The 144,179-nt window shown below is 42.8% G+C and overlaps 4 protein-coding genes and 1 long non-coding RNA gene across 8 annotated transcripts in view; 3 read left to right on the top strand and 2 right to left on the bottom strand.

Annotated features, from left to right (window-relative positions):
• Positions 1–9,006: 9,006 nt before the first annotated feature.
• LOC139565815 (ras-related protein Rab-22A-like) lies at positions 9,007–36,390 on the bottom strand. 2 transcript variants are annotated; one of them, XM_071386420.1, is made up of 5 exons: positions 36,050–36,386; positions 28,616–28,695; positions 25,530–25,605; positions 17,961–18,067; positions 9,007–9,506 (listed from the first exon to the last, which is right to left on the bottom strand). In XM_071386420.1, exons 1-5 carry the CDS (start codon positions 36,083–36,085, stop codon positions 9,404–9,406), a joined length of 402 nt encoding a protein of 133 aa, XP_071242521.1. In that variant the 5' UTR covers positions 36,086–36,386; the 3' UTR covers positions 9,007–9,403. The 2 variants fall into 2 exon arrangements, with proteins under 2 accessions (XP_071242521.1, XP_071242514.1); XM_071386413.1 differs by lacking the exon at positions 9,007–9,506 and adding an exon at positions 15,031–17,777 and having other exon boundaries at positions 36,050–36,390.
• On the top strand, positions 36,352–87,272 carry LOC139565754 (serine/threonine-protein phosphatase 4 regulatory subunit 1-like). Of its 2 annotated transcripts, none has more exons than XM_071386293.1 (20): positions 36,352–36,551; positions 37,522–37,566; positions 38,153–38,282; positions 38,946–39,052; positions 39,376–39,518; positions 40,895–41,041; positions 41,807–41,914; positions 42,391–42,456; positions 43,006–43,164; positions 43,381–43,505; positions 43,680–44,167; positions 53,955–54,271; positions 62,164–62,253; positions 69,731–69,916; positions 73,001–73,162; positions 75,273–75,373; positions 79,051–79,171; positions 79,935–80,069; positions 84,157–84,298; positions 85,063–87,272. In XM_071386293.1, exons 1-20 carry the CDS (start codon positions 36,545–36,547, stop codon positions 85,206–85,208), a joined length of 2,925 nt encoding a protein of 974 aa, XP_071242394.1. In that variant the 5' UTR covers positions 36,352–36,544; the 3' UTR covers positions 85,209–87,272. The 2 variants fall into 2 exon arrangements, with proteins under 2 accessions (XP_071242394.1, XP_071242401.1); XM_071386300.1 differs by having other exon boundaries at positions 62,164–62,223.
• Positions 87,273–103,194: 15,922 nt separating this feature from the next.
• On the top strand, positions 103,195–112,659 carry LOC139565824 (uncharacterized). 2 transcript variants are annotated; one of them, XR_011672981.1, is made up of 2 exons: positions 103,195–103,318; positions 112,463–112,659. It is a non-coding gene; the product is annotated as an uncharacterized lncRNA (long non-coding RNA). The 2 variants fall into 2 exon arrangements; XR_011672982.1 differs by lacking the exon at positions 103,195–103,318 and adding an exon at positions 110,803–111,066.
• Positions 112,660–112,661: 2 nt separating this feature from the next.
• On the bottom strand, positions 112,662–127,589 carry ccndbp1 (cyclin D-type binding-protein 1). The gene is made up of 11 exons (XM_071386346.1): positions 127,373–127,589; positions 126,983–127,042; positions 126,751–126,830; positions 126,199–126,280; positions 124,882–124,978; positions 122,107–122,180; positions 119,670–119,746; positions 118,958–119,211; positions 115,678–115,738; positions 115,294–115,340; positions 112,662–113,339 (listed from the first exon to the last, which is right to left on the bottom strand). The coding sequence occupies exons 1-11, from the start codon at positions 127,458–127,460 to the stop codon at positions 113,231–113,233; spliced, it is 1,029 nt and encodes a 342-aa protein (XP_071242447.1). The 5' UTR covers positions 127,461–127,589; the 3' UTR covers positions 112,662–113,230.
• Positions 127,590–143,359: 15,770 nt separating this feature from the next.
• pck1 (phosphoenolpyruvate carboxykinase 1 (soluble)) overlaps positions 143,360–144,179 on the top strand; it is a 4,513-nt gene continuing 3,693 nt past the window's right edge. Inside the window, exons 1-2 of the mRNA XM_071386312.1 lie at positions 143,360–143,511; positions 144,004–144,179. The exon at positions 144,004–144,179 is cut by the window's right edge and continues 87 nt beyond it. Of these exons, the coding sequence (XP_071242413.1) occupies positions 144,043–144,179 (137 nt within the window). The 5' untranslated portion in view covers positions 143,360–143,511; positions 144,004–144,042. The remainder of the gene's footprint in view (positions 143,512–144,003) is intronic.

Below are 144,179 nucleotides of genomic sequence, written 5' to 3' on the forward strand. Positions count from 1 at the left end.
ACCATAATAGTTTTTTGGTGATGTGGACACCAAGGAACTTGAAACTCTCAACCTGCTCCACCACAGCCCTGTCGATTAGAATGGGGGCGTGCTCGGTCCTCCTTTTCCTGTAGTCCACAATCATCTCCTTTGTCTTGATCACATTGATGGATAGGTTGTTATCCTGGCACCACACTGCCAGGTCTCTGACCTCCTCCCTATAGGATGTCTCATCGTTGTCGGTGATCAGGCCTACCATTGTTGGATCAGGCCTAATGATGGTGTTGGAGTCGTGCTTGGCCATGCAGTCATGAACAGGGAGTACAGGAGGGGATTGAGCACGCACCCCCGAGGGGCCCCGTGTTGAGGATCAGCGTGGCAGATGTGTTGTTACCTACCCTTACCACCTGGGGGCGGCCCGTCAGGAAGTCCATGATCCAGTTGCAGAGGGAAATGTTTAGTCCCAGGGTCCTTAGCTTAGTGATGAGCTTTGAGGGCACTATGGTGTTGAATGCTGAGCTGTAGTCAATGAATAGCATTCTCAGGTAGGTGTTCCTTTCATCCAGGTGGGAAAGGGCAGTGTGTGGAGTGCAATACATTTACATTTACAATTACATTTACATTTAAGTCATTTAGCAGACGCTCTTATCCAGAGCGACTTACAAATTGGTGCATTCACCTTATGATATCCAGTGGAACAACCACTTTACAATAGTGCATCTAACTCTTTTAAGGGGGGGTGGGGGGTTAGAAGGATTACTTTATCCTATCCTAGGTATTCCTTAAAGAGGTGGGGTTTCAGGTGTCTCCGGAAGGTGGTGATTGACTCCGCTGACCTGGCGTCGTGAGATTGCAATAGATTGCATCATCTGTGGATCTGTTTGGGCGGTATGCAAATTGGAGTGGGTCTAGGGTTTCTGGAATAATGGTGTTAATGTGAGCCAAGACCAGCCTTTCAAAGCACTTCATGGCTACAGATGTGTGTGCTATGGGTCGGTAGTCGTTTAGGCAGGTTACCTTGGTGTTCTTGGGCTCAGGGACTATGGTGGTCTGCTTGAAACATGTTGGTATTACAGACTCGGTCTTGGACAGGTTGAAAATGTCAGTGAAGTAATTCATCTGGCCCTGCGGCCATGTGAATGTTGACCTGTTTAAAGTTCTTACTCACATTGGGCTACAGAGAGCGTGATCACATAGTTGTCCGGAACAGCTGATGGTCTCATGCATGCTTCAGTGTTGCTTGCCTCGAAACGAGCAGAAGTAATTTAGGTAGGCTTGGTAGGCTTGTGTCACTGAGCAGCTGTGACAGCTGCGCGGCTGTGCTTCCCTTTGTAGTCAGAAATAGTTTGCAAGCCCTGCCACATCTGACGAGCATCGGAGCCGGCGTAGTACGATTCAATCTTAGTCCTGTATTGACACTTTTTCTGTTTGATGGTTCGTCGTAGGGCATAGCGGCATTTCTTATAAGTGTCCGGGTTAAAGTCCCACTCCTTGAAAGTGGCAGCTCTACCCTTTAACTCAGTGTGGATGTTGCCTGTAATCCATGGCTTCTGGTTAGGGTATGTACGTACGGTTACTGTGGGGACGACATCATCAATGCACTTATTGATGAAGCCAGTGACTGATGGGGTGTACTCCTCAATGTCAAAGGAAGAATCCCAGAACATATTCCAGTCTGTGCTTGAAAAACAATCCTGCAGCTTAGCATCTGTGTCATCTGACCACTTCTTTATTGAGCGAGTCACTGGTACTTCCTGCTTTAACTTTTGCTTGTAAGCATGAATCAGGAGAATAGAGTTATGGTCAGATTTGCAAAATGGAGGGTGAGGAAGAGCTTTGTACTTGTCTCTGTGTGGAGTAAAGGTGGTCTAGAATTTCCCCTCTGGTTGCACATGTAACATGCTGGTAGAAATGAGGTAAAACAGATTAAAATTTTCCTGCATTAAAGTCCCCGGCCACTAGGAGCGCCGCCTCTGGATGAGCATTTTCTTGTTTGCTTATGGCCTTATATAGCTTGTTGAGTGCCGTCTTAGTGTCAGCATCGGTTTGTGGTGGAAATAGACAGCTATGAAAAATATAGATGAAAACTGTCTTGGTAAATAGTGTAGTCTACAGCTTATCATGAGATACTCTACCTCAGCAGATACTCTACCTCCGGCGAAACCTAGCGACTATGTACAAATATACATAGACCGCCACCCCTTGTCTTACCGGAGGCAGCGGTTCTATCTTGCCGATGGACCGAAAACTCAGCCAGCTGTATGTTATCCATGTCGTCGTTCAGCCACGACACAGTGAAACATAAGATATTACAGTTTTTAATGTCCCGTTGTTAGGATACTCTTGATCGGAGCTCATCCATTTTTATTATCCAATGATTGCATGTTGGTTATAGGACTGATGGTAAAGGCGGATTACTCACTTGCCATCGGATACTTACAAGGCTCCCCGACCTAAGTCCTCGATATCTCCGTCTCTTCTTCATACGAAAGACAGGGATTTGGGCCCTGTCGGGTGTCTGAAGTAAATACTTTGTGTCCGACTCCTTAAAGAAAAAATCTTCATCCAGTACGAGGTGAGTAATCGCTGTCCTGATATCCAGAAACATTATGTACAACATAAGTTACTAATAGCGTGAAAAAACACACACAGTAGCACAATTGGTTAGGAGCCTGTAAAACGGCAGACATCTCCTCCGGCGCCATTCAAATGTCCCAAATCCCTAATTAGGCCCTAATGTATGGATTTCACATGACTGGGAATACAGATATGCCTCTGTAGGTCACAGATACCTTAAAAGAAAATGGGCCTCACAATGGGCTTCAGGATCTCGTCACAGTATCTCTGTGCATTCAAATTGCCATCGATAAAATGCAATTGTGTTCGTTGTCTGTAGGTTATGCCTGTCTGTGGTTGTGAGGCCGTTGGAAGCGGCTTAGGGTAGAGAAATTAACATTAAATTCTCTGGCAACAACGCTGGTGGACATTTCTGCAGTCAGCATGCCAATTTCATGCTCCCTCAAATCTGTGGCATTGTGTTGTGTGACAAAACTGCACATTTTTTAGTTTTTTATTTATTGTTCCCAGCACAAGGTGTACCTGTGTAATGATCATGCTGTATAATTAGCCTCTTGTTATGCCATACCTGTCAGGTGGATGGATTATCTTGGCAAAGGAGAAATACTCACTAACAGGGATGTAAAAAGATTGTGAACAAAATTTGAGAGAAATAGGCATTTGTGTATGGAACATTTCTGCGATCTTTTATTTCATCTCACAAAACATGGGACCAACACTTTACATGTTGCGTTTATATATTGGTTCAGTGTACATGTGTTTGTCTATCTATGCCAGGTCTAGCATCTCAGACAATGTACAATAAATTATATTCAATCTTACAGATTAAATAGTCATTGCTTTTTGTGCAATGTACTGTACATGTTTGGTGGTATCTACATTGAAAAACAGACAATTTAAACATAGATTTTGCAGCAACACATTCCCAGGATCAGCTCAAGACTTGGTATTTTTCAAAAACATAATTCATGTAAGACTGCAGGTCTTTCTATGATACCCCCTAAACACTATAATGCCTCATATAATATGCCAAATGCAGTAACTTTATCTTGTCACATACCAGACATAATCAGTACAATTTAGACATTGCATCGTTATTTATGTATTACAAATACCCACTTTTCCAACCGTTAAGCATTAGAACAAATGTGAGCAATGAAAGTGATATTATGATGTGCTATTAAAATGACTTTTTAAATGGCACAGAGTAGCTGCACCACCTTCTACAACAGAGTGCAAAATAAAAAGCTATACTGTAAAATAATTACTGCTGGAATGCAAAGGCAGCATGTTATGCAATGGCCTTACAGAAACAATGAATCAAGTTGATTAGCAAGATGTATTGGGACTTGTCTGGTTAGTATTTTTCAGATATATGTTTTCTTCAGAAAAATGGCAATTAATCGACTATTATATATAAATATTTTTTTTTTTATCTAGGCAAGTCAGTTAAGAACAAATTCTTATTTACAATGACGGCCTAGGAACAGTGGGTTAACTGCCTTGTTAAGGGGCAGAACAGATTTTTACCTTGTCAGCTCGGGGATTTAATCTAGCAACCTTTCGGTTACTGGCCCAACGCTCTAACCACTAGGCTACCAGGAATAATATACCTGAAACGGGATAGGTTTTGGTGCACAAATCAATACGAATACTTGATCTGAAAGTGCAGTTGTAGAAGTACCAGAGCTATAATAAATTTCCCTTTAAAAAAAAATGCATTGTCCTTGCGAAATACGATATCATTTCAAGTGGAAATCATTGAGGAACACTTTAAAATGCCACAAAATCATTAACATTGAACTTTTAAAGGCCTTTTGAAGAATTGATGATCAGAAATCAACACATCACACCTAAAAGTAACATATAACCATATTATAAATCTCCTTGATCCCTAGGAATTCTTGTTTGTCACATTTGAGTAACCCTTGACATAAAGACAATTATTGCACTGACAAATTCCTGAAGAATGTACAGTCTACCCTGCTATTTACACAACTCACTATCAACGCTTATTAAAATGCACAATGGTCAATAAAAAAAAACCATGTTGAGTAAAAAGGAAAGGACACAAGCCACTAAGACAACTTAACCTCAAGAGACCCACCTTGCATTCCAATTATCGGTCCACTTACTTTTATCGGTGTGCACTTGTATACTCCTGCTCTCATTTAAATAATTGAATTAGATTGGTGTACAATGCATACAAAGAGAGTTTCCAACACATTTCTTAGACCAGTCATTAAATCCATGATGGGAAGTGAACAAATACACACATTAGGAGAAAGGACAGACAACTGGGAGGCATAGTGGCCAGTTTACAACTGGAGTTAAAATGTGGCCCATTTCTGTATTTTTGGCATGAGGGAAAGCCACTAAGAGGAAATCAAAAGGAAAGGGGAACAATTCCATTGACAACTCTGTGCTAAGTGTTATCCCTAAATTTCCAGTCAAATGGCAATAGCAATGGCTCATGAACTACTGTAACATGCGAGACTTAACATTAATGTGCTACACAGAGGAGCAATTTAAGACATCATAGTGAACATGTTGCTCATAGTGTTCTTTCAACGATTCTCTGTATTTCTGGACAAGGTGTTCCAGTTCCACTCCATATTCAAGCTCGACTTGATTGCTTGCATCACAGTGGATGGAAGGAAAGGCAGCCGGCGCCGGAAAGAAGGGGCGAGGGGAACGAATGAGACCGGTCTACAGAGTACAGCATATAATTCAGAGAGGAAGAGAGAGCACGGTTTGTTAGCGGGTCAGCATGTCAACAGAACGCAGTGCCTGGTTCTCTTCGTGTATCCTTTTCTTTAGAAAGATCTAAGCTCGAAGAGTGTAGTCAAGTTCTTCCCAGAACAAGTCAAGTTTCTAGATATGGCCCTTTTTTATCTCAGGCCAGGTAGTAAAACTACATTGGATGTGTGAGCCAGTGCTTATTCTGTAAAAGAATGAGAAAATAAAGTTGAAAAATGTTTATGGGACAATTAAAGAATTGGTAGGACCTCACAAAATCACTCTCTCCTGTAAAACGGTCGTAAAAGAGAAACAGCAAGAGATCAAGGACGTACGGAGTTGCCAACTCACACAAACAGTTAAAATGCCATTTCAGAAACATTGAAACACAATGAATACTGTAAAAAGGCTGGCAGTATTCTCCAAGCACTCCAGGGCAATTCATTTACAGAATTCCAGCGAGTGGCTCATTTGCTCTAATATTAAAATGTAAATGTGAGCAGTTTGAGAAGTTATAACGCACACTTAGTGACTGCCAGTCTTGTTAGCACTCAAATAGGCTGGCCCGTTAAGAGACGACCACAGGGCCCTAATCATGAACGCCTTCCAATCAGGGGTGTAGTGGAGGGTAAGCGCAAGTAAACACAGTTTACCCAACTTTTTGTGGGAAAAATGCATTAAAAGTATACGGAGTGTTACTTTTTTCACCGAGACTGGCGATAAGAGTTTACCTACTTTTTTTTTTTACCACTACATCACTGCTCTCAGCCATAAAAGGACTGTTCTCTCCTTTTCAGTGGCAACAATCAACAAGCTTCGTTACCATCACAAAACAAATTTACCCTCCAAAATGTTGAGGCTAAAACAGATGGAATGAAAGTGACAACGATATTGATGAATACAAAATTGTAACAGAGCAACAAGACACAAAATACATTAAAAAAAAAAACATTACTCCCATTGGGGATTTTCATTACTGTAGCATCAAACGGTTTGGTAAACACCTGCCTTAGTTGGCCCTATGCTGCAAAGCACTGTGTGAGGGCCATTATAGGTCAGACTACACAAATACATTTCCCTTCATGCACTTTGACTCATCAACCTGGATCACAATGATTAGATAGATCCATACAGGTGTTAATATTTTTAGACTGAAGTGGCACTCTTTGAAAATAGTTGGGCAAACCTGACGGAAATGTAAAAGAAAATGTTGGTACGCTCCAGATTAATGAAACTGTTGTTACTTAGGCCAGCAGCATACCACCCTGCATCACACTGCTGGCTTGCTTCTGAAGCTAAGCAGGGTTGGTCCTGGTCAGTCCCTGGATGGGAGACCAGATGCTGCTGGAAGTGGTGTTGGAGGGCCAGTAAGAAGTACCCTTTCCTCTGGTCTAAAAATGCCCCAAGGCAGTGTTTGAGGACATTGCCCTGTGTAGGGTTCTGTCTTTTGGATGGGACGTTAAGCGGGTGTCCTGACTCTGTGATCACTAAAGATCCCATGGCACTTATTGTAAGAGTAGGGGTGTTAACCCTGGTGTCCTGGCTAAATTCCCAATCTCACCCTCATACCATCACAGTTACCTAATCATCACCAGCTTACAATTGGCTCATTCATCCCCCCTCCTCTCCCCTGTAACTATTCCCCAGGTTGTTGCTGTAAATGAGAATGTGTTCAGTCATCTTACCTCGTAAAATAAGTGTAAAAATATATATATACTTAGTGTGACTTACTGTAGTTGATTTAGTAAGAGATTGGTATTAGTCCATTTAGAGGTGGGGAAAGTACATCTATACATGCCTACCTAGCCATTTCTTAAGAAGAAACTGAAAATATAAAGGTATGTTAAAAATAACCTCCATATTGTCTCCGGTTACAAAATAGACCCTGTAGCCGTTGCAAGAAAATAATCACAGCATGCTGTAAACCCGATGATGCCAGGACCCGTGTAGAGGTTTACGAGATCGAAACAGAAATAAAATCTGTGTTAACGTTCTTCTTCTTTTCAGAAGTATTACAAGACCTATAAAAGACAGGCAGGAGGGAGCGCTTATAACTTGGGCAAATCATAGCAATTGCTGTGGCTTTGGACTGCTAGATTAAGACATTTTACGTTGAAAACCTTTGAGGATATACTTCCCATATACTTTTTTGTCACCTTCTCCTCCCTCCTGAATCCTCCTCCCCCTCCTCCCCCCTCCTCCCTCTCTGCTGATGACTTCGTCAACCATTTTGAAAAGAAGGTCGACGACATCCGATCCTCGTTTGCTAAGTCAAACGACACCGCTGGTTCTGCTCACACTGCCCTACCCTGTGCTTTGACCTCTTTCTCCCCTCTCTCTCCAGATGAAATCTCGCGTCTTGTGATGGCCGGCCGCCCAACAACCTGCCCGCTTGACCCTATCCCCTCCTCTCTTCTCCAGACCATTTCCGGAGACCTTCTCCCTTACCTCACCTCGCTCATCAACTCATCCTTGACCGCTGGCTACGTCCCTTCCGTCTTCAAGAGAGCGAGAGTTGCACCCCTTCTGAAAAAACCTACACTCGATCCCTCCGATGTCAACAACTTACCCCTCACCACTGGTGTCCCCCAGGGCTCTGTTCTAGGCCCTCTCCTATTCTCGCTATACACCAAGTCACTTGGCTCTGTCATATCCTCACATGGTCTCTCCTATCATTGCTATGCAGACGACACACAATTAATCTTCTCCTTTCCCCCCTCTGATAACCAGGTGGTGAATCGCATCTCTGCATGTCTGGCAGACATATCAGTGTGGATGACGGATCACCACCTCAAGCTGAACCTCGGCAAGACGGAGCTGCTCTTCCTCCCGGGGAAGGACTGCCCGTTCCATGATCTCGCCATCATGGTTGACAACTCCATTGTGTCCTCCTCCCAGAGTGCTAAGAACCTTGGCGTGATCCTGGACAACACCCTGTCGTTCTCAACTAACATCAAGGCGGTGACCCGTTCCTGTAGGTTCATGCTCTACAACATTCGCAGAGTACGACCCTGCCTCACGCAGGAAGCGGCGCAGGTCCTAATCCAGGCACTTGTCATCTCCCGTCTGGATTACTGCAACTCGCTGTTGGCTGGGCTCCCTGCCTGTGCCATTAAACCCCTACAACTCATCCAGAACGCCGCAGCCCGTCTGGTGTTCAACTTTCCCAAGTTCTCTCACGTCACCCCGCTCCTCCGCTCTCTCCACTGGCTTCCAGTTGAAGCTCGCATCCGCTACAAGACCATGGTGCTTGCCTACGGAGCTGTGAGGGGAACGGCACCTCCGTACCTTCAGGCTCTGATCAGGCCCTACACCCAAACAAGGGCACTGCGTTCATCCACCTCTGGCCTGCTCGCCTCCCTACCTCTGAGGAAGTACAGTTCCCGCTCAGCCCAGTCAAAACTGTTCGCTGCTCTGGCACCCCAATGGTGGAACAAACTCCCTCACGACGCCAGGTCAGCGGAGTCAATCACCACCTTCCGGAGATACCTGAAACCCCACCTCTTTAAGGAATACCTAGGATAGGATAAAGTAATCCTTCTAACCCCCCCCCCCCTTAAAAGAGTTAGATGCACTATTGTAAAGTGGTTGTTCCACTGGATATCATAAGGTGAATGCACCAATTTGTAAGTCGCTCTGGATAAGAGCGTCTGCTAAATGACTTAAATGTAAATGTAAATGTAGGATGCATCTCAAATGGCACCCTCTTTCTCTATATAGTGCACTACTTTTGACCAGGGCCCATAGTGCACTATATAGGAATAGAACGAAGTGAACACAGCAAGAGAGCGGGTGATACTTCCATTGACCTTCTTGAGGAACCTAAAGGCAAAATACTAAAGGCTGTGAACTTTGGTTGAACCTTTTGGGGTCTGGATAGGGAGACAGGAAACACAAACCGACAGCTTCACAAAATCCAAGCCAAAGCAATACCCCAGTGAATTGCAATAGGCTTGCTCTTTAGAGTGGAGTATTAGATGGAGGAGGCAATGGCGGTAGGAGTCAGTGGTCCCCGATGGAGGAGTGGTATTCTGTTGGAGGGACGATGGAGGCTGTAAGCAGAGAAAGGTCATTGCGTCAGGGGTCAAGAATCAGGGTGGGACTAAGATCAAAAGACCTCATGGATGTTAATGGCGTTCTTGGTGCTGGTCTCCACAAAGATGGCATGGATGGAGTCTGCGTAGTCCTTGGCATCCTTCTCCAAGACCTCCCTGTAAAAAGAGTGTTCAAGTCTTAAAACAGGGTGCATCTCAATAGTGGAGAGAGGTGCACTGATCTGAAAACACAGGATAGGTAACAGCAATATGGCGGACGTGAGCCAAGAAATCGTTGTTGCTTGTCCAGTTGTTTAACATCAGTGCAAATGAAAAAGAGGAGGCTCCAGGACACACCCCTTAAAAAATGAGACGGACCGGACCCAAACGGGAGATGAGCAGAAAAGAAGAGAGAAAGGGACCCATGCCAGCACCTCCCCACTAGGACTGACACAATTATGGTATAACCGTGTAACCAACGTTTATGGATGAAGACCGTCATGAAAATAAAATAACCAACATAACTGTAAAAAATGTAAAATACATGTGGAACGAACAGCTGACTGAAGATGGGACAATAGCTACTTTTCTATTAGAATGTACTTTTTAAGTAACACTGCATACTAGAATGGACTCTAACTACATGTGTAATTATCCTACTGTTTTCACCAAACAAATGTGAATGGGCATTTGTGCGGTTGAGTCCATTTCTGCGGTAACATGGACTCTAAACATGATGAAACTTAGCTCCTCGCTGAAACAAGCAAGGGGTTGTATTATGCCATCATTGACTTGAATGGGGATGCCTATTCTATCAATTATATTCTTATGGCAGGACATGCAGTCAGGAGCAGAGGAGAGGAAAACCAACCACGTGGCGGACACCGATGTCTGCTCCCAGACAAGCTAAACAACTTCTTCGCGGGCCACTCCCGAGGACTGTGAGCTCTCGTTCTCCGTGGCCGACATGAGTAAGACATTTTAAGCGTGTTAACACTCGCAAAGCTGCCGGCCCAGGTGGCATCCCTAGCCGTGTCCTCAGAGCATTTGCAGACCACCTGGCTGGAGTGTTTACGGACATATTCAATCTCTCCCTATCCCAGTCTGCTGTCCCCACTTGCTTCAATATGTACACTATTGTTCCTGTACCCAAGAAAACAAAGGTAGCTGAAGTAAATGACTATCGCCCCGTAGCACTCACTTCATGCATGAAGTGAGTTGAGAGGCAAGTTAACCAGCATGGCTACCACAGCATTCTGCAGCGATACACCATCCCATCTGGTTTGCGCTTAGTGGGACTATCATTTGTTTTTCAACAGGACAATGACCCAAAACACACCTCCAGGCTGTGTAAGGGCTCCTTCAAGACTGTTGGAAAAGCATTCCAGATATAGTTGGTTGAGAGAATGCAAAGCTGTCATCAAGGCAAAGGGTGGCTACTTTGAAGAATCTAAAATCTAAAATATACTTTGATTTGTTTAATACTTTTTTGGTTACTACATGATGCCATATGTGTTATTTCATCGTTTTGATGTCTTCACTATTATTTTACAATGTAGAATATAGTAAAAATAAAGAAAAACCCTTGAATGAGTAGGTGTGTCCAAACTGGTACTGTATGTATGTATGTATGTATGTATGTATGTATGTATGTATGTATGTATGTATGTATGTATGTATGTATGTATGTATGTATGTATGTATGTATGTATAGTGCATGAGTCAGATGTATGTATGTATGTATGTATGTTATTGTGTGTAACAGTGATAACACCAAGTAAAACTGAAATGATAACTTAAAACACAAAATATAAATATCCATTAGCAAACTTCTTATAGCTTAGACTAATTTCCACTTCCTGAACACATAGTACTTAAATAAAAAACATAGCCTTTTCTTAGTAAAACACAAAAGTAAAAATGAAATAATACAGTAGTCTTTCAACCATATAGTCATGTTGAGTCATGGAGAGTATTTAGACACCTTGACTTTTCCAGCCTGATTCTAAAATGGATTCAATCGTTTTTTCCCCTCATCAATCTACAAACAATACCCCATAATGATAGCCATATATATATATATATATAATTTCATAGTTTTGAAGTCTTCACTATTATTCTACAATGTATAAAATAGTCAAATAAAGAAAAACCCTTGAATGAGTAGGTGTCAAACTTTTGACTGGTACTGTGAAATGGACCTCCCGAGTGGCGCAGCGGTCTTGAGGCGTCACTACAGACCCGGGTTCGATCCCAGGCTGTCTCACAGCTGGCCGTGACCGGGAGACCCATGAGGTGGCGCACAATTGGCCCAGCATTGTCCGGGCTAGGTTGGCCGCGATTTCATTGCGCTCTAGCGACACCTTGTGGCGGGCCGGGCTCCTGCCAGCTGACTTCGGTCGCCAGCTGGACGGTGTTTCCTCCGACACATTGGTGCGGCTGGTTCCTGGGTTAAGCGAGTAGTGCGTCAAGAAGCGGTGCGGCTTGGCAAGGTCATGTTTCAAAGGACGCATGGCTCCCGACCTTCGCCTCTCCCGAGTCCGTAGGGGAGTTGCAGCGATGGGACAAGACTAACTACCAATTGGATATCACAAAAAAGGAGCATCAGTGTAGTTGAGGTGTTGTCGCCTACGTTGACCACCCGGGGGTGGCCCGTCAGGAATTCTAGAACCCAGTTGCACAGGGCGGGGTTCAGACCCAGGGCCCTGAGCTTAATGATGAGCTTGGAGGATACTATGGTGTTGAAGGCTGAGCTGCAGTCAAATAGCATTCTTACATAGGTATTCCTCTTGATGATTGTGGACTACAGAAAAAGGAGGACCGAGCATGTCCCCAATCTCATCGACGGGGCTTTAGTGGAGCAGGCTGACAGCTTCAAGTTCCTTGGTGTCCACATCACCAACAAACTATCATGGTCCAAACACACCAAGACAGTCGTGAAGAGGGCACGACAAAGCCTATTCCCCCTCAGGAGACTGAAAAGATTTGGCATGGGTCCTCATATCCTCAAAAAGTTCTACAGCTGCACCATCGAGAGCATCCTGACTGGTTGCATCACTGCCTGGTATGGCAACTGCTCGGCCTCCGACCACAAGGCACTACAGAGGGTAGTGCGTACGGCCCAGTACTTTACTGGGGCCAAGCTTCATGCCATCCAGGACCTCTATACCAGGCGGTGTCAGAGGAAGGCCGTAAAAATTGTCAAAGACTCCAGCCACCCTAGTCATAGACTGTTCTATCTGCTACCGCACGGCAAGCGGTACCAGAGCGCCAAGTATAGGTCCAAAAGGCTTCTTAACAGCTTCTACCCCCACTTTTACGCTGCTGCTACGCTCTGTGTATTGTCGATGCATAGTCACTTTAACTCAACCTACATGTACATATTACATCAATTACCTCGCTACTGTTATTTTACTGCTGCTCTTTAATTATTTTGTTACTTTTATCTTTTATTTAACACTTATTTTTCTTAAACTGCATTGTTGGTTAAAACCTTTCTGGACTCCCCATCCCGGATCCGGGATATTTGTCATCAAAAACCCTGACTAGCATAGCGTAGCCTAGCGCGAACGGTATATAATAAAATATAATTTCATGAAATCACAAGTGCAATATTGCAAAACACAGCTTAGCCTTTTGTTAATCCATCTGTCGTCTCAGATTTTGAAATTATGCTTTACAGCGCAAGCAATACTTGCATTTGTGTAAATGTATCGATCGCTCGACAAAACAATAAGAACAGCTAGCGTCAGGTAACTTGGTAACAAAAATCAGAAAAGCAATCAAATTAATAGTTTTCCTTTGATGATCTTCGGATGGTTTCACTCACGAGACTCCCAGTTAGACAGCAAATGTTCCTTTTGTTCTATAAAGATATTTTTTATATCCAAATACCTCCGCTTGTTTGCTGCGTCATGCCCAGGAATCCACCGGAAAAAGCGTTCGCGACAACGCCGGAAAAAAATCCAAATTATATCCATAATGTCCACATAAACATGTCAAACGTTGTTTTCGATCCAACTTCAGGGTGTTTTTCAAATATCTATTCGATAATAAATCAACCGGGACAGTTGGCTTTTCACTAGGACCGAGAGAAACAATGGCTGCCTTTCACTTTGCGCAAAAATCACTCGGGGAGCCCCCACCTATCCACTTACGCAATGTGCCCTTTCACGCTCATTCTTCAAAATAAAGGCCTGAAACTATGTCTAAAGGCTGTTGACACCTTAGGGAAGACATAGAAGAAGTCTTATTGATATCACTTTATATGGGCAATAGGAATGCATTGGAACAGAGATGTCTCAAAAAGAGGGCCACTTCTTGGTTGGATTTTTCTCAGGTTTTCGCCTGCAATATCAGTTCTGTTTAACTCACATACAAATTTTTTACAGTTTTGGAAACTTCAGAGTGTTTTCTATCCTAATCTGACTATTATATGCATATTCTAGTTTCGGGGGCTGAGAAATAAGCAGTTTCAAATGGGTACGCCTTTTTAGCCCAAAGTGAAAACTGCGCCCCCTAGTTAGAAGAAGATTTATTAAGGGCTTGTAAGTAAGCATTTCACTGTAAGGTCTACCTACACCTGTTGTATTCGGCACATATGACAAATAAAATTTGATTTGATTTGTCCAGATGGGATAGGGCAGTGTGCAGTGCGATGACAATTGCATCATCCGTGGATCTATTGGGGCAGTATGCACATTTAGGGTGTCAGGTAAGGTGGAGGTGATATGATCCTTATGTGCCTTGAATTCTAAATAAATCACTGACAGTGTCACCAGCAAAGCATCCCCACACCATCACACCTCCTCCTCCATGCTTCCCGGTGGGAACCACGCATGCGGAGATCATCCGTTCACCTATTCTGCGTCTCACAAAGACACGGCGGTTGGAACCAAAAAACTCACATTTGGACTCATCAGACCAAAGGACAGATTTCCACCAGTATAATGTCCATTGCTCGTGTTTCTTGGCCCAAGCAAGTCTCTTCTTCTTATTGGTGTCCTTTAGTAGTGGTTTCTTTGCGGTAATTCGACCATGAAGGCCTGATTCACGCATTCTTCTCTGAACAGTTGATGTTGAGATGTGTCTGTTACTTGAACTCTGTGAAGCATTTATTTGGGCTGCACTCTGAGGTTTTTGTGACTGCACTTGAATAAACTTTCAAAGTTCTTGACATTTTCCGGATTGACTGACCTTCATGTCTTAAAGTAATGATGGACTGTCGTTTCTCTTTGCTCATTTGAGCTGTTTTTGCCATAATATGGACTTGGTCTTTCACCAAATAGGGCTATCTTCTGTATACCAACCCTACCTAATCACAACACACCGATAGGCTCAAATGCATTAAGGAAAGAAATTCCAAAAATTTTGATTTAACAAGGCACACCTGTTAATTGAAATGCATTCCAAGTGACTACCTCATGATTCTGGTTGAGAGATGGCCAAGAGTGTGCAAAGCTGTCACCATGACAAAGGTTGACTACTTTGAAGAATCTTAAATATATTTTGATTTGTTTAACACTTTTTTGGTTACTACATGCTTCCATATGTGTTATTTCATAGTTTTGATGTCTTCACTATTATTCTACAATGTAGAAAATAGTACAAATAAATAAAAACCCTTGGATGAGTAGGTGTGTCCTAACTTTTGACTGGTACTGTATATACAGTGCATTCAGAAAGTATTCAGACCCCTTGACTTTTTCCACATATTGTTACGTTACAGCTTTATTCGAAAATGGATTAAATACATGTTTTTCCTCAGCAATCTATACAGAATACCCCATAATGGTTAAGCAACAACATGTTTTTAGACATTTGTGCAAATGTATAAAACATCCATCAACAGCAACTTCGCACAGCCATTGAAGAGGAGTGGACAACATTCCACAATCAACAGCCTGATCAACTCAATGCGAAGGAGAGGCAAATGTCGTACTGCATGAGGCAAATGATAGTCACACCACATACTGACTGGTTTTCAGATCCACGCCCCTTGTTAAGGTGTCTGTGACCAACAGATGCTTGTCTGTATTTCCAGTCATGTGAAATCCATAGATTAGGGCCTAATGATTTTATTTCAATTGACTGATTGCCTTATATGAAGTATAACTCAGTAAAATGTTCTAAATTGTTGCATGTTGTGTTGATATTTTTGTTCAGTGTACAGTTGAAGTCGGAAGTTTACAAACACTTAGGTTGGAATCATTAAAACTCTTTTTTCAACCACTCCACAAATGTCTTGTTAACAAACTATAGTTTTAGCAAGTCGGTTAGGACATCTACTTTGTGCATGACACAAGTAATTTTTCCAACAATTGTTTACAGACAGATTATTTCACTTATAATTCACTGTATCACAATTCCAGTGGGTCAGAAATGTACATACACTAAGTTGACTGTGCCTTTAAACAGCTTGGAAAATTCCAGAAAATGATGTCATGGCTTTAGAAGCATCTGATAGGCTAATTGACATCATTTGAGTCAATTGGAGGTGTACCTGTGGATGTATTTCAAGGCCTACCTTCAAACTCAGTGCCTCTTGCTTGACATCATGGGAAAATCAAAAGAAATCAGCCAAGACATCAGAAAACAATTGTAGACCTCCACAAGTCTGGTTCATCCTTGGGAGCAATTTCCAAACGCCTGAAGGTACCACGTTCATCTGTACAAACAATAGTACGCAAGTATAAACACCATGGGACCACGCAGCCATCATACCTTTCAGGAAGGATACGTGTTCTGTCTCCTAGAGATGAAGGTACGTTGGTGCGAAAAGTGCAAATCAATCCCAGAACAACAGCAAAGGACCTTGTGAAGATGCTGGAGGAAACAGGTACAAAAGTATATATATGCACAGTAAAACGAGTCCTATATCGACATAACCCGAAAGGCCGCTCAGCAAGGAAGAAGCCACTGGTCCAAAACCACCATAAAAAAGCCAGACTACGGTTTGCAACTGCACATGGGGACAAAGATCGTACTTTTTGGAGAAATGTCCTCTGGTCTGATGAAACAAAAATAGAACTGTTTGGCCATAATGACCATCATTATGTTTGGAGGAAAAAGTGGGAGGCTTGCATGCCGAAGAACACCATCCCAACCGTGAAGCACGGGGTGGCAGCATCATGTTGTGGGGGTGCTTTGCTGCAGGAGTAACTGGTGCACTTCACAAAATAGATGGCATCATGAGGCAGGAAAATTATGTGGATATATTGAAGCAACATCTCAAGACATCAATCAGGAAGTTAGAGCTTGGTCGCAAATGGGTCTTCCAAATGGACAATGACACCAAGCATACTTCCAACGTTGTGGCAAAATGGCTTAAGGACAACAAAGTCACGGTATTGGAGTGGCCATCACAAAGCCCTGACCTCAATCCTATAGAAAATTTGTGGGCAGAACTGAAAAAGCGTGTGTGAGCAAGGAGGCCTACAAACCCAACTCAGTTACACCAGCTATGTCAGAAGGAATGGGCCAAAATTCACCCAACTTATTGTGGGAAGCTTGTGGAAGGCTATCTGAAACGTTTGACCCAAGTTAAACAATTTAAAGGCAATGCTACCAAATACTAATTGAGTGTATGTAAACTTCTGACCCACTGGGAATGTGGTGAAAGAAATAAAAGCTGAAAGAAATAATTTCCTCTATTATTCTGACATTTCACAATCTTAAAATAAAGTGGTGATCCTAATTGACCTAAGACAGGGGATTTTTACTAAGATTTGTGAAAAACTGAGTTTAAATGTATTTGTCTAAGGTGTATGTAAACTTCCAACTTCAACTGTACATACAGTATATATTTTTTGAGCGGTTATTACGGTGACTGCGGTCATTTGGCTGGCCAATTACATCATCCAAAACTCCATGACCATCACAGCCCTACTCCCCACCAGTATCACATCACTCATCTCTACTAGACTTATGTGTTGCATGGGGCTTCCCCCAGTACTGCTATACCTTCATTCGATCCAGCTAATGCTCATCATATTACAATGAACTACACATGATGGAAGCAAACGAGCATCGTAAGCTGTGTTTCCACAGGGGCCCACTCTGATTGGAAAGCAATTGCATATACATGTTTCTCTTTATGAACTAGACCTGTGCTGTGTCCCATTTTGAGGTACAGTCATTTCAAATAATTGCTTAGCGAGTCAATAATGACTAATACTAATGGATGGACAGTAGATGGGAGATTATTTGAACCATCAGTTCTTTCCACTGCTCCAATGCAATTAGGCTACTCTAGTAGTTAAAGTCCTCTCATCTAAGCGAGCATGTTTGAGTGACATTACATACACATCCTCCAGTGTATCTCCAACAGAGAGCCGCAATGGCCGGCAGTTACTGTTCCATGGTATGTTCACATTGTTGGAGCCAAAAGTTTGAAGATACACGGTTGGCTCGGCCGTTGACGTCCCTTGCGTCGGCGAGTCATTTAATCTTCATTAGAAAATGTAGTACAAGCAAATCTCATGTCAACGATTCAGCGATTCGTCTGGTAAAATTACTCTATGCTGCTGACTTGTAAAAAATAAGCCAATGTCTGCATCCCAAATGGCACCCTATTTCCTATATTGTGCACTACTTTTGACCAGGGCCCTGGGACTCAAGGGATTTATTTACCTGGCATCGGACAGGTCACACTTGTTGCCAGCGATGGCTACCACGATGTTGGGAGGGCAGTGTTGGCGAAGCTCCTTCACCCAGTTCTTCAATGCCTGGAACGAGTCCTGAGAAACACGGTTCAAGCTATTATTAATAATAAATAACTTATTCAACATTTATAGCGCTAATCATTTCATAAAGAATCCCAAAGTGCTTTAAAGCAACATAAAAATACATGCAATTTATAAAAAACATCACAACATGGACAGTCATTAGAAAGTTAATGGAGTGGTCATCTGAGGGAGGTGGTCAAGCTGGGAGGGAAAGTCCGGGGGCAGGCAGGCAGCACGGTCTCATCAAGGTGTCTCTCTGTCTCTGGCTTGTCCGTAGTAGGAATCAGGTTTGAGCTTAGCCAGTGGCACTGCAGTCCATGGACGCCATAGTAGGTAGCTAGCTACTCCTTCACTACTGCCAAAATGAAGCAACTAGGATGATGCTGTGTCAGTCACATGGCTCCAGAAAGCACACAACATTTCAATAATAATTCAAGATTAGCCTCACCGCACCGATCTGCCGTCTTGCTTTCGGACTTCTCTCCATCCTCAACCTCTGGACACTAGCTTGCATTTCGAATCAAAACAATTGCCAGCTAATGTTAGCTTGCTTGCTTGCTAGCTAGCCAAACAAAGAAATGAATAGCCAACTTCACCTTCAGTCTTAATGCTGTGGTTGATTCTGATGATATTAATTAGTTATATTAATTGTTCATTCTTAAAACATAAAGATTATACAAAGAAATGCCTTAATTCATTAATTACAAAAATATTTACAAATGTACAGGAGCTCTCTGCTTATGCTGCTACTAGGGTGCCATGGCAACTATATACTATAAAGTTATTACTACTTTATAGTATACATATAGTAAACATCTTACATTGGCATCCCACTGGTCACTTTGAGTCAAATATAGGCATGTCCAGTAAACATATACTGTCCATACTCATGTGTCTGCATGTCCTGTTCACATCTCCTATGTTTCACGCCTGTTTAAATCCCACACGCGCACACAGTTATGCGTTGCATAACATTATCTCAAACTCTAATATCTAACATTAAATAGTACCCGCAAAACACCAGTCTCAACGTTAACAGGGAAGACTCCGGGATGCTGGTCTTCTAGGCAGAGTTGCAAAGAAAAAGCCATATCTCAGACTGGCCAATAAAAATTAAAAAAAGATTAAGATGGGCAAAAGAACATGGATACTGGACAGAGGAACTCTGGCCTAGAAGGCCAGCATCCCGGAGTCACCTCTTCACTGTTGACGTTGAGACTGGTGTTTTGCGGGTACTATTTAATGAAGCTGCCAGTTGACGACTTGTGAGGCCTATGGCTGACCCTGTAAAACAGCACTTTTCACTGCACCTATCCGGTGTATGTGACAATAAAACATATTTAAAAAATAAACAAACAGTCTTTGGACTAGGCGAGACAGCGATTCATACTTTGGTTTAATTTACCTGGCTGTTGTCACCAACAATCAGAGATTGTGTAGTAGCCTAATCACAACTCTTTCTCATTCCATCTCCATCAGCTGCTCCTAAATCTCTCTACCGAACTCCACTAACTGTTAATATACCAACTGGTTCTGATGTCCACAACTTCTCAAGAAGTGATCAGCTTAGAAATACAGCTGCTGCCTCTTACAATAAAGGAAAACAACTGCCAGAAATGTTGCTACCTTCTCGTTCACAGCTGTGGAACACTTGGTAGACTGGGAGAGACAGAGTGTGTGAAAGGAAGAGTCCCAGTTCGTTCCCTACCCCTTCCTCTTGGCCCTACCCTGTAAACCTAAGCAATATGGTGTAGGCTCTACCACTACCCTGAATAAACCTATCCAGAGAGAGAAAGAGTGAGAGAGCGAGAGAGGAAGAGAAGCAGGCAGGGACAGTGGCAGTGGATCAGTCGGGACTGGGGAGCAGGCAGAGACAGCTCGGGTTTCATCAGTCTGTCTTATCTTAAACAAAGCTTCATTTCATTTTACCTCAACGCCATGGCCCCGGGCAAGCTCAGAGAACAGAAGACAAACACTGTTTTATCTCACCCCTCTCCAGAGGACAACAGATGTCACGTTCGTTATAATGTGGAAGAGAGGAGGACCAAGGCGCAGCGTGATATAAATACATTCTTCTTATTTATTTACCGAAACGAAGAACACTAAACACACTATCAAAATAACAAACGAACGTAACGCTATATAAACAATAAGTGCAGACACAGGCAACTTACACATAGACAATAACCCCCAACCCACAATACAAAACAGGCTACCTAAATATGGTTCCCAATCAGAGACAACGCAAAACACCTGTCTCTGATTGAGAACCATATCAGGCCAAACACATAGAAATAGACAAACCAGACATACAACATAGAATGCCCACTCAGATCACACCCTGACCAAACAAAACATAAAACATACAAAGCAAACTATGGTCAGGGCGTGACAACAGAGGGGAATAGACCATTGTACTAGCAGGAGATTGTAGAAGAAAGGGCACACACAAAATAATAACAGGGCAGGATTATGAGCGGTACTGTTTAAAGCCTACAACTAGCCTGGTCCCAGATCTATTTGTGCTGTCTTGCCAACAAATTTGCCTCAAAGACCCATAAAGTCTGCCATGATGGATTTTCCGCCATTTTGAATTTTGTGAAAAACACTTAAATGACATCTCCTCCGGAACCACTGGGACGATCTTGGTGAACATTGACATATGGCATCTATGGACCAAGGTCTCTCAACGCAAATTTTCCAAGACTAGTATGTCAAAATACATTCATATGGGCGTGGTCTGGCACATGAATGCATATAAATCAGACACAGATATTTGTATTGTATCCAAAGTTGGTACACATGTTCCAAACACTGTCAAAACTCAACATATGCAAGCACATTCAGATCCACCACACAGTGACACTATAACCGGCATGTTTATATAGATCTGTTTGACTCAGAGTGATGAAATTCGGCACACGTGCTAAGAGATACGAGTCAAGCTAATCTGTAAAGTATGGAAAAAAATAATTGGCTTATTGAGACCATATTGTTTGAGCAAGAGTCTTGAAGATGTGCATCCATAGATGCTATGGAGAAGACATTTAAAGTAGTCAACATCATTGAAAATAGTCCAAAATATGCATATTGCATGACCGGTTTAATTTTGAGTTGTGATATTTGGCAAGTGTGGTAAGGAGTACAGAAGTACAGTGCCTTGCAAAAGTATTCACCCCCTAGGAGTTTTTCCTATTTTGTTGCATTACAACCTGTAATTTAAATTGATTTTTATTTGGATTTCGTGTAATGGACATACCCAAATATGTCCAAATTGGTGAAGTGAAATTAAAAAAATTATTTATTTCAAAAAACTGTAAAAAATTTAAAACAGAAAAGTGGTGCGTGCATATGTATTTACCCCCTTTCCTATGAAGCTCCTAAATAAGATCTGGTGCAACCAATTACCTTTAGAAGTCACATAATTAGTTAAATAAAGTCCACCTGTGTGCAATCTAAGTATCACATGATCTGTCACATGATCTCAGTATATATATATATATATATAAATATATACACCTGTTCTGAAAGGCACCAGAGCCTGCAATACCACTAAGCAAGGGGCACCACCGAGCAAGCGGCACTATGAAGACCAAGGAGCTCTCCAAACATGTCAGGGACAAAGTTGTGGAGAAGTACGGATCAGGGTTGTGTTATAGAAAATATATCAGAAACTTTGAACATCCCACGGAACACCATTAAATCCATTATTTAAAAAATTGAAAGAATATGACACCACAACAAACCTGCCAAGAGAGGACCGCCCACCAAAAGACCAGGCAAGGAGGGAATTAATCAGAGAGGCAACAAAGAGACCAAAAATAACCCTGAAGGAGAAGCAAAGCTCCACAGCGGAGATTGGAGTATCTGTCCATAGGACCACTTTAAGCCGTACACTCCACAGAGCTGGGCTTTACGGAAGTGTCCAGAAAAAAATAAGCAAACATGTTTGGTGTTTACCAAAAGGCATGTGGGAGACTCCCCAAACATATGGAAGAAGGTACTCTGGTCAAATGAGACTAAAATGTAGCTTTCTGGCCATCAAGGAAAACGCTATGTCTGGCGAAAATCCAACACCTCTCATCACCCCGAGAACAACATCCCCACAGTGAAACATGGTGGTGGCAGCATCATGCTGTGGGGATGTTTTGCATCGGCAAGGACTGGGAAACTGGTCAGAATTTAAGGAATGCTCGATGGTGCTAAATACAGGGACATTTTTGCGGGAAATCTGTTTCAGTCTTCCAGAGATTTGAGACTGGGACGGAAGTTCACCTTCCAGCAGGACAATGACCCTAAGCATACTGCTAAAGCAAAACTCGAGTGGTTTGGAATGGCCTAGTCAAAGCCCAGACCTCAATACAATTGAGAATCTGTGGTATGACTTAAATATTGCTGTAAACCAGCGGAACCCATCCAACTTGAAGGAGCTGGAGCAGTTTTGCCTTGAAGAATGGGCAAAAATCCCAGTGGCTAGATGTGCCAAGCTTATAGAGACATACCCCAAGAGACTTGCAGCTGTAATTGCTGCAAAAGGTGGCTCTACAAAGTGTTGACTTTGGGTGGGTAAATAGTTATGCACGCTCAAGTTCTGTTTTTTTGTCTTATTTGTTTGTTTCACAATAAAAAATATTTTGCATCTTCAAAGTGGTAGGCATGTTGTGTAAATCAAATGATACAACCCCCCCAAAAATCTATTTTAATTCCAGGTTGTAAGGAAACAAAATAGGAAAACTGCCAAGGGGGTGAATACAGCAAGCCACTGTAGCTCCTCCTAAGTGTGAAATTTGTCCTGATGGTGGCACAGTGGGGCCCCAGCATAAACTCCGGCATTGCTGCTTGCAGCTATATTTCTTTATACTTATTTTATAAATCCTTAGCCCCTCATATGAAGGCATAGAACGCCTTCATTGTTCCCCACTGTGTTTGGGTTAGTAATCATTTGTAGAGTGGCTCTATTTGCCTAGGGCATGCATTTTTTTCTCTACGGTCTCGGTCTTAACTCAGTCTCGTCCCCCCACACCCCACCCCCCCTCTTCCAGTCTTGGTGTTGACTCCGACTCTACTTGCTCCGGTCTTGAATCGGTCTCGCTTCAGGTGGTCTCGAAAACAACACTGGCTAGCTCTAATTGGCTGTATCTGCACGAAAACTCAGATATTTTTATCCTATAGCTTGTTCTCCATCTTCTTTTTAAATAGTGAGACAACATGTTTTCAGCACTTTTATTTCCATGACTCAAAACTCATTTTCTCATGCTCGCTCTCCTCTCACTGCAGCAGACATATAGTGAGCAATATGTTTGGAACATCAAATTGCAATAAAATCGCAGTATTGTATCTCTATACATACACTGTGCCTTCAGAAAGTATTCATACCCCTTGACTTTTTCTACATTTTGTCAGGTTACAACCTGAGTTTAGATTAAATTTAGATTTTTGGTCACTGGCATACACACAATACCCCATAATGTCAAAGTGAAATTATGTTCAGACATTTTTACAAATTAATTAAAAAATAAAAACTGAAATGTATTGAGTCAATAAATATTCAAGCCCTTTGTTAGGGCAGGCCTAATTTAAGTTTAGGAGTAAAAATGTGCTTAACAAGTCACATAATGAGTTGCATGGACTCACTCTGCACCTATTGGTAGATGGGCAAAGCATTTCAAAAAGCAGACATTGAATATTCCTTTGACCATGTTGAAGTTATTAATTACACTTTGGATGGTGTATCAAAACACCTAGTCACTACAAAGATACAGGCGTCCTCCCTAACTTAGCTGCAGTAGAGGAAGGAAACCGCTCAGAGATTTCACCATGAAGCCAATGGTGACTTTAAAACAGTTACAGAGTTTAATGGCTGTGAAAGGAGAAATTGACAGAGTGAAAAGAAGGAAGCCTGTGTAGAATAAAAATATTCCAAAACATGCATCCTGTTTGCAACAAAGCACTACAGTAATACTGCAAAAAATGTGGCAAAGCAATAAACTTTTTTGTGCTGAATACAAAGTGTTATGTTTGGGGCAAATCCAATACGATACATTACTCAGTACCACTCTCCATATTTTCAAGCATAGTGGTGCCTGCATCATGTTATGGTATGCTTGTAACCGTTAAGTACTGGTGAGTTTTTCAGGATAAAAAAGAAACAAAATGGAGCTAAGTACAGGACAAAATCCTAGAGGAAAACCTGGTTCAGTCTGCTTTCCACCAAACACTGGGAGAATAAATCACCTTTCAGCAGGACAATAACCTAAAACACAAGGCCAAACCTACACAAAAGTTGCTTACCAAGGAGACAGGGCATGTTCCTGAGTGGCCGAGTTACAGTTTTGACTTAAATCTACTAGAATATTTATGGCAACATCTGAAAATGGTTGTCTAGCAACGATCAACAACCAATTTGACATAGCTTGAAGAATTTTGAAAAGAATGGGCAAATGTTACACAATCCAGGTGTGGAAAGCTCTATAGAGACTTACCCAGAAAGACTCACAGCTGTAAGCATTGCTAAAGGTGCTTCAACAATGTATTGACTCGGGGGTTTGAATACTTACAGTACCAGTCAAAAGTTTGGACACACCTACTCATTCAAGAGTTTCTTTATTTGTACTGTTTTCTACATTGTAGAATAATAATGAAGACATCAAAACTATGAAATAACACATTGTTTTAACCCCCCAAAAAATTCAACAAATCAAAATATATTTTATATTTGAGATTCTTCAAAGTAGCCATCCTTTGCCTTGATGACAGCTTTGTACACTCTTGCAATTCTCTCAACCAGCTCCATGAGGTAGTCACCTGGAATGCATTTCAATTAACAGGTGTGCCTTGTTAAAAGTTAATTTGTGGAATTTCTTTCCTTCTTAATGCGTTTGAGCCAATGAGTTGTGTTGTGACAAGGTAGGGGTGGTATACAGAAGGTAGCCCTATTTGATAAAAGACCAAGTCCCTATTATGGCAAGAACAGCTCAAATAAGAAAAGAGAAATGACAGTCCATCATTACTTTAAGACATTAAGGTCAGTCAATGCGGAAAATTTCAAGAACTTTGAAAGTTTCTTCAAGTTCAGTCGCAAAAACCATCAAGCACTACGATGAAACTGGCTCTAATGAGGACCGCCACAGGAAAGGAAGACCCAGAGTTACCTCTGCTGCAGAGGATAACTTCATTAGAGTTACCAGCCTCAAAAATTGCATCCCAAATAAATGCTTCACAGAGTTCAAGTAACAGGCATATCTCAACATCAACTGCTCAGAGGAGACTGCGTGAATCAGGCCTTCATGGTCGAATTGCTGCAAAGAAACCACTACTAAACGACACCAATAATAATAAGAGATTTGCTTGGGCCAAGAAACACGAGCAATGGACATTAGACCGGTGGAAATCTGTTCATTGGTCTGATGAGTCAAAGTCACTTCATTTGGAGCAAAGATATGGTTGAATATGGAAGAGAGATATGATAACTAACCCTCTCTTGCCCTGCCGTGTCCCAGATGAGGAATTTGTGCAGCTCATACTGCACCGTCTTTGTCATGAAGGATGCCCTTGAATAGAAATACAACCATACCGTGTGAGTCACATTTAAAGAGCATTAGCATGGCATACCCTTAGGCTCACCCCTTTACCCCATCACAAAATAAGAAGTACAGAAGTGATACATTGATTACCCTGTGATAAATTGATTAGCCTAATCCCAGATCTGTTTGTGCTACCATAACAATTCCTTGCCACACACTGTCATCAGTTGACATGATTTATCGCCCTCCAGGTTCCCTTGGAGAGTTCATCAATGAGCTTGACGCCCTGATAAGTTCCTTTCCTGAGGATGGCTCACCTCTCACAGTTCTGGGTGACTTTAACCTCCCCACGTCTACCTTTGACTCATTCCTCTCTGCCTCCTTCTTTCCACTCCTCTCCTCTTTTGACCTCACCCTCTCACCTTCCCCCCCTACTCACAAGGCAGGCAATACGCTTGACCTCATCTTTACTAGATGCTGTTCTTCCACTAATCTCATTGCAACTCCCCTCCAAGTCTCCGACCACTACCTTGTATCCTTTTCCCTCTCGCTCTCATCCAACACTTCCCACACTGCCCCTACTCGGATGGTATCACGCCGTCCCAACCTTCGCTCTCTCTCCCCCGCTACTCTCTCCTCTTCCATCCTATCATCTCTTCCCTCTGCTCAAACCTTCTCCAACCTATCTCCTGATTCTGCCTCCTCAACCCTCCTCTCCTCCCTTTCTGCATCCTTTGACTCTCTATGTCCCCTATCCTCCAGGCCGGCTCGGTCCTCCCCTCCTGCTCCGTGGCTCGACGACTCATTGCGAGCTCACAGAACAGGGCTCCGGGCAGCCGAGCGGAAATGGAGGAAAACTCGCCTCCCTGCGGACCTGGCATCCTTTCACTCCCTCCTCTCTACATTCTCCTCTTCTGTCTCTGCTGCTAAAGCCAATTTCTACCACTCTAAATTCCAAGCATCTGCCTCTAACCCTAGGAAGCTCTTTGCCACCTTCTCCTCCCTCCTGAATCCTCCTCCCCCTCCTCCCCCTCCTCCCTCTCTGCTGATGACTTCGTCAACCATTTTGAAAAGAAGGTCGACGACATCCGATCCTCGTTTGCTAAGTCAAACGACACCGCTGGTTCTGCTCACACTGCCCTACCCTGTGCTTTGACCTCTTTCTCCCCTCTCTCTCCAGATGAAATCTCGCGTCTTGTGACGGCCGGCCGCCCAACAACCTGCCCGCTTGACCCTATCCCCTCCTCTCTTCTCCAGACCATTTCCGGAGACCTTCTCCCTTACCTCACCTCGCTCATCAACTCATCCTTGACCGCTGGCTACGTCCCTTCCGTCTTCAAGAGAGCGAGAGTTGCACCCCTTCTGAAAAAACCTACACTCGATCCCTCCGATGTCAACAACTACAGACCAGTATCCCTTCTTTCTTTTCTCTCCAAAACTCTTGAACGTGCCGTCCTTGGCCAGCTCTCCTGCTATCTCTCTCAGAATGACCTTCTTGATCCAAATCAGTCAGGTTTCAAGACTAGTCATTCAACTGAGACTGCTCTTCTCTGTGTCACGGAGGCGCTCCGCACTGCTAAAGCTAACTCTCTCTCCTCTGCTCTCATCCTTCTAGACCTATCGGCTGCCTTTGATACTGTGAACCATCAGATCCTCCTCTCCACCCTCTCCGAGCTGGGCATCTCCGGCGCGGCCCACGCTTGGATTGCGTCCTACCTGACAGGTCGCTCCTACCAGGTGGCGTGGCGAGAATCTGTCTCCGCACCACGTGCTCTCACCACTGGTGTCCCCCAGGGCTCTGTTCTAGGCCCTCTCCTATTCTCGCTATACACCAAGTCACTTGGCTCTGTCATATCCTCACATGGTCTCTCCTATCATTGCTATGCAGACGACACACAATTAATCTTCTCCTTTCCCCCCTCTGATAACCAGGTGGTGAATCGCATCTCTGCATGTCTGGCAGACATATCAGTGTGGATGACGGATCACCACCTCAAGCTGAACCTCGGCAAGACGGAGCTGCTCTTCCTCCCGGGGAAGGACTGCCCGTTCCATGATCTCGCCATCACGGTTGACAACTCCATTGTGTCCTCCTCCCAGAGTGCTAAGAACCTTGGCGTGATCCTGGACAACACCCTGTCGTTCTCAACTAACATCAAGGCGGTGACCCGTTCCTGTAGGTTCATGCTCTACAACATTCGCAGAGTACGACCCTGCCTCACGCAGGAAGCGGCGCAGGTCCTAATCCAGGCACTTGTCATCTCCCGTCTGGATTACTGCAACTCGCTGTTGGCTGGGCTCCCTGCCTGTGCCATTAAACCCCTACAACTCATCCAGAACGCCGCAGCCCGTCTGGTGTTCAACTTTCCCAAGTTCTCTCACGTCACCCCGCTCCTCCGCTCTCTCCACTGGCTTCCAGTTGAAGCTCGCATCCGCTACAAGACCATGGTGCTTGCCTACGGAGCTGTGAGGGGAACGGCACCTCCGTACCTTCAGGCTCTGATCAGGCCCTACACCCAAACAAGGGCACTGCGTTCATCCACCTCTGGCCTGCTCGCCTCCCTACCTCTGAGGAAGTACAGTTCCCGCTCAGCCCAGTCAAAACTGTTCGCTGCTCTGGCACCCCAATGGTGGAACAAACTCCCTCACGACGCCAGGTCAGCGGAGTCAATCACCACCTTCCGGAGACACCTGAAACCCCACCTCTTTAAGGAATACCTAGGATAGGATAAAGTAATCCTTCTAACCCCCCCCCCCTTAAAAGAGTTAGATGCACTATTGTAAAGTGGTTGTTCCACTGGATATCATAAGGTGAATGCACCAATTTGTAAGTCGCTCTGGATAAGAGCGTCTGCTAAATGACTTAAATGTAAATGTAATGATAGCACAAACAGATCTTAGACCAGGCTATAAATTGATTAGACGGGGATGACCTCACTGAGAATGCAGCATGACCACAACACCTCCCCCTCCACATACACCAACCCCACCATCTCTCCATGATAATTACAGTGTGTGAAGGACTAAAATAACTTACCCAATAGTTGGATTAATGTTGGGGTCAAAGCTGTCCTCCACAAACCTCCAAACAATGCTTGACTTTCCAACCCCAGTGTCCTGAAGAATCACAAGAGAACCGAGTTAGAATCCATCCAACAATCCACCCATACTTGCTTACTGCCAAAGCCACACAGACCATTACTTTTCATCAGGATGCCATCATTATGTGAAGAGAATATGCCATTGGTTGAAGAAACAAAATATTCCTGCCACTATGCTGCAAAGATTGAGCAACCCCTGTCCAATACATGAAAATGTAATATGATCAACATTAGCCAAAACTACTATTGATGAGAAAAATAGACTTGAAAAAGAGTTGCAACTGTACATGCAGGTCGTAGGCTATTTGTCATTATAAACTGGGTGGTTCGAGCCCTGAATGCTGATTAGCTGAAAGCCGTATATCAGACCGTATACCATGGTGTCGTGACTATCATTAATGCGATGACTGTTATCTTATCAAATCAATTAACTATGTTTAAATGATTACGTGATGAAATTAATAATGTGACAATTTACTCAGTAACTTGGGGCACCATGGGAAAACTTATTTAACGACTTACTATCTCCCAAATTAAACTCTTATAAGATATATTCATATCTATAGATAACAGTCACTTATTAATGTATTTTTACCTCATATCAGTCTCATTCTGAACATCGTAATATTCTATAAATCTCCACGAACCCTAGTCTTCATGATGACTCAGCTTACACAAATTGGCTTAATTATTTATTTACTAACTGACAAAATAATTACACAGAAGTACATAAACACACACAGTATAGGTTGAATTGATTACTAACATAATGCAATGAAAAGTTCCTAGTGGACTAAGCCGATATGACGGCTGGTTACACAATGAAAGGGGTGGGGAAAGAAAGAGCTGGAGACGGAGAGACAAAGGAATTAAACTATCGTACATACAGTTGAATAATACGCTCATCGTAAATATGGATATTTAGCACTCCAACTCATTCGGATTTAGAAATGCAGTGTACATATTTACGCTTGTATGTCTTTGTCGTCTCGCTCTGTTGAAATCGCCAGATCCGTCTGTGACGAATAGTTTGACGGTCTCTGGTTGTGTAAGTCGCTGATTGTCCACTAGAGGTCACAATGTCTTTTGATTTGGAAGTGTTCGTTAGACTGGATATATCAGACGTTCCAATGGTCGTTTGAAAGATCTTCCTTGTGTCTTTGGTCAAAGTTCTAGACTACTTTACATTATCCAGCTGCAGACTGAGTATGTTTGGTATTGTCTTCATCTTTCTTCACTCGTCGAGTTTCAGAGGGTCTTACCATTTTCTGGTCTGGTAGAGTCTAACCATTCGTCAGCCGTGTAGCCACCGCTCCACGCTGTCTGGTCTCAATGGTTGATTATTCAGGGTACAGCTGGAACCACTCTACACATCGGCAGCAACCCAGCATGTTTTGGTCTTGTAATTTTAAATCATTTGTCATGTATTCAGCTCGCGCTGCAAGTATACTGGTCTAGTAGTTTTAAACAATTGTACACGCCAGTAGCAAACCGGAAATGTACTGGTCTTGTAGTTTTAAACCATTTGTCAGCTGTGTAGCCACCGTTCCACGCTGTCTGGTCTCAGTGGTTGATTATTCAGGGTACCGCTAGAACTACTTTCCACACCGGCAGCAACCCGGCATGTTTTGGTCTGTTAGGTTCTGAGAATAGGAAATCTACTTATTCATGTTACTGAGGGACAGAGGATAATGTATAACGTTTACATTATGTCAGGATATGTTATTGTTAGCCATCAGTGATCCTCTGGGAGGAGAAGAGACACAGTCTGGTACCAGTCACACTATGACAGCCGTGAGATGGGGAGGAGTGAGTAGTTTGGGCAGAAGTCAGGTCCGATGAAGTGAGGAAGAACAGATATCACTAAAGGTTCTGTCTGGCAACAGATATGCATTGGCTGTTCAGATGTGTAGGAGGAGACTCAGCATAGGAGAAAGTGTTAAATACTAATGCTTGTGTGAATATGTTTTCGGTGATTCAGCTGTTCGATTCTTTGGGAAGAATAAACTTGGTTTAAGCTTTCAGTGTCTGTCGAGTTCTTACTCTAATAATTAGAACCTAACAGGTCTAATATGTTAATTATTTATGAGTCCTTTATTAGCACTCTGGCAAAAGGGGCGTTCCATCTTTGTGAAATAATGTCTGTGCTCACGTGGGCGTGGTTACTGACTGGGTAAAACTTTACATGAAAAACAATTATCTAATTTAGAAGGCTAAATCACATTTCATCTTCTCACAAATAGTTTTATATTTAATCATATAAGTTTTACAACATTTAGATGTAACTCTGACATATACAGTTGAAGTCAGAACTTTAAGTACACCTTAGCCAAATACATTTAAACTCAGTTTTTCACTCTTCCTGACATTTAATCTTAGTAAAGATCCCCTGTCTTAGGTCAGTTAGGATCACCACTTTCTTTTAAGAATGTGAAATGTCAGAATAATAGTAGAGAGAATGATTTATTTCAGCTTTTATTTATTTCATCACATTCCCAGTGGGTCAGAAGTTCACATACACTCAATTAGTATTTGGTAGCATTGCCTTTAAATTGTTTAACTTGGGTCAAACGTTTTGGGTAGCCTTCCACAAGCTTCCCACAATAAGTTGGGTGAATTGTGGCCCATTCCTCCTGACAGAGCTGGTGTAACTGAGTCAGGTTTGTAGGCCTCCTTGTTCACACACGCTATTTCAGTTCTGCCCACACATTTTCTATGGGATTGAGGTCAGGGCTTTGTGATGGCCACTCCAATAGCTTGACTTTGTTGTCCTTAAGCCATTTTGCCACAACTTTGGAAGTATGCTTGGGGTCATTGTCCATTTGGAAGACCCATTTGCGACCAAGCTTTAACTTCTTGACTGATGTCTTGAGATGTTGCTTCAAGATATCCACATAATTTTCCTGTCTCATGATGCCATCTATTTTGTGAAGTGCACCAGTTACTCCTGCAGCAAAGCACCCCCACACATGATGCTGCCACCCCGTGCTTCATGGTTGGGATGGTGTTCTTCGGCTTGCAAGCATCCCCCTTTTTCCTCCAAACAAAAAGATGGTCATTATAGCCAAACAGTTCTATTTTTGTTTCATCAGACCAGAGGATATTTCTCCAAAAAGTAAGATCTTTGTCCCCATGTGCAGTTACAAATCGTAGTCTGGCTTTTTTATGGCGGTTTTGGAGCAGTAGCTTCTTCATTTCTGAGCAGCCTTTCTGGTTCTGTCGATATAGGACTCATTTTACTGTGGATATAGATACTTTTGTACCTGTTTCCTCCAGCATCTTCACAAGGTCCTTTGCTGTTGTTCTGGGATTGATTTGTACTTTTCGCACCAAAGTACCTTCATCTCTAGGAGACAGAACACATCTCCTTCCTGAGCGGTATGATGGCTGCGTGGTCCCATGGTGTTTATACTTGCGTACTATTGTTTGTACAGATGAACGTGGTACCTTCAGGTGTTTGGAAATTGCTCCCAATGATGAACCAGACTTGTGGAGGTCTACAATTTTTTTTCTGATGTCTTGGCTGATTTCTTTTGATTTTCCCATGATGTCAAGCAAAGAGGCCCTGAGTTTGAAGGTAGGCCTTGAAATACATCCACAGGTACACCTCCAATTGACTCAAATTATGTAATTTATCCAAACAGAATCTTCGAAAGCCATGACATCATTTTCTGGAATTTTCCAAGCTGTTTAAAGGCACAGTCAACTTAGTGTATGTAAACTTCTGACCCACTGGATTTTGTTTTAGATACTGTGAATTATAAGTTGTTGGAAAAATTACTTGTGTCATGCACAAAGTAGATGTCATAACTGACTTGCCAAAACTATAGTTTGTTATAACAAGAGATTTGTGGAGTAGTTGAAAAACAAGTTTCAATGACTCCAACCGAAGTGCATATAAACTTCCGATTTCAACTGTACATTGTGAAAGCTCTTAAAACTTCTTATGGCTTGGGGGCAGTATTTCGACATCTGGATGAGAAGCGTGCCCAAAGTAAACTGCCTGTTACTCATGCCCAGAAGCTAGGATATGCATATAGATTTGGATAGAAAACACTCTAAAGTTTCCAAAACTGTTAAAATAATGTCTGTGAGTATAACAGAACTGATATGAAATCCATCCAGGAAGTGCGATTTTTTTGATGTGAGTAGTTTTCAATTGAATGCCTATTGAGTATCTAATGGGTAAGGACCCAGATTGCAGTTCCTATGGCTTCCACAGTCTTTAGACATTGTTTCAGGCATGTTTTCTGAAACATGAAGAAGAATGAGACCTTTCTGTCAGTGGACTGAGGAAGCATGCAGTGCTGGTTTTGCGCGTGTGATCAAATGCTTCGTTGTTTTTCCTTTCTATTGAATACGCTATTGTCCGGTTTAAATATTATCGATTATTTAGACAAGTGACAACCTGAGGATTAATTATAAACATCGTTTGACATGTTTCGACGAACTTTACCGGTACTATTAGGATGTATTCGTCTGCGTGTTTGGACCGCCTTTGAGCCAGTGGATTACTGAACAAAACTGAGTTTTTGGGATATAAAGAGGGACTTTATCGAACAAAACAAACATTTATTGTGTAGCTGGGACTCTTGTGACTGCAACCAGATGAAGATCTTCAAAGGTAAGTGATTAATTTTATCGCTATTTCTGACTTTCGTGACTCCTCTACTTGGTTGGAAAATGTTTGTATGCTTTTGTAAGCGGGGCGCTGTCCTCAGATAATCGCATGGTATGCTTTCGCCGTAAAGCCATTTTGAAATCTGACAAAGCGGCCGGATTAACAAGAAGTTAATCTTTAAGCCGACGTATAAAACTTGTATTTTTATGAATGTTTATTATGACTATTTCTGTATTTTGAATTTGACGCTCTGCAATTTCAACGGATATTGTCGAGGTGGGTTGCTAGCGGAACGCCTGCGCCAGGTTAAAGTTACAATGTTTCCGTTATACCGTCTTTAATGACATCACAAATGATACGACATAATCATTGTTTGGATCCCCACCGACCATTTCCCACATTCTTTATGTTTAGAAATATTGTTTCATTATCCACTTTTGGATGTTGAAGTTCTTTGGGCAAGAGTCTCTCTATACCACTCAGACATTCCATTCTTGGATACTGCAAAGGCAAACATCCCACTCCCTCTCTTCCTCTCTGGTGGGAGAGAGGGGGGATCTCTTTGATCCTCACCCAGGAGGGAAAGTCATGACAATGGCTATGATGAAACATGTATTTTTACTGCTCTAATTTCATTGGTAACCAGTTTATAATAGCAATAAGGCACATCGGTGTTTGTGGTATATTGACAATACAGTGCCTTCGGAAAGTATTCAGAACCCTTGATTTTATCCACATTTTGTTACGTTACAGTCTTATTCTAAAAATAATTTAAAAACCTCAGCAATCTACACACAATATCCCATAATGAGAAACGGAAATAGGTTTTTAGAAACGTTTGCAAACTAAAAAAACAGAAATACCTTATTTATTCAGTATTCAGACCCTTTGCCATGAGACTCAAAATTGAGCTCAGGTGCATCCTGTTTTCATTGATCATCCTTGAGATGTTTCTACAACTTGGAGTCCACCTGTGGTAAATACAATTGATTGGACATGATTTGGAAAGGCACACACTTGTCTATATAAGGTCCCACAGTTGACAGTGCATGTCAGAGCAAAAACCAAGCCATGAGGTCGAAGTAATTGTCCGTAGAGCCCCCCGAGTCAGGATTGTGTCGAGGCACAGATCTGGGGAAGGGTACCAACACATTTCTGCAGCATTGAAGGTCCCCAAGAACACAGAGGCCTCCATCATTCTAAATGGAAGAAGTTTGGAAAAGCATTCCAGGTGAACCTGGTTGAGAGAATTCCAAGAGTGTGCAAAGCTGTCATCAAGGCAAAGGGAGGCTACTTTGAAGAATCTCAAATATAAAATATGTTTTGATTTGTTGTAACACTTTTTTGGTTACTACATGATTCCGTATGTATTATCACATAGTTTTGATGTTTTCACTATTATTCTACAATGTAGAAAATAGTAAAAAGAAAAGAAAACCCTTGAATGAGTAGGTGTGTCCAAACTTTTGACTAGTAATGTAGTATTGGTTTCAGGTTAGGAGTCTATTTTGACAGAATTAATTTAAATATTTCATGACTTCTACTTGAACATAAAGCCTTTATTTGAGACACTTCAGTCAGTTTCAAAGTAAAGTGAGTTCAATTTAGTGCACAAAACTTTTAGCAAGCAAGATGGAGGCTTCTGTCACTTGTCACTTGACATACTGTAATGTCGGTTACCCAAAGGTAAAATTATCTTGCCAAAGTTTGTTATTTCCTGTTTTACTACTGGGGGGAATGTCATTAACAATAGAGAGAAATAGTAATGGCGTCCTTTTTTTGGGCACCAACTCCGTCAGGGTTCATTTCACAAAGCCTACGGGGACAATAATGGCATTTTTGGAAAAACTTCGAAAATAAGGTCTGTGGTAAACACAGGCGTAGGAGATCGTATACGTTTTGTTCCATGAGATAATCTTCATCAGCTAACTTCACTGTGAATTTTGAAGAATGTATGTAATAGTTTTAAAAAAGCTCATAAAGGCTTCATAATTCATAAAGGTCATGTTAACTGAATGATATTATCTTACAGAACAAAATGTATAAGATCTCCTAAGCCTGTTTTAATCTAATAACTTATTTTCGGTGTTTAACCCAAAACCCTATTCTTTCCCCATTAATTTTCCACATTATAATGGCTAAACGAACCAGAGGGAAGTCATTTCAAGTTTTTGGGACTACAAGCTGGAGAGCTCTATTATGTTTACCTTTATTCAAAGGAAGGAAGCAAAGTCTCCTCCCTTGCAAATGCAAACTCTAGGCCAAACCCTTTCCATCCACTAATTTCACACATGTTTATCAAAAAGCACATTTTTGTTTTCATGAATTTTTATGATACAGACAATTTTTACTTTTGGTTATGGAATCTGTTTATCATCCACATCACAGGAGGCTGCTGAGGGGAGGACAGCTCATAATAATGGCTGGAATGGCGCGAATTGAATGGCATCAAACATGTATTTGATAGCGTTCCACTACAGCCATTACCACGAGCCCGTCCTCCCCAATAAAGGTTCCACCAACCTCCTGTGATCCACACATGCATTTGAAAATCACCGCACCAGTTCACGCACCGCCTTTAAAACCCCACTGAAGAAGACGCATCGCCTTAGCCCAATCCTTATTAGTACAAATAATCAATGACGAAATCCCCAAACCAGGAACTACTACTGCTCGTAAGACATATTGCAATCTGACTGAACAGAGAATCGATAGTTCAGTCACATGAATACAAATGAGATTGGCTTACCCCAGGAAGGCACATTTTTAACTCTCTCTGAGCCATATCGATCTCCAAATTAGTTGAACGTTAATGAACATTCCAACCACGTGACTGATTGCTAGCTAGCAGATGTTTCAGTTACTGACACATTTCTAACAAATAACATACCGCTCGAAAAGAAACAAATACAAAGTAAGTCCTCAACTTCTGAACGTAAAAACTAATTGATATAATTTGCCATATGTTGATTACTGTAGCTAAGAAGCTATAAAATAGTAGCGCATCGACTCCATCTTGAACTACGATCCAATGTGTCACGTGACATTTGTTTATTTTTGGTTTGGAAATATACCAATGAAGCTATTATGTTCGTTGCAATAATCATGAAGTAGATTCCATCACAAATTAAATTATTGTTGATTAACACACGTAAAAAAACAACATCAGGAAGTACTTTCAGGAAGTAGTTTTGCTTACGTTGAGTGACAGCCCACACGGTAGCTCGTCGAGCAGATAATCAAGATGGCAGGTAATGTGGCTATCATAATAACATATATTCGAAACTTTAACAAAATAGCTGTTGTAAAAATAAGTATTTTATGAAAAGTTTCATGTATTGGCATGTCATAACTGGTTTTGTGTGTTCTTTTCAATCGATTACAATACCTTGGCAGCAAGCTGGGTTTTCAAGCGAAAAGGCTAACTCGTTAGCTATAGCTAACTGTTAGCTAATGTCGGCTAACTTTGCTGTTCTAGTATTTCTAACTATATGCTTGTTGTTGACAACACTGACACTACAAATGTTGTTCCTATGTATTGGTTGTAGCTATAATGTATTTTGTATTAGGTCTAGTTACTAGGTAGGTAGCCAATGCTAGCTAACCTTAGTTAAATATGTCAGGTCGACTTGCTTTCATGCCTAAGCTAGTTAGCTACGTTAGCCGGTTGACCTAGCAAGCTAGCCTCTCTACGCCGATATCTTTGCATACCAAATCCTGCTCAAAACCAAAACAAAGACGTATAGTAGCGTTAGCTAGCAAGTTACCTTGTGATTTGGCAACCTTATATACAGTAACGTTAGCTTGCTAGCAATGTAAACGTTTGTTCGATCATTTCCTTGGCTGAAACAGCATAAACAAGAGTTGTTATGGGAAGGATTTGTTTTTTAGTTTCGTTATAGAATTAGCCCAGAAATGTCCCTATGTTATATTTTGTAAACATAGGCAGCTAGCCACTGCACTCTGTGGTCTTACTTGTTACCACTGGATTAGGCTAAAGTTAGCTAGCTAGATGTCTCCCTGGCTTCAACCAAATAAAATGTATTAACTAGCTAGCTAACGTTAGATCATTGAGGCACTTGGCCATTTTCTCCTACATAGTAACAGTTGACGTATTAGCCAACCCTCTGATCCCCAGGGAGCGATGTAACTATATAATGACTAACGGTATGTTGATAACATGTTTGTAAAATCAGTACTCTACACCATTCCATTTTGCAGGTCTGTCTTTATATTTTGAAGATGGTCATGATGATTTGGATGACTGTGAGTATTCCCCCTCCATCAATATGTTTCAAACGCCATGTTCAATTCTTGTGTAGTTCATGTAGAAAGAGTTACTGAGACTAGGAAACATATGTTGCAGGCTTTTCTGACACCTTCCACTGTTTGAAGCTTTTAGGGAGCCTGCCGTTTCTGGTTGACCCTGTTCATCCACATGAAGTGTAACACTGTTAACAGTCACCCCCTAACATTATATGTCAGATGCCTCCCCCTAGTTTCAGGCAAGCTATTATTAGCAATATAGACCATATGTCCCTCTTGTTTAGGGCAATTAAACAACATACTAGGCCCCCTTATGCAAGGCTATCACATAGCCAATTTTATAACTGAAACAGACAGCGGTCACTTTTTCACTTGCTTACTCAGGTTAAAAGTCTTAATACTTGTGCCCGGATCACTTCAAATCTCGCTTATACCAATATGATAATTGCAACACTGAGCTTATTTTGACAGCAGTGGTTCCTTGTTGAAATTAAAGTGCTTACTTACCTCGTCTCCTCACTCACTAACTTCATCTTGAACAATTCTGATTGATTGATTCTGAATTTGTGATTTTCCTCCTGGACAGTTGGGTTCGATGACTATGGATCAGAGTGTGACGGAATTCGGATCACAGCTTTCCTGGATGCCGGGCAGGACAATCTCACCCCCCTGGGGAGACTAGAAAAATATGCCTTCAGTGAAAACGTCTTCAACAGGTAAGACTGAATATGATGACACACTTGGATACATGCCACAGGGAAGCAATAGGAAATATTTAGAGATAATGTGATGTTCAAGATGACTGCCATTTGTTTTTGCAATGTTTGACCGCAATACAGTGTTGATTGAAAAGTTCTCGTTCTATGTGTTCTTGTGAATTCAACAGACCTGGGCTCATGGCTTGGCATGGCGAGAATGTAACAAATTATGTCGGGGCGTTAGTGAATAGGCTGAGTGAAGGCCGGGCATTCAGTACTGCCAGGTCTCTCACTCACACTGCGTCAAGACATGAACTTGTTAGGAACCACTCTTGTTAAGACGGGCCTGGTTTGACCTAAGTGTTTCTGATGTGGGTTCTTGCTTTCTGCCCAATGACAGATAAAAGCTTGCCAGATGCCCTCAGTGGTTTTAAAGACCTCAGTGTGTGCTTTTGGCATAGCTTGTGCACATCGCCTCTGCAAACCTTTAACAGCACCCCATCAACAGCCCTCCATTGCCCCCAGTTGAATTCAACTCATGGAAAAGGCTGTTTTCATGCTCTGCTTGTTGAGTTCAAGTCCTCAGTCGGGTGATTTCCAAGTTCGTCAGTTACGGGCCATTATGCTGCTTTGGCTAGATGTTGGCACAGACATTAACTTGGGGCTTGTGTTGCTTTCTAGGCAGATCGTGGCACGCGGGCTGCTTGATGTGCTTCGAGAGTTCAGTGACAATGAGAATGACTTTATTAGTGTCATGGAGACAGTTGCCCGAATGTCAGAAGACGGAGGTAGATGTTATTTTTTTTCTGTCCCTTATATTATATTGTCTCATTATTTTACAATTATGTAATTTGTTTGTGAGATTGGGGTCAATTCCATTCCTATTGCGGTCACTGGAATTGGACATGGAAGGGTAGCTATCAATTGGAGTGCAATTGAATCATTGAATTGACATTTACATGTCTGAATTGATCCCCAAATTGACATTTATGTGCAAGTGACCCCAAACCCCCAATACAAAATAAATTGTATTGTTAGGACTTTTTTATGCATGTTTGTGACCGTCATCTCCCTGTGTATGTGTCATCTTCGTGCATGTGCGTGTCCTCAGAGCCCACAGTGCGTGCCGAGCTGATGGAGCAGGTTCCCAACATTGCCATGTTCCTGCACGAGAGCCAGCCCAACTTCCCAGCAGCCTTCTCCAGATACCTAGTGCCCATCGTGGTGCGCTATCTCACAGACCCCAATAACCAGGTAGGAACAAATGACTCCCACTCTAACTGCAAACAATGGATCACAACGAAATGTTGATATTATCTTAAGCAGTTAAGACACTTCTGAAACACTGTGCCTGTCATTTGTGCCTTTGGATTATAAAAGTTGATTGTTAGGCCTAAATGTAATTCAACAAGTTAAACGCAACATGCAAGAATATCAAAGATATTATAGAATTACAGTTCATATGAGAAAATCAGTCAAAATGAAATACATTCATAAGGCCCTAATCTATGGATTTCACATGACTGGGAATACAGATCTGCATCTGCACCTAATACCTTTTTTGCACTATTGGTTAGAGCCTGTAAATAAGCATTTCACTGTTGTATTCGGCGCACGTGACAAATTAACTTTGATATAATCTGTTGGTCACAGATACCTTAAAAGTAAAGGGCCTCAGGATCTCGTCACGGTATTTCTGTTCTTTCAAATTGACATCGATAAAATGCATTTGTGTTCATTGTCCGTAGCTTATGCCTGCCCATACCATAACCCCAACGCCACCATGGAGCACTCTGTTCACAACGTTGATATCAGCAAAACACTCACCCACACGACGCCGTACACAGGGTCTGCTGTTGTGAGGCCGGTTGGATGTACTGCCAAATAATCTAAAATGATGTTGGAGGAGGCTTATGGTAGAGAAATGAATGTTCAATTCTCTGGCAACAGCTCTGGTGGCCATTCCTGCAGTCAGCATGTCAATTGCACACTCCCTCAAAACTTGAGACATCTTTGGCATTGTTGTGTGACAACTGCACATTTTAGAGTGGCTGTTTATTGTCCCCAGCACAAGAGTGTGTAATGATCATGCTGTTTAATCAGCTTCTTGATATGCCACACCTGTCAGGTGGATGGATTAACTTGGCAAAGGAGTAATGTTCACTAACAGGGATGTAAACAAATTTGTGCACAACATTTGAGAGAAATAAGCTTTTTGTGCGTATGGAGAATTTCTGGCATCTTTTCGTTCCACTCATGAAACATGGGACCAACACTTTATATTTTTGTTCAGTGTAGTCAATGTTCGTTTTAACTTGTTAGCATTTAGCTAACAGTGTCTGTCATTTTGCAATTAGTTTGTGCTAATTTTGTTAGCATTATAGTAATAGATGCCCAATGGTCTTTGTGTTTTAGCTCCCCTTGTGTGCTATGCCGGTAATACCGTAAATGCTGGGATAAGAGAACGACGGAATGACAATATGAAAATCTGCATACAGTCCAAGCCAAGAAACAAATGTGTGGAGTACAATAACCGCTAGCCCGGAGCTGTAATCAGTCTGGATTTCCAGGCTAAACAAACACTGTATTGTAAAGATGTCAGTACTGACAGATGTCGTCTTTTCCCTAAGGTGCGGAAGACCAGTCAGGCGGCCCTGCTAGTGCTGTTAGAGCAGGGGCTCATCTGCAAGGGCGACATGGAGACCAAAGTGTGTCCTGTTTTACTAGACCTCACCGAACCCAGCAGCGACGATGACTACAAGATAGAGGCCGTCGCGGTAAGATAAGATTGCTTTGGGTTTATTGATTCAAGCTCACATTTTGATTTAGTTCACTAAAACTGTAGAAATGCAGAATTTACTTTAATTAAATGTAATGTAAAATGCACTCGGAGAGAAACCAGAACCACTAATCTTGCCAGTATCCATTGGTCATTGTTTGTAATCCCTGTTTGTCTTTGTGTCCTGTAGTCTGTTACCATGTTTTTCTTTAAGTGTGTGTTTCCCCCCCAACTTTGATAAAGATATACAGGGCAAAAAGACATACAGGGTATAAAGATGAAAGATTAGTGGTTCTGAGCCATAATACCAAAAACAAATGTCAAACAAAAAGGATATAGGCTGATCTCAAGAAAAAGGATAGTTGTACGTGGACCCTTGCCAAAATATTTAGGTCAATATGAGATCAATACAGCTGCAGTGGATGGGCAGTGGCTAGACAAGTCTGCATTAATCTATGGTCACTAGCAGTACCATATGTGTTATAGAGGGTTTTATTTTTTTGTAACCTTGACAAGTGCAATAGTGTTTTTTTTTAACCAAGCAATGTGCATCCTTTGTGCTTAGAACCGTAGGGTGAAGTTGACACTAGATGCTGATCTTTGGTCAGTTTTAGAATTTTTCCCACTAATGGTTAAGGTTAGGATTGGGGAAGGGAAACTGATCCTAGATCTGTACCTAGGGAAAACTTAATCCTCGAGCCCCTGTGGATTCCGTTACAATAGCATTGATTCCCGTGTCCTCTTCTTTCTCCTTGTTCTGTAGATCATGTGTAAGCTGGTAACCATGCTGAGCAAAGACACAGTGGAGCACCTGCTGCTGCTGCGCTTCTGTGAACTGTGCAGTGATGCCAGGCTCTTCCAAGTCCGCAAGGTGAACACACACACACACACTTCTCTGTATCCAACTTGAACCCGCAGAAAACATGCTCCCACATTAGATCACACTTTTGACAATAAACATTGCACACTGTTTATGGTAGTCGCTAAAGGATTGTGTTTCCCATCTCGATTCATCCAACATTTTCACAAACTGAATCATTGCAGTTGCCCAAGAATGTGTTTTGTGATTGAGTATGAAGGCCTACAGTAATGTTGTTTTCTGTTTGGAATTTTAATCCTCTCGTGAAGTTGGTGCCAGTTGGGAAGGTGTATTTGGGAGTTGGAAAGGGAGGATTTTATTTGAACCCCTGTGGATTTCCCTGAGTTTGTGATGCCTGTAATGTGCCTCAAAGACTGTGTCCCAATGATGCCCACTTTGTACTGTTGTATTGGAATAAGTAGTCTGTAAGACTGACATGCATAAACATTTTATTGGATAAAACGTTGTTTTTTTTACTCTTCCTTCAGGTTTGTGCAGCCAATTTCGGAGAGTTCTGTTCCATTGTGGGTCAGGATGCCACAGAGAAACTACTGGTGAGAAACATTTGGAAAAAAATTCACTAGAATGTCTATTTCCTCCTCACAATCTCAAAGATATGTACATGTCTATCATTACACAACATACTGTTGTGGTATTGGTCATAAATGACTGGTGGTTTTAACCACCATTGTGTTTTTCACATTCCTTAAAGGAAAGTTCCACCCCAAAACTATTTTGGTATTTGTTTCATTAGCCCATTGTTGACCCTAGTCCCAAAATGTTTTTCTTATGTTAACAATTGGCTAATGAAACAAATACCAAGAGTTTTCCTTTAACATATGTTCATTGGGACACATCGTAGCAAAACGTTAACAGCTAAAATATCTTTGAATTTCGCTCCGTTTAGGATTGTTTTCTTCCATTTCGTACCTAATGAACACAATCATGTAGTTAGGGAACTGGGGTATATTCATTAAGAGCCAAATGAAAGCCAACTGGATGAAACGGGGCGGGATCTACCTGAATTTGACCGATGAGAAACTTGTTTGCTACAGTCTCCACTAATGAATACATCCCTGGTAATCATTATCTTCTGTCACCAGATGTCCAAATTCTTTGACCTGTGCTCGGATAGCCTGTGGGGCATCCGGAAGGCGTGTGCAGAGTGCTTCATGATCGTCTCCAACTCCACCTCCCCAGGAGTGCGACGCACTAAACTGTCCCCCCTCTTCATCAGCCTCATCAGTGACCAGTCTCGCTGGGTAAGAGCCTACGCCAGACGCACACATATAAACACCATACTATTCTGGTGATGTTTGTATGAAACATATTTTCTGCGAGAATGGCCTTAATTACAATGATAAGTAATTCTCTTGATAATGAATTGATGGTGAACATCATAGAGATGCATATTAATTATGTGTGTGTTACTATGTTTTATTCAATGATGTGGTAAACATACTCTCTTGACCCTCCAGGTGCGCCAGGCTGCCTTTCAGTCTCTGGGACGCTTCATCTCCACCTTTGCCAACCCCTCCAGCACAGGCCTCTACTTCAAAGAGGACGGCACACTACTGGAGGTCCCCAGGTGTCCCTTTGACAGGTTAGGACCCACACACTGTCACCGTTTGACTCGGGGTCCAAAAACAATATTCAAAATGAACCATATTAGTCAAATGTAACAAAACTCATTGTGATTTTTTTTTAAATATATAAAACAATGTTTGTAATTGAAAAGGGAAATAAAGGGGGCTCTCTGGTTGGCTCTCTGTTGCAGAGATTCCTCCCTCAGTATCGAGTCCTCCATGCGCTGCTCCTTCAACGGCCCCATAGAGAGACACTCGCACCCACCCATCAACCAAGATGGCCGCTCCACCCCAACTCTAGAATGCATGTCCGGGGGAGACCGCGGCAGCGACTCCACACACACTCCCCGAGACCGACACGAAGGCCAGGAACGCAACAACAACCATCCCACAAACAACGAGGAGACGGAACAAACGGACGAGAATTTTAACTCTTTCCACTACTGGAGGCCTCCGTTACCGGATATCAGCGAGGAGCTGGAGATGCTGAAGGACCAGGTTCCTCTGCAGAACCAGACGGGGGGAATAAAAGAGGGAGAGAAGGAGGAGATGGTGGTGCTAGATGACGGGGAGATGGAGGCAAAGGAGGAGATGGCTAGTCTGCAGCCAGTCACCAGCTCTCAGATCCAGAAGGTGTTGGACTGCCTCCAGCCCCACATGGATGACCCCGATGCACAAGGTGAGGGTTGAGGAAAGCATCTCAAAGGTTTTAATAAAGTTATTTTTCCATTATAATTGGTGCAATAATTTAGAACAAAGTGTTTTATGGTGACACAATGGGCTGGATATCATCCAACCATCACAGCATTATTTGACTCCGTGAACTTAGTGGAACTGACAGCAATTTAGCAACATCAAATCATATACACCCCCAGGAAGAATGACACCTTTAAATAATTTGAAGCAAGCACTTAAATATTGACATTTTCAGGTTTTCATACTATCATCAATTGTTTGGAAATGACGTAGAGTAAGGCATTTGTGAAAATTATATAGCAATAGAGTGGGAGAGCGGCCGTGCTTTTGGACAGTTGATAGACACTGCAGTAAATAAAAACCAGGACCGGACTCAGACACAGACCTATATGCAAATAAGCCATACGGGCCTGCCATCATCATCCGATTAGCAATTCAGGGAACTCAGTGTGGAACGATGTATACGGCCCAGGAGGCCTGTAAACAGTAGCTATAAAAAGTGATTAAGTAGGCTGCGTAGTTTGACTAGAAGCTCAAGACGAAAACGCAGTGTTCTTTGGAGGGGTAAATTAAAATGTGCAACACATCCGCCTTTGTGTGATGCGCGGGGGATGGTCACTAGTGTAACCAGGAGGAGAGGCCTCATTTAACACAGTAAATTCATCAGGTTTGAGCCATGTTTCAGTGAGGCCAATCACATCAAGTTTATGATTAGTTCAGTGACTGACTGCCTTGGAAGTGAGGGATCGAACATTAAGTAGCCCTATTTTGAGATGTGCGATCACACTCTTTCAATAATGACAGGAATGGAGGTATTTTATTCCAGTGATATTGCTAAGGCAAACACCGTCATGTTTAGTTTTGCTCAACCTAGATCAAGCCACAGACACGGTCTCAATGGTCAGCTGAGCTGACTACACTGACTGTGCTAGTGGCAGACTCCACTAAGCTGGCTGGCTAACAGCCTGCAGCCTCTCTCATTGTGGAACTAGAGGAGTTAGAGACCTGTCTATGTTCATAGATAAGATGAGAGCACCCTTCCAGCTAGGATGGAGTCCGTCACTCCTCAGTATGCCAGGTCCTGTTTGTGGGTGAGTCCTAGAAAGGGGGCCAATTATCTACAAATTCTATATTTTTGGGAGGGGCAGAAAAAGTTTTCAATTTGTCAGAGCTAAAGGTGGGAGGCCTGAGAAGGCTCGGCCTCTGACTCGTTGCTAAGGGGTGAGAACCTGTTTGAAAGTTTGTCGGCTGAATGAGCGACACCGGTTGAGCATCCCAACAGCATTTCTTTCCAGAAGCCTTGAGATAATTGTCCGGCTGCAGGGACTTTGCAGGGGATTTATACTACTGTCTGTACTTACTGGTGGCACATGCTGTTTCATCCTTTCCTACACTTAAATTGCCATTGACTAACGATTGCATCTGAAGTTGTGCTTGCAACACGACTATCCTCACTGTAAGGTGATAGTTCTCATGTATGTTACGAGTACAGCGACTGCAATTAGATGTTAATGTTACTACTTAACTTTTTCGTCTGGTGGAGGTCCTGTAGAACCATGTCCAGATAAAGCGTCCGAGGTGAAAAAGTTGAATAAAAAAACGAGTGCAAAGGAAAAAACTAAGACGTTGGTAAATCTATTTAAAATTAAAAAACGAAAAGTTTGGCAGATAGCCAAGTCACAACAAACAACACAGCAGCACAGAGACAAGTCCGGAAGTTGATAAGTGTTAGCCAGAGCGAGATGAGCTAAAATCTACTGAGTGAACAGTAGATGAACCCTCAAACTTTTTTAGCTTATAGTTGGCTGTCAAAATTGGACTGATAAAGTTGGGGGAAAGTAGCCAGCTCGCCCTTCTCCAGCTTGCCTGCTAATGCATACTTGTCCCAAGCCACATTTTGACAACTGAATGAGAACTTGCCAGCCTACCCTCCCATTTGATCGATGCCAAATACATTTGATTGACAACTAAGAGATATGTTACTGTGGATAACAGTCCAAGTTTAGCATAGCTAGCTAGCTAAGTGATTCACATTTCTTGCTAGTGTAACGAACCGGGTCATAGCCGGTAACAAAGAGAGACAATGTGGAGATCAAGGAATAAAACATTAACTAAAGTAAACTATATACAATTAAACAATGGTGTGTGTGTGTAGTGTAAGTGAGTGGTTGTGTGCATAGTTGGTGAGGGGTGTTGAGGTGAAAAAACAAGCCACAAACTGCCACAACCAAAAATAAGTGTCTGCATGGAGAGTTTCCTCAATGAATGGGGGAAAGGTGTACTTATCCCCGGGACACACCTGCGCCCAGGTGTCCCATTTCGCTGACGACCCTCCCAGCTCCGCCCACCAACATTCTAATAAGGAAAGCAAGACAAACAAACAAAATACTGCCCTGGCTAACACTATCCCACTGCCCCAGCCAACCTCGTCCTCTCCATACCTCAGCAACCTTTCAACACAGGAAGCAATCTTTAAGAGTAAAGAAGAACGAGGACAGCAGGCAACAGGACAATACAAAATACAAAAATAAACAGTGGTCTGTCATGTGGACGACACACGTGCTCGGGGACCACGCATATGAATATGCGTGTCCGCTGATCAATAGGACCAGATGCGTTCAGGAACAGGGCGCACGAGAGAGCGAGTCAGCAAAGACATTATCAGACCCCCTGCACATCGAAATGGTGTTTGTTTTTACAGGCATTCCATCTCCTTTTCCTCTGGTTAGGACACATCATAGACCTCAAGGTAAGAGGGTTATGGTCGGTGTAGACCACAATAGGTACTACACCCGAGCTGAAGTACACCTCCGTGTTGTAGCGCCCATATAATTGCTAGCACATTTTCCACCACAAAGTAGTTCTGCTAATAATGGTTAAACTTCTTGGAAAACAAACTAACAGGCCTCGCAACACCAGACATATCTGCTTGCAGCAGGACTGCACCTGCCCCCACGTGACTCGCATCCACCTGCAAGGTGAATGACAAATCCATGCGAGGCGCAGCCAGCACCGGAGTTGAGATAAGCAACCTCTTTGCATCCTCAAAAGCCTGTTGACAGAGGGGAGACCAGATGTAAACCGCATTAGTCGCTCCCCTGACAGATTTGTTGAAACCTACGGTAGAGAAGTTACTACGGTAATAACCAATCATTCCCAAGAAATGCATCAGTTCCTTTTTAGTAGTTGGTGGCGGAAAAGCACCAATAGCTACCATTTTAGCCCAAACAGAATGCACTTCACCCTGCCCAACCACCTTACCAAGGTACGTAACGGTTGCCTGAGCAAACTCACATTTAGCCAGATCGATAGTGAGGCGACCCGCAGCCAGGCAGTCGAACAAGGCTTGAATACGGGACAGATGCTCCTCCCAGCTATCTGCATAAACCATTATATAGTCCAGAAACCAGCACAACCGACCAGACAACTCTATTCATAAGGTGTTGAAAAGAGGCATGTGCATTACGCAGGCCAAAACTCCTAACTGAATAGGAGTACAGACTGGAGGGGGTAGTAAAGGCAGAGATTTAACGTGCCTACTCATCAGTGGCACCTGCCAATAGCCCTTTAACTTCTTATGGCTGGGGGGCAGTATTGAGTAGCGTGGATGAATAAGGTGCCCAGAGTAAGCTGCCTGCTACTCAGGCCCAGAAGCTAAGATATGCATATTATTAGTAGATTTGGATAGAAAACACTGAAGTTTCTAAAACTGTTTGAATGATGTCTGTGAGTATAACAGAACTCATATGGCAGGCAAAAACCTGAGAAGAAATCCAACCAGGAAGTGGGAAATCTGAGGTTTGTAGGTTTTCAAGTCTTTGCTTATCCAAGATACAGTGTAAATTTGGTCCGATTGCACTTCCTAAGGCTTCCACTAGATGTCAACAGCCTTTATAACCTTGTTTCAGGCTTCTACTGTGAAGGGGGAGCTGTTTGACTAAGGGGTCTGGCCGAATGCCATGAGCTAAGTCTCGCGCGCAGCCGTGAGAACGAGCTGCGTTCCCTTTCATTTCTAAAGACAAAGGAATTGTCCGGTTGGAACATTATTGAAGATTTATTATAAAAACATCCTAAAGATTGATTATATACATCGTTTAACATGTTTCTACGAACTGTAATGGAACTGTTTTGACTTTTCGTCTGGACCTAGTGCTCGCGCCTTGTGAATTTGGATTTGTGAACTAAACGTGCGAACAAAAAGGAGGTATTTGGACATAAATGATGGACTTTATCGAACAAAACCAAAAAAATTGTGGAACTGGGATTCCTGGGAGTGCATTCCGATGAAGATCATCAAAGGTAAGTGAATATTTATAATGCTATTTCTGACTTCTGTTTACTCCAACATGGCGGATATCTGTATGGCTTGTTTTGGTCTCTGAGCGCTGTACTCAGATTATTCCATGGTGTGCTTTCGCTGTAAAGCTTTTTTTAAATCTGACACAGCGGTTGCATTAAGGAGAAGTATATCTTTAACAGGTCAAACTTGCTCAAACTTTGTTTCTCCGACCTGATCAATGCAGTCCTCCATCCGAGGAAGAGGAAATGAATCTGGCTTAGTGACACTGTTTACCTTACAATAATCCGTACAACATCTGTTTGTCCCATCCGGTTTACTGACCAAGATACAGGGAGACGCCCAGCTGGAGAAAGAAGGCTCTGCAATATCACTCTCCAGCATGTATCTGATCTCAGCATCAAGACAATGCAGTTTCTCTGAAGAAACTCTATAGAACCGCTGACGGATGGGGTCAGCATCCCCAACGTCAATATCGTGTTCTATTAAGTTAGGTGTATCAGAAAACTGAAACTCAGAATCAGACCGACCAACTCGTCTCGCCTATCAGCAGGTAGATGAGCGAGAAGGCTGTCCAAAGCATCCAGTGACTGACTTTTTCAGAGAAGAACCCAGCGATGTAACAGTACCAGGTTTACTGTCCTCTGTGGATTCCCACTCCTCAGACCCAGAGGAACGTGTGTAATAGTTTTTTTTGCAGATTTACATGGCACAGTTGGTGCCCTTTCCTCTGTTCCAGAGTGGCAACTAGATCGTTTTGCTCAGTGCACTGGCGCACAACCGTATATATGGACTTTGAAAATTGTCTTGAAAAGGAGAACCAACAATTGTCAGCAGAGCAATAACCTGGTCACCTGGACTAAAGGGACGAGGCTCAGCTCGCCGATCAAATATTATTTTCATCCTCCCCTGTGAAGATGATAGCTTCTCTTTAGCCATCTCACCAGCAGTGTCACCGGGAATTACACGCATAAGATAAGAGGAACTGAGGTGGCTCGGGAGACTTCCAGTCATCCTGGAGCACCGCCAGAAGCTCACGCACACGATGTCCAAACACTAGGTAATTTGGACTGAAACCTGTGCTCTCCTGTGAAACCTCCCTGGCGGCTAACGGTAACCACGGCAACCCCTCAATCCTTATCCATCTCTGTACAATAAACTTTCAACAAAGGCTTCCAGCGCTCCTTGAGTCTGCACGTGATAGGCACCAGAAAAATTGTGTTTAATATGGAGCTGTTGGAGAACCTGACCAAACAGATTAGAGGTGAAATTAGAATATTGGTCACTTTGAATAAGTTTAGGGATTCCAAACAGTGAGTAACTGAGTCAAAGCTTTTAGCACAGACTTAAGAGACCAGAGAGGATAGGCAGCCGGAAACCTAGTGGTCTGACGCATCAAAGTGAACCGGTAACTACCATTCTTAGAGCGAGGCAGAGGGCCAACACAGTCAATAATCAGATACTCAAGAGTACGGGAATAGGAATCACCGGTACCGGCTTGATTATGTTTACCCGTTTTATTAATCCTCACGTCCAGATGTCCAGCAGTATCGCCGTGGGAAGTTTAACACCAACTCACAAAACGTAACTTGTACAGGAACCGGACTAATAACCGCCAACAAAACTAATATGAGGCACCCACTTTCTCATCAGGACAACTGTTCCACAGGCACAATTTGGTCACACAACTCTTCTAATGTGGGGTCAGCCCATTGCTCCTTGATTAGATCGGAGCGGGGCACAGATAACAGGGTCACAGGGAAAGTAGAGACATTTCTTTAACATTATCATTAGCCGTCTCCGTCACCAGGTCTCCGCAGCTCATGGAACGCGTCACTGCGCATGCAGAGAACACCTCTGGGGAAACTCTGCGTGCTCTTCTGGAATCCCTACAAACGACGGCTTAGCGGAAACCACTAGAGATGGAGACACGGCAGGCCATACACGCTCACCAGCCAAGTTATTCCCAAGAATAACGTTGATACCCTCAACAGGCAACGAAGGACGCACCCCTACAACAGCCTCGCCATTCACCAGTTCAGAATCCAACAGCAGTTTATGCAATGGAACTGACAGTGTTCAACCCAATTTCCCTAATTAAAACACTATTCCCCGAATCAGTCTCAGCAGCGATGTCCCTCAGGATCTACACTGGCTCGTTACTTCCTAACAGAGAAACAAAACCCTCCGTAATGAAAGGTAAATAATCTGGGTCAATTGGTACTTTCACTTACACCTGGGCATGAGAGTGACAGGAGTGAACTGATGTGTGACAGGCGCTGCTAACGCCCTAGGCTTAGGTTTAACGTTAGCGCGAGTACTGAATTTACCTTTAGCCCTGAGAACAGGCTATTAGTTTTTTCCAATGACTTAAACCTAGACAGTAGTGACACTTGACTGAAGTCAGCTTTACAACAGGAGCCAGGCTCAACCCTAGATGAATGAATCTCTGCCTGTAAACCACTCACTCCAAATACAGGGCTCTGCAAAGTCACTTGTGAGTCAAAACATACTCATCCGCAGAAAACCGCAGCTTCAGAGACGGTCTTCACTTTTCGTTCATTAATGTATGTGGCTATACGATCAGGGATTGTCCTTAAATTGCTCTAGCATAATCAGATCACACAGCCCCTGGAAAGTCATAACCGCGGAGGTAGAACACCAGCGATTAAACTGAAAACTCCCGCGCAAACTCAACATGAGTCTAACATATTTCTTTTGTGTTTTATATCGTTGACGGTAAGCCTCAGGAACAAATTCAAAAATCTGTAACAGCCATTTTAACCTTATCATAGCTGATACTGTCGGCTACACCAAGAGCTGAATTTGATTCCTGCCCTTTACCTGTCAACACACTGTAACATTTAAAGTATGATCAGAATCAGGCCAACTCCTAGCGTCAGCAACACGCTCAACCAACGAAAATAACATCTCAGGTTCCTTTATAAAATTTTGGCAACAAACGTAACTTTACAACATTATGAAAATTGTCCGGGGCACTACCGAGAGAGGAGCGACCCCCTAGGTAAATCTTGGTCACCTTCCCAGAGCAAACTCTCCAGAGGGCTTTCTTTCCCTAACCGATTCTAACTGCTCGTTGCAGCTTGATTTTAGTACACTCCAAATCCTGTTTAAATTCCAATTCCTTTTCATACTTAACACGATCATGCTCACTATCATGCTCCAGCTTAACACAATGATACTCTAGCTGTAACAGAAGCAGTTCTTTCTGCTGTTCAAAAGACTACTAGGGCTAACAGTCGGAGGGGACATTCTAACAAAACGGTGAGGTGGCGTGTCCTCGGCAGAGGCTGCCCCAGTGGTAACTTCTTGTACCACTCTCCATCAAATTGGCCTTCAATATCAACCTAACATAATTTGGTAGTGTTCAGTGTTCAGCGATCTTCAACAGCTGTTTTAGTACATTATTTTAACAGTTCCTCTGTTGGAACGCAAATTAACTCGTCTACATTAGACACCATAGTCACAAGTAACTACTAAAAATAATCTTGCTCTTCCCCTCCGCTGAGCACACCAGACCAGACCACAACAAGAGAAACGCCAATAACGCTGGGCACCACAGGAGAGAGATGATACATACATTCCCCAAATCCTACAATAACTCAACCCTAGTCTTCGTGCGGATTCGTGGTGGGTAATTACGCGCTGTACCCCGCTGGCATGGGGGGGAAAAACAGCACGCTGGCGGATTCCCCCCAAGCCACAGATGTGCCCCCGAGACAACTGCTTAGTCCACGGACACCACACAAAAATAAAATAATCATGCCCAACGTATTCTAAAGTGAAACCTGTCACTAAGCCTAACAGCGGAAAAGTAAGGCTCTAGATCCGGGTAGTAAATGGCACTACGCTACCCAAATCTCCCACTGAGGTACACAGCAGATTGTACTCACCTCCTTGGACCGATGTCCCAACAGCAGGTAGAGCAAGAGTTTCCAGCCTGGCCAGGGGCCTGGAAACTAACCAATGTTACACTCTCCAACGCAGCACACAACCAGCCATCCACCGCAGTGGAAAGTTTAACAAAGGCAACCAACACTGGGCCTACCAAAACAGCACAACTCAAAACAAATTAACAAAAGATGCAAACAAAGCACCTAACTCCAGTTTTTCTCCCCCCAAAAATACACTTACCAGTTAGCTTAACAAAATTAGTATTAGGCCTACTGGCATACTTTTTCATGTAACGCACCATTTGATGATGTCACCGGACTACCAAAGTCACTGATATGTCTCCAAGGCTCTATACCGAACACTTAAGACTATGCAGTGAATACCAACCAATGCGCATCCCAAATAGCATTAACCCATCATAATGCAACAAAATACTATCCACCAAAATGTCTAGGAACCAACCTTATAATCCCGGACGAGCCCCCACTTGTCACGAACCGGCTCGTAGCCCATAACACAGAGGGAGACAACAAGGAGATCAAGGAATAACAAAAATATGTATTAACTGAAGTAAACTACATACAATTAACAATGTGTGTAATCAGTAGTGTAAGTGAGTGGTTACGTACATAGTTGGTGATATGGAGGGGTGTTGTGTAGTGCCAAAACAAACAAGCCACAAACTGCCACAACCAAAAATAACAGTGTGTCTGCGTGGAGAGTGTCTCAATGAATGGGGATAGATGTATTTATCCACGCGGCACACCTGAGCCCAGGTGTGTCCCATTTCGCTGACGATCCTCTCAGCTCCGCCCACCGACATCCTATTAAGGAAAACAAGAGCAAAGAGAGAATTTGGCTAACAGAGTGGGAGGGTTGTCACACCAGCTAACCAAATAACACTTGCATCTCTAGCTTTAGCCACAGATAAACGATATGGGGGATAAAGTCGACCACTCGCTAGCTTAGCTAGCTAACGTTAGGCTCTGTGTTTCTAGCTTGCTAAATAAATAGATACATAAATTGATTAAACTAGCCTATTTGCCATATGATTAACTTGTGGTCATTCCCCTTGCTAGTTTGATTGTATTGACTTTTCCAGCTTTAGTTACATTTGTCCGTTTTTGTGCAAAACATTGAGTCATTGAAACTAAAACAGTGTATCCCGAAGGGCTGGAGGCAGCAAAAAATGTACTAGGCCAGCTGTGATTTATAACCTGATAGCAATATTTGTTGGACAACCAAGAAAAGTATTGGCAAATTAACTATATTAATCATGCGTTGAACTGCATCCATCTATTCTGCCAACAATGCATTATTTTACCTAATTTGAAATTTTGTCAAATCTATATATAACCTATTTTATTACCTGTTATGAAGGTGGTTTTGTAGCATAAACTGGGAATGTTATAGTTTTGCCTAATATTATGATTGTCTGTTTGTCTCATATCTGCAAAGTAGTTAAAACGCTGTCAGTTCCACTTTTAATAGTCTGTACATTTGACCTGTGTATTCAAGACCATGAATTTGTGTCTGTCTTTCCGTATGTGTCTCCCAGCCCAAGTGCAGGTGCTCTCGGCCGCCCTGAAGGCTGCCCAGCAGGAGAGACTTTCTGAGGATACAGAGGGTCAGTCAGAGAGCCAGCCTCCAGAGGATGGGAATGGGGAACCAGATGAGTTCTCCCAGAACGGAGGGACCGCAGAGGAGGAACAGACACCTAACGAGCCTCCCCAGCAGACCACAGATTCGGCACCCATAGTGGAACTGAGAGAGACCAAGGCTGAGACTGAAGCGGAGGCAGAGCCTCAGGTGTCTCCGGAATCATCCCCCGACTCGCCTGTCCTAGTACGGGACGACTCGGACCATAGCAGTGTGGTGAGTAGGAATGTGCAGCACTCCTTACAAGCATGATTCAATACACATCTAGATACATGGGCTTCGATACAATACTTTTAGCTTGAAGGGATTTGATTAGTGGAATGAATCGATGCAATGCACTAACAAATGTTGAATGAACACATTCATTTTCCATTCTAAATTATTATCTGATACTGATGGAGCTGAGCGCGCGTCTATCACTATCAGATTAGGGGGGGGGGGGATTTGTTTTTGTCCCCCTACTTTTTATCTGAATTTTTCTAGGTCTGGGCAGTATACTTTATTTTACTATATACCGGTATTGATGTAGGAACCAGTTTGGCTTTTTAATTACTGTCTATAGTTTTATTCACCCACCCGTACTCGTTAGAGGAGCACACGTTAAGTTAATTTATATGCTTATATGCCTTCAGAATAATGTTCTTAGTCTCAAACACCCCCTTTAAAAAACAAAGCTCAAACTGATAGTCAGATTACGTTTTATTATAATTGTATAATTTCATTTTGAAATTTAAAAAAATTCTGTGTTATGTTTAACTCAGGCCTTTTCATTAGGGGAGCAATGTAAAAACAAAAAACATATTAGAAGTATTTCACTTTTTTGGACTGTTATGGTAATGATACTTTTTGGGAGATGTTGGTAAAATGCATAATATCTGATCAAAAATATAATATGAAATAGGTAAACTCAGCTCCTAATCTCAGTGATTCAAAATGCCATTTTATGAAAAATAACACTTGATATTATTTAATTTCTTTGACAGTTTTGTGAGTATGACCCAGTTAGATGTGCAGTCAGCAAGATGTGAGTTGTGTCCACTATGGTAGCCTACACAGCTCCTCTGGTAAAACACAGTTTTCTACAGCCCATTTGATAATTATTAACCAGCAAATTACATTGGTTGTCAAATCTAATTTTATTTGTCACATGCTTCGTAAACAACAGGTGTGGATTAACAGTGAAATGGTTACGGGACCTTCCTAACTATGCAGAGCGAGAGAAAATAGAGAAGTAATAAGAGAGAAAAGTAAAACAATGTACATACAGTGCCTTTCGGAAAGTATTCAGACCACTTGACTTTTTCCACATTTTGTTACGTTACAGCCTTATTCTAAACTTGATTAAATAAATGCAAATCCTCATCGATCTACACACAATACCCCATAATGACAAAGCGAAAACAGTTTTTTTTCTAAATGTTTGCATATTTATTAAAAACAAACTGATACCTTATTTACATGAGTATTCAGACCCTTTGCGGTGAGTCTCGAAATTGATCTCAGGTGTATCCTGTTTCGATTGATCATCCTTGAGAGGTTTGTAGAGTTTGATTGGAGGAGTCCACCTATAAAAAATTAAATTGATTGGACATGATTTGGAAAGGCGCACACCTGTCCAAATAAGGTCTCACAGTTGACAGTGCATGTCAGAGCAAAAACCAAGCCATGAGGTCGAAGGAATTGTCCGTAAAGCTCCGAGACAGGATTGTGTCTCGCACAGATCTGGAGAAGGCTGCCCAAAAATGTCTGCAGCATTGAACGTCCCCAAGAACACGGTGGCCTCCATCATTCTAAATGGAAGAAGTTTGAAACCACCAAGACTCTTCCTTCACCTTCTTTCATTTAAAAATTATGTACAGTGGCTTCAGAAACTATTGTCACCCCTTGACATATTTTGTTCTTACAAGGTGGGATTAAAATGTATTGTAATTTTTTGTCAATGATCTACACAAAATACTCTGTCAAAGTGGAATGAAGATTCTAACATTTGTAAAAAAATATATACAGTGGGCAGAACAAGTATTTGATACACTGCCGATTTTGCAGGTTTTCCTACTTACAAAGCATGTAGAGGTCTGTAATTTTTATCATAGGTACACTTCAACTATGAGAGACGGAATCTAAAACAAAAATCCAGAAAATCACATTGTATGATTTTTAAGTAATTAATTTGCATTTTATTGCATGACATAAGTATTTGATACATCAGAAAAGCAGAACTTAATATTTGGTACAGAAACCTTTGTTTGCAATTACAGAGATCATACGTTTCCTGTAGTTCTTGACTAGGTTTGCACACACTGCAGCAGGGATTTTGGCCCACTCCTCCCTACAGATCTTCTCCAGATCCTTCAGGTTTCGGGGCTGTCGCTGGGCAATACGGACTTTCAGCTCCCTCCAAAGATTTTCTATTGGGTTCAGGTCTGGAGACTGGCTAGGCCACTCCAGGACCTTGAGATGCTTCTTACGGAGCCACTCCTTAGTTGCCATGGCTGTGTGCTTCGTGTCGTTGTCATGCTGGAAGACCCAGCCACGACCCATCTTCAATGCTCTTACTGAGGGAAGGAGGTTGTTGGCCAAGATCTCGCGATACATGGCCCCATCCATCCTCCCCTCAATACGGTGCAGTCGTCCTGTCCCCTTTGCAGAAAAGCATCCCCAAAGAATGATGTTTCCACCTCCATGCTTCACGGTTGGGATGGTGTTCTTGGGGTTGTACTCATACTTCTTCTTCCTCCAAACACGGCGAGTGGAGTTAGACCAAAAAGCTCTATTTTTGTCTCATCAGACCACATGACCTTCTCCCATTCCTCCTCTGGATCATCCAGATGGTCATTGGCAAACTTCAGACAGGCCTGGACATGCACTGGCTTAAGCAGGGGGACCTTGCGTGCGCTGCAGGATTTTAATCCATGACGGCGTAGTGTGTTACTAATGGTTTTCTTTGAGACTGTGGTCCCAGCTCTCTTCAGGTCATTGACCAGGTCCTGCCGTGTAGTTCTGGGCTGATCCCTCACCTTCCTCATGATCATTGATGCCCCACGAGGTGAAATCTTGCATGGAGCCCCAGACCGAGGGTGATTGACCGTCATCTTGAACTTCTTCCATTTTCTAATAATTGCGCCAACAGTTGTTTCCTTCTCACCAAGCTGCTTGCCTATTGTCCTGTAGCCCATCCCAGCCTTGTGCAGGTCTACAATTTTATCCCTGATGTCCTTACACAGCTCTCTGGTCTTGGCCATTGTGGAGAGGTTGGAATCTGTTTGATTGTGTGTGGACAGGTGTCTTTTATACAGGTAACGAGTTCAAACAGGTGCAGTTAATACAGGTAATGAGTGGAGAACAGGAGGGCTTCTTAAAGAAAAACTAACAGGTCTGTGAGAGCCGGAATTCTTACTGGTTGGTAGGTGATCAAATACTTATGTCATGCAATAAAATGCAAATTAATTATTTAAAAATCATACAATGTGATTTTCTGGATTTTTGTTTTAGATTCCGTCTCTCACAGTTGAAGTGTACCTATGATAAAAATTACAGACCTCTACATGCTTTGTAAGTAGGAAAACCTGCAAAATCGGCAGTGTATCAAATACTTGTTCTCCCCACTGTATATATAAAAGTTTGGGGTCACTTAGAAATGTCCTTGTTTTTTAAAGAAGAGCAATTAAAGCATTAAAATAACATCAAATTGATCAGAACTACAGTGTAGACATTGTTAATGTTGTAAATGACTATTGTCTCAACGTCAACAGTGAAGAGGTGACTCCGGGATGCTGGCCTTCTAGGCAGCGTTCCTCTGTCCAGTGAGTGTCTGTGTTCTTTTGCCCATCTTAATCTTTTATTTTTATTGGCCAGTCTGAGATATGGCTTTTTCTTTGCAACTCTGCCTAGAAGGCCAAAATCCCGGACTCACATCTTTACTGTTGACGTCGAGACTGTTTTTTTGCGGGTACTATTTAATGAATCTGCCAGTTGAGGACTTGTGAGGTGTCTGTTTATCAAACTAGAAACTAATGTACTTGTCCTCTTGCTCAGTTGTGCACCGGGGTCTCCAACTCCTTTCAAATCTGGTTAGAGACAGTTTGCGCTGTTCTGTGAAGGGAGTAATACACAGTGTTGTACGAGTTTCTTGGCAATTTCTCGCATGGAATAGCCTTAATTTCTCAGAACAAGAATAGACTGACGAGTTTCAGAAGAAAGACTTTGTTTCTGGCCATTTTGAGTCTGTAATCGAACCAACAAATGCTGATGCTCCAGATACTCAACTAGTCTAAAGAATCCAGTTTTATTGCTTCTTTAATCACACAACAGTTTTCTGCTGTGCTAACATAATTGCAAAAGGTTTTTCGAATGATCAATTAGCCTTTTAAAATGATAAACTTGGATTAGCTAACACAACGTGCCATTGGAACACAGGAGTTAAGGTTGCTAATAATTTGCCTCTGTACGCCTATGTCGATATTGCATAAAACATCTGTCGTTTCCAGCTACAATAGTCATTTACAAGATTAACCATGTCTACACTGTATTTCTGATCAATTTGATGTTATTTTAATGGACAAACGTTGCTTTTCTTTCAAAAACAAGGACATTTCTTAGTGACCCCAAACTTTTGAACGGTAGTGTATATGAAAAAGGAAATATATCTTGATTACATACAGTGCATTCGGAAAGTATTCAGGCCCCTTTACTTTTTCTGCATTTTGTTACATTACAGCCTTATTCTAAAATGGATTAAATAAATGTTTTCCCTCAATCTACACACAATACTCCATAATGACCAAGCAAAAACAGATTTTAGAAATGTTTGTAAATGTATTAAAAGTCAAAAACGGAAATCACATTTACATAAGAATTCAGACCCTTTACTTGTTGCTTTGTTGAAGCACTTTTGGCAGCGATTACAGCCTCGAGTCTTCTCGGGTACGACGCTACATGCTTGGCACACCTGTAATTGGGGAGTTTCTCCCATTCTTCTCTGCAGATCCTCTCAAGCTCTGTCAGGTTGGCTGGGGACGCTTCGCTGCACAGCTATTCTCAGGTCTCTCCAGAGATGATCGATCAGGTTCGGGCTTTGGCTGGGTCACTGAAGGACATTCAGAGACTTGTCCTCGAAGCCACTCATGCGTTGTCTTGGCTGTGTGCTTAGGGTCGATGTCCTGTTGGGAGGTGAGACTTTACCCTCAGTCGGAGGTCCTGAGCGCTCTGGAGCAGGTTTTCATCAAGGATCTGTCTGTACTTTGCTCTTTTCATCTTTCCATTGATCCTGACTAGTCTCCCAGTCCCTGCCACTGAAAAAACATCCCCACAGCATAATGCTGCCACCACCATACTTCACCGTAGGGATGGTGCCAGGTTTCCTCCAGACGTGACACTTGGCATTCAGGCCAAAGAGTTCAATCTTGGTTTCATCAGACCAGAGAATTTTGTTTCTCATGGTCTGAGTGTCCTTAAGGTGCCTTTTGGATAACTCCAAGGAGGCTGTCATGTGCCTTTAACCATAAAGGCCTGATTGGTGGAGTGTTGCAGAGATGGTTGTCCTTCTGTAAGGTTCTCCCATCTCAACAGAGGAACTCTGGAGCTCTGTCAGAGTGACCATCGGGTTCTTGGTCACCTCCCTGACCAAGGCCCGTCGCCCCCTATTGCGCAGTTTGCCTGGGCGGCCAGCTCTAGGGAGAATCTTGATGGTTCCAAACTTCTTCCATTTTAAGAATGATCGAGGCCATTGTATTCTTGGGGACCTTCAATCCTGCAGATATATTTAGTACCCTTCCCTAGATCTGTGCCTTGACACAAACCTGTCTCGGAGCTCTACGGACAATTCCTTCAACCTTACATAGACAGGTGTGTGCCTTTCCAAATCATGTGCAATCAATTTAATTTACCACAGGTAATTTACCACAAGTATTGGCACCGGAAGAAATGGCAGCAGTTTTACGGGCGCCTAACCAATTGTGCTGCTATGGTTTTTGGGGGGGAGGGGGTTTTGCGTTATTTGTAACTTATTTTGTACATAATGTTTCTGCCACCGTATCTTACGGCAAAAAAGAGCTTCTGGATATCAGGACAGCGATCACTTACCTCGGATTAGAATTTTTTTTTTTTCTTCAACATGCAGGATGCACAGACAACTGCGAACACCCGACAAGGCCAATATCCCCATTATTGGCATGAGAAAGAGACGCAGGTACAGAGGACACAGAGTGGGGTGCCTCGTAAGGATCCGCAGAAGGCGAGTGGGAAATCTGACGTTACCGTCAATATTACTCGCCAACGTACAATCATTGAACAATAAATTAGACGCTGTACGATTACGAATATCCTCCGAACGGGACATCAAAAACTGTAAAATCTTAGTGTCACGGAATCGTGGCTGAATGATGCCATGGATATTCAGCTAGCAGGATATACGCTGCACTGGCTAGATAGACCAGCACACTCCGGTAAGACGAGGGGGGGCGGTATGTGCATATTTGTAAACAACAGCTGGTGCACATTCATTGTAAGGTCTACACCTGTTGTATTCGGCGCACGTGACAAATACACTTTGATTTGAAGTATTCAACCCCGTGTCAATTCGTTAGAATCACTTTTGGCAGCGATTACAGCTGTAAGTCTTTCTGGGTAAGTCTCAACGAGCTTTCCACACCTGGATTGTACGATATTTTCACTTTGTTTTTATAATTCCTCAAGCTCTGTCAAGTTGGTTGTTGATCAAGTCTTGTCATAGATTTTCAAGCTGATATAAGTCAAAACACTCAGGAACATTCAATGTCGTCTTGGTAAGCAACTTCAGTGTATTTTCGGCCTTGCGTTTTCTCCCAGTGTCTGTTGGAAAGCAGACTGAACCAGGTTTTCCTCTGGGATTTTGCCTGTGCTTGGCTCTAATCATTAATATTTTTTTTATCCCTCCCAAATTACCTAGTCCTTTTATTTAACCTTTTATTTAACTTGGCAAGTCAGTTAAGAACAAATTCTTATTTACAATGACGGCCTACCCCAGCCAAACCCAGATGGCGCTGGGCCAATTGTGCGCTGCCCTATGTGCGCCGCCCTTGTCAATCAATGACAAGCATACCTATAACATGATGCAGCCATCACCATGCTTGAAAATATGAAGAGTGGTATCCTGTTATGTGTTTTATTGGATTTGCCCTAAACAGAACACTTTGTATTCAGGACATAAAGTTAATTTCTTTGCCACATTTTTTTCAGTTTTACTTTAGTGCCTTATTGCAAACAGGATGCATGTTTAGGAATATTTGTATTCTTTACAGGCTTCCTCCTTTTCACTCTTTCATTTTAGGTTAGTATTTTGGAGTAACACATGTTGATCCATCTTCAATTTTCTCCTATCGCAGCCATTTATCTCTAACTGTTGTCATGTCACCATTGGCCTCATGGTGAATTCCCTGAGCAGTTTCCTTCCTCTCCAGCAATGGAGTTAGGAAGCATCTTTGTAGTGACTGGGTTTATTAATACACCATCCACAGTGTAATTAATAACTTCACCATGTTCAAAGAGATTTTTAATGTCTACTCTTTTTTTTTACCCATCTACCATTAGGTGCACTTCTTTGCGAGGCATTGTAAAACATCCCTGGTCATTGTAGTTGAATCAGTGTTTGAAATTCACTGCTCGATTGGGGTATAGAGAGAAGGCAGTCATTCAGAATGAATGTTAAACCCTATTGCACACAGTGACTCCATGCAACTTATTTATGTGACTTGTTAAGCACATTTTTACTCCTTAACTTATTTAGGCTTGCCATAACAAAGGGATTTAATACTTATTGACACAAGACATTTCACTTTTTAATTAATTTGAAAAATGTCTTCCACTTTGACATTATGGGGTATTATGTTTAGGCCAGTGACCCAATTTTCTTTTTAAATTCAGGCTGTAACACAACAGATTGGAATAAGTCGAGGTGTGCAACTACTTTCTGAAGGCACTGTATCTCCGTATATGGGTGTATCTCTGCTAATTGTCTTGTATGTCTGTGTGTGCTAGCTGACTTTGTGGTTTGTGTCCTAGATGACTGGTATGTTTATATGTGTGCTAGCTGACTGATATGTCTAACTGTGTGTCCTCCTTGTTTTGGATAGGAGTCGGAGCTGATCGAGAGTGTGGAGGAAGAGGGGAAGGAGGACTCAGCTCCCAACCAGGTGTGTGAGGAGGAGAAGTACATGGTCCAGGTCAGTTAGTCAGTTCTGCCAAACACTGACTTTCTAAGCCTTTCTACTTTACATACTGTACATACATCGATGGGACATTTATTAACATTTAGGATTCATTCAAGTCTGGGGTACAACTACCTTTACGCTGCCATACGTTTTGTCTGAGAATAGTTAAAGCGACCCATTGTCCAATGATCTAGGGCCGGATTTCTGATACCAGATTTAGCTTGGACTAAAATGCATGCTCAATGGAGAAGCTTATGCCCAGTGCGGATCTAACAGCTGACATAAGGAGAGATGATGCGAGACCAGTGTTGTAAAATGTTTAGTTGTGGAACAACTGACTAGAGAAGTGTGGTTGAGCCTGGTTCCACTGTCACGTGGAAGCACAATGTATATATTTATGCAGGTTCTTTAAAAGTTGCTAGCTACTTTTAGCAAGGTGTTTAACAAACAGGTTTCATGAATTACATGCAACCACTGTCTGGCTCACTAGAAAACACATCACCAGCCTCCTGCTCACAACCCGTGTCTAGAGGAGCTGAAGAGAGGATCATCAAGCTAGGATAGCAAAAAAAACAAAACATTACTCTTCAATATTGTGATGGGAAATGCATAGCGCAAATAATTAGGTTTTGCCGGATATTATTCATCCCGACCAAACAGGTTTTTTACATGGACAATACATTGAAGACAATTACTTGAAACAATAGAAAACAATGTAACATTGAAGAAACCAGGCCTGGTCTTCATAGCATATTTTGAAAAGGCCTTTGATAAAGTATGACTAGAATTTATATATAAATGGCTGGACTATTTAAATGTTGGTGTAAGTTATGTGTAGGAACCTCAGATGTTAATAATGGTTACTTCTCAGAAGGTATTCAACGGTTGTCCACTGTCTCCGTATATGTTTGTTGTGGCCATCAAAATATTGGCTATTAAAATCAGATGCAGCAATAATAATAATAATATCAAGTGGTTAAAAATAAGTGTCAATGACTCTAGTTTTTCTTAAATCTGCATTCTGGATCCTTGCGCAATCTCATTTGGCAACCAAGATCATTTCTCGAGCCTTTCTGGACTAAAACCTAATTATGTTAAGTGTACCATATTACGTATTGGATCGTTAAAATACACAACTTTTACATTACCGCGTAGTATACCAATAAAATGGTCAGATTAAATATTATAATTCATCTCAAATATACTGATTTATGAAGAAACCATATGGAAACATTTCAATCTTTTGTTGTTGATTATCTTGACTGTTATTGTGAATAGCTAGCAAACATACAGTGGGGAGAACAAGTATTTGATACACTGCTGATTTTGCAGGTTTTCCTACTTACAAAGCATGTAGAGGGATGTCATTTTTATCATAGGTACACTTCAACTGTGAGAGACGGAATCTAAAACAAAAATCCAGAAAATCACATTGTATGATTTTTAAGTAATTAATTTTCATTTTATTGCATGATATAAGTATTTGATACATCAGAAAAGCAGAACTTAATATTTGGTACAGAAACCTTTGTTTGCAATTACAGAGATCATACGTTTCCTGTAGTTCTTGACCAGGTTTGCACACACTGCAGCAGGGATTTTGGCCCACTCCTCCATACAGATCTTCTCCAGATCCTTCAGGTTTCGGGGCTGTCGCTGGGCAATACGGACTTTCAGCTCCCTCCAAATATTTTCTATTGGGTTTAGGTCTGGAGACTGGCTAGGCCACTCCAGGCCCTTGAGATGCTTCTCAACGGAGCCACTCCTTAGTTGCCCTGGCTGTGTGTTTCGGGTTGTTGTCATGCTGGAAGACCCAGCCACGACCCATCTTCAATGCTCTTACTCTTCAATGCTCTTACCTCCATGCTTCACGGTTGGGATGGTGTTCTTGGGGTTGTACTCATCCTTCTTCTTCCTCCAAACACGGCGAGTGGAGTTAGACCAAAAAGCTCTATTTTTGTCTCATCAGACCACATGACCTTCTCCCATTCCTCCTCTGGATCATCCAGATGGTCATTGGCAAACTTCAGACGGGCCTGGACATGCGCTGGCTTGAGCAGGGGGACCTTGCGTGCGCTGCAGGATTTTAATCCATGACGGCGTAGTGTGTTACTAATGGTTTTCTTTGAGACTGTGGTCCCAAATATTATGGTGTTTCTATTCCAAGAAAAACGAAACCCTCAGAAAATATGGCGCTGTGCAACGTGACCGGTCAGGAGTAGGCTACTAAGAGCAAAATAATCCTAACATTTCCACACCCTAATTATAGGCTAACCAATACCCAAACGGAGATTCAGTGAAAATAAAATGCTCATCGATTTATCAGTCCCTTGTCTCAGAGCAGCACGAAACGGTGCTTAAATAGTTGACCACACACGGGTAGGCTATTGCTTCAAATCCTATTATAACAATTGGACGACTTTGGGTGTTCCAGTAAGCAACAATTTGTTGCCTACTTTATTCTGAAAAATTAATCCGTAACTCTGCCAAGCCTACAAGCAAAGATGAACTGGTGAAGGCCATCAAGACGTATTGGCTTGAGAAACTGATGATACAACAAATACATTGATCATCTCAGCAAGGTTTTACCCGTGGTTGTGGAGCTGGGGAGAGCTGGGGAGTCTCTCTCTCATACGCACTCACACACGCACTTGCTGTCTTGACCTCTGAATGCTCGGCTATGAAAAGCCGAGCATTCAGACATTTACTCCTAAGATGCTGACCGCTTGCTCCCTCTATAACCACTGTTTTATATTATTTATTGAATTCGATAAAAAAACTGTTTAAAATGTATATGTTTATTAAGTAGTCGTGCTTGTCTCAGAGCAGCGCGAGACGGTGCTGAAATAGTTGACCACACGCGGGTAGGCTATTGCTTCAAATCCTATTGTAACAATTGGATGACTTTGGGAGTTTCAGTACGCAACAATTTGTTGCCTTCATTAGCCTACTTTATTCTTAAAAGAACTCCAGCACAGAGAGCCTTAAATAATTAAACAATACATAGATTGAATTCACAAATGCATTCGACTGTATTTAATATTGGCCATCAACCAAAAACACACCGTGGTAGAAATATGTTATTGAGTTTGAGAGAAAAAAATTAAGATTTTGATCCAAACCCATGAATGAGTGAGGCACTCAGCTTTATGTACAGTAGGTGCTGAGGCTATATGACTGCGCCATCAACTTGATTATTTAGCAGGCATCACTTGCTGCTTATATTCAGTCAACACATATCTTAAGAATATAATTTGAATATAATTGAACATTTTCATTTCTCTTAGAATAAAAACCTTTAGTGTAACAACCGTTTTAGTAAGTAATTTGCTACAGTCCAGTTACAGCTTCTTCTGACCAAGTAGAAACAAAAAAATAAGTGTATTGTTTTCGGGTTTGCGTGCAGGACAGTGGAATAGCAATTCTTACACTATTGTTCTAAATTCAATCACCTTCATCCTCCAGTTAATTTAAATTCAATTTTGAAGTCGTGCACAATTATCAGTTTCATATCCCCCATTCATTGACAGCATTCATTCAGTTAGAGATACATTAGTGCCTTGGGACCCAAAAGCATAATCGGTGCTCTAAATCTCCCTTGCGCTTGTCTGGAGCAATGAAGCAGTGACGCAGGGTAACGTACTAAACCACAAATGACCTTTAACTCCCGAGGCATAATCTCAAAACTTTTTGAGGAACCACTGTATGTGGGGAACTCCTTCAAGACTGTTGGAAAAGCATTCCAGGTGAAGCTGGTTGAGAGAATGCCAAGTGTGCAAAGTTGTCATCAAGGCAAAGGGTGGCTACTTCAAAGATTCTAAAATATATTTTGATTTGTTTAAAAATTTTGGTTACTATATGATTCCATATGTGTTATTTCATTGTCTTGATGTCTTCATTATTATTCTACAATGTAGAAAATAGTACAAATAAAAACGCTTGAATGAGTAGGTGTGTCCAAACTTTTGACTGGCACTGTATATATGGGGCATACAACCATCTCAGCTCTGCCAATTTTGCTGCAAAGAGAACGAATCATTAGAACATTTATTCTGGTATTGCCCCCATGTAGATTAGTTGGTCACATGTGCAAGAATGGCTGAAAAATGGGCAATTTGGAAAGCCAGAGTGAATCAATTAACAGTATAATAATACTGTTTGCAAAAATATCAGTTTTTAATTTACAATCTGTTGATACTATGAGATTAGAAAGGTTCAGAATTAATTTATGACATCACAGCACAGTTAAAGAAATATATGGCACATGGAAAACAAGAGAGAGTGGTCTATAGAGATCAGTTGGATGGGCTGAGAGTAGCTGAGGGGTGGGATTAAAAACTCATGATCTGTAGTGGCTGGGGCTGAGAGCGCCAGGTATCATGTGTTCCCGCATATGTCTAAATACCTTTTTGTGTGTGGTGTATATTGAACTGTATTTTTGTCATGTAATACTATGTGGGAAAAGTGCCATGTACAGTGCCTTCAGAAAGTAAGAATATCATTGACTTTTTCCACATATTGTTGTTACAAGCCTGAATTTTAAATGGTTTAAATTGAGATTGGCACTGATCTACACACAATACTCAATAATGTCAAACTGGAATTGTGTTTTTAGAAATGTTTACTAATTAATAATGAAAAGCTGAGTCAATACCTTTTTGTTATGGCAAACCTAAATAAATTCAGGAGTAAAGATGTGCTTAACAAGTCACACAAAAGTTGCCTGGACTCTCTGTGTGTAATATTAGTGTTTAAGTAACCCCCTAGAGTCAATGTCTGCGCCCCCGCGGAAATATAATTAGCATAATAATAAAAAATCCCCATCATAATCCGTCTGTTGAAGCTAGATATGTATTATAGCATGTGCTGCGTCTCAATCCACTCTATCTGCCAATGGCGGACTTCCGCATCTGCGGTGGAAGGTTGCCAGCTACAGCGGTGTTTGTCAGACCATGAGACATCCCGAAAATTGGTCTTCTCACGAAAGTGTCTGTAGTGTCCAAACGGTTTGGCATACAAACTAATAAGACCACTCTGGAAAGATGACTCTCACCACAATGACGGTGTTCTCCGTTTTACTCTACAACCCCCCCACAAACCTCACTAGACTTGTCTGAAGTCGGTATTGCCGATCTGCCAATTTCTGTCTGTAGCGTCCGATTTAGTTTGGGCTACACACTAATATGACCCCTCTAGAGAAAGGTGATACAGGTGCCCTTCCTAACGTCGTTGCTGTAAAGGAAGGTCACCGCTCACGAACATGACAGTTGTTTTGCTCTAGGACGCCCACAAGCCTCGTAAGACTCGTCTGAAGGTAGCTTGGTACCAGTTTAAAACATTTATGGAAGTGTATATATAGAAGTCATTTAGTGCCATTTTTTTGTTTGTTAAATATGAGTAAAAAATTATAATAATCCTCATCTTTCTTATATCTGATAGAGGACAGGGCCCGGTTGCACAAAATATCTTTTAAGTATATTTTCCCTTGATGTTTGCTGAGCTTTAATTCAGTTGCACAAAACATTTTAAGGCAAATTTCCCCCTTTTAATTAAGTTAAAAAGTTAAAGGTGCCCATGAGTTCACCTTAAGTGCTTCATTCAGTATAGATATCAAAGTAAACAGAATTTGTGGCGGTAAGTACTGTAGCTAAACGATGAAAGGTGCACAATCCATGGCTACAAAGCTTGCTTTCTAGCTAGCTGCCTACTATGTGTGCTAGCTTGACATGCTAAAAAGTAATAGAAACAAGTTGAGAAAAAAGTAACAAATGTTTTATCTTCTGAATCAATTTGTTTCTCCTGTCTTAAACGTAGAAGTTCTATTTTGCGACCTCAAAATAAATGTGATCTCTTTGAATGAATGTCTCAAGTCTTGAATGAATGTTTTTCCATGTATTAATCTGTTATTCAATGCATTTCTATGGGCTAATAGCAGTAAGGCAACATTCAATGTTTTATTTTTTGATACCTAAAGGGGTTCTAAAATTCTAAATCAAATAGCTAAATGATCCTTGGTATGACCATCCTAAATCAATACCAAAGGCTAGCTTAATAGAACCCAAACCCGGCTTAGACTCTTAAGGATTAACATGATTTTTAAATGACTACCCGATCTCTGCACCCCACACATACAATTATCTGTAAGGTCCCTGAGTTTTTGTTCTGAATATACAAAGCGTTATGTTTGGGGAAAATCCAACACAACACATCACTGAGTACCACTCTTCATATTTTCAATCATGGTGGTGGCTGCATCATGTTGTGTGTATGCTTGTCATCGGCAAGGACTAGGGAGGTTTTTAGGTTAAAAAGAACGGAATAGAGCTAAGCACAGGAAAAATCCTAGAGGAAAACCTGGTTCAGTCTGCTTTCCAACACACTGGGAGACATTCACCTTTCAGCAGGACAATAACCTAAAACACAAAGCCAATTATACAATAATATACACTGGAGTTGCTTCCCAAGACGACATTGAATTTTCCTAAGTGGCTTAGTTACAGTGTTGACTTAAATCAGCTTGAAAATCTATGGCAGGACTTGAAAATGGTTGTCTATCAATGGCCAACAACCTACATGACTGAGCTTCAATCCAGGTGTGCAAAGCTCTTAGAGACTACAGGCGTTCGTCCGCCTGTTTCCCAGCCGAAACAGTTCGGTAGAGTTTGTGCATATATTATAACAACATTTTGTTCATTTTTGACTTTGGCTAGTTTTTGGGGGGGATGTTCGGGCACATAAAACATTCTCTGGAGGCAAGCCGAAGTTCGGAGCCAAACGCCTACGCCCCTTCGTCGGTCATTGGTCAACAGTAGGGATTCTTCAATAAAGTCTGTCATTCAATGAGAGACGACTCGTTTTCATTTTTTTTTTCTTTTTTAATTTTTTTTTAATACTGCACCAAACTTACTTAAATGTAAAATTGGTTGTATACATATCTAATCAAGATATATTAGTGTTATCTTTTTTTATTTTATGACGATTGTTGACAAAATGACACAACAAACACAACAAAGTGTGGAAAAGAGAAGGGGTGTGTGGTGAGTTTAGAAACAAATAATACTTTTCCCAAAGTTTTATGTATGTGTAATTTAAAAAAAGCTAGGATAGCTCACTGCAGCTAACCCCTCAGAAATTGATAGTTGGCTGTCAGCTTGACTTAAACACTTAACTTTAGCACACTGTTCTCTGATTGGCTAAACGGACTGTCTCCTCTCAAGTCTTTAGCTAAGATTTGACATGTTGCATTTTGGAAACTCCTCCAGCAGCCGACATGAGATGTTCTAAAACTACACCATTCAGATCAAGCAAACTTTGTTCTAAATCTGCATCAAATAGTCTCGGGTGTTAAATGTGAACCGGGCTTTAGTCTGTGTCCGGGAAACCAAACCAGCCTCCTAACATTTTCTACTGACAGCTGCTGTTGCAATGGCTAGGATAGTGACAGGTTTGAACCACTCCTCTTACTCTTGTCCCTCTCCCCCCTCTCCAGAATGTGATTCCCCAGCAGCTGCTGGACCAGTACCTTTCCATGACGGACCCGGCACGGGCCCAGACGGTGGACACAGAGATTGCCAAGCACTGTGCGTTCAGCCTGCCCGGCGTAGCCCTCACCCTGGGCCAACAGAACTGGCACTGCCTCAAGGACACCTACGAGACCCTCGCCACTGACGTACAGGTGTGTGCTTTTTGGGGGGCACTCCCATATCTTTATTTTGGGCTATACAGGTGGGGCCCTGACCTGGGTTGTGTTCATTAAGCACCAAAACTGACTGAAACACGAAGGGTACAATTTATTGTTCAATAAGAAACGCTCATTTTCCATTGCGAAGCGTTTTTGTTTTACAAGTTTTCAGTTGCGTGCCCTAATGAACATGACCCAGGACACTGGGTTCTAAACACTGGGTTCTCGTTTTTCTCGTTTTTAAACCACTCCACAAATGTCTTGTTAACAAACAATAGTTTTGGCAAGTCGGTTAGGACATCTACTTTGTGCATGACAAAAGTAATTTTTCCAACAATTGTTTACAGACAGATTATTTCACTTATAATTCACTGTATCCTAATTCCAGTGGGTCAGACGTTTACATACACTAACTTGACTGTGCCTTTTTAAACAGCTTGGAAAATTCCAGAAAATTATGTCATGGCTTTAGAAGCTTCTGATAGGCTAATTGACATCATTTGAGTCACTTGGAGGTGTACCTGTGGATGTATTTCAATGCCTACCTTCAAACTCAGTGACTCTTTGCTTGACATCATGGGAAAATCAAAATAAATCAGCCAAGACCTCAGAAAAACTATTGTAGACCTCCACAAGTCTGGTTCATCCTAGGGAGCCATTTCCAAACGCCTGAAGGTACCACGATCATCTGTACAAACAATAGTTTGCAAGTATAAACACCATGAGACCACGCAGCCGCAATACCGCTCAGGAAGGAGACGCGTTCTGTCTCCTAGAGATGAACGTACTTTGGTGCAAAAAGTGCATATCAATCCCAGAACAACAGCAAAGGACCTTGTGAAGATGCTGGAGGAAACGGGTACAAAAGTATCTATATCCACAGTTAAACGAGTGCTATATCGACAGAACCTGAAAAACCGCTCAGCAAGGAAGAAGCCACTGGTCCAAAACCCCCATTAAAAAAGACAGACTACAGTTTGCAACTGCACATGGGGACAAAGTTTGTACTTTTTGGAGAAATGTCCTCTGGTCTGATGAAACTAAAATAGATCTGTTTGGCTATAATGACCATGTTTCTGTTTGGAAGAAAAAGGGGGAGGCTTGCAAGCCGAAGAACACCATCTCAACCGTGAAGCACGGGGTGGCAGCATCATGTTGTGGGGGGTGCTTTTCTGCAGGAGGTACTGGTGCACTTCACAAAATAGATGGCATTATGTGGATATATTGACGCAACATCTCAAGACATCAGTCAGGAAGTTAGAGCTTGGTCACAAATGGGTCTTCCAAATGGACAATGACCCCAAGCATACTTCCAAAGTTGTGGCAAAATGGCTTAAGGACAACAAAGTCAAGGTATTGGAGTGGCCATCACAAGGCCCTGAACTCAATCCTATAGAACATTTGTGGGCAGAACTGAAAAAGCGTGTGTGTGCAAGGAGGCCTACAAACCTGACTCAGTTACACCAGCTCTGTCAGGAGGAATGGGCCAAAATTCACCCAACTTATTGTGGGAAGGTTGTGGAAGGTTACCTGAAACGTTTGACCCAAGTTAAGCAATTTAAAGGCAATGCTACCAAGTACTAATTGAGTGTATGTAAACTTCTGACCCACTGGGAATGTGATGAAAGAAATAAAAGCTGAAATAAATCATTATCTCTACTATTATTCTGACTTTTCACATTCTTAAAATAAAGTGGTGATCCTAACTGACCTAAGACAGGTATTTTTTACTAGGATTAAATGTCAGGAATTGTGGAAAAACTGAGTTTAAATGTATTTGGCTAATGTGTATTTAAACTTTCGACTTCAACTGTAGCTCGTCTATTTTGTTATCCATTGATTGTACATTGTCTAACAGATTACCCACTCGCCGTCGGATCCTTACAAGGCACCCTGACCTATGTCGTCGATATCTCTGTCTCTTTCTCATGCGAATGACAGGGATTTGGACCTTGTCGGGTGTCTGAAGTAAATCCGACTTGTTAAAGGAAAAAAAAAAAGTCAATTAATAGCTGTCCTGATATCCAGAAGCTCTTTTCGGTCATAAGAGACGGTGGCAGAAATATTATGTACAAAATAAATTACAAATCACGCGAAAAAACACCCACAATAGCACAATTGGTTAGGAGTCCGTAAAACAGCAGCCATCTCCTCCGGCGCCATTCTTTTAATTGTAACTGCTTGGTTTCCAACAAAAATAAATACAGCTTTTAAAATGTATCAGACTGTGAGGTGTGAAAGTGAACAACACGCCATGTGTTGACATAATCTCATCATTAGAGATTGATGCACTGATACCCGTCAGAAAGCAACGGTTAGATTTGTTTGTATGTACGTTGCTATGCAAATGACAAGTACAGTGACTGCTTGGTAACAGCGCTCATGATGTAATATGGAGTTATTAGTTTGCAACCAAAATCAATACAGCTTGTCATTTTCACTTAAAAGTTCAAACCTCCCAACAAACTATAATGAGAAACATGAAACCTTCCTAAATGCTGGATGATTCAAATGCTAAGAAACCTGGCGTGATCACAGTGTTTGAGTCTCAGAGAGCCGTTACTCCTACCTAGGCAGAGAGACACACCATAGCAGAAACATTATTACATCCGCCTAATTTAGCCCTAAACACTTTCCTCGTCTCATGATCTGGGTCACACAGACTTCACAGAGGAGGACTCAAAGGGCTCTTCCACCGAGGCAGTGTGTGGGGGTGGATATATGGCCTTACAAAATCTGGCCTGGATGTGGGTTAGGAGAGGAGAGGGTCTGTTCTGTTCGTACTCTAGTAGAGTGTCAGGTGAATAGTGGAGGAATCTGCTGCCTCTGCCGCAAACTAAAGAGGTTAAGGCTTAACTTCAGTTACTTTTGTGAAGAATAGTGGATTGTTAGATTCATTATTCAATGAGTGGTATTGCAGCTTGGCTGAGGTATGGAGTGGCTGTGTTAGCCTGTGTAGTCGTTGACCGAGTCATATCAGCCATTTCCTTTGTGTTTTATCTCACTGACATGTGGAAAAGTCTTATTTTGGTGTCGGGCTAAGCTAATCTTCTGTCTTTATATTCATTACCACTACAGTGGAAGGTGCGCCGTACGCTGGCGTTCTCCATCCACGAGCTGGCGGTGATCCTGGGAGACCAGCTTACGGCGGCCGACCTGGTGCCCATCTTCAACGGCTTCCTCAAGGACCTGGACGAGGTGCGCATCGGCGTGCTCAAACACCTCTATGACTTCCTTAAGGTGAGACCACCATACATGTAACAAGGAAACTGTGAAGCGACTCTAAATCATCTATCTACATGTTGGTCCACTTGCTGTGCTGTTTTACTAGCCTGGTTCAAGATCTGTTTGTGCTCTTGCCAACGCCATTCCTCATTGTCAAGTCAAACATTGACAATGAGTTGGTATTATAGCACAAACAGACTGGAACTTTTAGCTGCCACATGGTTAATCTAGATTGGATTTATACTGAACCAAAAATTAACACAACATTTTACTGAGTGTACAGCTCATATAATTGTATTGTAGTTTGTTTTTTTATCCAGGTAAATTGACAGAACACATTCTCATTTACAGCAACAACCTGGGGAATGGTTACAAGGGAGAGGAGTGATAAATGAGCCAATTGTAAGCTGGGGATGATTAGGTGACCATATGAGTACCAGATTGGGAATTTAACCAGGACACCAGGGTTAACATCCCTACTCTTACGATAAGTGCCATGGGATCTTTAGTGACCACAGAGAGTCAAGACACCCGTTTAACGTCCTATCCGAAAGACGGCACCCTACACAGCAATGGGATATTTTTTAGACCAGAGGAAATGGTGCCTCCTACTGTCCCTCCAACACCACTTCCAGCAGCATCTGGTCTCCCATCTAGGGACTGACCAGGACCAACCCTGCTTAGCTTCAGAAGCAAGCCAGCAGTGGGATGCAGTGTGGTATTCTACTGGCATATAAGGAAATCAGTCGATTGAAATACATTCATTAGACCCTAAACTATGGATTTCACATGACTGGAAATACAGATATGCAGCTGTTAGTCACAGATACCATTAAAAAAAAGCAGGGGTGTGACCACATTTGCCACATGCAGCGTGACACATCTCCTTCACATAGAGTTGATCAGGCCTGTGTAATGTTGTCCCATTCCTCTTCAATGGTTGTGCGAAGTTGCTGGATGTTGGCTGGAACTGGAACACGCTGTCATACACATTGATCCAGAGCATCCCAAACATGTTCAATGAGTGACATGTCTGGTAATTATGCAGGCCATGTAAGAACTGGGACATTTTCATCTTCCATTAATTGTGTACAGATCTTTGCGACATGGGGCTGTGCATTATCATCCTGAAACATGAGGTAATGGCGGCAGATGAATGGCACGGCAATGGGCCGCAGGATCTCGTCATTGTATTTCTGTGCATTTTAAATCGCCATCGATAAAATGCTATTTTGTCCGTAGCTTATGCCTGCCCATACCATAACCCCACCGCCAACATGGGGCACTCTGTTCACAACGTTGACATCGGCAAACCACTCGACCCACATCACGCCAGTTGGCCGTACTGCCAAATTCTCTAAAACGATGTTAGAGGTAGAGAAATTAACATTCAATTCTCTGGCAACAGTTCTGGTTGACATTCCTGTGGCCAGCATGCCAATTTCCCGCTCCCTCAAAACTTGATACATCTGTGGCATTGTGTTGTGTGACAAAACTGCACATTTTAAAGTGGTATTTTACCCAGCAGAAGGTGCACCTGTGTAATGATCATGCTGTTTAATCAGCTTCTTGATATACCACACCTGTCAAGTGGATGGATTATCTTGGCAAAGGAGAAATGCTCACTAACAGGGATGCAAACAAATTTGTTCATGTAATTTGAGAGAAATAAGCTTTTTGTGCATATGGAACATTTCAGAGATTTTTTTTCAGCTCATGAAACATGGGACCTACAATTTACATGTTGCGTTTTATATTTTTGTTCAGCGTAGATTTAGATGGCTATCTGATGCACTGCATGATAGTCACCTTTTTATGTGAGGCATTTGTAGAATGCTGCCTGACTTGACCTGTGTACTGAGTTTATATGGTTGTCACAGAACAGATTGTCTTTCACAATAACAATATGGTTGGTCTAGAGGTGGAGAGACATTTGTATTTGTGTCTTTTCAGTCTTAAACGTGTTGCCTCCATTTCTTTTGAAACATGTGCCTTTTGTCACTAATAAAAGAGAATGTGTTGTCCAGGGGTTTTGTAACAATGAATACTGCTCACTTTGGTGAGACATGATAACTTGGATCTGTGGTATTTCAGCTGTCTGTATCTTCTGTCTTGTCTGTGGCAGTTACTCCATGCTGAGAAGAGGAGAGAGTACCTGTACCAGCTGCAGGAGTTCATGGTGACAGACAACAGCCGCAACTGGAGGTTTAGATACGAGCTGGCCGAGTAAGTCTCCCTTTAATTTAGATCAGGGCCAATCTTTGTCATTCATTTAGGATTGAGTCCTCCATATTTCTCCCTAGAGGGCCCACTTGCCACAAGTCTCTGATGGCATGCACCATTTTAGTAGTCAACTTGCATGGGCCTTTCAATGGCTTAGGGAGGGATCACAGAGTTCCATCCAGCCGCGTCCTCAGAGAATGCGCAGACCAGCTGGCAGGAGTGTGTACGGACATATTCAACCTATTCCGGTCTGTCATCCCCACTGGCTTCAAGATGTCCACCATTGTTCTGGTACCCAAGCAAGCAAAGGTAACTGAACTAAATGACTATTGCCCCGTAGTACTCAATTCTGTCATCATGAAGTGCTTTGAGAGGCTAATCTAGGACCATATCATCTTCACCTTACCTGACATCCTCGACCCACTACAATTTGCATACTGCCCCAACAGATCCATGGATGACGCAATAGCCACTGCACAGCACAATGCCCTATCCCACCTGATTTAAGAGAAATACCTATGTGAGAATGCTGTTCATCGACTACAGATAGGCTTTCAACACCATGGTGCCCCCCTAGCTCATCACTAAGCTCAGGGCCCTGGGACTAAACTCCTCCCTGTGCAACTGGGTCCTAGACTTCCTGACGGGTCTCCCATAGGCGGTGAGGGTAGGCAACAACATCTCTGTCCCACGCTGATCCTCCACACAAGAGCCCCCCCAGGGATGTGTGCTAAGCCCTGTTCGGTAACCCCTGTACACTCATGACTGTGTGGCTAAGCACGACTCCAAATCTTGCTGATAACACAAGTGTTAGGCCTGATCACCAACAACGACAAGAGCCTACAAGAGGTTAGTGCCCTAGCTGAGTGGTACCAGGTAAATAACCTCACCTCTCAATGTCAACAAAAGCTGACAGTGGACAACAGGAGACAGCAGAGAGAGCACGCCTCCATCCACATCGACGGGGCCGCAGTGGAGGGTGTTACTTGCCCTAACAAGAAAAAAAATGTTGCTCAAACAGAAGGGGGAACGGAGTCACTGACAACAACCAAAACAAAACAGGTGGTGTTTTAGGAGGGGTTCTGAAAGACAGTCATGGGGGTGTCTACTTAACTAGCAACAACTCCTGGAACCTGAAAGATACCCACCATGAGCACCCACTGAATTTGCCCAAGAAGTGGCAATCAAAAGAAAAACCCACACCAATCATAGACAGGAAGCAAACCAAAAAGGTGGAGCAAAACGAAAATCAGGGAAATCAGATAAAGGAATGTTTATCGAGAAATCAAAATAGGGAGAGCCAACTAAAGGTGTTAACCCTCTGCATCTACACTATACAGTGCATTCGGAAAGTATTCAGACTCCTTCACTTTTTCCACATTTTGTTATGTTACAGCCTTATTCTGAAATGGATTCAATAATTTTTACCCACCTCGTCAATCTACACACAATACTCCATAATGACGACGCAGTATTCAGACCTTTTGCTATGAGACTCAAAATGGAGCTCAGGTGCATCATGTTTACATTGATCATCCTTGATGTTTCTACAACTTGATTGGAGTCCACCTGTGGTAAATTCAATTCATTGGACATTATTTGGAAAGGCACACACCTGTCTATATAAGGTCCCACAGTTGACAGTGTATGTCAGAGCAAGAACCAAGCCATGGGGTCGAAGGAATTGTCCGCAGACCGCCAAGACAGGATTGTGTCGAGGCACATATATCTGGTGAAGAGTACCAAAAAATGTCTGCAGCATTGAAGGTCCCCAAGAACACAGTGGCCTCCCATCATTCTTAAATGGAAGCAGTTTGGATCCACCGAGACTCTTCCTAGACCTGGCCGCCCAGCCAAACTGAGCATTCGGAGGAGAAGGGCTTTGGTCAGGGAGTTGACCAAGAACCCAATGGTCACCCTGGCAGAGCTCCAGAGTTCCTCTGTGGAGATGGGAGAACCTTCCAGAAGGACAACCATCTCTGCAGCACTCCACCAATCAGGCCACCAACAGGACAACGACCCTAAGCACACACCCAGGACAAAGCAGGAGTAGCTCCGGGACAAGTCTCTGAATGTCCTTGAGTGGCCCAGCCAGAGCCCGGACTTGAATCCAATCTAACATCTCTGGAGAGACCTGAAAATAGCTGTGCAGGTACGCTCCCCATCCAACCTGACAGAGCTTGAGAGGATTTGCAGAGAAAAATAGGAGAAACTCCCCAAATACAGGTGTGCCAAGCTTGTAGTGTCATAACCAAGAAGACTCTAGGCTGTAATCTCTGCCAAAGGTGCTTCAACGAAGTACTAAGTAAAGGGTCTGAATACTTATGTAAATGTGATTAAAAAAATATATAAATTTGCGCAAATTTCTCAACCTGTTTTTGCTGTGTTATTATGGGGTATTGTGTGTAGTGTAGTTCAAAACATTTTTTAAATCAATTTTAGAGTAAGCCTGTAATGTGAAAAAAAAATTAAAAAGTCAAGGGATCTTGAATACTTTCCAAATGCACTGTAAATGCAGCAGCAATACCACCCTGCATCCCACTGCTGGCCTGCTTCTGAAGCTAAGCAGGGTTGGTCCTGTTCCATCTCTGGATGGGAGACCAGATTCTGCTAGAAGTGGTGTTGGAATGCCAGTAGGAGGCACCCTTTCCTCTGGTCTACAAAAAGATCCCAGGGCAGTGATTAGAGACATTGCCCTGTGTAGGGTGCCGTCTTAAACTAGTGTCCTGACTCTCTGTGCTCACTAAAGATCCCATGGCACTTATCGTAAGAGTAGGGGTGTTAACCCCGGTGTTCTGGCTAAATTCCCAATCTGGCCTTCATACCATCACAGTTACCTAATCATCCCCAGAGAAATAAAAGCTGAAATAAATCATTCTCTCTACTATTATTCTGACATTTCACATTCTTAAAATAAAGTGGTGATCCTAACTGACCTAAGACAGGGAATTGTTACTAGGATTAAATGTCAGGAATTGTGAAAAACTGAGTTTAAATGTATTTGGCTAAGGTATATGTAAACTGCCGACTTAAACTGTAACTACTGCTGTACACACCTTTTCTATTCATATACTGTCCATACACACCATTTATTTATATTCCGGGCTCTGACATTGCTCTCTCTGATTTCTATTATATATTTTTGGGGATTGTGTGTGTGTATTGATATTGTATTACTTGCACTGTTGGAGTTAGAAACCTAAGCAGTTCACTGCACCCGTGACAACATCTGCAAATCTGTGTACGCAGCCAATGAATTATACTCCTTAGCAGCACGGCATATGGCAGTAAATCACTAACATAAAAAAATAAGAGAACTGACTACTTTTAAGATGGAGAAAGCCCTCCATGGTGCCTGCCTGGTCCCATAACTGATAGTACTCTTTCCCACTCCATTGCACAGTGTCAAGCCAAACATGAAAATGAATGAGTGACAAGGACTATGTATGATAGCACAAACAGACGGGTAACCTGGCGCTGTTCATGCTGTCACAAAAGCAATCAATGGAAAAGATGGCAGGTGCGCCATCTAACTTAGTGCTCCCAAATCATATAGCAATATTGTTGGGCCTCTTTTGTGGAGTGAAGACCTCAGTTAAACAGTTTTCTTTTTTTTTTGGATGACCCCTATACATTAGAGCCCGCGTGTGTTGAACAGAATTTCTCCCATGTGTCCACAGGCAGCTTATCCTGATCATAGAGTTGTACAGCCACTACGATGTGTATGACTACCTCAGACAAATAGCACTGACCCTCTGCTCAGACAAAGTGTCGGAAGTTCGGTGGATCTCTTACAAGCTGGTAGGCATGCCGTTTTGTACTTGTGTTATTGGAACTGTAACTGTGTTGAATTATCTTCTTCTTTTTTTTATTGAACAACTTAAAGTAGTAATTGTGCTGAATGATATGAGGTGTGAGTATGTCTGTAGTGTCAATTGGGGTATTTCTGATGTTGAAAACTTCTGTGGAAGTAGACAATTATTATCTCATCTTAATGCAGTGGCCTGCCTGCCTTTTTAGAATGGAAAGCACCAAAACGTTGCTTGTGTCCCAAATGGCACCCGAGTATTCCCTATAGACGGGATAGCGGACATGTGTTGTTGTGATTCTGGATGGCCAGATAACTAGCAACAATGAGAAGAAGCTGCCATGTGGGGAATCGGTGGTGGCTTGTTTCAGTTCGTTTTATCTTGTTCTTGATACCATGCCTTGTTTTGAGGTATTTTGACTGATGTCATACCTATGCTAAAATGGCCAACATTCGCTGGCTAGTTAACCAATAACTAATGATGTATTCGAGAGACAAGTGCTCATTGTGCAAATGTATTTATGTTTTCAATAGACAAAATATAGTTTACATATTGTCAACAATCTAAGCCAACCCTGTCTGTGTTGCCCCATAGTTGCACACGCGTCGGTTTTGTTGCTAAACAACCAACCCGTCTATAATGCAGTACTTTTGACCAGGGCCCATTAGCCTCTGGTCAAAAGTAGTGTACTGTATAGGGAATAAGGTGCCATTTGGGACGCAGCCTCTGTCTCATCCTTGTCTCGTCCATCCTAGGTGGTGGAGATCTTACAGAAGATGTATGCATGTGGAGCCCATGACCTGGGCCTGAACTTCATCAACGAGCTCATCGTCCGCTTCTGCCACTGTCCCAAGTGGGTGGGCCGCCAGGCCTTTGCCTTTATCTGCCAGGTCAGGACAATGTTTTGTTCACAAAATGTCAATATATGAACATCTGTAAATCAAATCAAATCAAATTTTATTAGTCACATACACATGGTTAGCAGATGTTAATGCGAGTGTAGCGAAATGCTTGTGCTTCTAGTTCCGACAATGCAGTAATAACCAACAAGTAATCTAACCTAACAATTCCACAACTACTACCTTATACACACACAAGTGTAAAGGGATAAAGAATATGTACATAAAGATATATGAATGAGTGGTGGTACAGAACGGCATAGGCAAGATGCAGTAGATGGTATAGAGTACGGTATATACATATGAGATGAGTACTGTAGGGTATGTAAACATAAAGTGGCATAGTTTAAAGTGGCTAGTGGTACATGTATTACATAAAGATGGCAAGATGCAGTAGATGATATAGAGTACAGTATATACATATGAGATGGGTAATGTAGGGTATGTAAACATTATATTAAGTGGCATTGTTTAAAGTGGCTAGTGGTACATTTTTACATAATTTCCATCAATTCCCATTTTTAAAGTGGCTGGAGTTGAGTCAGTATGTTGGCAGCGGCCGCTAAATGTTAGTGGTGGCTGTTTAACAGTCTGATGGCCTTGAGATAGAAGCTGTTTTTCAGTCTCTCGGTCCCTGCTTTGATGCACCTGTACTGACCTCGCCTTCTGGATGATAGCGGGGTGAACAGGCAGTGGCTTGGGTGGTTGTTGTCCTTGATGATCTTTATGGCCTTCCTGTGACATCGGGTGGTGTAGGTGTCCTGGAGGGCAGGTAGTTTGCCCCCGGTGATGCGTTCTGCAGACCTCACTACCCTCTGGAGAGCCTTACGGTTGTGTGCGGAGCAGTTGCCGTACCAGGCGGTGATACAGCCCGACAGGATGCTCTCGATTGTGCATCTGTAGAAGTTTGTGAGTGCTTTTGGTGACAAGCCGAATTTCTTCAGCCTCCTGAGGTTGAAGAGGCGCTGCTGCGCCTTCACGACGCTGTCTGTGTGGGTGGACCAATTCAGTTTGTCCGTGATGTGTACACCGAGGAACTTAAAACTTTCCACCTTCTCCACTACTGACCCGTCGATGTGGATAGGGGGGTGCTCCCTCTGCTGTTTCCTGAAGTCCACAATCATCTCCTTTGTTTTGTTGACGTTGAGTGTGAGGTTATTTTCCTGACACCACACTCCGAGGGCCCTCACCTCCTCCCTGTAGGCCGTCTCGTCGTTGTTGGTAATCAAGCCTACCACTGTAGTGTCATCCGCAAACTTGATGATTGAGTTGGAGGCGTGCATGGCCACGCAGTCGTGGGTGAACAGGGAGTACAGGAGAGGGCTCAGAACGCACCCTTGTGGGGCCCCAGTGTTGAGGATCAGCGGGGTGGAGATGTTGTTACCTACCCTCACCACCTGGGGGCGGCCCGTCAGGAAGTCCAGGACCCAGTTGCACAGGGCGGGGTCGAGACCCAGGGTCTCGAGCTTGATGACGAGTTTGGAGGGTACTATGGTGTTAAATGCTGAGCTGTAATCGATGAACAGCATTCTCACATGGGTATTCCTCTTGTCCAGATGGGTTAGGGCAGTGTGCAGTGTGGTTGCGATTGCGTCGTCTGTGGACCTATTGGGTCGGTAAGCAAATTGGAGTGGGTCTAGGGTGTCCGGTAGGGTGGAGGTGATATGGTCCTTGACTAGTCTCTCAAAGCACTTCATGATGACGGAAGTGAGTGCTACGGGGCGGTAGTCGTTTAGCTCAGTTACCTTAGCTTTCTTGGGAACAGGAACAATGGTGGCCCTCTTGAAGCATGTGGGAACAGCAGACTGGGATAAGGATTGATTGAATATGTCTGTAAACACACCAGCCAGCTGGTCTGCGCATGCTCTGAGGACGCGGCTGGGAATGCCGTCTGGGCCTGCAGCCTTGCGAGGGTTAACACGTTTAAATGTTTTACTCACCTCGGCTGCAGTGAAGGAGAGCCCGCAGGTTTTGGTAGGGGGCCGTGTCAGTGGCACTGTATTGTCCTCAAAGCGGGCAAAAAAGTTGTTTAGCCTGTCTGGGAGCAAGACATCCTGGTCCGCGACGGGGCTGGTTTTCTTTTTGTAATCCGTGATTGACTGTAGACCCTGCCACATACCTCTTGTGTCTGAGCTGTTGAATTGCGACTCGATTTTGTCTCTGTACTGGGACTTAGCCTGTTTGATTGCCTTGCGGAGAGAATAGCTACACTGTTTGTATTCGGTCATGCTTCCGGTCACCTTGCCCTGGTTAAAAGCAGTGGTTCGCGCTTTCAGTTTCACGCGAATGCTGCCGTCAATCCACGGTTTCTGGTTTGGGAATGTTTTAATCGTTGCTGTGGGTACGACATCGTCAATGCACTTCCTAATGAACTCGCTCACCGAATCAGCATATTCGTCAATATTGTTGTTGGACGCAATGCGGAACATATTCCAATCCGCGTGATCGAAGCAGTCTTGAAGCGTGGAATCAGATTGGTCGGACCAGCGTTGAACAGACCTGAGCGCGGGAGCTTGTTGTTTTAGTTTCTGTTTGTAGGCTGGAATCAACAAAATGGAGTCGTGGTCAGCTTTTCCGAAAGGGGGGCGGGGGAGGGCCTTATATGCGTCGCGGAAATTAGTATAACAATGATCTAGGGTTTTTCCAGCCCTGGTAGCACAATCGATATGCTGATAGAATTTAGGGAGTTTTGTTTTTAGATTAGCCTTGTTAAAATCCCCAGCTACGATGAATGCAGCCTCAGGGTGTGTGGTTTCCAGTTTACAAAGAGTCAGATAAAGTTCGTTCAGGGCCATCGATGTGTCTGCTTGGGGGGGAATATATACGGCTGTGATTATGATTGAGGAGAATTCCCTTGGTAGATAATGCGGTCGACATTTGATTGTGAGGAGTTCTAGATCAGGTGAACAGAATGACTTGAGTTCCTGTGTGTTGTTATGATGATCACACCACGTCTCGTTAATCATAAGGCATACCCCCCCGCCCCTCTTCTTACCAGAAAGATGTTTGTTTCTGTCGGCGCGATGCATGAAGAAACCAGCTGGCTGCACCGACTCCGTTAGCGTCTCTTGAGTTAGCCATGTTTCCGTGAAGCAGAGCACGTTGCAATCCCTGATGTCTCTCTGGAATGCTACCCGTGCTCGGATTTCATCAACCTTATTGTCAAGAGACTGGACATTGGCGAGTAGTATGCTAGGGAGTGGAGCGCGATGTGCCCGTCTCCGAAGCCTGACCAGGAGACCGCCTCGTTTGCCCCTTTTACGGCGTCGCACAGGGTCGCCGGCTGGGATCAGATCCATTGTATTGGGTGGAAGGCAAAACACTGGATCCGTTTCGGGAGAGTCATATTCCTGGTAGGAACGATGATGAGTTGACGTTAATCGTATATTCAGTAGTTCCTCCCGACTGTATGTAATGAAACCTAAGATTACCTGGGGTACCGATGTAAGAAATAACACATAAAAAAACAAAATACTGCATATTTTCCAAGGAACGCGAAGCGAGGCGGCCATCTCGTTTCGGCGCCGGATGTTGTACAAACACCATTTCCAATAGCTGCTGCGTTCAGATTTTTTTGGGGGTGAAATTGCGTCAGCAGTGCCTGCCATAGCACTATTCTGAAAGAATGCAGGTGTGAAGATTGTATGGCCATTGTTGACTGCTGGGTCATGTTCATTAGGCACCAAATGGAAATAAACTGACTGCAAAAGGAAGGGACTACCTAGAGCAGGGGTGTCCAACCCTGTTCCTGGAGAGCTACCGTCCTGTAGGTTTTCGTTCCAACCCCAGTTGTAACTAACCTGGTTCAGCGTTTCAACCAGTTAATTATTATAATCAGATGTGGTAGATCAGGGTTGGAGTGTGAACCTACAGGATGGTAGCTCTCCAGAAACAGGGTTGGAGAGCCCTGACCTAGAGTAGTCCAATAAGAAACTCTAATATTGTTTTCCATTGGAAAATAGTCAAACAAATTATTTAGCATTCCCTAATGAATACAACCCTGCTCTCCATGTGTCATCTGTCTTGTCTCGCTATTTAAGTTGGTTTGTATTAACTCATTCTCCGCTGTGTTCCCCAGGCCATAGTGGAAGAGGACTGTATGCCAATGGACCAGTTTGCCCAGCACCTCCTCCCCAGTCTACTCAGCCTATCGTCGGACCCAGTCGCCAACGTCCGTGTGCTGGTGGCCAAAGCACTGCGTCAGAGTGTAATGGAGAAAGGTAAAGACTGGGTGGTGTAGGATGAAGTTGCCCCTAGATGCTGATATGTGGTCAGTTAAGCATTTTCCCAACTAATGGTTCAGTTAGGACTGGGGGATGGAGAGCTAATCCTAGATCTGTACCTAGGTAAAACTTCACCCCAAAGCAGACTGGGCCCTCTATGCACCCAAGAATAAAATACATATTTATTTGCCGTCGAGAGGGAATATGTCTTGTACATTTTTAAGCATTGGCTATATAAAAAACAATGGCACTCGTTCAAGCTATTGCTTGACAAACTCCTGGGTATAAGCTAAAGATGGCTAAATTGGACACTGATGACAGTTGGTGTACTATAGTTGTAGTACGTTGTCTTTCCCAGTGCAACAAATGTATCTCTCGTGGCATAGTGGTGTTTTGGCTCCTCCCAAAATGTGTGATGCAGTATTTTCCATTATCCAAACGAGCATACAACTTAGAATATTGTTTTCCCTCTCTCTCTTCTGTGGACTATTTGCTCCCTTCATTTTGTTGGTAATGTTTTCCCTCATTGTTCCCCTTTTTTCTTTTCATATTTCCCAATTTTCCTACGTTCTTATATTCCTTTTTAATTATGTAAAGTGTGTTGTGACCATAGAAATATTACTCCCCACCGGTCCACTTATTATGGCCTCATTGATTTGAATTGAATGGGGGCACACGTTCTATTCATTCTATTTCTAGGGTTGTGACGCATGTAAAATGCACTTTAAATAAATGTTGACTTTACTTTGCTCTCTCTGCAGCGTACTTTAAAGAGCCAGGCAGTGCCTACTCAGACGAGCTGGAGGAGACTGTGATGGCCCTGCAGGCGGACAAGGACCGAGACGTACGCTTCTTTGCCAGCCAGGATCCCAACATGGCCCTTATGGACACGGCTGCCTTGATCTAGACCCAGCCAGCCAGCTCCGCACGCACAAAACAACTATCACCAGCAGCACTGATACCACTCAAGCATACATGCATATACTCACATACATACAATCATTCATGTTCTCTCTCTCAAACATACACACACAATCATACATGTACACTCATGTGAATACTGACATGTATCATACATAAATGCATGCTCACCAACACACACACACACGTACAGATGCACATACCCAAGTGTTTGCACATACACATCATGTGAAACAAGCACTCTAATCTCTGGGACTCCTCCCATTAGAGAACAGTGAACAGGACTTGGGGATGGGGGGCTAGATGGAGCCCACTGTAGTAGCAAACAGTGTGACACCTCTTCCGGGACTCAAATTCTCCTCCTACCCACATTAGCATCCTAAGACTGAGACCCTGTAATCACAGACCACTTGTCGCTAAACCCGACAAGCATTCTCTCTCTCCAAAGCTAATAGTACATTTGTGATAATTGTGTGTTTGATTTCTATTTCCCGCTTTTCTCTGGATTTCTAAACGACTACAAAATGACAACTGACAACCTGATTATTCTGATGTGCGCTTAAACTCAGGGGGACTCGGTCTGAAAACGGCAACTAGTTAAGCTAAACCAGCCACTGCAAAATGGCGTTGGATCCCAGGTGGAAATCAACCCACTGCGCGGCTCGGCTCTTGTCCCATCGTCGCTTCACCTCCACCCCTCCGTGTCCAGGCGGCTCTCTCAGGTCCTTTTGACTCATCTCGGTTTATCTCTCTTTCTTCCTCTCTCTTCATCTTGTCTTCATGGGCCACTGTAACCACTACTGCTCAGGAGAAGGAACAACTGCATCACTCGGCACTCCTAAGTCATATTGGACACTTTATTGGCAGAACAAAAGATCATAATGAACTCATGGCTTCTTCCCCCTCTGTGTTTGCCATGCCAATAATGTGTACCTATCTCCCATTTTTGGCAGAGACCAATGAAATACCTCTGTCCGGACATGACTTGGGCCAGTTTTGTCGTGGAACTGGAGTTTGGGGCTTTTAGAATTGGGTGCAATGTTTTACAATGTTGCCGATATAAATATAATGTATGGACAGACATGAGAAAAATGCTTACACAATGCATCACAATCTGTACATTATATAAGGTTGCTGTCCCTGAAAAAGCCTTTGGTGTCAGCTGGACTTGCAAGTCCTTGGCTGCATCCCAAATGACTTGTAGAAAGAAGAAACAGAAAAAGAGAATTGGAGATTGATAGCACAATGTTGGTTATGCATGTGTTTTTTTCAATGGTCGAAAAGGTTAAAGCCCTGTGAAAAGCGCTCCCCCTTATCCACTTCCACATTGTGGATTCCAATCCCATTTTGGTCGACACCATGATAGCAGATTTATGGTCAAATGGTAGCTTTTTCGGTAAGTCGGACCACTGACCACAATTGTACAGTATAGGAATGGTTGTGTGCCCTGGTTGTGCACCCAGGGTTTGTGTTCCAAGATGCTCTGACCGCTATGTACGTTCGAGAAGAAGTAACTTCCAAACATTGGCAAGCATTGTATAGCTCAACCAATGGAGCCAGTTTTTTTGAGGACCCAAGGCCAGTTTTAGGGGTTTCTGTAGAGACATGAGTGTGAATATAATGGGAGCAGTCACCAAGTCACTTTTGTAGTAGTTTGAATCTCTTTTTTTTTTTTTCTGTGTTCATGGCAACTGATTTTTGACCATAGACACGACTTGAGAACTTAAAACTGATTTTGGTGTGGCGTGCATCACACGTCTCTCTTCCATGTTATGGAATAGTTCACTGCGCTATCGCAGTAGCCTACCTAACTCATCTCATCTGTCTGCAATTTGTGCCCATCTTGTTTTTTTTAATGTGGTAGAACTGTTAATATATGCATTTTATGAAATGTATTTTTATTTTCAATTATGTACCATTGTTCAAAGATTTTATATCCTAACTTTGCAATTCACAACCTTTGTAATATTCAATGGTTTCTTTTAAAGACGTTTTATGTATTGTTATTTTTAGTATTCTGTAATTAAAATGATAATATAAATCAGAAAAATCAAGATGTGGAATGTGTAGCCTGACTCCAAACTAACATTGGAAAACCAACAAATGAGTCACAGCATTCTGTCACACCTGCAACACAGATTTTTTATAGAATATAAAACGCAAAAAGTAGGCCTATGTTCTGACCTTAAAACATGAGATATTTTTCAACTATGAGGCTGTGTTATTGTTGCGCATCCACAAAATGGAAAATGGATGAAGGTTGTGATTGCGGCTTGCAATTCAAGGCATTCTTGCTGTATCTGCAGGAACCCTCTCTATACTTCTTTCTGTATGCTGGTAAAGTGGAACGTACCAACGCGTTCTAAACCGCTCTGGTGACAAAAAAACGTTGCACTGTCTTCAACTATACACATTTGGCTGCTTTGCTACCACTTGTGCAATCTTCCCGATGTTATCATTATTATTTATTTTTTCTAAGGACACAAATGAGAACGTATTCTAGGTAACGTCTGAGTTGGGATGTCCCCAATGATCCCGGATAACAAGAACCCTGATACCACGCTGTGCGCCTCCTCAGACCTTTGATAATAGATCGTCAGCCTCTGCCACTGTCCGTGCAGGTGAAGCACGCCTCCGTTTCATGCAGCGTGCCAGAACAGTCCTTCCACTTTCGGGAGAAATGGTAACGCCTGTAGTGCTGCCGCGGCGCTCCCTCACTTTATTGGAGCTGCTAAAACTATTTCTGTAAAATGTATTCAAACAAATATATGTAATTACTACAAAAATCATATGAAAGAATTATAGAATGACAAACCAGATAAATAGCCTATGGATAGCAGCCTAGAGAAATTGTGGTTTCTTCCCTGGTGGTGGTGAGAATTATGAACTGTAGGCTGTGTGCGAACTGTGGATGCGAATCAGAGGCTTGGCCACTTTGGCCAATCAGAGCGTTGAAAAATTATCACCTCTAAGTAACTTACTTTTTTTTTTTATCCCCATCAAAAATCTGCCAGTTTAAATTTAGAGAGCATTGCATGGGTCTCAATCCGCCAGTGTCGCACTTCAGCATCAGCCGTTGAAAGGTGGCAGAGCTACAACAGTGTTTGCCAGACCACGAGACATCCCGCAGATTGGTCATCTCACGTAAACGTCTGTAGCATCCGAACGGTTTGGCCTAAAAAACTATTATGATCACGCGATGGAAAGAGGAGATTGTTTTGCTCTACGACCACCACAAGTGTCAAGGTACTCGTCTGAAGGTAACCCGTACTGGTAAAAAAAACCGAATGGAAGTATGAATGTAGTTTTGTTTCTGCCCAAAAAAGGGGTTAAATACACTACATAACCAAAAGTATGTGGACACCTGCTCATTGAACATCTCATTCCAAAATCATGGGCATTACTATAGAGTTGATCCCCCTTTGCTGCTATAACAGCCTCCACTCTTCTGGGAAGGCTTTCCACTAGATGTTGGAACATTACTGCGGGTACTTATTTCCATTCAGCCACAGCATTCGTGAGGTTGGGCTCGGATGTTGGGCGATTAGGCCTGGCTTGCAGTCGGCATTCCAATTCATCCCAAAGGGGTTCGATGTGGTTGAGGTCAGGGCTGTCAAGTTCCTACACACCGATCTCGACAAACCATTTCTGTATGGACCTCACTTTGTGCACGTGGCATTGTCATGCTGAAACAGGAAAGGGCCTTCCCCATACTGTTGCCATGAAGTTGAAAGCACAGAATTGTCTAGAATGTCATTGTATGCTGTAGCGTTAATATTTCCCTTCACTAGAACTAAACGACCTAGCCCGAACCATGAAAAACAGCGCCGGGCCACTTTTCCTCCACAAACTTTACAGTTGGCACTGTGCATTGCGGCAGGTAGCGTTCTCCTGGCATCCGCAAACCCAGATTAGTCCGTCGGACTGTCAGATGGTGAAGGGTGATTCATCACTCCAGAGAGCGCGTTTCCACTGCCCCAGAGTCCAATGGCGGTAAGCTTTACACCACTCCAGCCGACGCTTGACATTGCGCATGGTGATCTCACGCTTGTGTGTGACTACTCGGCCATGGTAACCCATTACATGAAGCTCCCAACGAACAGTTCTTGTGCTGACTTTGCTTCCAGAGGCAGTTTGGAACTCAGTGAGTGTTGCAACAGAGGAAAGACAAGTTTTACACGCTACCTGCTTCAGCACTCGGCGGTCCCATTCTGTGAGCTTGTGTGGCCTACCACTTCGCACCTGAGCCTTTGTAGCTCATATACGTTTCCACTTCACAATAACAGCACTTTCAGTTGACCAGGGCTGCTCTAGCTGAGCAGAAACTGACTTGTTGGAAAGGTGGCATCTGATCACAATGCCACATTGAAAGTCACTGAACTCTTCAGTAAGGCCATTCTACTGCCAATGTTTGTCTATAGAGATTGCATGGCAGTGTGCGCGATTGTATACACCTATCAGCAACAGGTCTGGCTGAAATAGTGTCCACATTTGTGCATACAGTGCATTTGGAAAGTATTCAGACCCCTGCCCTTTTTCCACATTTTGTTACATTACATCTTCTCTGCAGATCCTGTCAGCATCCTGGAGAGGCACGCTGGGAATGGACAAGATAAATATTTTGTGTCCCTGCCTTTGACAAAGTGGGCACTGCATATCACAGGGTAGCATCAGTGCACGCCTAAAAAGCCCATACACCACTGGTTGAGTTGAGGATGTTGAAAACCTCCTCCATAGCGCTCAGGACCTCAGACTGGGGCGAAGGTTCACCTTCCAACGGGACAATGACCCTAAGCACACAGCCAAGACAACGCAGGAGTGGCTTCGGGACAAGTCTCTAAATGTCCTTGAGTGGCCCAGCCAAAGCCCAGACTTGAACCCGATCCAACGTCTCTGGAAAGATCTGAAAATAGTTGTGCAGCGACACTCCCAATCCAAATCTGACAGAGCTTGAGGATCTGCAGAGAAGAATGGGAGTAACTTTGAGGCACCATAGATCAGGCAAGAGGATTGGAGAGCTCCAATGCCCATGGTAACATACGTAACCTTCGTTATGTCGCACTATATTGGAACACTCCAACATGGTATCACAATACCAAATTAAATGCTGTAGTAATAGTGTCCTCAATCCAATGTGAGAGTCTCTGTTTCGATAGGCTCTTCCCCAGAACTCTGGTTAGGCCGGAGGATAACACTCCCCTTGTCTGTACCCATTTGGAAAACATTCAGCGCTCACTGAAATAGCATGAAGTTCACCAGCCCTCTAAGTAGACATAATAGCCGACAGGAATGCCACCTTCATGGATAGGTGCTTCAAAAACGCTAAACCCAGGGGCTCGAAGGGTGGCTTAGCAAGTGCTGACAGCACCACATCAAGGTTCCAGTTTGGCACCGAACGGGCCTTCGCTGGAAGCAGATGTCTAATTCTCTTCATAATCTTGGAGAGCAATGGGTGGCTACCCATGTGTCCCTCCGGACCATTGTCATGGCAAGCCGAAATTGCAGCCAAATACACTCTCAAAGTAGATGCTGCTCGGCCCACATCAAGCAGTGATTGTAAAAAGTGTAAAACCGTTTGTATATCACACGTATTGGGGGCAACATTATGACCCTCACACCAAGTACAGAATATGCCCACTTTAATGGCGTATTGGTGGAGAAAAGCCTGGCATTCTGCAACGTGTTCACCACATTGTCCTGAATGCCTAGACTTGCCCATTTGACGCCTCTCAAGCCCAAAGCTGGAGGTGGCAGAGGTCCAGATGCCAGAGCGTCCCCCGAGCCTGAGAGAGCAGGTCGGGTCTCTGTGGCAGCTGCCATGGGGTCCCAGAGAGGAGGGACAACATGGTCAGCTCGGCCAGTATGGGGTTATCAGGAGTAGCCGGTGGCCCTTAAAACTGACCCTGTCTAGCATAGCTGTGATCAGGGGAAATGGTGGGAATGCATAAAGTGTCGTTGCCAGCCAATCATGAGCGAGGGCATCCAAACACAGAGGGCCTGAAGAGTCCGACATCGAGAACGAGCTAGGACAATGACTGTTCTCCTGAGATGCAAACAGGTCCACCTGCGCTCTCCCGAACCTTTCCGACAGCTGTAACACCACCTGAGGGTCTACTCCAGTCCCCCTCCAGCGAGCCATTTCTCGAAAGCATGTCCACTACCCAGTTCAAGACCCCGGGAATGTGTGCTGCCCGCAGCAACGTTAAGCGGGTCTGAGCTCACAACAAGAGCCCCACGGCACCTCCACAAAATGGCTCGGATCTCAGTTCCCTCGATGAATAATATACGCCACTGCCGTGGTGTTGTCTGATCTGACCAGGACATGCTTCCCCTCCAAGTAGGGCAGTAGCTGTTGGAGTGCCTGGCGAACCTCCCTGAGCCCCAGCACATTGATGTGCTTGCCACTCTATGGGGGGCTACAGCGTCCGCTCGCTGCCATGCCTCTGAACACTACACACATTCCCTTTTAGCGAGGCATCGGTGTACACTAGCTCCCTGCGGTGGACTCTGTTTAGTATCACTCTCTCCTACAGGAAGGAGTGAGAGTGCCATTTCAAAACGATTGTAAAATAAAAAGGTACGGCCCAGGCCTGGCCTACATACTGCACAAAGGTATGGCTGAGTTCCCGCCTAGGTCCCCGGTCCAGAGGGGGGCCAGATGCAGGCTGCCACACAGACCCTATATGGAGCTACATTAAACCAGCTACTCCACAAGTTAAAGGGGAATTTCACCCTGGTGGAATCTGGGCTTGTTTTCATCATGTCTGAGGCATTTCTAGGACAGTGAGATGTGTTTCACACATAATTTTCCAGGAGGAAGGCAGGTCAGGGCTTCACGCATGATACATGATACACCCTATGATAGCTTCCAGTGTATTGATGAGGAAGGGGGGTGAGATGAAAAAATGTATGTAATCTTGCTTTGTGCCATTTTTGTTATACTGATTGCACTATACGTTTTTGTGGGTTTAGATATGGTTGTCCTTGTTTGATAGAGCCATTAGACGTCTTTCAGCTATGTTCCTATCAGCGGATTCATTGCTATATATACAAGCAGACACTTTTTTTATTCTCTGAAAGACTACAAGTTGTGATGGGCAGTGCTTCGTGCTCTAGCCCACATCCCTCAATGCATACTTTTTAAACAAGGAGGCAGACACCAACAACAATCCTTTGGGTAAAACCGAATGAACTGACCAAACGCAATGGCTTCAACTGATTCCTCTCATCAACACGATGTTTTGTGCTGCTGCCATGTTGTTGCTACCATGTTGTCATGTTGTGTTGCTACCATGCTGTGTTGTCATGTGTTGCTGCCTTGCTATGTTGTTGTCGTAGGTCTCTCTTTATGTAGTGTTGTGTCTCTTGTGGTGATGTGTGTTTTGTCCTATATTTTTATTTTATTTTTAATCCCAGGCCCCGTCCTAGCAGAAGGCCTTTTGGTAGGCCGTCATTGTAAATAAGAATTTGTTCTTAACTGACTTTCCTAGTTAAATAGAATAAAAATAAATAAAAATGACGGAGCATCTATTAGCTACATGGTGACATTCAACCATACATGTTTCAACCGGAATATAGAATTGGATTTAGCTAATGTTAGAAGCTCAGCTACAGCCGATATCAGCCCCAAGAGGGCAGATGACAAATACGCTGCCTAGCTAAGTAAGTTATTTTTCCTGCAAGCCACCTAGCTAGCTAGGTAACTTTTTAGTTTATCTACTGAAACCCATATTGTGTATTACTGGCTAACATACTACTGTGTTACAGTGGGGGGAAATTGTTCTGTTTGCTAACTAGCTTAGTTAGCTACCTAAACAACTACTGGTAGTCATATCTATGACTAAAAATAGAAGAGGTTTTACAAATCAGAGCTCTTTTGTAAGGCTAGCTACTAAACAAAAAGCTATAACGTTACAACCAGCCACCTAAAGCTAGGTTCACCAGTAAATGTCTGACTGGAGCTGGCTAGCTAGTTAACCTGGTGTCTACTGACTTGTTATGCGCCATAACTCACATTTGTAACTTGTTAGCAAATATGTGGAACATAAGCAACAGTACATTTTACTAGCTAGCTATGTAACATAATTGACGAGGGTTGACATTGGTTATGATTATGACCTTGGATACATTTCAATCTCACAAAATTATATGCATGACGCAAGATAGGATTCCAAACAGATGTAAATAACAAGTATTGCATATCCAGCAAGCTAGCTAGCTAAGTCTATGAGCAAACAGTGAGGAGAAACAATAATACAACAATTTACTGTTGTAAATCTCTACAACTGAAGCTGGTTTTACTATAAAACAATTGCTGAAGCATCCCTGACAGACATGGCTGTAGGTAGTGGTGGAAAAAGTACTCAATTGTCATACTTGAGTAAAAGTAAAGATGCCTCAATAGAAATTGACTCAAGTAAAAGTGAAAGTCACCCAGTAAAATACCACTTGAGTAAAAGTCAAAGTATTTGGTTTTAAATATATATAAGTATCTAAAGTAAAAGTATAAATCATTTCAAATTCCTTATATTAAGCAAACCAGACCGTACAATTTTCAATGTTTTTATTGACGGATAGCAGGGGCACACTCCAAAATTCAGATATAATTTACAAATGAAGCATTTGTGTTTAGTGAGTCTGCCAGATCAGAGGCAGTAGGGATGACCAGGGAAGTTCTCTTGATAAGTGTGTGAATTTGACAATTTTCCTGTGAAAATGTAAGTAAAAAGTACATGATTTTCTTTAGGAATGTAGTGAAGTAAAAGTTGTCAAAATATAAATAGTAAAGTACAGAAACCCCAAAAAACAACTTAAGTAGTACTTTAAAGTATTTTAACTTAAGTACTTTACACCACTGGCTGTAGGTAGATACTGACTGCCTACCTACCAAGGCTCATTTGTATAGTCTGGTCACTGTGCAAGGGTTGAGGGTTATGCCATATTTATTTATATTAGGCTAGATATTATTGTAAATGTTATCTCTGTGCCCGTGCACATGTATGCATGTTCAACTAGACTACCCTAATGTTGGTGATATGCTGGGGCACGGTTCAACTGTTGTTCAAACTGTACAATGGAGTATATTTTTTATAGTTGTCTTACATTCCAATACCGGGGTGTCTGGGCTTCTTCCTGGATTGGATTCTAGATACAGAATTTCCTTGCCTGTGTGTATCATTGTAGCAGAACCACCCCACTAATTGTATTGATCTTTATTAGACTGGCTAGCTAAGCATACCAAACATGTACCTTTCAATATTGTCAGCTTGCTGTTCGTTAAACTAGCGTCACTATTGGGAGCAAGATTGCTAGCCAGCTGAGACTGGCTGAGAACAAACTAACTAACCATAGACGATTTATACATATGCATCATTGCTACTGTAACGGATGTGAAATGGCTAGCTAGTTAGCGGGTACACGCTACTAGCGTTTCAATCAGTTACGTCACTTGCTCTGAAACCTAGAAGTAGTATTGCCCCTTGCTCTGCAAGGGCCGTGGCCTTTGTGGAGCGATGGGTAACGATGCTTCGTGGGCGACCGTTGTTGATGTGTGCAGAGGGTCCCTGGTTTGCGCCCGAGGTCGGGGCGAGGGGACGTACTAAAGTTATACTGTTACATTGATGCTGTTGACCCGGATCACTGGTTGCTGCGGAAAAGGAGGAAGTTGAAAGGGGGGTGAGTGTAACGGATGTGAAATGGCTAGCTAGTTAGCGGGTACGCGCTACTAGCGTTTCAATCAGTTACGTCACTTGCTCTGAAACCTAGAAGTAGTATTGCCCCTTGCTCTGCAAGGGCCGTGGCCTTTGTGGAGCGATGGGTAACGATGCTTCGTGGGCGACCGTTGTTGATGTGTGCAGAGGGTCCCTGGTTCGAGCCCGGGTATGGGCGAGGGGACGGACTAAAGTTATACTGTTACACTACCAACACACAAATAGAGAGGGAGTTAGCTATATCAACAAAGAAATGTTTAGTAATGGACTGTTTTCCAGACAAGCGTAGACTAGATGGCTACCAAATTGAGATACTCTTATTTGGTAACATTAGCTAGCTTACATTAGCTAATGTCAGTCAAAGATGGAAAACAAACAACTTTACTCTGCTGAAGGCAGCTACCAGTCTAGCAGTGAATAGACTAAACGGGGGAGAGAGGAGGGCCTGGAAACAGGAGACAAAGGGCTGTAAGACATGAGTTTGATTTTAGACACATGAAAAGTGGGATGTATACGGATGGTACGGGGCAACAGAAGACAAACAGCAGAGGGGCTAATGACATTGGAGATGGGAAAGGGCCGATAAACCAGGGGGAAAGTTTGCGGGACTCCTCCCAGGTGGACAGCAATACCTTCTGCCCGAGTTGATGCCGGGGTCCGGTGGCAGTCCGCTTGTCGTCGATACCTGGAGGTGGTCTTGAGAAGGGCCGACCGGGCTTCCAGGTACGACGACAGCGGCTGACAAACATCTGGGCCGAAGGTATGCCGACCTCTTCCTCAGGGAAGAGCGGGGGCTGATAGCCCACGGAACACACAAAGAGCGAGGAAGGGTGTTGCGGGCGTATTCGAACCACACTAGTTGCTGTCTCCAGGTGGTGGGGTTGGCGGAGACCAGGCAGCGAAGAGTTGTTTCCAAGTCTTGGTTGGCTCGCGGGACGAGAACTGAGGACCCCGGTCGGAGACCATGTCCACCGAGAGTCCATAGACCCGGAAGACGTGCTGGGCCGTCTCTTTGGCAGAGGGTAGCTTGGGGAGAGGAATGAAGTGGGCGGCTTTGGAAAACCGGTCCACTACTGTCAGGATGGTGGTGTTGCCATCAGACAGGGGAAGACCCATGACGAAGTCCAGGTATATGTGAGACCAGGTACGGTGACGGACAGGCAGTGGTTGAAGACCAGCTGGAGCTTGCCGAGGTGTCTTGTTCTGCGCACAGACCATGTAGGCGGCAACCAACGCGGAGATGTCCGGGACCATGGTAGGCTACAAAAAGCATTGTAGAATAAAGGCCAGGGTTCGACGGGAGCCCGGGTGGCAGGCAAGCCTGGAGGAGTCCCACTCCAGGACTGAGGAGAGTACAGTGAAGGGCACAAACATCCGGAAGAGCAGGGCCCACCTAGCTTGCCTGGAATTGAGACGCTTGGCGGTGCGGAGATATACCAGGTTCTTGTGGTTGGTCCACACAATGAACGGAGGTTCTGCCCCCTCCAGCCAGGGGACACCTGGAGGTACCTCCACTCCAATGCCATCTTCACCTCGAGAAGCTCACGATTCCCCACATCGTAGTTCCTCTCTGTGGCGTTGAGGCGATCGGAGAAGGCGGCGCAGGGATGTATCATTTATCGCCCTCCAGGTTCCCTTGGAGAGTTCATCAATGAGCTTGACGCCCTGATAAGTTCCTTTCCTGAGGATGGCTCACCTCTCACAGTTCTGGGTGACTTTAACCTCCCCACGTCTACCTTTGACTCATTCCTCTCTGCCTCCTTCTTTCCACTCCTCTCCTCTTTTGACCTCACCCTCTCACCTTCCCCCCCTACTCACAAGGCAGGCAATACGCTTGACCTCATCTTTACTAGATGCTGTTCTTCCACTAATCTCATTGCAACTCCCCTCCAAGTCTCCGACCACTACCTTGTATCCTTTTCCCTCTCGCTCTCATCCAACACTTCCCACACTGCCCCTACTCGGATGGTATCGCGCCGTCCCAACCTTCGCTCTCTCTCCCCCGCTACTCTCTCCTCTTCCATCCTATCATCTCTTCCCTCTGCTCAAACCTTCTCCAACCTATCTCCTGATTCTGCCTCCTCAACCCTCCTCTCCTCCCTTTCTGCATCCTTTGACTCTCTATGTCCCCTATCCTCCAGGCCGGCTCGGTCCTCCCCTCCTGCTCCGTGGCTCGACGACTCATTGCGAGCTCACAGAACAGGGCTCCGGGCAGCCGAGCGGAAATGGAGGAAAACTCGCCTCCCTGCGGACCTGGCATCCTTTCACTCCCTCCTCTCTACATTCTCCTCTTCTGTCTCTGCTGCTAAAGCCAATTTCTACCACTCTAAATTCCAAGCATCTGCCTCTAACCCTAGGAAGCTCTTTGCCACCTTCTCCTCCCTCCTGAATCCTCCTCCCCCTCCTCCCCCCTCCTCCCTCTCTGCTGATGACTTCGTCAACCATTTTGAAAAGAAGGTCGACGACATCCGATCCTCGTTTGCTAAGTCAAACGACACCGCTGGTTCTGCTCACACTGCCCTACCCTGTGCTTTGTCCTCTTTCTCCCCTCTCTCTCCAGATGAAATCTCGCGTCTTGTGACGGCCGGCCGCCCAACAACCTGCCCGCTTGACCCTATCCCCTCCTCTCTTCTCCAGACCATTTCCGGAGACCTTCTCCCTTACCTCACCTCGCTCATCAACTCATCCTTGACCGCTGGCTACGTCCCTTCCGTCTTCAAGAGAGCGAGAGTTGCACCCCTTCTGAAAAAACCTACACTCGATCCCTCCGATGTCAACAACTACAGACCAGTATCCCTTCTTTCTTTTCTCTCCAAAACTCTTGAACGTGCCGTCCTTGGCCAGCTCTCCTGCTATCTCTCTCAGAATGACCTTCTTGATCCAAATCAGTCAGGTTTCAAGACTAGTCATTCAACTGAGACTGCTCTTCTCTGTGTCACGGAGGCGCTCCGCACTGCTAAAGCTAACTCTCTCTCCTCTGCTCTCATCCTTCTAGACCTATCGGCTGCCTTTGATACTGTGAACCATCAGATCCTCCTCTCCACCCTCTCCGAGCTGGGCATCTCCGGCGCGGCCCACGCTTGGATTGCGTCCTACCTGACAGGTCGCTCCTACCAGGTGGCGTGGCGAGAATCTGTCTCCGCACCACGTGCTCTCACCACTGGTGTCCCCCAGGGCTCTGTTTTAGGCCCTCTCCTATTCTCGCTATACACCAAGTCACTTGGCTCTGTCATATCCTCACATGGTCTCTCCTATCATTGCTATGCAGACGACACACAATTAATCTTCTTTTTTCCTCCCTCTGATAACCAGGTGGTGAATCGCATCTCTGCATGTCTGGCAGACATATCAGTGTGGATGACGGACCACCACCTCAAGCTGAACCTCGGCAAGACGGAGCTGCTCTTCCTCCCGGGGAAGGACTGCCCGTTCCATGATCTCGCCATCACGGTTGACAACTCCATTGTGTCCTCCTCCCAGAGTGCTAAGAACCTTGGCGTGATCCTGGACAACACCCTGTCGTTCTCAACTAACATCAAGGCGGTGACCCGTTCCTGTAGGTTCATGCTCTACAACATTCGCAGAGTACGACCCTGCCTCACGCAGGAAGCGGCGCAGGTCCTAATCCAGGCACTTGTCATCTCCCGTCTGGATTACTGCAACTCGCTGTTGGCTGGGCTCCCTGCCTGTGCCATTAAACCCCTACAACTCATCCAGAACGCCGCAGCCCGTCTGGTGTTCAACTTTCCCAAGTTCTCTCACGTCACCCCGCTCCTCCGCTCTCTCCACTGGCTTCCAGTTGAAGCTCGCATCCGCTACAAGACCATGGTGCTTGCCTACGGAGCTGTGAGGGGAACGGCACCTCCGTACCTTCAGGCTCTGATCAGGCCCTACACCCAAACAAGGGCACTGCGTTCATCCACCTCTGGCCTGCTCGCCTCCCTACCTCTGAGGAAGTACAGTTCCCGCTCAGCCCAGTCAAAACTGTTCGCTGCTCTGGCACCCCAATGGTGGAACAAACTCCCTCACGACGCCAGGTCAGCGGAGTCAATCACCACCTTCCGGAGACACCTGAAACCCCACCTCTTTAAGGAATACCTAGGATAGGATAAAGTAATCCTTCTAACCCCCCCCCCCCTTAAAAGAGTTAGATGCACTATTGTAAAGTGGTTGTTCCACTGGATATCATAAGGTGAATGCACCAATTTGTAAGTCGCTCTGGATAAGAGCGTCTGCTAAATGACTTAAATGTAAATGTAAATGTAACTTGAGGTCCAGGGCAGAACGCTGGGACAGGACAGCCCCCACTCCGACATCCAAAGCATCGGCCTCCACCACGAATTGGCGGGACGGGTCAGGGTGAACCAAGATGGGAGCTGTGGTGAAACGGTGTTTGAGATCACGGAACGCCCGGTCAGCAGCTGGGGAGCACGTGAACGGAACCTTGGGAGAGGTGAGTGCAGACAGGAGGGAAGCCAGGGAGCTGTAACCCGGATAAAGCGGCAATAAAGTTGGCGAATCCCAGGAAACTTTGCAGCTGCACCTTGGATGTAGGCTGTGGCCAATCCACCACCGCTCTCACCTTCCGGGATCCATCTGTACACTCCCTGCACAGCAATGATGTAACCCAGGAAGGGGATGGTGGAGCGATGGATTTCACACTTTTCCGCTTTCACAAAAAGCTTGTTCTCCAGGAGGCATTGGAGAACCGGTCGGACACGGAGCATGTGTTCTTGGGCAAAGCGGGAGAAGACGAGTATGTCATTGAGGTAGACGAAGACGAACCGGTTCAACATGTCACGGAGAACATCATTAACCAGAGCCTGGAACACAACTGGGGAGTTGGTAAGGTCAAATGACATGACCAGATACTCGTAGAGACCTGCTGACCGTGTTGAAGGCAGTCTTCCACTCGTCCCCTTCCCGTATCCGAACCAGGTGGTAGGCATTCCGTAGGTCCAGCTTGGAGAACACGGTGGCCCCCTGGAGCGGCTTCAAGGCCGAGGAGATGAGTGGTAGCGGGTAGCGGTTCTTCACCATGATGTCATTGAGGGCCTGGTAGTTGATGCCGGTGGGAGAGGCAGAAGGACGGATGAACCCTGCAGCTAGGGAGTCCTCATTGTAGGTCTCCATAGTCTTGGTCTCCGGACCCGACAGAGAGTAAAGTCGTCACCGGGGCAGAGTGATGCCTGGGAGAAGGTCTATCCCACAGTCAGGGTCGGGGCGGCGGAAGCGAAGTGGCCCAGGCTTAACTGAACACCTCCCGGAGGTCCTGGTACTCCGCGGGAATGGCGAAGAGGTCCGGGGCAACTTCCGAGCCCACAGGAAGATGTCCCGGGGCAGGCTGCGCTGACTTCAGACAATGGGCGTGTTAGAACGGGCTCCAGCAGTCCAGTCTATGATGGGAGTGTGTTGCTGGAACCAAGAGAATCCCAATAAATCAAATCAAATGTATTTAAATAGCCCTTCGTACATCAGCTGATATCTCAAAGTGCTGTACAGAAACCCAGCCTAAAACCGCAAACAGCAAGCAATGCAGATGTAGAAGCACGGTGGCTAGGAAAAACTCCCTAGAAAGGCCAAAACCTAGGAAGAAACCTAGAGAGGAACCAGGCTATGAGGGGTGGCCAGTCCTCTTCTGGCTGTGCCGGGTGGAGATTATAACAGAACATGGCCAAGATGTTCAAATGTTCATAAATGACCAGCATGGTCAAATAATAATAATCACAGTGCACCTCAGGAGTAAATGTCAGTTGGCTTTTCATAGCCGATCATTCAGAGTATCTCTACCGCTCCTGCGGTCTCTAGAGAGTTGAAAACAGCAGGTCTGGGACAGGTAGCACGTCCGGTGAACAGGTCAGGGTTCCATAGCCGCAGGCAGAACAGTTGAAACTGGAGCAGCAGCACGGCCAGGTGGACTGGGGACAGCAAGGAGTTATCATGTCAGGTCGTCCTGAGGCATGGTCCTCCGAGAGAGAGAAAGAAAGAGAGAATTAGAGAGAGCATACTTAAATTCACACAGGACACCGGATAAGACAGGAGAAGTACTCCAGATATAACAAACTGACCCTAGCCCCCTGACACGTAAACTAATGCAGCACTGGAGGCTGAGACAGGAGGGGTCAGGAGACACTGTGGCCCCATCCGATGATACCCCCGGACAGGGCCAAACAGGAAGGATATAACCCCACCCACTTTGCCAAGGCACAGCCCCCACACCACTAGAGGGATATCTTCAACCACCAACTTACCATCCTGAGACAAGGCCGAGTATAGCCCACAAAGATCTCCGCCACGGTACAACCCAAGAGGGGGGGCGCCAACCCAGACAGGAAGATCATGTTTGTCATAACAAACATTTTGAATTTTACCGTTATTTAACTAGAAAAGTCAGTTAAGAACCTGAGGAGACTTAATCAGCATAAATTGGATTGCCTCGCAATAGTTCCCTGACACTCGTAGGTTGATGGGAGTGGTATTGTGAGTGACCCGGCCTATAGAGTGCCCGTCCAGCTAACTTTAAGCATCAGCTGTCAGAGCAGCTTACCGATCACTGTACCTGTACACAGCCAATCTGTAAATAGCACACCCAACTACCTCATCCCCATATTGTTAATAATTTTTGCTCTTTTACACCCCAGTATCTCTACTTGCACATCATCATCATCTGCACATCCATCACTCCAGTGTTAATGCTAAATTGTAATTATTTTGCATCTATGGCCTATTTATTGTCTTACCTCCCTAATCTTCTACATTTGCACACACTGTCCATATAGATTTTTCTATTGTTTTATTGACTCTACCTTTGTAACTCTGTGTTGTTGTTTTTGTCACTGCTTTGCTTTATCTTGGCCAGGTTGCAGTTGTAAATGAGAACTTGTTCTCAACTGGCCTACCTGGTTAAATAAAGGTGAAATCAAATAAAAAATGAAACAGGTCAAAACCTCAAAATTCTACCTAGTGTTAATAGGGTTAGTGTATATTTTCCAAGCTGCTGGAAGGAGAGACAGGAAAGATGTCTATCCTCAGCGTCGGATGGACACATCCTCCCCATCTCTACTCCCAGTAGATAGCACATACCATCCCTCACTCCATACCATTCTCCACCCTCAAAATATACCCCTCTTCCCAAGTCCATCATGGCGCAGGTGCCTCCGCACCCCTGGCTCGTCTCCTCTCCCTCCTTTCCAGTCTGCTGATTGCTGCAACCGCCGTTTCATGACCGACTCTACTTCGCTCTCGGATGCTTCAGGACGGCAGCCGATGAGCAAGAGCACAAATGGTTGCAAATTTGTGAAAATGCAGTTGCAACAGGGTGAATGGAATACTGTAAAATGTAATCTCTCAAAAAGAGCATTAGATACAAAGTTGAATGAGACTTACCAGTATCAGTTTGAAGTCAGCCCCCTGTAGTTTGATTTCTACTCGTCAAGACTAGTATGTAGGGGATCTAGTTTCAGGCGTGTATGTTATACCTGCTATTTTAGGTTAACGTTAATGCTACCATGATTATGCATTATGGATAATTATGAATTAATTGTGAATGATAAACAGTGAGGAAGTTAGAGGGACAAATATAGCCCCCCCCAAAAAAACATTTTTTAAAACAAACAATACTAATCTCCCTTGTTATTGGTAATGGTGAGAGGTTAGCATGTGTTGTAGCTTCTGACTTTCTCACTCATCATTATTCATACCAAATTTTTCTTAATCATGGAATTATCATGATTCATTTAGAAGTGTAAAGAAACTTCTTACTTTATATACTCACTTAGAAATAAAATTATTCTAGTCATCATTCACCATTCAGTTTCAATTGGGCAAAACATAACATAACCCAAAACACAACCAAAACAAACTGCAAAAGTCTCTAACGAGTGTGTAGAGTCACAAGCTTAATGTAGTCATTGCGTGCCAGGAATATGGGACTTTAATAAACTTTGAGTGAATTTGTCCAAATATGTATGAGTTCTTGAGTGTATGAGTTCTTCAAATAGGGTTACTATACTGAACAAAAATAAAAATGCAACAATTTGAAAGTTACAGTTCATATAAGGAAATCAGTCAATTGAAATGAATTCATCAGGCCCTAATCTATGGATTTCATATGACTGGGCAAAGGCACAGCCATGGGTGGGCCTGGGGAGCTGTTGGCAGCCAGGCCCTCCCACTGGGGAGCCAGGCCCAGCCAATCAGAATGAGTTTTTCCCCACAAAAGGGCTTTATTACAGACAGAACTAATCCTCAGCACAGTCAGGCGATCCCGCAGGTGAAGAAGCTGGATGTGGAGGTCCTGGGCTGGCGTGGTTACACGTGGTCTGCAGTTGTGAGGCCGGTTGGAGGCACTGCCAAATTCTGTAAACAACGTTGGAGGCGGCTTATGGTAGAGAAATTAACATTCAATTTTCTGGCAACAGTTTTGATGGACATTTCTGCAGTCAGCCTGCCAATTGCACGCTCCCTCAAAACTTGAGACGTCTGTGGTGTTGTGTGACAAAACTGCACATTTCAGAGTGCCTTTTATTGTCCCCCAGCACAAGGTGCACCTGTGTGATGATCATGCTGTTTAATCAGTTTCTTGATATGCCACACCTGTCAGGTGGATGGATTATCTTGGCAAGGAGAAATGCTCACTAACAGGGATGTAAAAAATAATTGTGCCCCAAATTTGAGAGAAATAAGCTTTTTATGCACATGGAAACGGTTGGATCTTTAATTTTAGCTCATGAAACATGGGACCAACACTTTACATGTTGCCTTTGTTTTTCTTCAGAATAGATATGTAAAGTGCTTTTATATGTTTATAGTGGATATGTACAAATGAATATGATATTTGAGGCTCTCTTTCCCCAATTGATAGTACAATGTACTTCACACATACACTACCAAGAGTATGTGGACACCTGCTCGTCGAACATCTCATTCCAAAATCATGGGTATCAATATGGAGTTTGTCCCCCCTTTGCTGCTATAACAGCCTCCACTCTTCTGGGAATGCTTTCCACTAGATGTTGGAACATTGCTGCGGGGACTTTCTTCCGTTCAGCCACGAGCATTAGTGAGGTCAGGCACTAATCGGCATTCCAATTCATCCCAAAGGTGTTCGATGGATTTGAGGTCAGGGCTTTGTGCAGGCCAGTCAAGTTCTTCCACACCGATCCCGACAAACCATTTATGTATGGATCTTGCTTTGTGTAAGGGGGGCTTTGTCATACTGAAACAAGAAAGGTCCTTCCCCAAATTGTTGCCACAAAGTTGGAAGCACAAAATCGTCTAGAATGTCATTTTTTGCTGTGACGTTAAGATTTCCCTACACTGGAACTAAGGGACCTAGCCCGAACCATGAAAAACAGCCCTAGACCATTATTCCTCCTCGACCAAACTTTACAGTTGGCACAATGCATTCGGGCAGGTAGTGTTCTTCTGGCATCCGCCAAACCAAGATTCGTCCATCGGACTGCCAGATGGTGAAGCGTGATTCATCACTCCAAAGAACGTGTTTCCACTGCTTCAGAGTCCAATGACGGTGAGCTTTACACAACTCCAGCCGACGCATGGCTTTGCGCATGGTGTTCGTGGGCTTGTGTGTGGCTGCTTGGCCATGGAAACCCATTTCGTGAAGCTCTCGACAAACAGTTATTGTGCTGACGTTTCTTCCAGAGGCAGTTTGGAACTCGTTAGTGAGTGTTGCAACTGAGGACAGACGATTTTTACACGCTATGTGCTTCACCACTAGACGGTCCCGTTATATGAGCTTGTGTGGCCTACCACTTCGCGGCTGAGCCTTTGTTACTCCTAGACGTTTCCACAATAACAGCACTTGCCGTTGCCTGGGGCAGCTCTTGCAGGGCAGAAATTTGACGAACTGACTTGTTGAACAGTTGGCATCCTATGACGGTGCCACGTTGATAGTCACTGAGCTCTTCAGTAAGTCCATTCTACTGCCAATGTTTGTCTTTGGAAATTGCATGGGTGTGTGCTCGATTTTACACAACTGTCAGCAACGGGTGTGCCTGAAATAGCTGAATCTACTAATTTGAAAGTGTGTCCACAGGTGCATATCTGTAATCCCAGTCATGTGAAATCCATGGTGTTAGGTTCTAATTTTCAGTAAATAACTCACGGACACTAGAGAAGGGTCGATACAGCTGTAAGTCAGCCACAGACATGGCTTCCCCCGTGGTAGTATACATACTCCACTTTGGGTGGTCTCCTCCTTATCGCTACACATTGCATCATTATTGCTAAGCAGGGAGCTAAGCGATATGAGCCTTCAACGGTTTCTCCCCTTATCAGTACTGCCACATGCAATCGTTTCCCTGCACTCAACACATTCCAAGCTTAGTTGCACCCACTATATACCTTCCTCCTATACCCCTTAACTTCTGGTGTAGACCCTCTAAACCTTAGCACTCCATCAGTGACATGAATAAGTATATTTCATATTCTCAGAACCCAACAATAGATTAGGACCTAATGAATGCATTTCAATGGACTGATTTACTTATATGAACTTTAACTCAGTAAAATTGTTGCATGTTGCGTATATATTTTTGTTCAGTGTAGTTAGATTGCATCATATCACCTTTCAAAATGAGTTATCAACTAATATATCATCTTGAACATCGGTGTGTTTTAATAATATGCACTGGTGTGATAGTTGTGGGAATTAATCACAATGCAAGCCTACTCATTAGGAAAAAAACATTAGCAGTACTAATGCAATATTAGCTTCACAGTGAAACATCAGTGAAACATCACTATTCTGACTATTAATCATTCTTAAACAGTCAGTAAAATAGCTTATTTAGCTAAAAAAAAAATCATAGCCTGTATGATATCATGCATGCAAGCTTACCTGTCATGTCCACAACGATGGATGTATTCAATGTGATATGGCTTAGAAGAAAAACATAGAATAGTACATAGAATATTGCATGCAGTCATATATAGAGAGACAAAAAAAAGAACCACCAGCACCAAAAATGGTAATAGCAATACTGTATTTCTATTACTGAAGACTTGCTGCTACCTCCTTATTTGACGTGATGTGGCTAGCCTATACTTTATTATACTGCACATCATAGTATCTAAACAACAGTTATTACAACCTGTTAACCTTATTAACTTCACTTTTCTATTTTTTATTATTAACAAATTCCATAATTTATTTTAAACATAAAATTACTTTTCACAATATCAAAATCAAATACAATTTTATTTGTCAGGCCTCCCGAGGGGCGCAGTGGTCTAAGGCACTGCATCGCAGTGCTAGCTGTGCCACTAGAGATTCTGAGTTCGAGTCCAGACTCTGTTGCAGCCGGCCGCAATTGGGAGACCCATGGGACGGCGCACAATTGGCCCAGCGTCGTCCGGGTTAGGGGAGGGTTTGACTGGCAGGAATGTCCTTGTTCCATCGCGCACAAGCGACTACTGTGGCGGGCCAGGGCACAGTGCACGCTGACACGGTCGCCAGGTTTACGGTGTTTCTTCTGACACATTGGTGCGGCTGGCTTCCGGGTTAAGTGGGCATTGTGTCAAGAAGCAGTGCGGTTTGGTTGGGTTGTGTTTCGGAGGATGCACGGTTCTCGACCTTCGCCTCCCCGAGTCCGTACGGGAGTTGCAGCGATGAGACAAGACTAACTACCAATTGAATACCACGAAATTGGGGCGAAAAAGGGGTAAAAAAATAAGTTAATTAATTAAAAAACATAAAAATTGAAATGTATTAAAATTAAATGTAAAATATTTGTTGCATGCTTCGTAAACAACTTGGCTATATACACAGGGTATCAGTACTGAGTCGATGTGCATGGGTACGAGGTGTTTGAGATAGATATGTACATATAAGCATGGGTAGAGTGACTCGGCAACAGGATAAATAAGCACTAGCAGCAGCGTATATTGTTGGTTAAGGGCTTGTAAGTAAGCATTTCCCTGTAAGGTCTACTGTTGTATTCGGCACATGTAACAAATACAATTTGAATAGATTTGATTCGAAAAGGGGCTCAATACAGATAGTCCGGGTAGCTATTTGATGAACTATTTAGCAGTCGTATGGCTTGGGGGTAGAAGCTGTTCAGGGTCTTGTTGGTTCCTGACTTGGTACATCGGTACCACTTGATGTGCGGTAGCAGAGAGAACAGTCTATGACTTGGGTGGCTGGAGTCTTTGACAATTTTTAGGTCCTTCCTCTGACACTGCCTGGTATAGAGGTCCTGGATGGCCTTACGCACTACCCTCTGTAGCAGCTTGCGGTCAGATGCCAAGCAGTTGGCATACCAAGTGGTGATGCAGCCAGTCAAGATGCTCTCAATGGTACAGCTGTAGACCTTCTTGAGGATCTTTTTCAGCCTCGAGGGGGAAGACATGTTGCCGTGCCTTCTTCACGACTATGTTGGTGTGTGGACTATGTTAATTCCTAGATGATGGGGATACCTAGGAACTTGACGCTCTCGACCCGCTCCACTACAGTCCCATCGATGTGGATGGGGGATTGCTCGGTCCTCCGTTTCCTGTAGTCCACGATCAGCTCCTATGTCTTGCTGACATTGAGGGAAAGGTTGCCCCTGGCACCACACTGCCAGGTCACTGACCTCCTCCCTGTAGGATGTCACATAGTCTTTGGTGATCAGGCATACCACCGTCGTATCGTCAGCAAACTTAATGATGGTGTTGGAGTCATGCGCAGCCACGCAGTTGTGGGTGAACAGGGAGTACAGGAGGGTACTAAGCACGCACCCATGAGCGGCGATAGTGTGATACGAGGCGATAGTCATTTAGACAGGTTACCTTGGCATTCTTGGCCACAGGGACATTGGTGGTCTGCTTGAAATATGTTGGTATTACATACTGGGTCAGGGAGAGGTTGAATATGTCAGAGAAGACACTTCTGTGCATGCTCTGACTACACGTACTGGTAATCCGTCTGGCCGTGTGGCCTTGTGAATATTAAAAGTCTTACAACGGCTACGGAGAGTGAGATCACACAGTCATCCAGAACAGTTGGTGCTCTCATGCATGGTTCATTGTTGCTTGCTTCGAAGCGAGCAAACACGGCTGGTTTTCCTATGAAATCTGGGATAGTTTGCAAGCCCTGCCACATCCAACAAGCGTCTTTTTTTATGGGGGGGATTATCATATTGATCAAACAGGATTTTGTAATAAATGAGTAATTAAAGAAAAGAAACAAAAAAAGGTGGGCCTACACGCCCAACTCCCCATTCCATTCACCCAGCCCAACATGTCTCTGTCCAACTCCCTGCATTTGCCAAAGGGAGGGTAAGGGAGAGCCTTGTTTGTGTTTCTGTTGTGAAGTAAAGGTGATCAAGAGTTTTGTCACCTCTACTTGCACAGGTGACATATTGGTAAAAATGAGATAAAACAGATTTCAGTTTCTGCATTAAAATCACTGGTCACATGAAGAGCCGACTCTGGATGTGCATTTTCTTATTTGCTTAGTCTTAGTGCCAGCATCGGTTTGTAGTGGTAAATAGACAGCTACGAAAATATAGATAAACTCTCTTGGTAAATGGTATGGTCTGCAGCTTATCATGAGGTATTCTAACTCTGGCGAGCAAAACCTTGAGACTTCTTTAACATTAGAGATTGTGCATAAGCTGTTGTTATCAAAGAGACACACCCCTTCACCTTACCAGAGGCTGCCGTCCGGTCTAGATGCATGGAAAAACCAGAGATGTACCAGTCAAAAGTTTGGACACACCTACTCATTCCAGGGTTTTTCTTTATTTTTACTATTTTCTACATTGTAGAATAATAGTGAAGTCATCAAAACTATGAAATAACACATATGGAATCATGTAGTAACAAAAAAGTGTTAAACAAATCTAAATATATTTTAGATTTTTCAAAGCAGCCACACTTTGTGTTGATGACTGCTTTGCACACGCTTGGCATTCTCTGAGAGATCCTTGATGAAAAAATGCTCCATACTGTATCAATACTCTGGAGCATTTTTTCATCAAGGATCTCTCTGTACTTTGCTCCATTCATCTTTCCCTTGATCCTGACTAGTCTCCCAGTCCCTGCTGCTTAAAAATCTCCCCACAGCATGATGCTGCCACCACCACCATGCTTCATTGTAGGGATGGTGCCAGGTTTCCTCCAGATGTGACACTTGGCATTCAGGCCAAAGAGTTCAATCTTGGTTTCATCAGGCAAGAGAATCTTGTTTATCATGGTCTGAGAGTCCTTTAGGTGCCTTTTAGCAAACTCCAAGCGGGCTGTCATGTGCCTTTAACCATAAAGGCTAATTGATGGAATGCTGCAGAGATGGTTGTCTCATCTCCACAGAGGAACTCTGGAGCTCTGTCAGAGTGACCATCGGGTTCTTGGTCACTTCCCTGACCAAGGCCCTTCTCCACCGATTGCTCAGTTTGGCTGGGCGGCCAGCTCTAGGAAGGGTCTTGCTGGTTCCAAACTTTTTGAATTTAAGAATGATGGAGGCCACTGTGTTCTTGGGGGCTTTCAAAGCTGCAGAAATGTTTTGATACCCTTCCTCAGATCTGTGCCTCAACACAATCCTCAACCTCATGGCTTGGTTTTTGCTCTGACATGCACTTTCAACTGTGGGACCTTTTATATAGACAGGTGTGTACCTTTTCAAATCATGTCCAATCAATTGAATTTACCACAGGTGGACTCCAATGAAGTTGTAGAAACATCTCTAGGGTGATCAATGGAAACATGATGCACCTGAGCTCAATTTCAATTCTCATAGCGAAGGGTCTGAATACTCATGTAAATTAGGTATTTCAGTTTTACATTTTTTATATATTTTCAAAAAACCCTTTGGTCATTATGTGTTGTGTAACCTGTCCTCATACAGAACAGCATAGGAATGGTCTTGCCCATGGCAAATTGTAACCTACACACGGGAGGAATCAGAAAGATCAGACTACTGAAATTAAATCACCTGCCCAACGGTGCAACCGCAGAGAAGTTCAACTTGCACAACTGCTCAGTTCCTCAGGCAATAGCACAACCTTGAAAGGGGAAGTTCTCCCATTTTTACATGTAGCCTTATTTTCACTTTTCTGTGCTTGTAGTTGATCCCCCAAATGGTATTTAAGTCATCACTTGCCATTGACTACAATGCATTATGAAAATGTGTCTACTCTAAAGCATGTTACAAAATGCTCCATACCAACTCATATTACATCAGAATCTCATTCTGGATAATGTCTCTGCACTCAATTTAGGAATAATTTTCCACTGCCATAAATCCATGTTCGAATGATGCTGTTTACAATAACAACAATATGCAAATATGGATTTATGGAAGAGTGGACATTTTTTTCTAAAATTGAGTGTGAACTTCCCCATTAATGTCAATCACTGACATATGATGACTGAAATAATAAAGATTATGTTTTCTATTAGTGTACTTTCAGATCACCACCTCTGAACCTCAAGATGGCGCTCAATACCTTTTTCTGCCTGGGGACATTTACACACGTTCATTCACATTACCTGATGCCCTATTATAGTACAAGTTACTTTACTGTTTCACTGCCATAGTGGTTGTCTGTGGTCAAAGGCATCCTATGATCAAATAATGTATTGAACCATGTAATAAAACTAAAACCATAAAGGAGAGTCGTATACCTAAAGCAATTAAATCTCAATGCTGCACTTAAACTCACATCTCTGGTTTAATATGAATGCTGATGTGGTGATATTTACTATGTAGCCTACTGGACACCTCATCAAACCACTACCTGGTCACTGTCTTCAGACAGAACAATATAAGTCAGAAGCTATTAGAAAATAATATAAATAAAAATGCAATTAAAAAGGGAGTCTATGTTGATTAATCAACATAAACTGTACATTTAATGATCTAGGACCTAGGTCATGCTATGTCTTCAATATTGAGCGTAGCCAACTTGCCAAGGGCAAGACCATTCCTATCCTGTTCTGTATGAGGACCATTTCCTGCAAGGTAAGAAAGGGTGTGTACATTTCTAACTGTATGACGTTAGAGACATTCTTGTGATATGGGTAGGGCTCCTTTTAAAAGCTCTGGCATCCTTTCACTACAGTACTATGACAAGCAACTCGCTCCACTTGCAAACATAACCACGTGACAGACGGCTTGAATGGATTTTGGTAAGTCAACTAGTACTGCTCTTTGCAAGATAAAAAAAAAATCGAATTCAGATAATGAAAAATGTGGATATTGAAATGTCAACGTAGTCTATATCATGTTAAGTGACAGAGGGTCATATAGTACAGTGACTGGGTAATTGGGTGACTTGAAAAACTAATACTGAGTATGGTAAAGGTGTAGAATGTTAAATTGTCTTACACCAATAAGGATTTAAATATTTTGGATGTTCTGTTCATTTAATCATTTCTGACAGCTGTTAAAAAAATAAATAAATTGGCCTGTACAGTATATTGCAGAGAACTATATAATATTTACAGATATGGGCAGATCAGCAAATTATGTTATAGAAGGACATAACATGCGGATTTGTTCCTGTGTCTGTACATATTTTGTATACAGTTACACTGTAGTTCATTATACAATGTTATCAGTACAAGCTTCCTTTTTTGGATACTTCCTGCTGTTTAGGGCCTTTAATTTCCTCACTGCCATTAAAAAAAAAGCAGCTTTAACTTGAATTAAATGTCATAGGCTACTCTGCAAAAAAAGTGTAAAAATAGATTAGCTTTTTCATACTGTCCCAAAGTTCTCTTTCACCTATTTTTATGCATATTGTGCATGCATTATGCATGCATTATGCATGATGAAAGGCTGAAGTGTTTCTCATTCCAATGGTCTCAACCAGCCTGACTGACGACCTGTTTCTGCTTTGCTGCTGTCAGGCAAGACAATGACAAAAACAGAAACAGATTGATGTCCACATTGCACATTTTATGTGTTTGCAGACCACATTCATGTTAAACATTGCATTTGTTGGCTCAATCAGAAATGACCTTTAAATGGTGCATTGTCCAAATCAGCAATCGGATTGAATCCTGGCCTAAATTATATGATCAGGAGAACATGACTGATTATGACAAAAATGTGGTGCATTTCAGGAGGGCAAATCGTTAAGGTCTTGAAAAGGTCACTAACGTTGTCCTGTGGACTCTACACTATGTTGGCCTGTGATACCATGACATTGAAATGCATTGTCTGTGTTGTCAGATCTGACTATCCCCATCCCCTTCTGTGTACAGTGAGCACATGCTGGAGAACAACAGCATCAAGGTTTTGGCTGTGGTAACAGACAAGGTCAATAGTGAGGAAGTGTACACCACAGAGAAAGACATTGCGCTAGAGAGGCCTTCACTCACCAATCTTTTGACAGACTTGACAATACCATTTATGTAGTCTGTCCATGAGAGATTATTGAGCTCTTGGCTAAACTAGAAAGGACATGCAGTTATAGCTTTGAGTTCTCTCATCTGTGATATTTTACACACAACCTTGTGTGTGTGTTTGTAGTTTAGAAGTCAAATGTTTTAGAGGTATAATTTGTTCATGTCTCCTCAGATTTCCTCTGCTAAAACCAGGGCATAGGGTATGTGTGCAGGTGCCCTTCACTCCAAAGAAGGTAGTGGCTGAATTCGACTGTGGCCAATTCACAGATATTAAGGCAAGCTGCAATGTGACCGGTGTCTACAGGCAGATCTTAAAGCCCTCGAAGAATAACGACAACCACTTCTGAAAAATAAATGTAATCCTGCTCATGTTTGAGTGCAAGGCGAGTTACTTTTATTTTGTATTTACAAAGTGCCGGTCATTATCATATTTTATAGCATGGTCTTCATTGTTGAACAATATTCAGCAAGAATTCTAATTTTCAAAAAGTGGGCAGCAGAAGTACACAGAAATCGCTTTCCCTCAATGTATAATACTGTAGTTTGACTGTGTACAAATTGTATGAAAACAGGTATATGCAAACGGCATCTTATTGTTATTTGCAAAGTCAAGCCTGTTGATTAAAGATCTCCAAACAGACTTATGCCACTGCAAAACATCCAGCTAGATGAGTGGTAAAGCCAAAATTAATCTATAAATATTTATACACACATGAATCAAGATTTTTATGTTTTGCAAATATGTCTGTCTTAATGATGTATAGAGTGTGTACACAAGGGGGAAGTAAACACACTTGTGTAACATTCAACAAAGTCCATTGAGCTCAAGGTCAGAGAGGATGTCCTCTTCACACATGCGCACACACCTTCCCTTTCTCCATAAACGTGTACACACACACCTTTGTCTCCATTCACCTCACGCACACCCTCCACTCGTCATCTAGCTGGAGCCTTGAATCAGAGCTTTGATCTTCTGTAGGTTGTGATCCAGGGCCCCGTTCAGAAACTGCACCCAGTTCAGGTCTGCTTCTAAACACACGTGACTCACTCTGAGGGAAGAGGACAAGAAGGCTGTGTCAAAATAGAGTACACTAAAACGCAATCATTTTCTTCCTTCCCTCATTCATCCACCTATCAAATCCTCTCAGACTGGTCCCCTTGACGGAAAACGAATAATATTGAGACACAAAGAGTTTAAGTGAGCGGTGATGTAAAGAGCAACTTAAGTCATTATTTCTCTCATGAAGGTGTAATGGCTGGCTTCCTCCCTACAACTATGATGCATCAGAAACTAGTGGCTCTCAGTAGACTGTAGCTCATCCGCTACCATTGTACAGTCGTGGCCAAAAGTTGAAAATTACACAAATATTAATTTTCACAAAGTCTGCTGCCTCAGTTTGTATGATGGGATTTTGCATATACTCCAGAATGTTATGAAGAGTGATCAGGTGAATTGCAAAGTCCCTCTTTGCCATGCAAATTAACTGAATCCCCCAAAAACATTTCAACTGCATTTCAGCCCTGCCACAAAAGGACCAGCTGACATCATGTCAGGGATTCTCGCGTTAACACAGGTGTGAGTTGACGAGGACAAGGCTGAAGATCACTCTGTCATGCTGAGTGAGTTTGAATAACACACTGGAAGTTTCAAAAGGAGGGTGGTGCTTGGAATCAATGTTCTTCCTCTGTCAACCATGGTTACCTACAAGGAAACATGTGCAGTCATCATTGCTTTGCACAAAAAGGGCTTCACAGGCAAGGATATTGCTGCAAGTAAGATTGCACCTAAATCAACCATTTATCGGATCATCAAGATCTTCAAGGAGAGCGGTTCAATTGTTGTGAAGAAGGCTTCAGGGCGCCCAAGTCTAGCAAGCGCCAGGACCGCCTCCTAAAGTTGATTCAGCTGCGGGATCGGGGCACCACCAGTACAGAGCTTGCTCAGGAATGGCAGCAGGCAGGTGTGAGTATCTGCATGCACAGTGATGCGAAGACTTTTGGAGGATGGCCTGGTGTCAAGAAGGGCAGCAAAGAAGCCAGGAAAAACATCAGGGACAGACTGATATTCTCCAAAAAGGTACAGGGATTGGACAACTGAGGACTAGGGTAAAGTAATTTTCTCCGATGAATCACCTTTACGATTGTTTGGGGCATCCGGAAAAAAAGCTTTTCCGGAGAAGACAAGGTGAGCGCTAACATCAGTCCTGTGTCATGCCAACAATAAAGCATCCTGAGACCATTCATGTGTGGGGTTGCGTCTCAGCCAAGGGAGTGGGCTCACTCACAATTTTTCCTAAGAACACAGTCATGAATAAAGAATGGTACCAACACATCCTCCGAGAGCAACTTCTCCCAACCATCCAGGAACAGTTTGGTAATGAACAATGCCTTTTCCAACATGATGGAGCACCTTGCCATAAGGCAAATGTGATAAGTGGCTCTGGGAACAAAACATTGATATTTTGGGTTTATGGCCAGGAAACTCCCCAGACCTTAATCCCATTGAGAACTTGTGGTCAATCCTCAAGAGGCGGGTGGACAAACAAAAACCCACAAATTCTGGAACTCCAAGCATTGATTTTGCGAGAACAGGCTGCGGCCCAGAAGTTAATTGACAGCATGCCAGGGCGGATTGCAGAGGTCTTGAAAAAGAAGGGTCAACACTGCAACTATTGACTCTTTGCATCAACTTCATGTAATTGTCAATAAAAGCCTTTGACACTTATGAAATGCTTGTAATTATACTTCAGTATTCCCTAGTAACATCTGACAAAAATATCTAAAGACACTGAAGCAGCAAACTTTGTGGAAATTCATATTTGTGTCATTCTCAAAACTTTTGGCCACAACTGTACTGTCTGACATTAGAAGCCAGTTCTATCAGGTCTTTCCACAAGAATAATTTATAGATAAGCCCTGCCAAGTGGATGTTTCAGTAGCCAACAGGTGAAAACACAACACTGTTTGCGTGGCTCACAGACAAACAGGCCCTTCTATACACACCTGATGATATCCAACACTTTCTTTAGCACCAAGGTCAGTTTACATGCCTGGAATGAAGACAAAGAGAGCGTTTGGAAGAAACATCATAAAAGTATATTTTAACAATTACAAGCCATCCCAAACATACTTCAGCAGAAAATAAATGAAGTGTATGTATACAACATGCCAAGTTGTCTGTCTCCTCCACTATTGTGTTACAACTACTTAAACAAAGCCTTTCAATAAGGAAAACCTAATAGCATTAACAAAGTAAAACATTAAAATAATGTTATTATTCATTTGGAGCCACCACTTCCAATTAAACAGCACAACTTTCGTCATGACTGAGGTACAATCACTTAATTATATACACTGTCTATGACACAAATGATCCAAGCGCCTTACGTTTTGATCCACTCCTGAGTAATCCATGGGTGGGTAGAGACTGAGTACCAGGTCATCAACACTGGAAGCACAAAGAGAGAGTCAGAGGTCAACCCCATAAAACAAGCGTTGGTTCCTGAGTTAAGCGTATTGCAAAGATTACTAGATCTATCATATACTGTGACCTCGTCCAAGGTTCGTCCAAGGTAAGTGTCTGGTGTGGACACTATATACACTTTGTCTAATGATGCACAAGCATGAGAACAAACTATTCTCAGTCATTACATGAGCAGATCTGGCATTCAGTGTAGTTGTATCAACCTGCTTCCTAATTGTGCATCAATTAGCTATTAGCTACTGCATTTTTTCTTTAAAAACGACTTTTGCTGCTTCATGTACTTGATGGCAAGGGGCTTTGGAGGTACTAGGAACCAACCATTTATCAAACTTCTGCAGAGTAATGCCAAAACCTTGTTTCCTTGAAAAGCAACATTCAAGGAAGCAAGGTTTTGGCACGGTTGCAATATTCCAGAAATCCTGCTCATTGGATTCCAGATGACTTGCTCCTGATTCTGGGAATATTCCAACCGGCATTTCTGGAAAACAGTGGAATTTTGGGAAAGCTACCACCGCTCCTGCACTTTTCATTTCTCTTATATATAGATCTGTCAATAGCCCCCGGATCTAGTCTCTTGAGCGATGCATGTCATTTTTAGCTGACAGTACAGTCTGATTGTAGTGGGAAACTAGCTACACCGTTGCATTCAGAAGAAAACTACTCCTTTGATTTGGTAGACAGATTTTAGCTCACAAACAGCTTGTCCGTAGTTGTTTTCCTCAAGTATATGGAGTAGCCAGCCAAATAGAAAAAATAGCCAGCCAGGGAGTTCCGGGCTGGGGTGCGGGCATTGGATTCCATCCGAAATACACAGCAAAATTATTGAATAGTTGAATTACTTTACCTCCCAGATTGGTCAAATTTGTTGTGTTGAGTAGAAAGACATGACTTTACAATTATTGAACATTTATTAATTCAGTGTGTTGTTTTGGATATTGTCTAGGCCAGTTTTGGTTTGCCAAGCGTGCCAATTTTCCTCCAAATTCACTCGAAGCCGGTGTTATCACTTTACCAGTAGGTGTGTGTCACGGTTTTAATATGTGTGGGAGAAAATCATGCATTTACCTTATTTATTTTATATTAATAGACAATTATATACACTTAATAAATAGTATGACCTTTCTATTCTGTTTAGTTCTGTTTTTCTGTAAAGGGAATGGTTCCACTTTAGCTTCCTGCAGTTAGTCTGGGCTATAGTCAAGGAAATGGGTTTTTGCCAGAGATACAGTTGAAGTCGGAAGTTTACATACACCTTAGCCAAATACATTTAAACTCAGTTTCACAATTCCTGACATTTAATCCTAGTAAAAATTCCCTGTCTTAGGTCAGTTAGGAACACCACCACTAAAAATGTGAAATGTCAGAATAATAGTACAGAATGATTTATTTCAGCTTTTTTGTTTCATCACATTCACAGTGAGTCAGAATTTTAAATACACTCAATTAGCATTGCCTTTAAATTGTTTAACTTGGGTCAAACGTTTTGGGAACCCAAGCTTCCACAAGCTTCCCACAATAAGTTGGGTGAATTTTGGCCCATTCCTCCTGACAGAGCCGGTGTAACTGAGGCAGGTTTGTAGGCCTCCTTGCTCACACATGCTTATTCAGTTCTGCCCACACATTTTCTATGGGATTAAGGTCAGGTCAGGGCTTTGTGATGGCCACACCAATACTGTGACTTTGTTGTCCTTAAGCCATATTGCCACAACTTTGGAAGTATGCTTGGTGTCATTGTCCATTTGGAAGACCATTTGCGACCAAGCTTTAACTTCCTGACTGATGTCTTGAGATGTTGCTTCAATATATCCAAATAATTTCCCTTTCTCATGATGCCATCTATTTTGTGAAGTGCACCAGTCCCTCCTGCAGCAAAGCACCCCCACAACATAATGCTGCCACCCCCGTGCTTCACGGATGGGATGGTGTTCTTCAGCTTGCAAGCCTCCCCCTTTTTCCTCCAAACATAAAGATGGTCATTATGGCCAAACAGTTCTATATTTGTTTCATCAGACCAGAAAACATTTCTCCAAAAAGTAAGATTTTTGTCCACATGTGCAGTTGCAAACCGTAGTCTGGCTTTTTTATGGTGGTTTTGGAGCAGTGGCTTCTTCCTTGCTGAGCGGCCTTTCAGGTTATGTCGATATTGGACTCATTTTACTGTGGATATAGATACTTTTGTACCGGTTTCCTCCAGCATCTTCACAAGGTCCTTTGCTGTTGTTCTGGGATTTATTTGCACTTTTCGCATCAAAGTACGTTCATCTCTAGGAGACAGAACTCGTCTCCTTCCTGAGCTGTATGACAGCTGCGTGTACCCATGGAGTTTATACTTGCGTACTATTGTTTGTACAGATAAACATGGTACCTTCAGGCATTTGGAAATTGCTCCCAAGGATGAACCAGACTTGTGGAGGTCTACACTTTTTCCCCCGTGAAGTCTTCGCTGATTTATTTTGGTTTTTCCATGATGTCAAGCAAAAAGGCACTGAGTTTGAAGGTAGGCCTTGAAATACATCCACAGGTACACCTCCAATTGACTCAAATGATGTCAATTAGCCTATCAGAAGCTTCTAAAGCCATGACATAATTTTCTGGAATTTTCAGAGCTGTTTAAAGGCACAGTCAACTTAGTGTATGTAAACTTCTGACCCACCAGAATTGTGATAGTGAATTATAAGTGAAATAATCTGTCTGTAAACAATTGTTGGAAAAATTACTTGTGTCATGCACAAAGTAGATGTCCTAACCGACTTGCCAAAACTATAGTTTGTTAACAAGAAATTTGTGGAGTGGTTGAAAAACGATTTTTAATGACTCCAATCTAAGTGTATGTAAACTTCCGACTTCAACTGTAGCTTGAGTTGACAATGACTGATAAAAACCTACAAACGGCATTCCAGACAAGATGTGGTGTGTGACCTGAGATAGAGATAGCCTGGAAGAGTTTAGAAGAACGCCTCATTGTCTCATCATCCTGGCATCTGGGAAACTAAGCCAGGGTTGGGGGTAAAACATCCCGTGTAGATAATCAGGAGATGAACCAACCACCATCAATGTCATCTGCCAAAGACCAAAATCAACCTTCTAACCTAGCTCTACACCCTAATAAGCACTTATGTAGACTAAACTCCCTTAACTTATCCATCCCTTTAACTGCATTTGGAATCGACCATCCTCTTTTACCTGGGGCTGATCTCCTTGGCGATATCAGCCAGGTCATCCAGCTGCGCCACAGTCTCTGGCATGCTTACGTTGCCATTGGCCTTGACGGCAGACACCAGCTTCTTCAGGCAGGCAGCAGATGCTTTCATCAGGCCCTGGCAGGGCGCCATGAGCTGGCGGTCCTCCTCGGACCAGTATGTGTCCTGGTTGCCCCGCGAGTCCTGGTCCTCGTCATCCAGCACGTCACTGAATGGGTCCTGGCTCTCAGCCTGCGCCTAGTGGGAGAGGGGATTTGAGGATATAAACTTGGGCTGTGTCACAATTATTGTGCCTTCCTCCCAAAGTGTGCACTTGTTCACTTCCTTTCACTGATTTAAAAGGAAATGACTGATACAAGACATATGGTGGAAACTCCCTTCAGCATCCACAAATCCAATGCTTTATGGTGAACGAGTGTACACTTCAGGAGAATAAAAAACATATATATTATTGGGACACCCAAGCGAACACGAGGACAAGTGTAGGATACAAAAGGGACATATGGAGACAGACGAGATGGCAACATAAGGTGACATTACATTTTCAGCTCAATGAAAATGCTAATGTATTCATGGAAAACGTGTACAGACATTTTTATTAAGTTAGCTACAACAATTATAAAAGGGTTATTTTCCTGAAGAAAATGTGGTGAGAAGTGAAATGAAGCCATCATTGGTGAAAGCGTAAAGGGCACCTGTTCCATCTCCTCTATGGCATCCTTTACCACCCCGATATAGGAGGCCAAGACCCCCAGCACTGCTGCCCGGTTATCTGCATGGACAAACACGACAGGCACAGACATGCTCTTATGGCCCTATGGTTTTCGGAACAATCAGATTGTTTAATACAGCCCTTTTTACACCAGCAGTTGCATGCCTAACCATGTATATTTATGGCTCTGGGCCAGACATTATATACACACACACTATATTTTTTTTTACAGGAATATACTGTACTAACATGGGAATGTACACAGTTGGGGATTGCTTTGGCATAGTTTTTCCTTGTACATAAAACACTTGATTACTTGGGTGCCAATCAAAATGTATCATCCTTTTCTTACGCAGCTTATCTTTGTCAGAAAAATATGTTCTAGACTAGAGCCAAGTATTATGAAATGTCTGGTTTTCACCAGACATAATAGGACCCATCTCCCCAAAAAAGTTGACTCAAGTTTGCCAAAAAGCACCTGGATGATCTTGGAAGAATGTTCCATGGACAGAGGAGTCAAATATATAACTCTTTGGATGAAATGGGGCCCATTATGCCTGCAGAAAACCAATTACTACATTCCACAGTAAGAACCTTATACCAACGGTCAAGCACGGTGGTGGTAGTGTGATGCTTTGAGGATGCTTTGCTGCCTCAGGACCTGGGCGACTTGCCTTGATAGAAGGAACCATGAATTTTGCTCTGAATCAGATAATTCTAAGGGAGAATGTCAGGCCATCCGTATGGGAGCTGAAGCACAGCAAGACAATGATCCAAAACACACAATCAAGTCCACATGAAAACAGCTAAAAAGCAACAAATTTGACGTTTTGAAATGGCCCAGTCAAAGTCCAGACCTAATCTCAATTGAGATGGGCAGGACTTGAAACGAGAAGTTCATGCTTGAAAACCCACAAATGTCGCCGTGTTAAAGCAGTTCTGCATGGAAGAATGGGCCAAAATTCCTCCACAGCGACGTGAGACTGATCCACAACTACAGAAAGCATTTGGTTCGAGTCATTGCAGCTAAAGGTGGCACAAGCAGTTAAGAGTAAGGGAGGGGGCAATTACTTTTTCACACTGGGGCATTGGGTGTTAGAACAATTACATACTTATTTCATAAACAAAGTTATGTTATTTGTTCACTCAGGTTCCCTTTATCTAATATTAGGTTTTGGTTGAAGATCTGATAACATTCAGTATCAAAAAGAGAGAAAATTAGAAAGAGGGCAAATACTTTTTCACAGCATTGTATACTTCAATGCCTCATGAGCTTTGATCAACCCAAAATATCAGCTTGTTTGATGACTCCAATGTTTGTAAACAACGCAAATGTAAACAAACTGTTTAGCCTCAATACACAGTTAAAACTATAATTTTGATATCATGGATGATCAGTCCTTCCTTCCATAGCTGTCTATGAATTTGAGAAGTGTTACATTTCTCCAGGCCCATCCATTTTTAACTAAAAATGAAGCAGGGTGGCCACTTTGTTATTGCTACAATTAAGGATTCTTGCTTTAAAAATAGCCCCGTACTACAAATGTAAGTTGAGGAGTTAGCGAGACAACTTTAAGTTCTATTTAGGATAACCGGTACCATGAAATTGGCTCACCTTTTATACAGGTAAATTTCTATGGCAACGAATCATTCAGATCTAACCTGCTCCGGGGTAGGCTAACTACATTTAACCAGAATGAAGAATCAGAGGCGCAAGTTGAGGACCAACGTAATCAGATTCCCTCCCTCTTACAAAGATTGTGTCATCATCCACTTGATTTGCGGAAGACTGATTAAATATTTATTAAATCAAATATGTTTTTGTGTGTTAAAAAACCTATCACATTACACATTTAGTAATGACAAATGCATTGGAAACTTCACACACAGTAAAACTTTAGTGGGGAAGAAAGCTGCTCGTGCATTGATAACCACACCAAAGTAATAAAATAAAGACGGCACTTCTAAAAGTCAATTTCACACGATAGCCTGCTGAATTTGCTAAACTTTTTAATTGATGTTCCAACATCGTCTTACTGACGAGTTCGGCGTTCCACTAGCCAGGTGTGACATGCACACGCAGTTACAAGCCTGCTAGAGTTAGCGGCAGGCAGACGAGCAATATCCACTGTCGTAGTACGTATGAAGCCTGAGCTGGAATGGAAGGTAACTGAAACTGGCTAGCTTTAGGAAACCCTGAGTAGATCTAGCTTGCTTCGTAGTATACTTTTCTGGACATGGAGGCTCAGGGCTGCGTTCAGCAGGGCAAACCGTTGTGGAACATTCAGATAGAAATACACACATCTTGTTTACACAATCTGACATGTACAGTAAGCAATCATGCCAGCTCTATTCATGGCATTCTTATCTGCAACGTTCAGTACATGCTGAACTAGATGAATTCTGTAAAGTTTACTCACCTCTTGGTAAATGTGCAAACTGGTCACACGCTGACCATACCCCACCTGTAGATTGGAGCTGTTCCTGTGATAAACTAAATAAAAAAGCTTTAGTAAGAATTGTAGGTCCTTCAATAAAACGGTATAATTCTACTATGTCTGACAGACACCAACTAGGATTCCATCCAATTGACGACAGATTTTCATGCAAAAATCTGCATTAAAACAATACGTACATTTTCCCACCAGAGATGTTTCTATGAAATTGACTTGTACGGATAAAAGGCTGTGTGATGACGTACTGCACATTAAAAATAACTTTGCGGTTAAATTCCCATGTACCGAATAAAAAAATACAAGTTAAGATGGGTTTCAATCGCATTTTCAACTCTACGAATGATTTTGTCACCAAAACTGTTGCGTTATATAGAAAATGTGCCCACTCCCATCTTTGCACATGCGCTCTGGCCAACAGCCCGCAGATACAGTGGAGGTAGGCTAGCCTAAATGATGATGCTATTAAGAGCGAGAGTATTTTTATTTGTCAAATGGCAGCCAAGCATCAATCGTCATGTCACCAGAACAAAACCCTCAATATTTATTGGAAAAGAGCATCAAGCTCATCACCATGCACTTTCACCACCCTGTGAAGTTCAGAACTTATTTTATCTGTTGCCTAATAAACCACATGCTTTCCCAAGTAGTAGTGGGAGGACCACAACATATCATTGTGTGATTTGCGCATAAAAAGCTATTTCCAATCGCCATTTCACGCATAATTAATTTTACTGACACAAAAAGATTCCACCATGTTGAACAAACAAATTGTGTTTCGGCATTTATTAAATTGTACTGACATTTCCTTTTTCCATCAGCCCAGCGTTGACTTTCCCATCTGTCAGGTAACTAATCTGCATTGAACTGTTTGGATCGAAACCTGCTTACTGCTATAGTTGACATGCTAAAAAGGCAAAGTTCACCCAAGTTGATCACCAAACACATCTATAGAAAAGCCAAGCGTAATTTTTTTTCTTGTGTTGCACTGTTGGTGGTAGCCACACCTGATTCAGAAGTCCTGCGCACCGGGTAGGCAAAGTGCTCCCATTTTGGATGATTTCGTTTTTCTGAAAAGACAAACTTCGCCGACCCAGCATACTGGGAGATCTGTGGCTAAGTGTACATAGTGCGCTGGCCAATCGGATAGCTCAAATCACTGTGCCTACAAGCTTCCACGACCTGGCCACAGCAAAGTTTGGTACCAGCCTAAGAGAATATCAAACTTTTAAAACCATGACCAGAGACTGTCAAAGAATAGAGCAAAGAGTTTCTGTTTTTATGAGTTCATGTTTAAGTTTTTAATCAACACTATTACAAAACACACTTCTCCCAACTCCCACTTCAGCTGCTATGAATGAGTAGCCAAGTATATCGATATCCCTGCGTTTTTATTCATTATTAGCAGCTCGTTGGTGTCTATTTTAGTATTGAGGAATATTTAACTTTCTCTGGTCATAGTAACATGAATTTGTGCATGAGGCAGATGCAGAGCGACTCAAGGTTTTCCATCAGGTGGAAGACTGTGTCCCCTCTCTGGTCAGTCTCACCGGATGAAAGGAAAGAGAGAGCAGGGACCATGAGCAGCCTCTGCTGCTCTATCCCTCCCTTCTATCCCTCCCTCCGCGGATACTAATGCCTTGTTCAAAACAAATGGGAACTCAGAAATCTCCGACTTCAGTGCATTCAACACAACTGGGAACTCAAACACGGTCATCCAACTAGGCATTCCAAGTCGGAAATCTGGGCTCTTTCTAGAGCAGTTGTCTTCAAAGCATGACCATCAGTCCAGTAAAATAAAAAGCTAATTATTTCAATTTATGTTCAGCTGTACCTCACAATTGCTACACCAACTGCTCTATTTTGCATCAAAGCTCAAATTCTGAAATAATATGGTCTGAGAAGAACAATATTGGCATATCGCCAAAATGCTGTAATAATATATTAGGCCTACTGCACAAACCTCATTCCCACAGAACTGTTTTTATGAGGGTAATGTTTTTTTTACATTACAAAAAATGTCTGAGTATAAGATCTTGACTCATTTCTAAGTGACCCCAAACTTTTGAACGGTAGTGTACGTTGTCAGCAAATCTTGAATAATGACTACTGCCTGTCAAAAAAACATAATATTTTGTCGTTGCGACCTTGGAGCATGGCCTGTCTCCCAGGCCTTCGATTCCCACAACGCATTGCGGCCTGATCCCTCCACCTCTATCGAGCTAAATGAGGGCATGAAAACTGTCACTGGGTGCATATTACCTACAGCGATATACATGCCTTAGTAACAAAATTATTGTTTGTGCTTCTGCAACTAAGCTTGAAGCAGCCTCCTCCATTATAGCTCTTTAACTTTAAAACTGGTTGACTGCCTGTCGGTCCACCGGCTTTACCCAAATACATTTCCAGAGAGTATTAACAGTGGGTTGATTGAATACATGTGAGAAAAACAATTGGGAACCTTTTCCTTTAAGACTCTGCATCAATTCTACTAAGGACACCACTAAGAACACCCTGAAAAATGTTTATTTTATCGTTTATGTTTTGTATCGATGAGAGAATATCTCCATAAAATTACTCTGTTCAATTCCAAACTCCTGCACTCCAAATGTAGGCAATAACAAATCCTACACAGTAAATAGCCATGTAAAAAAAAAAAATGTTGAAATTCTAACTAATAACTAGCCTTAACATTGTAATGCATATCGATGTAGATTGTTTCAAAGCTGTGGGCAGTGTTACCTCTGTAGTGGGGAACTGACGATGACGTCCACCAGTTGCACAATGCCATCTAGCACCTCAGCTGTGGCATCTCTCACCAGTCTCCGCAATGTGATACCTACAGGAGTAGGAGAGAATTGAAAGACAACTAGCTTCCGTAGAGTACAACTAAAAGCCAATAGGGTGTATCTGTTTTTTTTTTTTTTGGGGGGGGCATTTGGGGTTAAAGCAACAACAAAACATGACTGAAAGTTAAGTCGATCTCAGATTGATTTTCTGAGGCCAGGTTAACCACCCCTTTCATGTAAAAAAGTCATGACCATCATGCTTGTAAAGAAAGAGGGTCATTTTGTACATGTATTAAACTGCGAGTTTGACCAATTCCAGTCCCCTTGCATAGGGGGTCTGGGATCCTCTCCGGGATCATGTTTATGTAAAAGGACTGAGATTACTGGCACCATTTAAAATAGAATTTGCACCTCAGAAATGAGCCCAATAACATATTGGTAAAAATGATAATATCATTTTAACATATTGGACCATGTGTCTATTATCATATACATCATTAGCAATAGGCACTATAAGTTATAGCCCAACTGATGCAGCATAGTGGCTATAAATACATAGGCTGAAGAATGAGGTTTGTCCTTCTGCATTTACCCATTGGACACAACATCCTGATTATTATTATTCACTCTAAGAAAAAAAACATGGATTTCTATAATAAAGCATTTCATTGCCCTTGTAAGACACCATTGTCCCTTTATTAAGAGTGAGCCTTGAGAGGAATATTTATCTCGCATAGAACACACAAGCCGACTAGGTAAAAAGGTGGGGTTGTCTGATTTTGTTTTAATAACATGGCAAAAATAGTACCACTGGAAAGTTACACCCTGAGTGATAAAGTATAGGCTTTGAACCACTGTTTGAGTTGATGGCTGCGGCGGTGCATATTATAGACTATTTAATTCCCTTCATCTGAATATCTGAGTGTCAGCAACAATCATGCATGCCAGTTCAGTGCACACAGCATAACATAGAAAATAAAATATTGTAGAATACATTTGGGAATTTATTTCATAGGACAGACATGATTCTGTAATCTTCAGTCCCCCCCACAACCCCCCCGGAGAATTGTTTTGTGGATCTACAGTGACCTCAAAGAGAACTCTAACCACCGCATATTATGTTGACTTCAAGCAATCCGAGTATTTCCCTATTGATCAGGGTAATAATTCCAACTAGGCATGCATGCATATATATATATATATATATATATATATATCCCGCTAATATCAGTCCTACATGCAGACACTTTCTGCATTTACTGTAGCTTACCATGGCTTTTGGGCAACCAGTAATACACAGTGGATAGTGCCAAAATGCTCTTCTGGATGGATTCAGCAAACTTCTCACCATCCTGATGAGGAAGAAGTGGAAACATTTACTAATGACAAAATGTTTACTAGGATTATGGTTATAACTCAATTAAAATTGAACTTCAATCCCATGTTTTAGAGATGACGGGGAATGCAGCAGCAAAGTGTAAGAAGGGTTGAAGGGGATTGGTTAAGGTTTCAGACTTTCAGTTTTGGGATTTGTTTGATGTGTTTTAATCTACAGTTTGAGGCATGGAGAATCACGATTGGGAGACTGCCTGTCGTGGTCTTCCATGCCTGACTGCAGTGCCTGTCAGCATTCCCCCTATCGCTGGTGGCAGCTTCGCAGTAGTCAATATTTTGGGCCAATAATTATGGATGCGCCAAGCATATGGATTTATATAATCTACCACAGTGTCTATGAGGGATGACGACAACTATTGTACCCTTGAGTAACAGTCCCTGCGGAGAACCATATTATTTAGCTAAACATTTGTAAACTCAGTTTTACCTCTTGTGTTGGCACGGGAGGCTTAGAGAAGGCAAGGCTGAGTTTAGTGGCTTCCTGTGAGGCTGCTTTCACTGCTTGCGCTGGGGATTGATTGGAGGGTTAGCGTTATTCACTGCTTTTTAACATTTTTATCACCGAAGCCTTAGAAAGAAAACCAAAGGAAATATTAAAGGAAATGTCAGCGCAATGGAGTCACACATCTTACTGTGTGTTAAAGAAAGCAAAACTCAACTCAGCGTATCCCAGAAGTTTGACAGGTTGAACACCCCATTGGACTCGTTGGACTCCCCATCTAAAGACAAACAAACAAACGTTACAACAATTTCTGAATATGCTAATTAGCTAGCTACTTAGATAATTCATTATAGCTTTAGCAACCATGAGCTAGTTAGGAAGACTTGGGAAGCTAAAACAACACCCTATCCTTAATTAGCTCCCTCAGAAGGCACGCCATGTTTGCTATCTGCATCAAAACAGTGTTGTTAGCTAGCTAGCCTCCTAGCTAACGTTACCACCATGTTTCTAGCTAACAACAGCTATCACATGGCTCTAGATTGAAGCAAGCTATCTAAATGGTAAACATATCAATACAAAAAGCTGGTAACACCATTCAAATAGCTACCCTTTACTCGGTCTCGAACACACTGGACCGAGTTCAGAAGGTTCCGTAAAGGTACCGACACGTCCGCACAAGAATTATCAGCACTCATGGCACCATGTATACACGCGTTGAACGCACAACTTCATGCTATTCTGGAACAACTATTACTTAGAACATTTTTGTAATGGCAGTCGGAAGAAAATAAGTGACACACCATCATAGCTCGGTTTCTGACCCCACCTTGGGGCAGTCTCGTGTTACTGCAATCAGATTAGTTTATTTCACTAACAGTAGGCATACAATTAATTCAGATATGCCTAATTTCTCTGAAGTTCTGTCAATTAAAAAAACAAATGGTGGTTCTCCAATAAACATTTTGATGAACCAGATAACAATAAACGTCATTCAAATGAACAGTTGTTTATAACTAACCCAAGATAGACCACGGCCTTGTCGTTTCAAATCGGAGCAAATTAATCATAGTGGGCAGAGCCAATAGCCCTTATGCACATGCCAATACCCCTTATGCACATTCCACATACTTGCTAGCGAGATCCTATTGCCGCGTTCTAGCACATATTTGCATATGTCTGTTAGTACCCAATTGTCATACTTGAGTAAAAGTAAAGATACCTTAATAGAACATAACTCAAGTAAAAGTCACCCAGTAAAATACTACTTTAGTAAAAGTCTAAAAGTATTTGGTGTTAAATATACTGTAACGACCCTGTGTTTATAATACGTAAGTATCAAAAGTAAACATAATTGCTAAAATATACTTAAAAGAAAAATCCACCCAAAACCACTCATTCCTGTCCACATATTAGTGTTATATAACATTTTTGTGAACAAATGTTTAATTCTGTCGTTAGAATAAGGTTGGTAGCAACACGTGGAAATCTGTTGCAGCTCAAATCGACTACAAAGTCCACAATGCAATGCGCTCTGTGGTATGGCTGGCTAGCTAGCTAGCAAACGTAGCTACACACAACAATACCAAAGTCAATAACAGCATCTGAAGTAGCTAGTTAGCTGTAAAATCACCTAAACAAACTGCGCTATCAATTTAGGAGTCTACAATATCCCAATGTTCGACCTGCAGTACAGATCAATGTGCCTCATAGAGTGGAGTCTAGCATTCGTACCGCACTATGCAATGCATTCTGGACTGAAGGGGCAGACAAATAGCAGAAATGTGTTTGACCGTCTGTTATTAAAAAACATTCTCGAGGTAGGAATCAATGGCTCCTTCGAGAGAAGACAACCTACCAGCCAGTATAGATAATGTATGATATAAGTTTTCACGATCAAAAAGTCGTATTTCTATATTTTATTACATTATTTATTAACAACAAATCAATACAAAAAGTACATGGGGAACAAAAGTATATCTAAAGAATATACAAAGGACAGTTGGGCTAGGGGGTACAATATCACATTACATAAGGACGTTAAGGGACATACACACATTTATCATTCTAACAGTATTTAATTGTCTTAAAATATAGTTCAATTTATTTTTGTACGGTAATACAATGTGGTGTTTTGTTTGTAAATGTACATTTGTGAATATGAAACTTGGCCAAAAGAATAATGAAATTAATTACATAACATTTTTCTACTTATTTCTTTCAAAAGTAAATAATCCAAGCAGCACATCTCTCCATAATAGTGTCAAATCTTCATAAATGTGTTCAATTATAAGTCTACTTACACGAATACAATGCCAAAAAAGATGCAACCGTGTTTCTGGGTGGTCATTTAAAAAAAAAATTTTTTTTTACTTCTTCATATAGTGGTTGGCAGGATAATATTTATGAATAATTTTAAAATAAACTTCCTTAATTTTGTTAATAAGTCGTTATTACATTTTTTTACCTTTCGGTTACTGGCCCAACGCTCTAACCAAATCAAATCAAATTTATTAGTCACATACACATGGTTAGCAGATGTTAATGCGAGTGTAGCGAAATGCTTGTGCTTCTAGTTCCGACAATGCAGTAATAACAACAAGTAATCTAACCTAACAATTCCGCAACTACTACCTTATACACGCAAGTGTAAAGGGATAAAGAATATGTACATAAAGATATATGAATGAGTGATGGTACAGACGGCATAGGCAAGGTGCAGTAGATGGTATAGAGTACGGTATATACCTATGAGATGAGTACTGTAGGGTATGTAAACATAAAGTGGCATAGTTTAAAGTGGCTAGTGGTCCATGTATTACATAAGATGGCAAGATGCAGTAGATGATATAGAGTACAGTATATACATATACATAAGAGATGTGTAATGTAGGGTATGTAAACATTATATTAGGTGGCATTGTTTAAAGTGGCTGGTGGTACATTTTTACATAATTTCCATCAATTCCCATTTTTAAGGTGGCTGGAGCTGAGTCAGTTTGTTGGCAGCGGCCGCTAAATGTTAGTGGTGGCTGTTTAACAGTCTGATGGCCTTGAGATAGAAGCTGTTTTTCAGTCTCTCGGTCCCTGCTTGGATGCACCTGTACTGACCTCGCCTTCTGGATGATAGCGGGGTGAACAGGTAGTGGCTTGGGTGGTTGTTGTCCTTGATGATCTTTATGGCCTTCCTGTGACATCGGGTGGTGTAGGTGTCCTGGAGGGCAGGTAGTTTGCCCCGGGTGATGCGTTCTGCCGACCTCACTACCCTCTGGAGAGCCTTACGGTTGTGTGCGGAGCAGTTGCCGTACCAGGCGGTGATACAGCCCGACAGGATGCTCTCGATTGTGCATCTGTAGAAGTTTGTGAGTGCTTTTGGTGACAAGCCGAATTTCTTCAGCCTCCTGAGGTTGAAGAGGCGCTGCTGCGCCTTCTTCACAACGCTGTCTGTGTGGGTGGACCAATTCAGTTTGTCCGTGATGTGTACACCGAGGAACTTAAAACTTTCCACCTTCTCCACTACTGACCCGTCGATGTGGATAGGGGGGAGCTCCCTCTGCTGTTTCCTGAAGTCCACAATCATCTCCTTTGTTTTGTTGACGTTGAGTGTGAGGTTATTTTCCTGACACCACACTCCGAGGGCCCTCACCTCCTCCCTGTAGGCCGTCTCGTCGTTGTTGGTAATCAAGCCTACCACTGTAGTGTCGTCCGCAAACTTGATGATTGAGTTGGAGGCGTGCATGGCCACGCAGTCGTGGGTGAACAGGGAGTACAGGAGAGGGCTCAGAACGCACCCTTGTGGGGCCCCAGTGTTGAGGATCAGCGGGGTGGAGATGTTGTTACCTACCCTCACCACCTGGGGGCGGCCCGTCAGGAAGTCCAGGACCCAGTTGCACAGGGCGGGGTCGAGGCCCAGGGTCTCGAGCTTGATGACGAGTTTGGAGGGTACTATGGTGTTGAATGCTGAGCTGTAGTCGATGAACAGCATTCTCACATAGGTATTCCTCTTGTCCAGATGGGTTAGGGCAGTGTGCAGTGTGGTTGCGATTGCGTCGTCTGTGGACCTATTGGGTCGGTAAGCAAATTGGAGTGGGTCTAGGGTGTCCGGTAGGGTGGAGGTGATATGGTCCTTGACTAGTCTCTCAAAGCACTTCATGATGACGGAAGTGAGTGCTACGGGGCGGTAGTCGTTTAGCTCAGTTACCTTAGCTTTCTTGGGAACAGGAACAATGGTGGCCCTCTTGAAGCATGTGGGAACAGCAGACTGGGCTAAGGATTGATTGAATATGTCCGTAAACACACCAGCCAGCTGGTCTGCGCATGCTCTGAGGACGCGGCTGGGAATGCCGTCTGGGCCTGCAGCCTTGCGAGGGTTAACACGTTTAAATGTTTTACTCACCTCGGCTGCAGTGAAGGAGAGCCCGCAGGTTTTGGTAGTGGGCCGTGTCAGTGGCACTGTATTATCCTCAAAGCGGGCAAAAAAGGTATTTAGCCTGTCTGGGAGCAAGACATCCTGATCCGCGACGGGGCTGCTTTTCTTTTTGTAATCCGTGATAGACTGTAGACCCTGCCACATACCCCTTGTGTCTGAGCTGTTGAATTGCGATTCAATTTTGTCTCTGTACTGGGACTTAGCCTGTTTGATAGCCTTGCGGAGAGAATAGCTACACTGTGTGTATTCGGTCATGTTTCCGGTCACCTTGCCCTGGTTAAAAGCAGTGGTTCGCGCTTTCAGTTTCACGCGAATGCTGCCGTTAATCCACGGTTTCTGGTTTGGGAATGTTTTAATCGTTGCTCTGGGTACGACATCGTCAATGCACTTCCTAATGAACTCGCTCACCGAATCTGCATATTCATCATTGTTGTTGTTGGACGCCGTGCGGAACATATTCCAATCCGCGTGATCAAAGCAGTCTTGAAGCGTGGATTCAGATTGGTCGGACCAGCGTTGAACAGACCTGAGCGCGGGAGCTTGTAGTTTTAATTTCTGTTTGTAGGCTGGAATCAACAAAATGGAGTCGTGGTCAGCTTTTCCGAAAGGAGGGCGGGGGAGGGCCTTATATGCGTCGCGGAAGTTAGTATAACAATGGTCCAGAGTTCTGCCAGCCCTGGTCGGACAATCGATGTGCTGATAGAATTTAGGGAGTTTTGTTTTTAGATTAGCCTTGTTAAAATCCCCAGCTACGATGAATGCAGCCTCAGGGTGTGTGGTTTCCAGTTTACAGAGAGTCAGATAGAGTTCGTTCAGGGCCATCGATGTGTCTGCTTGGGGGGGAATATATACGGCTGTGATTATGACCGAAGTGAATTCCCTTGGTAGATAATGCGGTCTAGGCTACCTGCCGCCCCAAAGTTAACATCCAAACGCTTTTCCAACAGACATCAATAAAACCATTCCAATAAGGCATGGTTCTACATGCTTCTACACCTGCATTGCTTGCTGTTTGGGGTTTTAGGCTGGGTGTCTGTACAGCACTTCAAGATATTAGCTGATGTACGAAGGGCTATATAAAATAAACTTGATTGATTGATTGATGACATAATGTATAGATCCTGTTGAAACAAGGCTCGTATAGCTCTATTGTTGAATGGACTAAAAGAAAAACAAATATTTCCTACTGATGAGTCAACGGGGTTAATTGTAGGTATGTTCTGAGGGTCAGGTCTTGATACACATGGCATCAAAAACAATTGCAAAATCTTTAGGTGTTACAGGGATCTTGTAAAGTGATAAGAATTCCTTATAATTAAGTGAAAGACCCTCTGCATTTAAAAGTTGGCTCACCAATAGGATATTATTTGGGAACCAATATTCTAAAAACAAAGTATTTTTATACAATATGTTCCGATTATTCCATATATGTATTTGTGTGGAGAACAATTATGCTTATAAATTAAGGACCATGACAAGAAAACCTGCCAATGAAAAGTAGAGAGTTTCACTGGAACTTTGTCTGTCACACCCTGATCTGTTTCACCTGTCCTTGTGCTTGTCTCCACCCCCCTCCAGGTGTCACCCATCTTCCCCACTTATCCCCTGGGTATTTATACCTGTGTTTTCTGTCTGTCTGTGCCAGTTCGTCTTGTTTGCCAAGTCAACCAGCAGTTTTCTCTCAGCTCCTGGTTTCACCCAGTCTCTCTTTTTCTCATCCTCCTGGTTTTGTCCCCTTTTTTAAGGTGTGGGTCAGCTTTAATATTGCGGAAAGACTGTTGCTTCCATCAATGTAAATGTCTGCATTTCTAATCCCCCATATATTTTTGGGGTGTGTGTATTCATGTATTACACATACTTTTTTTTAGATTATACCTTTATTATTCCCTGCAAACCCTACCACCCCTCCCCAATTGTAGTAAACTAATAAACAATAACACTTAGAAGCCTATCTTCAGTTTATATACATTTTACAGACACAATATATTTTACAATAGTCATATTTATTTTTAGTCCTTCCTCTATTTCTGATGTCCAACCAGTTTGATTTCTATTTGTAACCGGTATTTCACAATTTCTGAACCTATTATACATTTTACAGACCCCGTATCTTTTACAATGGTTGTTTGTCCCACCCTTCAGCTCCATTCAATCCCTCCCATCTATCTCTTAACACCATCCATTTTGGCGGGCTCAGAGTCAGGACAGGCAAGGGTCAAAACCAGGAGGAAATGAAAAAGCTACTGGGAAAAACAGGAGCTGAGAGAAAACCGCTGGTTGACTTGGCAAACAAGACAGAAAACAGGTATAAATACAGGTATAAAGGTATAAATAAGTTTCAGGTATAAATACATTTCTGTCGCCATTACCAAAATTACATTATGGCAAGCAATTATTATATTAGCAAACAATTATTGTGAATCATCCTATATTGTCCCTAACATCTTTTACTCCCTTAAAACAGTTGTTGGATACACACTCAACCCCTTTCCCCCACAACAACCATAGACTCAGATTCTCAACTGCTGCACCGTCCCAGGGCCCAACTCAAGAAAGGTCTTGATTTACGAATACATATACAGTTGCAGCTGTATGAGAAGGCCTGTAAAAACTGTGCAAAAAAAATGGGCAGAAATTGAGAGATTTGATTAACCGTTGTCACGTCCTAGATGATGGAGGTCAGATATACCCCCTTCCCCAGAAACACCCACAACATGATCCCCCATATTGGCCAAATTCCCAAGCATCTCCATGCAGTCAGACCTTTGGTTTTGTCCCACCAGGGCCACAATAATATGCCCTCCCTCTCTGAATGTCTGAGTGTGACGCCCTCCCTATCTGCATTTAAAAGTTGGCTCACCAATAGGATATTATTTCAGAACCAATATTCTTAAAAACAAAGTGTTTTCATACAATGTCCCGATTATTCCATATATAATATGTCTGGAGAAAAATTATGCTTATAAATTAAGGACCATGACAAGAAAACTTGCCAATGAAAAGCAGAGTTTCACTGGAACTTTGTCTGTCACACCCTGATCTGTTTCACCTGTCCTTGTGCTTGTCTCCACCCCCCTCCAGGTGTCACCCATCTTCCCCACTTATCCCCTGGGTATTTATACCTGTTTTCTGTCTTGTTTGCCAAGTCAACCAGCGGTTTTCTCTCAGCTCCTGTTTTTCCCAGTATCTTTTTCTTTTCCTCCTGGTTTTGACCCTTGCCTGTCCTGACTCTGAGCCCGCCTACCTGACCACTCTGCCTGCCCCTGACCTCGAGCCTGCCTGCCGCCCTGTACCGTTTTGGACTGCCCTGGCTATGAACGCTTGCCTGTCCCCGACCTGCCTTTTGTTTATCCCTTGGATTTTAATAAATACCAGAACTCAAACCATCTGCCTCCTGTGTCTGCATCTGGGTCTCGCCTTGTGTTGTAATATTGTCAATATTATAATTGCAAACCAACATGAGGTTAAGGCCACCAAAAGTAAAGACATGATGAGGAATAAAGTTCCACATAGAAGTGGGTCTTCTTAGGAATTGTTTTATCCAATTAATCTTAAAAGTATTATTTAAGGTAGTAAACTCCAGAAAATTCAGTCCACCATACTCATAAGTGTTAATTTCAACAGTTTTCCTAATGTAATGGGTACGGTTTCTCCACAGAATGTTGAAAGCATCTGTTCTCTCTTTGCTTATTTTATCATCAAAATATAAAGAATTAGCGGCATATGTTAGTCTAGAGATACCTTCAGCCTTGGTTATTAGGACTCTTCCCTTTTAAAGATTAACTTAACTTCCAGTGTTGTGAGAGCAGCTTTCTCAATGCTACGTCATACCGGCTGAATTTCTGCCTGCTTGAACAGCAATATCTCAGATGCACATTTAAACAGGAATTGACCCAGGAAATCCATAGAACAGTGCTCAGAGATGCACAAAAACAATAACACTCAAAATAGGTGAATCTTTACTTTAAGTATCAAAAGTAAAAGTATTAAAAAAATCTAATTCCTTATATTAAGCAAACCAGACAGCACTATTTGTATTTTTTTTTTCAATTTACAGATAGCCAGGGGCACACGCCAACACTCAGACATCATTTGTGTGTTTAGTGAGACCATCAGATCAGAGGAAGTACAGATAGGGATGTTCTCATGATAAGTCTGTGAATTGGACCCTTTTCCTGTCCTGCTAAGCATTCAAAATGTAATGACTACTTTTGGGTGTACATTCTTTTCTTAAGGAATGTAGTAAATTATCAGTTGTAAAAAATATAAATAGTAAAGTAAAGATACCCCACAAAAAATGACTGAAGTAGTACTTTAAAGTATTTTACTTAAGTACTTCACACCACTGACTCCTTCTAAACAACACCATTTTTTGAAAATGTTAGTAACAGATTCTAGTTTTGGGAACAGGAAACTGTATTGAGATCAAATGTTTCATTGATGAGAAAATGTGCAGAATGTCGGCCAAAATCCATCTCGCTCCATCTTCTCCCACTGCAGGCCAGTGGGCTTCTCTCATCACCATATTTGGTGGTGAGAGGAAATGCCAAACGGATGCTTCAGATATCTACATGTGAAACATCTACGGTGAAACATGTAGCTCATTGTTCTATCTGTGGTTGTGTCCTTCAGGAGTTCTACCTGAAGCTTCATGAAGACTTTTTTACTTCTTATTTGACTTTTATCAGGCATCATGGGCAATTAAACATACAATTATGTAGTTTAAATAGAGAGAGTTTTACTTTTGACAATTGAAATTACTTAGGCTATTTGAAAATAGTAGAATATTATATTCATGCTATCGTAACGGCTTGCATGTAACGTTCACATGTTGCACACTATCAACCTTCATCATTAACTTTCCACACCATCAATCATCACAATACAACACATTCATGTATGTCTCCCTTACATATTTGTAAATATAGAGAAGTAATATTTTTAGTATCCCAGGCTTTTAAGACTAAGACTGAACTTGGCATAACCAGAGGCGATGGTTTTGTGAGTTGCAAAGCCCAGACCTACGTCATCGTTGACACTTTGACTCCAGCCTTCTATCAAAGGGCATGTTTGCTGTTTGAGGTGCACCTCCATGACGTGCATGCTCAATACCTCACTTCTGTCCAGTTACACAAACCCAAACTCTCAAGTAAAAAAAAAACGTGTTTTAATAGCAAAACACACTCAAGTTGTTTTTTTAACCTGTGGAACAAATAGATAATAGACACAGAGATTCTCAGAGAACAGTTCATGTTTACTGCTGCGCTTCAAATTCAAGCCCATATACTTATCCTCCTGGATATCTTTACTTTGCAGAGTCCATAAAGTTCTTCAACCATAAACTTTAGGAGGAAAATAATTTACTGAGATGATATGGATAACATGTACTTTATGTAATAAACAAGTAACTAAAAGCACTGCATTGAATACTATTGGATGTTCCTCTGCAATGTTTGTTCTTGTTGTAATGACAACGAAGTTGATGATAGGTGAGAGAAAAAGCTAGATTTTTTATGTGAATTTAGAATCGGTTTGTAAAGAGATGATCAAACAGTCAAGAGATTATTTGTTTATATATGATATATATATGTTATATTGTAGGCCTACTTGATGTACACTGTACACAGTACTGCTAGTGTGGTTGTGTATGGGTCGCTCTTAATTTTAACTCCAGTATCCTGGACATTGTAAATATGTTACTGGAACTGACCCTGTACGTGTTTTTGTTCTAAAAACACACAAGAAAATGTTAATAAGAAATCAAAAGAACACAAACACGTACAGGGTCAGTTCCAATAACATATTTACAATGTCCAGGATACTGGAGTGATAGAGGTATGGGGTAAGATGTAAAGGGGTAAGGTGACTAGGCATCAGGATGTATGATAAAAAGAGTAGCAGCAGCATAAATGAAGATTGTGAGTGTGTGCATGACTGTAGATTCAGTATAAATCTATGTGCATGTTATGTGTGTGTTGGACTGTGTCGAGTCATGTGAGTGTGCATAGAGACAGTGCAAAAATAACCAATAAATACAAGGGTCAACTCTGATAGTCCGTGTAGCCATTTTGTTAGCTATTTATCAGTCTTATGGCTTGGGGATAGAAGCTGTTCAGGAGCCTGTTGGTGTCAGACTTAATGCCCCGGTACGTCTTGCCATGCTGAAGCAAAGAGAACAGTCTATGGTTTGGGAGGCAGGAGTCTTTAACAATTTTTCAGACCTTCCTGATATTTTTTTTTAATGATTTCACCTTATTTAACCAGGTAGGCCAGTTGAGAACAAGTTCTCATTTACAACTGCGACCTGGCCAAGATAAAGCAAAGCAGTTCGACAAAAACAACACAGAGTTACACATGGGATAAACACACGTACAGTTAATAACACAATAGAAACATCTATATACAGTGTGTGCAAATGTAGTAAGATTAGGGAGGTAAGGAAGTAAATATGCCATAGTGGCAAAATAATTACAATTTAGCATTAACACTGGAGTGATAGATGTGCAGATGATGATGTGCAAGTAGGGATACTGGGGTGCAAAAGAGCAAAAATAAATAACAATATGGGGATGAGGTAGTTGGGTGGGCTATTTACAGATGGGCTGTGTACAGCTTCAGTGATCTGTAAGCTGCTCTGACAGCTGATGCTTAAAGTTAGTGAGTGAGATATAAGTCTCCAGCTTCAGTGATTTTTGCAATTCGTTCCAGTCATTGGCAGCAGAGAACTGGACGGAAAGGCGGCCAAAGCAGGTGTTGGCTTTGGGGATGACCAGTGAAATATACCTGCTGGAGCGCGTGCTACGGGTGGGTGTTGCTATGGTGACTAGTGAGCTGAGATAAGGCGGGGCTTTACCTAGCACAGACTTATAGATGACCTAGAGCCAGTGGGTTTGGCGACGAATATGTAGCAAGGGCCAGCCAACGAGAGCATACAGGTCGCAGTGGTCGGTAGTATATGGGGCTTTGGTGACAAAACGGATGGCACTGTGATAGACTACATCCAATTTACTGAGTAGAGTGTTGGAGGCTATTTTGTAAATGACATCGCCAAAGTCAAGGATAGTCAGTTGTACGAGGGTATGTTTAGCAGCATGAGTGAAGGAGGCTTTGTTGCGAAATAGGAAGCCGATTCTAGATTTAATTTTGGATTGGAGATGCTTAATGATATAGAGGTCCTGGATGGCAGGGTGCTCAGCCCCAGTGATGTACTGGGCTGTCCGCACCACCCTCTGTAGTGCCATGCAATCAAGGTTTGTGATGTTACCATACCAAGCTACACCATTGAGAGCATCTTGACAGGCTGCATCACTGCCTGGGTATGGTAACAGCACAGCCCTCGACCGCTTGGCGCTATAGAGGGTAGTGGGTACGGCCCAGTACTCCAGGACTTCTATACCAGGCAGTGTCAGAGGAAGGCCCTAAAAGGACTCAGGCAGCCAAGTCATACACTGTTCTCTCTGCTATCGCACAGCAAGAGGTACCGGAGCGCCACGTCTGGAACCAAGAACGCCCCTGAACAGCTTTTACCCTCAAGCCATAAGACTGCTGAGCAGTTAATCAAATGGCTACCCAGACTATTTGCATTGACCTCCTTTTTTTGCACTGACCCCCTTGCCCACACACACTCTCTCTAGACACACACACACACACACACAAGCCTAGTGGTTAGAGAGTTGGGCCAGCAACCGAAAGGTTGCTAGATCGAATCCCCGAGCTGACAAGGTAAAAATTTGTCGTTCTGCCCCTGAACAAGGCAGTTAACCCACTGTTCCTAGGCCGTCATTGTAAATAAGAATTTGTTCTTAAATGACTTGCCTAAAGGTAAAATAAAAATTTTTACGGCACACATTCACATACGCTGCTGCTACTGTTTATTATCTTTCCTGATTGCCTACACGCTTAAAAAAAAAATGTTATAGAACCAAAAAGGTTTCTATTGCTTGATTCATATATGAAACTCCTAAAAGTTCTATATAGAACCCTTGTATAGGGTTCTTTGATCAGAGCCCTAGAGGTTCTTCTTCACTGAACCAAAATGGTTCCATATAGAACCCTGCATGGTGCCATTTATGACGTATGGCTATTACTATTAAATAGTAATATTTTGAGCTAAAACACTGAAAAAATATATAAATGCAACATGCAACAATTTAAAAGATTTTACTGTTACAGTTCATATAAGGAAATCAGTCAATTGAAATAAATCTATGGATTACATATGACTGCGAATACAGATATGCATCTGTTGGTCACAGATACCAAAAAGAAAAATATGGCATCATGCAGGGCGACACATTTCCTTCGCATAGAGTTGATCAGGCTGTTGACTGTGGCCTGTGGAATGTTGTCCCACTCTGTGGCCTGTGGAATGTTATCCCATCAACCCAGAGCATCCCAAACATGCTCAATGGGTGACAAGTCTGGTGAGTATGCAGGCCATGGAAGAACTGGGACATTTTCAGCTTCCAGGAATTGTGTACAGATCCTTGCGACATGGGGCCGTGCATTATCATGCTGAAACGTGAGATGATGGGGGTGGATGAATGGCACAACAATGGCCTCAGGATTTCGTCACAGTATCTCTGGGCATTCAGATTGACATCAATAAATTGCAATTGTGTTTGTTTTTATGTGTTCTTTTATAGCTTATAACCACTGGTATAGGCTATATGTGTGCACTGCTGAGGCCCGTTGGAGGCTTGACCACTTTGGCCAATCAGAACGTAGAAAATAAATCTAAATTCACAGTGTGTCTGCCTTGATGTTTATAAAACTCCATGGACTAACTCCCTGCAGGACTATAGTCTATTCAGACCCTTTGACTTTTTCCACATTTTGATATGTTACAGCCTTATTCTAAAATGTATTAAATAGTTGTTTTCCCTCATCAATCTACAAACAATACCACATAATGACATTTTAGAAATGTTGGCAAAAAGAAAATAACGGAAATATCACATTTACATTGGTATTCAGACCCTTTACTCAGTACTTTGTTGAATCACATTTGGAAATGATTACAACCTCGAGTCTTTCTGGGTATGACGCTACAAGCTTGGCAGACCTGTATTTGGGGAGTTTCTCCCATTCTTCTCTGCAGATCCTCCAGAGCTCTATTAGGTTGGATGGGGAACGTCACTGCACAGCTATTTTCAGGTCTCACCAGAGATGTTTGATCGGGTTCAAGTCCAGGCTCTGGCTTGGCCACTCAAGGACATCAGAGATTCGTCCCGAAGCCACTCCTGCGTTGTCTTGGCTGTGTGCTTAGGGTCGTTGTCCTGGTAGGTGAAGGTGAACCTTCACCCCAATCTGAGGTCTTGAGTGTTCTGGAGCAGGTTTTCATCAAAGATCTCTCTGTACTTTGCTCCGTTCATCTTTCCCTCAATCCTGACTAGTCTGCCAGTCCCTGCCACTGAAAAACATCCCCACAGCATGATGCTGCCACCACCATGCTTCACCGTAGGGATAATGCCAGATTTCCTCTAGATGTGATGCTTGGCAATCAGGCCAAATAGTTCAATCTTTGTTTCATCAGACCAGAGAATCTTGTTTCTCATGGTCTGAAAGTCCTTTAGATGCCTTTTGGCCAACTCTAAGCAGGCTGTCATGTGCCTTTTACTGAGGAGTGGCTTCCATCTGGCCACTCTACCATAAAGGCCTGATTGGTGGAGTGCTGCAGACATGGTTGTCCTTCTGGAAGGTTCTCCCATCTCCACAGACAAACTCTGGAGCTCTGTCAGAGTGACCATTGGGTTCTTGGTCACCTCCCTGACCAAGGCCCTACTCCTCCGATTGCTCAGTTTGGCTGGGCAGCCAGCTTTAGGAAGAGTCTTGATGATTCCAAAGCTTTTCCATTTAAGAATGATGGAGGCCACTGTGTTCTTGGAGACCTTCAATGCTGCAGACATTTTTTGGTACCCTTCTCCAGATATGTGCCTTGTAGTCCACAGGTGGACTCCAATCAAGATGTAGAAACATCAAGGATGATCAATCGAAACAGAATGCACACGAGCACAATTTCAAGTATCATAGCAAAGGGTCTGAATATTTATGTAAATAAGGTATTTTTGTCTTTTATTTTTAATACATTTGATAAAAATTCTCAAAACCAGTTTTTTTTCGCTTTGTCATTATTGGGTATTGTGTGTAGATTGATGAGGAAACAAATGTATTTAATCCATTTTAGAATAAGGCTGTAACATAACAAAATGTGGAAAAAGTCAAGGGGTATGAATACTTTCAGAATGCACTGTATTTGGAATTTACATTAGGCTATAGCATTCAAATAGCTACACCACATAGTTGTAAGCTTATTTGGCTATACTGCACATTATTGTTATTTGTTCCTGAACTGTCTGAATGGCAGCACTGTCCTTCAGCATCACAAGTTGGTTTAACTTCTTTAACACCATCCCGTCCTTTCAGTACCACGAAGGGAGCTCAAATTGCTTAAACTCTCATTAAGATCTGTTGCCTACGCCTAATAGTCATACTCATCACATCACTTTGCATTTTACACAACAGAACCGAATATAATATCATAGCATAGTCAGCCTATAACATTACTGAATATCTAAATGCATATCCCCATAAAACTGATTGAGATCAAGCAATTAATTGGCATGGAGATGCAGTTTGGACGTTTCATTGGTAAAACGTGAAGCATTATCATCTTAGACTGACAGTGATGATGGCCTATTTTGAAATTAGGTAGACTATACCTAACTTGGTGTTTGAGGATATTACAAATTTTCTTTAGTCAATGTGTGTGGGCATAGCCAGAAGTTGCAATTGGAGGATGGCTTTTATGCATGTTCTGTAATGATAGGCTATTCAACGGTCAGTGCAAACTTTGATTGTGGAAATTATGACATCATAAAAAAATGAATTGCGCTCCCTCTCCTAAACAAATAGCACTATACCACTGGGCATATCCCATAATAAAAAATAACATTTATTTTGTAAAATGTTGAATTAAAGTAGCCTAGCATTTTCTGTTTAGCTTGCTAAGCTAGCAAGTTTACAAACGTGCTCAAATTCTAATAATGTTTCAACTTTATTTACCTACCCTTAGCATGGTGAAGTTATTAATTACACTTTGGATGGTGTATCAATACATCCGTCAATTCAAAGATACAGGCGTCTTTTCCGAGGAAGGAAACCACTCAGGGACATTTGTGACTTTAAAACAGTTACAGAGTTGAATGGCTGTGGTTCAACAATATTGTAGTTACTCCACAATACTAACCTAAATTACAGTGAAAAGAAGGTGAAAAGTGAAAAGAAGGAAGCCTGTACAGAATACAAATATTCCCAAACATACATCCTGTTTGCAATAAGGCACTAAAGTGAAACTGCAAAAAATGTGTGGAAAGAAATGACCTTTTTGTCATGAATACAAAGCGTTCTGTTTAGGGCAAATCCAGCACGACACATTACTGAGTACCACTCTTCATATTTTCAAGTATGGTGGTGGCTGCATCATGTTATGGGTATGCTTGTCATCGGCAAGACTAGGGAGTTTTTTAGGATAAAAAGAAAAAGAATAGAGCTAAGCACAGGTGAAATCCTAAAAGAAACCTGGTTCAGTCTGCTTTCCAACAGACAATTTTTCTTATTTTTTAACTGCATTGTTGGGAAAGGGCTCGTAAATAAGCATTTCACTGTAAAGTCTACACCTGTTGTATTCGGCGCATGTGAAAAACTATTTTATTAGATGTTTTATATTTACATCCACAATTATAAGTTACATTTCTTTTGACATGTCAAAAATATGCAGAATTGTTAGAACTTCAAGGATCGGCACGTTCCTTTATAGTCTTGCAGTGTCAGCATTTAGATCATTGTCCATCTTTGGTGAGCCTCCAAAATGTGCCAGTCGCAAGAGTCAGCCAAAGATCAGCACACCAAATGATGCTCAGAGCGAAACTGTTGAATCACTAGCAATATGGATCAAAGTTCAACTCTTGAGAGATGCACGGTTGTGCGCCACTATCACTTCGAAAGAACAAGATGCTCAGTTGAATGATTAACTTCCCCAACTACGTATTTTCTTAGGATTAATGATTCACTGAGGACTGTCAAATAGTTTTCCAAGAGCTGAACATAAGGTATTATAAGTTCATGCAAATAACTTTGAGCACGGGCCACCTTTGGTCATCCCTTCCCCCAAAACATTCTCAAAGTATAAAAAGACAGACTTCTCCTAACTGGATACAATTCAAGAACAGCCCATCAGGGAACAACAAGCATCAAAACCTCACATCAAGACTAAGCTGATGAGGCAACGCTAACTCCTTCTTCATAACAAAGAAGAAAAGGTACTGCAATATTACACATCATATTTTTTGTAGGATTTCATTATCATGTTTCCATGCATTTAATTTGTGAAGAGACGTGGTGCAAGGAGATGTTGTCATCTTGTTTTGCTACAAAATAGCTCTATTCGTTTTAGATGAATATTTTATTAAAATGCAAACATATGTAAAATAAATCATCCACTTATAAAATTGTATATATTTGTTTATTAATATTATGCAGTCTCTATTCAGGACCATAGGTTCACAATCTACATTGTTCTCTGAATACATATGAGGAAATTAAAAATTATACCTCATTGTAACATTATGGAATAGTGATCCTACCATTGAACAGATAAAAATTTATCTTGGACAATATGTTTTCCTGACAAACACTCAATACCAGTCTTTTTGTGGTGTGTGGCTTATTTGGCAACTGTACACCAACCAGAAAGATCAAACTGCCCATTTTTTTCAACATATCCCTTCTCCATCCTTCCCTCTCTCCTCTAGTTCTCCAGTGACATCCACTTCCAGCCAACAGAACCAACCATGCCTCCTCAGCTGCAGTCCCAGAACAAGACAGGCGTCCGGGTTGTCCAGGGGGACCTGGGGGCACTGAGCCCGGCCGTCAGGGAGTTTGTGGAGACTAACATCAACCTGTGTCAGCCCGAATCACTGCACATCTG

Source organism: Salvelinus alpinus, chromosome 2, assembly GCF_045679555.1.
Source record: "Salvelinus alpinus chromosome 2, SLU_Salpinus.1, whole genome shotgun sequence".
In the NCBI taxonomy this organism is placed as follows: domain Eukaryota; kingdom Metazoa; phylum Chordata; class Actinopteri; order Salmoniformes; family Salmonidae; genus Salvelinus; species Salvelinus alpinus.

Coding starts and splice junctions, on each gene's coding strand:
- LOC139565815 (XM_071386413.1), bottom strand. CDS start 36,085: ATGGCTCAGAGAGAGTTAAAAATGTGCCTTCCTGGG. Junction 28,696..36,049: donor TAAAAATGTGCCTTCCTGGG/GTAAGCCAATCT, acceptor GTGATTCTTCAG/GACACTGGGGTTGGAAAGTC. Junction 17,778..17,960: donor TGTGACCTGTCCGATGCCAG/GTAAATAAATCC, acceptor TTTCTAATGAAG/ATTAAATGACTCGCCGACGC.
- ccndbp1 (XM_071386346.1), bottom strand. CDS start 127,460: ATGAGTGCTGATAATTCTTGTGCGGACGTGTCGGTACCTTTACGGAAC. Junction 127,043..127,372: donor TGTTCGAGACCGAGTAAAGG/GTAGCTATTTGA, acceptor GTTTGTCTTTAG/ATGGGGAGTCCAACGAGTCC. Junction 119,212..119,669: donor CCATAGAGGAGATGGAACAG/GTGCCCTTTACG, acceptor CTCTCCCACTAG/GCGCAGGCTGAGAGCCAGGA.
- LOC139565754 (XM_071386293.1), top strand. Junction 39,053..39,375: donor CCGAATGTCAGAAGACGGAG/GTAGATGTTATT, acceptor GCGTGTCCTCAG/AGCCCACAGTGCGTGCCGAG. Junction 41,915..42,390: donor GGCTCTTCCAAGTCCGCAAG/GTGAACACACAC, acceptor CTCTTCCTTCAG/GTTTGTGCAGCCAATTTCGG.